General features: G+C 52.4%; 1 protein-coding gene across 1 annotated transcript; it reads right to left on the bottom strand.

Moving 5' to 3' along the window:
• Positions 1 to 62,008: 62,008 nt before the first annotated feature.
• Positions 62,009 to 129,043, bottom strand: MVB12B (multivesicular body subunit 12B). Its single transcript, XM_075716628.1, is given in 11 exon segments — positions 62,009 to 62,095; positions 67,463 to 67,522; positions 69,369 to 69,424; positions 93,617 to 93,714; positions 108,685 to 108,807; positions 109,111 to 109,240; positions 112,292 to 112,388; positions 116,043 to 116,150; positions 122,197 to 122,319; positions 124,636 to 124,662; positions 128,987 to 129,043. Coding segments are annotated over 11 exon segments (966 nt in total).
• Between the last annotated feature and the right edge of the window lie 11,126 nt (positions 129,044 to 140,169).

Genomic DNA, 140,169 nt, shown 5'->3' with positions numbered 1-140,169 from the left:
AATTCTGATTTGTTCAGTCACTCGTCCACACAGAGCGAGTTAAACTCTTGTTCAACCCGTTGCACTGTTTAAACCCGATTTAAAATACAGAACAACAACAAAAAAACCAACAAAAAACCCAACAAAACAACCACCCCAAAAAAACACAACAAAAAACCACCTGCAACCCCAAAAAGCCCATCACATAAACTGATCGATAAATGCATTTACGTTTCTGATTTTGGCTGCAACGGTACAGTCAGGGTAAGCGGGCGATCAGACCAGAGCAGGCTCCCAGCCCCGCAGCCGCAGGCGAGCACCGCACCTTGGAAGCCCCCGCTCAGGACCCCCCGGCAGCGCTCGGCGTTTCAGCCTGGCGCAGAGCTGCGCTGGGGGAAAAAAAAAAAAAGCAAACCAAAAAACCAACCAAACAACAAACCAGAAGGAAAGGCAGGAGGAAGCTGGCCTCCCCCTGCACCCCCAGTGCGGGGGTCCCGCACCGGGGGTCCCGCACCGGGGGTTTCCCCCGGTGCGGGACCCCCGGTGCGGGACCCCCGCGGGCTGCCCCTGCCTGCAGCACCGGGCTCGGCCCCTCACCGGCTGTGGAGCCCGGATCTGCTGGGACAGACACCTCAGCTCAGATTCTTAAATACCGAGAGCGCGCGAGCGCCCGGGTCTTAATTTTTACTGGTGTCGGGGAATAAACCCATTGCTCATAAAAGCGGGGGAAGACCGAGTACGTCGATGTGGTGGTGTACCGGGTTTTTATATGACAGGTTATAGGATTGCTCGGGAGGCCAATCCAGCACGTTAAAGGGGCTCGTACGTCCTGTTTTCCTCAGCTGTGAAAGCTGGTGAAGTGACAGGATTAGGGGTCACACACATTTCGGCTCCCTTTGTCACACGGAGGAATTTCACAGCAGAGCACAAGGAAAGCGGGAAACCTCAGTCAGTGGATTGCGAGCCATCACTGTGCCCTGGGCAGTGCGCGGTGTTTCTAAAATTCTGCGTCTGGCACCTTGTAGGCTAGAGATTCTTTCCCCTGCCTTTGTGTGGGAAGAAGGAGTTGCAATCCAAGACGCTAAGAAAAAGCACGGTTAATTAGTAAAATACGATATTAGGATATTAATAAGATATATTAATATAACTCATCGATAAGACATTTAAACGCTGCCGTTAAAATGGGAAACGACAGCCGTGAAGCCTGCAAGGCTTTGGATTTTCAAGCTCAGTTCGCCAGAGAAGGTGGAGAGGCGTTGCACAGCCTTAACGTTTTGTTGTGCAGTCCCGGAGCGTGCCCGCTGCCAGAGCAGCCCCGCTCCCTGAAGGAATTGCCGTTCGTTTCGGACATCGCCGGCTCCATCCCCCGGGAGCAAGGCTCCCGGCCCCGCCGGCACCGGGCTCTGTGCGAGAGGCAGAGGAGGGCAGGGCAGGGCGGGCTGAACCCGCCCGAATTTAAACCCTGAAAAGGCTGGGAAGAGGCAGATAACGGGGCGTGTGAAGGGCAAAACTGGCAAAGGTGAAGAGGAACGTTCAGGGTAACATTTTGTTCCCTTTCGGCAGGTGAAAGACGGACAAAGCAGTCGTTATTGGTGGCTAAACAGAGTTTTCGGTGCTCTGAGATACTGAAAACATCATATGTCCACCAGCAAGAATGTGTGCTTCTAAAATATAATTACCTTGGAAAAAATAGCATTTTAATTTCAATTACAATTGTTCTATGAGAGACAGATGTGAACTGCTAAAATGTTTATAACGTGGCTTAACAGTAAAAAAACAAATATTAATGAAATGGGTTTCACTGATGGGATTTGATTGGCATGCTGTATTAATTACAGGCTTCTCACCTCTGAAACTGCTGTTCTAATCCAGTCAGTGCCCAGGGAAAACAATTTAAAGCTTGTTTATATATTCTGAAATGATATAGAGTCATATAGGCATCTTTAAAAAAAAAAAAAAAAAAAAAAAGGCTGAATTTCAGCCTTGGTTTCACTGCAGTGAAGGAGCGTCTGCTGACATACACATTCTAGTGACCACCCTACGACCCCGATACACCTAGAATATTTACAGACACTACTACGCGCAAATAATATCTGTCGGATCCGTAATTTGGGATGACAATTAAAATGGTACCCGAATTTCTCCAACATGACACAGCAGACACCGGTAGGTCTCCAGCAGGTGGAGACAAGAACACTGGCGCCCTTTATTTAAATAATGATAAAATATTCAACCAAGGGCCGCTCATTTCAGTACCGCTAAGCCAAGGTGTTCAAAATCCATCATTTAGCTTTAAAAATCTCGTAAGAGCAGTTTAAAAGCATGGGCTCTTAAACCATCCTTTATTTTCATTCCTAGTGGCTAAAGCAGAGGGTACCTTCTGGTCACATTTGTAAGTTTTTCTTCGCAGCCAGAAGAACTTTCCTAACCTCAGAGGAAAGGCATTGCTCGGGATGCGCCTGTACCCACAGAAAAGCCAAACTTCTCTCCAGCGAGCATCCCATGCGGAGCGAGTACAGACCGAGAGCGCAGACACCCTCGACCACGGAGCCAGAACCGGCGTGAGCACCCGCGTTCCCGGGCAGCCTCCGCCTGCACAAGCCGGAGCACTCCTGGCTTTAGCAGAGGCACTCTGTCCCCTTCCAGCCTGGCGCACCCCACGTCCCCGCGCACCCACAAGCAGGGAGGTGCCAGGGCCCTCTCCTTTCCGTCCCGGGTACGAGCACATGCCGCTCTGCCAGGCTCCGTAGGGCACCCGTGTCTGGCAGACCGCAGGAGAGGACAGCCGAAGGAAACGCTGCTAAGGGGAGAGCGTTTTAACCCTTTCCATAAGTAGGAAATGGAAATAAAGAGAGAATAAGCCATTTATTTAGAGCCCAGAGACCTTAAGTGCAAAGAAGCTCTTTGCCCCTAAGCTTCCAGCAAGGTAACGTTAGGGTACCCTACGCACAAGAAAACCGCAGAATGAACCGGCACAGCTAACCAGCAATGCTAGCCAGCAATGCTAACCAGCATTGCTAACACGCAGGGCTGAAAGGCAGCACAAGCAGCCTAAATCCTGCAGTAAGCCACCCCTCAAGACCTCAGCCCTCTCCCTGCTTGCCCGGGGGATGGCATCCTGTGTAACGGGGACCCTCACGGTGACGTGACGCTGGGACAGCAAACAGCCCATCAGCTGCCTGCTGAGAAATCCTGGGGGGGACCTGAAGTGATCGGCATAGCCTGTGGGCTGATTTAGGTAAACGAAGACAATGAGTTTGCAAATAATAAGGTTGTGTTTTTCTCTGAGTAGAAACACTAATATTTAAAGCACCATAACGTAGTAAGCAACTTAGCCCCTGTGTCAAAAGGGAAGTGGGAAGAAAAAAAAACTGTAATAGGATAATATTTTGAACTGTAAAACCCATTCTAGCCTATTCTGCATGTTCTATGGCAGGGCATTTTATGTGATTTGGATACAACTCCACTAGCACATTAAAGTTTATTGGCCTTGAAAAAATGGATGCATCGCTGATGATAGAAGACTTGGTGTTATACTGTCAATGCATATTTTATTTGATCTCTGTCTTGAATACAACTCAGACCTTGGGACTCCATACAGAGTTGGACTTTAGCCTTTTCCTGTAATTATTTGGTGTCTTGTTAACATTTTATGAGCGTGTCTGTTTAAATAAACTTATTTGATGTGCATTTATTTTGGCTGTAGCCTGCTGTATAGGATAGATGTGCTTTTCTCTTTGTCTCTTAAAAGAAATCAAAATAAAGCTGAACAATGGAACTGCAAGGGGAATAAATTTAAATATAGTGTTTGTTTCATTTAACAACAATACAGTACAGTTAAAATCAAATAGACCTGACAACATTATTTATGAGGATTTAATATTTATATGCTAAGTGTAGAACATTTGGATAATTACAACTGTAAAGCATTGGTTCGGTTGCCAGTTGCATTGAGTGACTTATATTTGAGCACTGCAGGCATAATTTGTTTGCACTAATGGACTGTAAAAAAGGCTGGAGCTCTAGAGGGCTTTTCAAAACCACCCCTCTACTCTTTTTATTCGCCTTCTGAATGCTTTTAGAGAAATAGAGTCTCTTCAGAATTTTCACCCGTTTGCTTGAAAAGATCTTTCTTACTAATTTCTGTCTCTGCAACCCCCTCAGCACGCAGAGAAGAGGCACTGAGAAGAGCGAGGCATGGCCAGCCCTTCTCAGCCACCTGCACGGAGCCCTCGGCCCTTCCCAGGGAATCCGCGAGGAGAGAGCACACGTGCATCCGCCCGCTGCCGTACTCCTCCTCCCCGGAACGCCCAGCCTATCCACCCCGATGCTGCTTTAATAACTCATTAAGCTGCGTAGACTGTGCACTCTCTATACCTCCTTAAAACATCTGATTCCTCTCTTTTAGGTCTGTTGGCACCGCTGGTCATATACCAAAGGTGTAAAAGTGTGTTGTGTGAGAATTAAGACATGCCTGCCAACCTCTGCCCTCGAACTTCTGACCTGTGGTGTGATGCTGGCCGTGTCACGCCCGACGCAGTCTCAGGAAGGGAGGAAGACTGGTAATAGCAGAGGAAGCTTGGAGTAATGTTAAGCTATTTTTCTTTTGCTATTCTTTACATGCAAAGTATTCCCAGTAAGGTTTTAAACTTCAGATGCTGAAAATAAAACAAACGCAGGAACAGAAAGAACCGTACTGAATTACGTCTTGCCTTTATCACCTGTCACCACAGGACATGCAGGAGAACTTGCAAACGCGCAGGGATGTGTCTGCTGACCACTAGAATGCAGCAACTTCCAAAATAAACAGCATCCGCATAGAGCGACATTCAGCAAGGGCTAAAAATAATTAAAGACATTAAGCAAAGAAATATTCTCAGTTTCTTTGAATTGCGGGGAGGGTTCAACGCTACCTCCTTTGTCCTTTGCTCTTTCAGCTCCGGTAACAGTGCCCTAAACAAACTGCTGCGCGTCGCTCGGAGGCACCGAGGTGCCGGGGGTCCTCCCGCGTGCCCTGGCCCTGCTCAGCCGCCCTCCCGCTCCCGGCGCTGAGGCCAGTCCCGCCTGGCACAGGGCTCTTGGGGCGCTGGGGCAAACGCTGCGCTGGCTTTGCCGAGCTCTCACCCGGGCACCCACCCGCCCCGATGCCCGAGCGCCGGCCGAGCGGGCAGCACGGGGCAGGCGGTGCAGGGCAGGACAGCCCTGGCTGGGAGGCAGCAGCGCTGCCGGCGCAGGGAGGTGCAGCTGCGGCCTGGGCAGAGCTCTGAAACCATCGACTCATTCCGTAACTATCTTGCACCGAAAACAGCGACTGCTGTCAGTGCCTCACGTTTTTTCCACAGGTTTTCCATCTCTCCTGGTAAGTAAAGGTTTTCTTCCACAAACGTGGGGATGGTTCAGTGTAAGTAAAACGGCACGTATTCTAGAATACGCCTTGGGCAAAGCGTTACCGTTCCAACACCTCTCTTAATGAAGCAGGCTGATCGTCAGCGTGGATGTGGCCCTTCATTTTGGTGTAACAGGTACCAGTGTACAGTTTACTCAGCGTGCAGAAAGCAAATTTCCTCTGTTTTTCTAGCACTTAGAATCCTTTCTCCTCACAGACCACTACTATCATATTGTAGCAGAAAGAAGCAAAGGAAAAGGCTTCACAAGCCCTGGAGCTCAGTCATACTTTTCCCGCTTTTTAATCCTTATGTTCTCTGCATTGCGCCTTGCACGGTAGTATCAGGGGCTCCTCCCGGGTTCCTGTCTGATGTTTTCTTATGGTGAAAGTATGTGAAAACAACAGTGATGCTGAGAAGGTACAGTCAAATAAAATCACCGTCATCAGGTTGGAAAAGATTATCAGACATCAGAAAATATGACAAAAACGATGGATGACTTTGCAGTCCAAGTTTGCATGCGAGCACCTTTACTGCTGCAAGCAGAATCAAGAGTTTGCAGCCTCACGTGCCGGCACCCCAAGCAGCAGGGGTTTGCTGAGCACCCTGCCTGCACTCCACGGCTTGGTGAATCCTGCGGTCCGCGGTTAGATAATGCCGCGTTACCACTCATCAACCTCAGTTTGTTCAAACCGGAGGTCCCCATAGCAAGCTTGTGCAAGCCCACTACGGAGGATGAATTTCACCTTCCACGCACACCTCCTGCTATCGCTGTCAAGAAGATAGCTTCTCCGGGGAAGCTCTGTGACAGTGGATGATGGCACTGGTGCTGCACCTACTCTCTGAATCTGCTTCCCAGGCTTGTCACATCAAGAGTGCATCCTCTGAGATGCTGAGGATAATTAATGCCCAGCTGAGTACCTTTCCAGGGCTCACTGAAGAGGAATGAATATCTCAGTGCTCAAAACCCTGTTGCCACCCTCACAGATAACTCTCCTCATCCTGCACCTCCCAGAAAAATAATACAACCGTCCTCTTTCCCTTCCCCTGTATACTTTGTCCCTCAGGCTAAACTGCCTCCAAGTCTTCACTTTTCCAAAAGTCACTGTTTTCCACTGGGTATCGTGCTGGCAGAGGTACGCATAACTACTCCCTATATTACTTTCAAAGCATCAGGAACTAAATGAGAGATTTTCTTTCCTAATCAGGTCAAATCAAGAGCTAAACCTGCACCGTGGGAGAAACACTGCAGCACTCCAATCTTTCTTTTCTCACTTAGCTCCATCTACTGATATTACAGCAGATTGCACATAGTTGCAGAGCTGTGCTACACATACCAGACATGCTCTGCCTTCCATCAATAATAATTTTAAGGTTAATTCTTCAAGAGATTAGAAAAAAAACTGCTATCAAGCAAAAGACAAGTGCTTGTGTATGTTTACCCCGCGGGGTTTTTACATCAGAAGTGTGAAGTGAATTACAGGGTACGATAACCCAGAGGAAAGCTAGCTGCTTCTTGGTGAAAAGCATTTTGGAGCCGGTTCAATAAAACCCACCATGAGACCACACATCAGAATTGTATTTATTTAGGGAGCTAATTGAAACGGAGCCTGCAAGGAGGAGCCGACATCAGAGGCAAGATGCAGTTAAGATCTGAGAAAAGGCGGTGTTTGTGGGCAGAAAGAGCGAAGAGTGGATGTGAGGCCAAAGCTGGCAGCCCTCACCCAGGCAGTTCCCGCTGGGTGGGATGGGCTGCAGTCAGGCGGTGGGTTGCCAGGGAAGGGCTTGTTAGCTCAGGCCTCTGGGTAACTTTCCCGGGCTGTTGCAGGTCTGCTTTCACAAGCGCTGGCGCGCTCTCTGCTGCTTGGCTCTTCCGAGTCCCGTCTCCGTTTCGCTCAGAACCTATCCACCGAGCCAAGCAGAGTCCCCCTCCCAGCGCGAACCGATCGGAGGGGTGACAGCATTCCACGTTTGGCCTAGTGGTATTGTTTGGTTATTGTTATTTTGTTGGTGTGTGCTGCGGGATGGTCTGAGCTTGTTTTTACCAAAGGAAAAAAAAAAAAGGAACGTCAGATTGGAAAGGCCTGTGGTCATTTAAACTTGAACAAGCATTTTGGGGCAAAACGCTGAAATCCTTGTTCAGAAAAAAGCTTCAAAATCAGCCTCTTAAAATCCACTCAGGTGGCTTGAAATGATTAAGATCAATAAACAATGGTTGAGGCTGCCTCCTGCTCTCGGAGTACCACGACTCACACTGTCAGCTCTTAGCTGTGAGCACGAGGGCTAGGATCTCACATTTTGAAGTGCTAGGAGTCCCATGTAGCCCGAGGGCTCCTGGAGCTGGGGCCTCAAAGGCAATATTGAACCCCAGGACACCTATGATAAAACCCCAATATTGTATGTAGGGGGGTCATAGTCACTCATTTAAGAAAAGGCTGAATGAAAGTGCGGTGGGATCACAAACAGCTGCATTTTGCCTTTTATTTTCACGTCGGAATGGCACTGTGAGGGCTCATATTTTGCAGAATTTAGTTAGAAAAAACGTAGTTGTTATTGAAGCCGGGGCAAACAGCTTCAAGGAGCAGCAGACATCGTCAACCACTTCCCTCCACTGTGGTCCCCTCCTCCTAGCACTGGGCGTATACTCCAAGGTAAAACTTGTGTTCAACTGATAGTGTAAGTAGTAAAGTCTTTTCCCTTTTGGTTTAAATGAATCCTTGCCACTTAAGTTCATGTTTATTTTTATAATATGGACTCTCTGTCATTTATTGCTCCCAAAGGGACTCCAAATACCATGATGGTTATTGGTGAACCTGGGAATATACTTCTGAATTGCCTGTGATTTATCCTGTTTCTGATGCACATAATAACACAGCTCTTCCAAAGCCTGTTCAAGGCTTTTAATTATTAATTTCTGTACTTTGTGTGGCACCATGTGACAGTTATTGCTGCTGTGGGTGGGAATTACTGTGTCTGTGCTTTCTGGTAACAGCATTGTCATTGGGAATTTCATATTTCAGGCTAACTGCTGAGTGGCTTTGGAACAGCTTGAACCTGTCCCCAGAAAAGGAACAAATGTCATTTAAAACTAGGCCCTTTGCAGCATCAGCACTCTGAGGAGCGCAGAGCTCAAGGGAAAGATGAGACCAACAGGAACCGTGATGATACACGGCGGCAGCAGAAGGGCGATTTGCTCTGTAAACATGCAGCACACCTTCCCAGTTGCCCCCGACTTCACTACACCTCTTACTAAAGATAATACGAGAGCAGGATGATTCTACATAGAAGCAAATTTTCATTCCTCAGTGCCAGTTGCCAACAGCTCTAACCCCACGTAACGCTTGGAAAAAGCCGACAGATCCAAACAGGTAACAGTCTGGCGATTGCAGCGCGCCCACCTGCTCCGCTGAGGCAGCGCTCCCGTACCATTCGAGGACATTTTGCGGCACCGTACAAGCGGCGCACGCTGGTAAGCATTCGTCCTCCTGAGCAGCACAGGACACTTTCTGTTGCAGAGTCTGCATTGCCCGGTGCGGTAAAACGGGTCCGTGGCTTTGTCCCGCTCCATGCTCCCCTCTCTGCCTCGTGCACCCGGCTCTTCGCAGGAGAGGCGGCGATTTGACCACCCCAGACACGCATCACGCCGGGTGCTGCGTGCAGGGCTGGACCCTCACGCCGAGGATGCTGCAGAACTGGGTCCGTGCAGAGGGCCTTCAGCAGCGACCAGAGGAGAAGCCCTCCCTCCCCCCTTCCTCCTCAGTTACTAAATCTGTTTAAACTAGGGGAGAGGGGTGAGGAAGTGAGACCTTTTGGAGAAGCCACATAGATGTTTGTTTTCCTTGGGGGTTTATATCAACATTGGTCTTGACATTTTGCCTCTTATTATGTGTGGCTCTTTAAAGGGTGAAATAATATTTTCTTTTGCTTGAGAAAAGGACAAAGTTCAGACAAAGCGCTCAACCCAAAATCATTTTCTTCTTTCCCAACAGTTTACACATTGTCTACACTATGGCTCTGCGCAAAGCGCCACTCTGCAAACAAGAGGAGACTGGCAGGGAGACGCTGCTCCTCCGGGCCCACCCAGCCCACGCGGACCCCGCGCTCCGCACCGCTCCGTGTCCCTCCTGCTCCGCGGGCAGAGGGCACACCGCGATCCTGCGCCGGTACGCTTCCTGGCCCTGACTTTAATAGGGTTCATAATTGGCAAAATGCGCTCTGAAGTTTGAAGATTCATTTTTTCTCTCTGCCAGTCTGATCTCCCTCCGCTGGCAAACGCCCGTTTCCAGCACAGGCTGTTTGCGCACCCACAGCGCTGATGAAGCCCCCCGTCAAAGCCCTCGGTAGCAAGCAGGGCAGCGCCTTTCTTGCACGCTGCCCAGAAAGAGCTTCCTCTGCCTTTTCCAGCTACGGCTGCGAGCTACACAGGTCTGGAGGGACAGGGAAGGGTCAGGCGTGAAGTTACCGCCTCTGAGCAGAAGTTACGGGACCAGGAGGAAGCCCACCTTAGCCCACATTGATGTTTAATTAGGGTCAATCGAACTCATGTGACTCTTCACCTGTATCCCAAAGGGAGCAAAAGCAAAAGCTTAGTTAAAATGCAGGCTTTAAAATTATTTCTATGCTGTCTCTCGCAAAGACAAGAGAGTCATCTGAGCAGGAAATGCTGGCAAAACATGTTAGTAATTGCAGAGGCTCAGGTATAATTGAGAAGCAAACCGAGTGAGTAACATGGGAAATATAGACATATATATACGGAAGAGAAAAATGTGGGAAAACCACTGGCTTCAGAAAGCTGCCAGAGTTTTCGGATAACTTCTCCTGGTGGTTTTAAGGGAACAGCCGGTAATGCATCCTGTCACAGCTCCACAACCTGCCCAGACCCTGCCTGGGAGCCCCGTCCCTCCCTGCGGATGCAGGAGCCGACAGCAGGCGGGCAAGTCGGTGCAGAAGGGAGGTCGCTGCCTCTGCACCGTGCAAGTGTGGAGGGAAGGGAATGGGGGATCAAAATTAATTTGGTGGGGCAATTCGTAAGACAAAGATGCAAAGGGCCTAAGCCAGAGGAAAGTGAGTTTGGCAAGAAGGATGCTGCTGGGCTCAGCGCTGCTGGTCATGGTGCAGGCACAAAGACCAATTTCCTTTGCTAACCCATAAACTTAAATGTCAGAGCTGTAAGTTGCTGGGCCGGCTCTCCTCCCTGCTTCGCTGAACGTGCTGTTGCAAAGCAAAGGGCTCCTGACACCATCAGGAATGAGGGTGAAGTCTTTTCCTAGCCGGCACTGAAGGGCGCTGACGGCAGCGAGAGCCGAGGCCAAGCAGATGCACCGTGGTGCGCGAGAGCCAAATCGCCGCAGCTCCGGCTGGAGATCAGGCGGGCGAACGGTTCATGGCAAAGGACCCCGGGTCAGTGGGATGGGCGCAGGGTGGGAGGCGCAGGAGGGATGCGGGGAGGAGACTGGGCCAGGGCGAAACGGTCCGTGACCGACGATGCAGACGGGAAATCAAAGACGAAAGCCCATCCCTGCCATGACACCCTCTGAACACGGGGCACACCGCAGCACGTGTATCTACCAGGGAACACTGCCTCTCGCATGCTCAAACCCAAATAATGCCCTTCTGTGACGCACCTCCTGAGGTTTGTAGTGGCGTTGCATCTTCTAATTCTATCTGAAGCTCAGAAGTGCTAATGCTTGGCTAAATAAAGTATTTTCTACTTTGAAAAGCTGGGGTTGTTTCTTATTAGTGTAAAGTTGTCGTTCATTTTTGAATTAGATAAGGTTAGCCACTTCTATTGCCCTTTGTAGACAGATTTTACTTTGTGAAAGATGCTGGAATTTGATTGCATTCAGTAGAAAGCTAAATATAATGCTTAAATTGTAACATACTAATTGCTATAGACACAGAGCATTGTGTTATAAACGCAGTACATCACTCATTTGCAGAATTATTTTACCCCAATATTTAATTGTAACCTAATAAATCCGCATAGTGAGAAATCAAGTGAAAACAGACCCAAATAATAATCTGCAAACCTCTGGTAGTAAAATGGGACTTTTCTGTAACTCATACATTTCTATTTCAGACATATTTTTTTTATTCAGTGTTCTCTTCAGGAATGTATTTCACAGACAGACAGTCTTCAAGCAACACGAGCCCATAAAATATGTACGAACAGAAAGTTAGCAAATGTTTTTTAGAGTCCCGTAACTAGTTGCGATAAGAAATAAACAGAGAGGCTGCACCGTGCTCTCCAGGTGGGATGGAAGGGGCCGCCCTGCCAAGCTCGCTCACCGTGATGTAACCTACCCAAGCGACTCCGAAGCGCGCGACGCGTTAGCATTACCTCAAAACAGCTGTTCAAATGCTGTAGGACATGCAGCAGACCTCTGACCCGCAGGTGAAGAGGGAATGAATGCAAATCATAATTCCCCAATTATTTGGGGGTGAAATGTGACACTGGAGTTAGTGCTCACCAATCAGGTTAACAAGTTAGCTGAAACTTTATCTTTCTGTACTTAAATTACTGGGAAATCATCTTGCTGCCCTGATCGAAGAGATATCGATCATCCCTTGTTTACAGAAGGGCTGCAGGGGTCGGATGCTGTCCCCGACCGGGTGCTGCAGCGTCCCCCGCCCCGCGGCACCGCTGGGCTGCAGCCGCCCCGGGCACGGCCCCGGCTGCCCTCGCCCTCCTGTCCCCGCCGCGCGGCTCAGCCGCTGCAGCCCGCGCTCCGCGACCGGGAAGCGTCGTGCGGTTTCTGTCTCGCACATGTGGGAGCCGGAGCAAGCACGGCAACACATCTCTGGTCTTGAAGCCTTCTAAGCGGTTATGTTTATTAGGCATTTATCTACAGGCAACAAGAGTAGCTTGCTGCAAAATGAGCAGCTAACAAGAAGCTCAGGAGCTCTCCGTGTCTCTAACACCTCCACGCTGTTGGTGCAGGGTCACCAACCTGCCTTGCTCGGGAACGGGCGGGCGAGACGGGGAGCGCGGCTCCAGAGAGCCCAGCGGCAGCCGCAGCTCTGCCGTGGAGCCGGAGGCCAAGAGACACCGAGCCCTGCCCGCAGCTCTGCCGTGGAGCCGGAGGCCAAGAGACACCGAGCCCTGCCCGCAGCTCTGCCGTGGAGCGTGGACACCGAGCCCTGCCCGTCCCGGTGGGCACAGCCGCGCTCCTGCGCCGCAGCACCCGGATGGAATGGCACCGGGCAAACAGGGACCGCGGGCGCACGCCAGCATCCGCAGAGCAAACCTCTCCTCCCCCTGATAACGGCACAGGAATTCAAGGGCCCCGTCAGAGCAGTAATGGTGAAGGCTGATGCTTCTTTGAGTTTAACAGCTCATGGTAAATATGGTGTACGTTGTCGGGGTAAGATTTATCCTTTCCTTTCATTCTACCAGCTGTCAAATGTGTTTGATTTTTCTCAAGCTTTGAGTGTAGCAGGAATTTAGCCAATAAATACAACTGATGATGATTTTCACTTTGGTTTCAAGCATCTGCCATTCATAACGAAGCCTGATTAAAAATGTAAGAAGATTATTTTTAGTTTTAGAATGTGGCAGAGCCTCGCTGCAAAACATGGTGTGAGGCATGAATAATTAACTGAAAAAAAAAAAAAATCAAGGTATATCAAGCTCCATAAAGCAAACGAGTGAATCCTCCCCGGAGCGCTGCCTTCGCTGTGACGTACCCTGTGTGCAGCGCAGAGTGTCGCAGGCGTGCCTCCTGTGCAACAGCCAGCTCCTCAGCTCTCATTGAAATTTCTGTGCTTTTTTTGTGTCTTACTGGCAGCGAGTTACAAGTTAGTGACTCCCTGCCCCGTGAACAACTTCAGCACGGTTTTAGAGCCTGCCAATCCTTCAGAAAGCGATGGGGGAAACGCAAGAGCGGCTCTCCAGGTGGTGGCAGGAGCAGACAGGACTGTTGAAATTCAGTTTTCTTCTCTCCATAGGGCTCGGTGGCTCTGTGCGTGGAGAGAGGCTCCCCGCCCTGCTGAGCTGGGCCTGCGGAGATGCAGCTCTTGCGCCGCACGAACCCCTGCCAGCAGCAGCATGCACACGCAGCCAGCGTCTCCCCAGCGGGACCCTGCCCCCCGAGCCCTGCGCGGCACCGGCGCCCACGGATGCGCCGCCAGCTCACCGCTGCTGATGCCGCTGCTGCAGCCTCTCCGCCTTTCTGCATTTTCACAGGGTGGATGTTAAGGAGAGCTTTTCCTAGACGCTGTGCAGCGGGTAGGAAGCTGCGGCGCGGAGCGGGGGCTCGCTCTGTTACTCCCCACCTGTGCCAGGGGCCGGTGGGCAATCCCGCGGCGGGACACAGGAGGTGCTGGGAGAAGACGAAGGAAGGCAGCACGGCTGCGGGCCCCGGCGGTGGCGGTGGTTGCTCTCATGCCTGTCATACCCTTAACTCCTGAATGTTTAGTATATGAAGATGTAAACAACGAGGACTGGTTGTTTTAGGGATCCGCTTACTTTTACTCACGTTACAAAACCACCTCTAGTCTCTTGGAAGGAATTGACATTGACAGGACCGAATTGTCTGATAATAAATTTATCAGGATGTTAATGATCATCAGCTTCTCTGTGTACTACTTGGCAAAATCACTACAGGTCTTCCTATTAGCTGGAACTGCTACCCATTTAGGGCTTGCTTTGAAATTTTATCTTTCCATCTTGTTTTCTGTTTCCTCCTTTTTTTTTCTTTTTTCAGAGACCTCATCTGTTTGCCAGCATTCTCTGATCAACATCTCTCATGTGTTTCCTATTAAGGCTATGATGTGTCTAGCCATTTTACTTCTCCTGCCCTTTTAAGTGGTGTCAGTCTTTTTGCTTTGCTACTAGTTGCCTTTTATCTCTGCAGTCTCCAATTCTCAGCGCACATCATTACCTAACTCTTGAACTATCTTTTTCTTACTCACTACGACAAATCTCGGAGGCCTGTGGCAAGCCCTTGCCAGGATGTAGCTAACGACGCCTGACCGGCCGTCAGGAGAGGTGGCTTTCCGTAAAAAACCAGAAACTCCCTGCTTTCGTGACCTCAGTTGTGGATGTGGGCATCGGCCAGGCGCCTCGGGCATCGTCTGAGCACAAGATGCTCTGCCGAACTCGAGCAGATTTCTGTTGGGACCTCAGCGCAGAGCCTGTGTTCCTCCTGCGGGTGCAGGGGGACGCTGTGCCCGCCCGCGGGCGCCTGATCCTGTCCTCGGTTCCCCGAACGCCGGGGTGCCGGGGTCCGCTTCATCGCATTGCGGGCAGCACGCGCGGCCAGCTGGGGAGCCCGAGGCGCGCCTGAAGGCTGGTGCTGGAGCCTTCAGAGATTTGAAGACCTTGCTTAAAAAGGAAAAAGCCCATCAAACGTTATCCAGTATCGGCCAGGGTGTTCCTTAGGGCCCCGTGAGCTCTCTCTGAGCCTGAGAATTTGCTTGTGAGAATTTGTTGGGGTGCCTATTTTCGCCAGTCTCTGCGCTTTCACGATTATTGTTTTTCTTCCAGGCTTTTCTCTTCCTGTTTTCCCGCATGGTGCACTGTGTATGGTCACCTTAATGTCTGGCTTATTTATTTGCATTTCACGCTGCATTTAATTCAAAAGTGGATGTCACTAATGATCCACAGACAACACCACAGAGCACCACATAACCTCAATCTGTAACTAACTACGGATAGTGTTATCCTACACCGTTACTAAGAATAGCTTCTAAATATATAACCAAACCCCAGACTCCAGGGCCTCCCTCATCTCGAATGACGGGTAATCTTTCCATCCCAGCTGTCACAGCCCTTCTAGTGGCATTAGGCTCTGACGCTGTGCCAGGGACCGTCCCTGAGCTTGCAGAGGGCTAATCCAGGGGGAACGGATGCTATCTGGTATCCGCACGGACAAAATTATTACAGGGCTCATTTGCGGGCAGCGGACATATGTTACCCAGCCGCCGTCTCTGCAAGTCCATTGGACAGACTTGCCAGAGAAATCAGACACTGGCATCCCCCGACTCCCAGAGCGACACGAGGCTGGCTAGCTGGGAACTCCTTGGGGCCGGCTGGAAGCACACAGCGGTAGAGCGGGCGAGAGGCCGCGTGCATGGCCCCTCCTGGGGCTGCCGGCGATGCGCACGAGGTCGCCTTTCAGCACGCTGCTGCAAGGCTCAAAATCACGACTCAGGCGCAGCGTAGCAGCTTTTCACGTGCCGAGCAGTGTGCTCTCCCGAGTGGGACGGCGCGGCGCGATGGCACGGCCACCCCGGTGCGGCTCTGCTCTCGGCAGGCGCAGCCAGCGAGGCGCTGGGTTTGCCCCACGCCCAGCCTCACGCCCCCGCACAGCGCCCGTCCCCGCGGGGATTCCTGCTTCCCTGCCTCCCGCCGAGGAGCCGGTGCGGGGAGCCGGGGAAGGCGTCGCGCCCGCGCTGAGCAGGCGCCGGGGCTCCCTCGCTCCCGCTCACTCGGTGCGGCGCTGCTGGGGGGCTGGCGGCAAAGACAAGTGGCCAAATAAGAAAATGAAATTAAATGCGGCGCGGCCAATTCAGTGAAACGCGTACAGCGTGGTTCCCTGTCCAAGTAAAACACCTCAGGATCAGAAGAAATCAAATCTCTACTTCTCCCCGTGTCCAATTTTCCCTATGAAAAGCATGAATAAATGAAAAATCCCCCTGTGAAAGTTTCTCTAAAGGTGTATAAAATAAAAGATTCAGGTTACATCCGATCTATGTGATTCGCCTGTAAAGTCTTAATCTCTTCTGGGCTGTTTTATAGCAAAGGTCCTGGATAGCGCTTAGAGTCGACTAGAATTCAGTCAAAACATTTTTGCATTAAAAGAAGAAACTCTTCATTAGGGTAATTTCAGCATATACCCATTATCTTTTTCTCACACTAAATCATGAATTAAAAAGACATTTTAAATGCAAACACAACAACATCAAAAGTTTTGAAACTTTTTTTCTAAAGGAAACCGTAAAAATCCAATCAGAACTGACACTTTCCATAACAAAATTACTTTAAAAAAATCTTTTGCAAAATACCCACTTCTGGCATCACTTATTTCTAACAGCTCTGTTACAAACGTGATGTCCAATTACAGGAAACGAAGAGAAAGCATTCTGTAAACAAGTCCCTCCTCATGCTTGTGCTTGTACTTGCCTCCTGCTGACAAGAGCCAGCACTTTCTGCAGTGCCTGAGCAGCCCCGTGCAGATGAGAGCCGATGGGGCTCCTGCCACTGCTCCCACCGGGCAGGCACACGCTGCCGATCGCACGCTCAGAGCCGAGCACTGCTGCTGTGGGGAAGCTGCAAGAGAGCCCGGAGCATAGCTGCCTGGCAGCAGCGAAAACCTCGCGTCGCTCTGGGTTGGCAGCGGATTATTTGCATGCCGCGTTCTGAAAGCAAGGACTTTCCCCTCTGTAGCTGTACGGGAATTCTGCTCCTGTAAATTGGTCACCGGTGAGGCTGTCACCACTTGCCCCTGCAGCAGCTCCGGGCCATGCCGCACCCAGGGGAGCCATTGCAGCAGTGTTAGCACTCGGAACTCTCGGCGATACCCAGCTGCTCCCGGGCAGGGCTGCTTCCAGGGCTGCTGTCCCCTGCGCAGGGACGCCTGCAAGAGGACGTGCCTGCGAAGCGCTGTCACTCACGGCCGGGGCTGACGCAGCCGCCCCGTTCAGCGGAGCGCTTTGGGAAACTGAAGGCCTCGCCAACGCCAGCACCGGCACCCCTGCCTGCGGCGGGGAGCCAGGTCTGAGCCACCTCTGCCCAACACGCAGGCAGCACGCCCGGCCCCGTCTGCGCTCCCCGCACACCCGCGTGGAGGAGGCTCCTGGACAGGTGTCCTGGTTTCGGCTGGGATAGAGTTAGTTTTCTTCCCAGTAGCAGGCACAGTGCTGTGTTTTGGATTTAGTAGGAGAAGAATGCTGATAACATGTCAATGGTTTAGTTGTTGCTCAGCACTGCTTATTATGCCAGTCAAGGACTTTTCAGCTTCCCATGCTCTGCCAGGGGCACAAGGAGCTGGGAGGGGGCACAGCCAGGAGAGTTGATCCCAACTGCCCCAAGGGCCATTCCATACCATCCGGCGTCATGGGCAGTATGGAAACTGGGGGGGTTGGCCGGGGAGCAGCGATCGCTGCTCGGGGACGGGCTGGGCATCGGTCGGCGGGTGGGGAGCAATTGCATTGGGCATCACTTGCTTTGTATAGTAGTATTATTATATCGTTATTATTATCATTACTATTTTACTTTATTTCAATTATTAAACTGTTCTTATCTCACCCCAGGAGTGTTTCTCACTCTTACTCCTCCGATTCTCCCCCCCATCCCATCGGGGCAAGGGGAGTGAGCAAGCAGCTGCGTGGTGCTGAGTTGCTGCCTGGAGCTAAACCATGACAACAAGTCTGTAATTCCGCCTCCCACACTGTCTGTGCTGGTGCGGGCATTCCCAGCTTCAGGAGCCCCCCGGGAACCGCCTTTACTGCACCCGGAGCACCACAACAACGTGCCGGCTCACCCGGCGCCCCGCGCTGCCTGCACCCTTCTGTTCAGCTTGCCAAGGTTGTGCTTTAAGGATTCACTGCTACTAAAGTGGTAATTGGAGTAAAAGCACAGAGCTGCTTTTGCTCTAGCTGGAAGAAAATCTACTCGTTACTCCTTGAAAAAAACCAAAGCTTTTTATTTTGGTAAGAATAAGAGTAAGTGAAGCAGAAGGCAGTGGATAGTCTCTTTGCATGGCTCTGTCTTTAGTGGGCCAGTGCTCTTGGTTTCGCCACGCACCTGGACGTGCAAAGCCTCTGGCATTTCTCACAAAATGCCACAGGAAGGGCTGCACAGTGACACCGACAACGCTGAGAAATCGCAAGACAGTCCTCATTTTTCAAGTGCAAAGTGAGTGGTAACTGTTTAAGAATTCAGCCCTGTACGCTGAACCAGAAAGGTGTTCCAGCTCAGTTTTCCAGGGGGTATGAAAAGGATTTCCTGCAGTGTGGTTCGTTCAACTCACTTTTCATAAGCTAGTTTTCAACAACATCATCCAAAAGCCATTAGTTTCATTGTATGTATCATGCAGGGTTATTTAGTAGGTCAGAAGAAAATTTAAATGGACAGGTGCTTTAAATTACAAGATGGTGGAGGTGGTTAATAAAAAAATACTAGAAAACATTGGTAACCTTATTTTGGGCTTGAAGTGGGTTCTGTAACTGATGGGCAAATGGCTTGGAGAAACACTGAGATCTGTCAGAAGTGGTAGGTTCAAAATGCATTCAGGAAATCAAGCTGCTCCCCGGAGATCGGAGCACAGCGCATGCTTCCCAGACGTTATGCACCTTTAAAACTATTTATTTCCTCTTGGATATTTGCACCATGGGGACAATTAATTACATGACGCAAATGTCCTATATGTGTGACACAGAGAGAAACCTCAAAACACTTGTATTTTCTTGTCACGACCTGAAAGGTGCGAGAACCATGACGGGCTGCCCGCAGGTATACTGCAGCCGACCTGGGGAGAGACCGAATCCGCCTCTGCGCTTCCGCGCCTTGGGCTGCACAGACGCAAGGAAGGAAGAGGAGACTGTCCTGAGCTTGGGGTGCTGCAGCTGTAACCCGTAACCCACCTCCGCCCTGCCTGGAGTATCCAGCCTTCTACCAGGACTGCGTAACGGGTCCCACCGTCTAAGAGCCACCAAGCAAGGGGCTTCTTGCAGCTGAGCACCTGTGGTGTGCGCTGGCCACCAGCGTTATCCAGAACCTGGCAAACGACCTGAGCAACAGCTTAGCAGCCTCCTGCCGCCGCCGCACAGGCTGGCGCAGTGCATGGATACAGCATGCAGAGTACAGATACAGCACCCAGCGCGCAGCCCTGGGGTCTTTCAGCACCCAGGGGCTACTGGGGTCACAGCTCTTGGCCCCTCGCCCAGAGTTAGCCGGCACCTACGCGAAGGCAGAGCAGGGCCGTGACACGGAGGAGACGGGTCACACGTGCGCAGCCAGTCCTACCACGCACCCACGAGGGACCATAATGACTCAGAAATCCCACTGGGATCAGCGAGACAGCTGAGGAAGAGAGGTACTAGCACAAAGGAGAAAAAACACAGGAAGGATTTAACAGGGAGATGAAGAGGATTTAATTATTTTATACATTAGAGACTACTTATTGAGATGTCTACTGAAAGATCGGTGCTTGTAATGCATTCATGTATACAGCATGCAAGAAGGGCGAGTCTGGTTTGTATAAGCATTCCCCAACATCACCACGTCTTATCTGATTCCTTTGGCTCAGAGATCAGGCTGGAAATCTAATGGGAGTCAACTGCTTTCCAAGATGCTTGATATTTCCTAATTATTCCAGGTTGGAAACATGTCAGCAGCTAGAGCAGAGATGCTTTAGTATCTATCAGTTCCTGGCCAAATTCAGACTGTTGCTCTGTTCCTGAAGCTCAGGGCACATGAGGAAGGATGAAGGCAATTAAGTTGTAGGAAAGAGCTACTCGGTACAGCGGGCAGTGGCAGGGAACAGGCAAATCGCCGAGGGCACGACTGGCAGCCAGGACAGCAAAGGCTTTGGGCTGCCCCTCTGCCGCTTCCCACCCTGCCCGGGACAGCGCAGGACCACGGGGGTCCCTCCCACGGGGGTCAGGGCTTGCAAAAACACAGCCTCCTGCCACGCATGTGCCTGCAGGATGTTCTCAGGCATCCAACACCATTCCCTTCTGAGGCTTGAAAGAAAGTTTGCCTTTATTTGTCTACGGTTTGTCTTGCCAGACTGCAGAGAGGTTAGCATCTTTAACTAGTTTGGTTGACGCTGCCCCAACCTGACTGAACCGTGCCCTTTAGCCACCCCAGACCTCGTTAGGATCTGACCTCGAGGCTGGGGAGAGAGGAAATGCAAAGTCACAGGGAAGAACAGGAAATAACAGGAGCAAACGCCCAACTTTTTCTGCCTTGGATTCCCTGATGATGTAGCCTCAGCTGATGACGTGCAGTCAGTGTTTCTGTAAGAGGATGGGGTTACTGCCCGAGCCCCACAAAGCGAGGCTGCGTGCTCTGTGCTTCATTAGACCACTCATCCTGCGGACTCGCAGTCACTGGAAATTCCAGCATTTTTCTTTTTCCTCTGCATCTTCCCCCTGCATGCATAGTTTGCATGCCAGGGGATGAGCTTCTCTGCCCGCATGCTTTTCCGACTGTTTGGTTTGCGGACACGAAAAGACTGAACAGCTTGTGCCAGTGCACCATGAAATCTAATGAACCGATTGCTGCAGGAGCAGGTGATGTTCTGGACTTTGTTCTGGAAAATACACATATGTGTATGTTTTGCTATGGTATAGCACACCTAGCGTTGTCTCCTTTCTAGCAAGAAATGATGGAAGAAATCTATAGGATGCCTTTGTTTCATGCAGTGTAGCATGCATGCCATTATGCAGACAGCACATGCTTTAGAAATGGCTATTACATGCTGTCAAAATAACAGATGCATTTTGTATCCAAGAAAGAAACATTTTAGTCTGTTTTGGTGGGCCAAATGCCTCTGCTTCCTGGTCATTTGGGTTCCGATGGCATTGGTAAATGTTTGAAATCTGAACATATAGTCTAGTTGTGGGGTGCTAGACCCAGACTGTGAGATGCGTTGCAATAAGATGAGAGGGCATGAGAGGGAAATTCCTGTGCCACTGAGGATTTTATGGCTATGTGTAGTAAACACGCTTTAGAAGTCAGACGTTGCTTATTTTATCCATACTAGAAACCTATTGAAAAAAAAATGCGATATTAAATCGCTGAGACAGGCAAAATTTGGCCTGGAATCTGGATTTCACATCTGAGGCTTTTAAAATCAAAGGAACAGATAGAGTAAAATAAAAGCAGCCTTTTTAAATGAAGGAATAACACACAAAAGAAATTTCTATTGGGTTCCTTCTAATACTGATTCAGGCATCCACTCATTGCAGGAAAAACTGGCACGGTCGGTGTTGTCAGTAACAAACTGGAATCTAGCCTAGAACTGTATTTGCTCCTAATGAAGCTTGAGAGTAACATTTCCTTCCTAACTACTTAACTCTGGATAACTTTCCCACCTTAAGATTTTAAAAATCCTGAAAATAACTTCTGACTACTTTTGCTTCCTCATCTAAATGAAGCAGCACGCGTCAGATCCTCAGAGATCACCTACTTTACCCCAGTAATTCAGTGCCTCTGTGAACACTGAAAACTTCGAGCTATGCCCATGAAAGAGCGGGCAGTGCGCTGTAGTTTTAACGCTGTTTTACAGCGTCAGGCGTAACCCGAAGGGCTAACTCCTTTCCACGAGGTCTCGCGTGCCCGGTTTCGGCACGGGGACGGATGCACGCTCTGCTAGCCAGCCAGGGCTGCGTGGGCAGCGCAGGGCGACCCGCCGCCCGCTCCTCGCCGCCGCTGGTCCCACGGCCTCGGGGAGCCCCTCGCCCCGGGCTGGGAGCCCCCGGGAGGCCGGGGCTGCCGGCAGCAGCAGCCCCGGGGCTCAGCCGCTGCATTGCCGACCTCGAAGCAGGAGCTGCACCCTGGGAGCACCCTCTGTGCCGCCCGGCCTGGGGGTCTCGAGCCCTTTTTCCCCTCAGTTTTACTCCATCACACTAGATGCCCCCACTCCGATCAAAGAGCTCTAGCTGCTCTCGTGACAGCGGGAAACGAGGCATCACGAACGGGGCCAATTATCACGGAGTTGGCAACGTTGTCTGGGCAAGCTCCAGCACCTGCAGCTGCGGCTGCCCGAGTTGGCCTGCGCCTGTCTCCAGTGCTGACGAACGAGCGAAAACCAGAGCGGACACGAGAGCCAGGATGCCCGCAGGGTCGCCCCATGCTGCTGGCGGTGTCACGGTGCAGAGGGGCAAGAGGGTGGCCCCTGAGCAGCCAGAAGCCGGGCTTTGAGAGGAGAAACCCAAGGGGCGCATCCCCCCGGCCACGAGCCCGTCTGCCCGGGCTCGGCGCGCGGGGCACGAGGACTTCAGGAGGTTTTCATTAAACCTGGAGTGCAGGAGTAAAACTCGAGAAGATCACACGTAGGCGCAGACACTGCCCTGAGCAGCATCCTGACATGTTTCAAACTGAGCCTAAACTAACACGGGATCATACATGTGTTTTGAATGTTTTTGGCATTTCTTTAGCGTGCTCGCAGTGTTTGTACTACTAAACCACAGCTTCCTTCTTTGGGGAAAATAAGAAAGGTCAGAGGAATATCTAATAAACACAAGCAGAAAAAAGCGAGATGCATTTCACATCCTGCTGGTATGTAACCGAAACGCTTAAGCTACCACCAGGAAAATGCAGTTTTGAGTATTTGCTCTGCTAGCTGCACGGCTGCCCTTAGCGAGGCCGAGCGCTCCCCCGGCCCCGCTCCGCCGCCGCCCTCGGATCGCCGCAGCCACCCGGCTTTGCTCGGCACGGATGCGTGGCTGAAAACCGACCTTTTCTGCAGCCCTCCCAGCCCGAGCGGGGCCACGCCGCAGCCCCGACGGCAGCAGGGCAGCTTCTGCGAGCCAGCAGACAAGGAACGGTACAAACCGTCCCGTCTCACAGGAAAGCGGGTTTTGGAAACTATTTCAGCTGGGGTTCAAACATGAGCGACGAAGCTAAGTCTATGAAGTTTCATATGATAAAATCTGACATGGGAATTTTTAGCATGCAGAAAAGAAGAGCAAAACCCCCTCAGCCTCTCCATTTTCATACATTTTAGCCTCAGAAAAGATGATTTGGACAATCCAGCTTGAGCTTTCACTGTTGCCGATTGCTGCATTGATCTGGATAAGTAATGCTTGTGCTCGGGCAAACCTGTGCCTCATCTGGACTTAAAACCCCCACAGAAGGCAGCGCTTGCCCTGTCTTTGATTAGCTGCAGAAAAGCTTAATTACTCTTATTGCTAAAGACGAACGCCTTATTCCAGTTTTGTCTTATTTCAGTGCCTTTGGTGTACCCTGCTTCCTGGCTCTGCATGCCAGGTAGAAGTTGTTGACACTTTGGTTTACTAGTTTGTTTTTTTTTCCTTTGTTGTGAAAACATTGTGTCATTACACTAAAGTTACTGAAAGAAAACATTCCAATTTCAACAAAACATTACTGTAAGTGAAATAAACAACTAGCATTACCGAAAATGCTGCAGTCATTTATGTTTTGTGTTTTCATGCATTCAGTTTCACTTCTAAGGTTCTCCCTTCCCACTCTAGTGAAATAGCCTTAAATAGGAGAAAATAGATGCAGGAGTAGCTGCTATTTCTCTGATTTTTAAAAGTAGGCAAACAACAGAAAAATTATCTCCCCCTCATTTTTCCTTAGGGAAAAAGGAAAGAAATGAGACAGAGTCCTCCTTCCACTTCCTTTTTCTAAGTTTCTCTTCCCCTACTAAGGATTCAAAAAGAAGAAAATAAAGTAAAAATACAGTGGAAATACTTCCTTTTTCTACTTATTTTAAAATGAGAGATTAATTCTTAATACAAATTTTATAGTAATAAAGCCCTATTTCAAAATTTATATTTCTACACAAAATTACTGTAACATGATGCTCTTTAAAAACCCGACAGTTTTGTTTACTACAGCAAATGGTTAGATGGGGATTTTTGGGCTGAACAATCATCTGAAGTGGTTTTATTCCATGCACAGAGCATCCTCTGCTGCCGAGCATCCTCTCCTGCCTGGGTGCCTGCGAACTGAGCGGTCTCTGAGCCCTCCCACCCTCTACACGCACCCGCCTGGTCCTCCGAGTCCTCAGCACCGGGTGGCAATCCCATGCCTGTCGATGTCACGGGATGGAAAGAGGGCCAAAAGCAGATTTAGAAGCAGGGAGCCGGCACACGAAGCCCTCGCTGGGTGCTTCCCAGCCTGCGCATGGGGCCTGCCCTCTCCGCCCGTGCCCTGGAGCAGCCGGCTGCTCTGAGTGGGGCAGGGGAGCCATCAGCCCCCCCAGAAGCTCCTCCGCTGCACCCCAGCCTGGACACCCTCCAGCTCCCCGCGGGCACAGCCGAGCTGGGCGTGCATGGGGAAGGTGCTCCACTGACACCGGCGCGGGGGCCGCGGCAGAGCCCCTCCCTGCGCCGGGGAAGGGTCCTTCTGCGCGGGGTGCGGGGCCAGGTGCCTCTGCAGAGAGGAGAGGGAAGGCGCAGCAGCCCGGCCACGGAGAGCAGACGCCCATCCTGCTGAGCTAGCGCTAGGTGGGCACCTTCATTGCGCAAGAAAGCGGCTTTTGTACAAGATACCTTGTCTCTCTTATTCCAGTAGTATCGCAACTGTAAAAATCACACCTATGAAATTTTGTATTAGATGGATTAAGAGGAATTCACTTCAGTAAAACTTCATGAGAGCAAATCTTGGAGTTCTATGGTGTTTAGGTATGAGTTTTCCGTTCTCTTCATGACTTTTTTTTTTTCTTGTTCGCAACCAGAGCTCAAGCTTGCACCAAGCTGGCACATGAGAGTGAAGAAATACATCAGCAGCCTGCTGTGGCCTCGTGCAGAAGCCAGCCCTGGGGCAGCTCGAGGCACCGGAGGACATCACAGGTCCTCCAGGTAGGAACAGCCCAGTCCTCAAATGTCCAGTTTGCAATCTGCCTCATTCAAAAAGGCCCCCAAACAGGGAGATCCAGAGCCCTCGGATTTGGCTTTGTGTATCAAGCTAAAAACAAACCCCAAAATTGAAAGGAAGGATCAGGTGAAATCAATGAGTTTTGCCTGGTTTCCATCCAAACCCTCAAAGCCACTCAGGTCATACCAAAACTCACACAGGTTCACCAAGAGCTCACCTGGTTTCCAGTTTCATTGCCAAAGCTCTGCTTAGCTTTACAGGAATCCCAATTAAATCCAGAGCGAATCCCTTGTGAAGCCCTAGGTATAATACTTCTGCATTCTGCCTTTTTTTATACCTATAACCAAATCACTGCCAAATCGAGGCATCTATAAGTATTGGAAACACTTCAATTATTTAAGAGTACATGCACAGTGGAGAGTCATTTAAAATCATTGACGTGCCTTTTTTTGTGTTGTAAGCGTTTCCATTTGGAAGCAATTCAACTCGAATTCTAGCAAAGCCCTTCAGAGCATATTGAACTGATTTAAGGAGTTTGCATCCAAAAAATTTGAAATTTAAACAATGAAAAAAAGAGGTTAAAAGGCGCATTAATGGTTGTTTATAAATCATGCCCTCAAATGTTAAGAAAACACACTGCCTTCCTTGTTGGCAGGAGGGAAAAAAAAGACCGTACAGTGGACGTGCAGATGTGGGCAGGGGATTAGGTGAGGTTTCTCCGGTGCCGTGGCAAAGCAGCCCAGGCCAAAGGCTGCCGGGGCGGGAGGGCGGGCGAGGGGCCGCAGCCCCGGCCAGGCTGCACCGCGGCAGCACTGGGCGAACCGCAGCCACGCAGCCACTCTCCGTCGGAGGCACCGAGCCCACCGCAGCCTGCCGCTGCGTCTTCGCCTCTCCCTGCCGGGACAGCTGGAAGCCTCGCTGTGCCATCAACCTGCTGGGACCCATTCTCAGGGCATACTTGTTTTTAAAAACAAAATGCTCCCGCTACTCTTTTTTAACATCTCATTTTTAGGCTAGTTGAGAGCAAGCTCCACCAAGGCAGAGCCTGAATCGAAGGGGATAACATTAGCACACCTGAACAGTGCCTTTTTTTCCCCCCGCCACTTGCGTGCACTTACAAAAAATGAAAGGGATCTGCTTTCATCTGTCTGAAAACAACAATTTCCTATGAAAGATCTTTAGCCCTGAGGGTGCTGTGGGTGTCTCTGCCCCTCCCCGTCAATATTCTTTTGCCTGCACAAATGGAAAAAATTGCGGCAGCCCCTAGGCTATTAATACTTCTCCAAAGGTTTCTCTCAAAATAAGAGAAAAACCAAAAGCATAAAAAAAACCCCTAGTGACTGCTGCAGATTGTGTATGGAAAATCCAGAGACTTCCCAGAATTGCTCCAAATTCAAAATCCCCTGGGGAAATGGGTCTTGTTTTATAACTAGCACAGGAGCCCATGACTCCGAAAGGGGCGGAGGCCCACACGCAAAGAAGAGACACGGTATTGAGGGAATTCACCCACAGGCTGCCAAGGGGAGGGAGGAAAGCAGGGACACGGGGAACGGTCACAGACCCGCTCCAGAGCGCGTGGCGAGCAATACCCACGCCTTCGCTCGCACCTCTTCCCTGCGGCCCGCGCCCTCCGTGCGCCATCCCTGCGGCTCCCCAGGGCTGCGCCGGCACGCTGCCGGAGGAGCTGGGCAGGCACGGGGTCAGCGTCCGCTCCGAGAGCCGGGGACCTGCTGCTGCGGGAGAGGGGCGGATGCCGAGAGCTGCCCTTGCTCTTTGGAAACAGGAAAGGCCCCCAGCCCAGCAGCTGCCTCGGCGCTCTCGCACAACGGCTGCGGAGCTGCCAGCATCATTGGGAATTAGGGTCCAAGACCTTCTGGACTCCCAAAATGCTGTGTGCCAAAATTAGAGGCAGCTTGGAAAACGTGCCTGCGGTTAAATAAGTAACTCCCCTGGCAAGCACGGCGGAGCCTCCATCTTCCACCTCTGCCCTTCACGCACACGCAGTTTGCTTACACACATCTAGGCTGCTGCCAGGTGCTCTGCTGACATGTTTGTCTTCATTTGTGCGTCCTGCAGAGCTGCATAATTGCCTTTCTAACAAAAAGCACCGATGGAAACTTGAGGCTAACTCAATGCTTGTCTGGTGGCTTCAGCTCTCCCTCCATTTGCGCAGCTACATTTCATTATACATGAGGATGGATGCACGGGAACCACCCCTGCATTGGAAGAGGAGCCCTGTTCCCTGCGCAGGCAGCTGCCCCCTCTCCCGTCCCGTTGGGCAGCCCTGCCTTGCTCCAGCCCCCGGCACCGTGGCCGGCAGGCAGCTCGCTGCCTTGGCACTAGTGGCTGGAGTGTGGATCTAGAGCGGTCTTTGACGGCAAAGCAGCTCACTGCAAAGCTCACAACGGGTACCGCAGCCGACCTCCCTCGGCCGTCCCCACTCGGTCTGCTGCGCACACCGCGCGTCACTGCGCCGTCTGCACCGCTGCCTCCCTCCCGCAGAGCCTCGTGGGCTGCGACTCCCGTGGCCCCCTCCCCTCGCTGGCCTGCGACTGAGACAAACGAGTTTCTGGCAAAGGATTTATCAGCCCGTCAAGTGCCTTCCTGCCTGGAAGAGAGGTTTTGCGTGGAAAGCGCAGCAGGCGCAGGCTGTACAGAGGGGTATGCTTCTTCACGCCGCACCCAGCTGTATTCAGAGACCACTTTTCTCCCCAAACCCCTCGCATCAGTATGGGCTGCAGTACCTCCACAGGCGGGTGCTTCTAGTGTTAATGAAACAGCTGCTGAGATCTCCAGATCCTGCCTGCACAGAGAATGCCATTACCAGAGCAGTCAGGAGGCAGCTTGGCTCAGTCTGTCCAGCTACAGCCCTCCTCTTCCTTTCCATCATGTTTCTCTACTGTCTCTGTGCTTTCCTCACAGCGTGAGCAGTGGCGGAGCGAGCCCTCCTCCACGTACATCTCTTCCCCCTGCAAGGGCACAAGGTCGCTCCCAGCACATGTGCTCGGGACAAAGCCTCCTGCCACCGCTCCCGGCTTTCCCGAATGCTGCTGGCTGCCCTGCCGTGGCACTCACTGAGCTTTTAGCCTTTTGAATCATTTACGATATCATTGAGACCGGGCACAACCAGAAAGAATTGAACCCCCTGCATTGCTGCCCCAGCCTCCGCAGGCAGCGAGTGCCATGGCAGCAGAGCTTGCCAGGACGTGCGTGCGTTTGCTCCCGACAGGAGAAGCCCGGCTCAGAGACAGGCTAGCAGCTCCCGGTGCCGCCGAGGTGCACGCTCACTGGCGAGAGCGCTGCTCTCTGCCGCGCTGTGGCGAAAACCAGATTTCAGCTGGGGGTCTGCGTGGCAGGCCAGGGTGATAGCAGGGGGAAGCTGTACAAAGCTGAAGTGGGTTCCTTGGTGCAGTTTAATGGCAAAGGGAAAGCACATAGGAAAGAAACAAAATAGAAATGGATTAAGAACAAAGCAGCGTTAGACAATTAATGCTCTTGTAAATTTTTGGGAGCGTATCTGTACAGTCATCCTGCTGGCAGGAGGGGATCTGAGTCTAACCTCTCAATGGCACAAATGTTGCTGAAGAAAACTGAATCAAACTGATACAAAACCAATGAGAGAAGCATCTGTGCTGTATCCACACGGACCTTCCTCAAGGATATCCTGAACAGACCAAAGCCACATACTGAGTGAGTGTAACTTTCCCACACTGTTTCTTTGCTCCCATTTTCTCCCATCCCTTACCTTTCCCCCTACTTATCAGCAAAAGCAGCAGGGGCTTTTCTCCCCAAAATAGTAAAACAGCAACTTGCAAACAGTGCAAATGACGGTGTAGCAGGCTACAGGCACACGTATCCCACCAGCAGAGCCTCAGAGCTCCAAAGGTCTTGACAGTGGGATGTTCTGCCTTGGGACTTCACAAACTGGGCTGAGCAAACCGGGCTAGCTGGAACCAGGATTTAACACAAAGACGGGGTTCCCCATGGTTTCGGTACTTCAGGTCAGCATTTACTTTTGCGGGCCAGGCTTACAGCCTGGGGGGGCAGGCACGCACTAACATCTGTTCACAAAGCAATTGTCATACCCAGGATCAGCAAACCACTGAAAATTCTGCAAGGGAGCTCACTTTGTGGCGGATTTCCAGGGAAAATCCTGCAGTCTCTGAACATCAGCTGAACCCTGAAGCCCTCTGTGATTTGGTGTGACGAACAGGGACGGCTACCCAGCCCGCATCGTCCTCCAGCGCTGGGCGATGCTTCTGCATGTGCGCGACCCTGCCGAGACGCCGGGGCCATCTTGCTGTGCAGGAGCAGCAAGCAAATGTCCAGGCTGTGCCTAGTCTGGCGCGGTGCAGACCTCAGCACTTGGCTCTTTAATCTGCTCCCCTCCTCCTTGCTGTTATTTATAACCGTTTAAAGCACCTATTGAGCCCTGTCTGTAAAAGGCCTGGGTGCTTTTTGATCATGCCATGAATCTTTTCCTCCCAGACTTCTCCTGGACCTACGTAGTTTTCCTGAAGAGCTGCACACACTTCTGTTCTTTTTGGAGGAGGAGTCCCAAGCAAGGATTACAGAGCTATAAAAGCGGAAGCGGACTGCTTGGCAGAGCATTCCTTGAGATTTGCCAGCCTAAGTACACAGATGTTTCTCAGATGGGTGAATTTGGAAATGAAGATCTACGTGGCATCTGTCAAAGGGCTAGTGTTTCTGATCTGTGACAAACACTGCGCAGGATCCTGTCTGTCCTGCCAGGCTAACACTGCACACAGCAGATCTACCCATCACTGAAGCTAATCCCGAGTAATTTATTAATCTTCTTGTGCGCACTCGTTTGTACCTCATAATTCTCTTGTCCATAATGAAAAATTATCTCTTGTTGCAGTTGTCCTTCCAGAGCCAAGGAGAGCTGCAGCAAAGGCACCCAAATGCTTTTTGGATGACGGACCACCCCTTAACTACACGTTTGCCACGGCAGTCCTCAAATGTGCCTGCAAACCCCCTTGGAGGGAGGCGTTTCTGAACTGTAACTGCAGTAACTTGCTTGCCCCTTTTTTTTTCTTCAAGGAGCTGATCAGAGCAGAAGCGAGCAGCTGCTCTGCCCGACACTGGCCTGGGGCAGCCTGCCCCAGAGCGGGCTCCTGCAGGAGAGGGAACTTTTTGGCCTCCAACCGGTCCCAAAATTTGTTCCTCCCAATGGCCTGTGTCTCGGTGAGAACAGGACTTTTACTTCAAACAACTCCAGTGGTGGGCACGCTCGACGCTCGCATCCGCCACTGCTCGGGGCCGATCTGGTGTTCAGGGTCCACTGCAAGGGCAAAACGGGTACAACAGCAAAAACCCCGTGCTGGACCCATTGCAGCGCTTGCCTTCTGTCCCAGCGCTGCTGAGAGGTCCCGCAAAGCTACCCGCCTGCTTGCTGGGATGTGCAAGGAGCCCTCCCTCGCTGGGGGTGGAGGGCAACACCAGGGTGCTGCAGAGGGGCCTGCGGCGTGTCACCTCTCAAGTGCAATGGCAAAGCTGCTTCGGCAGCGCTCGCGCCTCCAGACGGCCAAAGTTCCCTGCTCTGAGCAGGGGCAAGCTATAGATGGGGGCAGAGAAGATGAAAAGGATGTACAAACACCAGAACACATTTGCTCATCGTGAATCCTGAATCATAATTCTTCACTTTGGAGTATGCAATAAAAATCCAACTGCAAAGTGCTTACAGTTGTTGTAATATTCTGTAAATCACAAAAGAAAGAGAAAAGAATTAGGCTACAGGTTTCTGAGGAGTTATGAATAATGGATTGTCAGCCTCAGTTCAGACCCATGCTAAAAATCTTTTTAACTAATGCATTAACTCTTTCACTGCTACTGCAGATGAAAGCGTTAGGGTCACAAGATGTTACAATTCCAACATCCTGCTCCAATTCATCCAGATATATTGTAGGTGCCTGTTGGACCCAACTCCCCTTTCTACAGAGTGAGATTTCACATTCAAAGCTGCTGAGAGTGTTAATTAATCATTAGAGTACTGCAGAAAACATAGTGAACTCACATGCCTACATCAAAAACTCCACCAAAAGTCATCAAATGAAGAAGCCATGAAAAAGGGAAACTGATTACTGGTAATCCCTCATAATGATACTCATAGCCTGCAACATGCAATTCTTGCACAGAGGCTAAAAAAAAATCGTCTATAATTGTCATTCAATGCTTTTTCCTCAAACAGTGCTGTCACAGGACTCCTGCAATACACTCCCCGTTGCCTTTACATCTGCTGCTGAGATACATATATGCCCACAAGCGAGAGAATCCCACTCCCACCCGCCGGTCCCTGTCCCGTGCCCTGCCGGGGCGAGCTCTGGCGCAGCCCCGTACCGTGTGGCTGTGCCAGCAGTGGGCACGTCTGCGCTTGGTGGGCTAAAGCCAGAGCAGGTCGCCTGCCCCGAGCGCTCAGCTCTGCGCTCCCGGCCGCAGTGGGACAGAGCGCGCTTTATTTAATGCCTGAATGCTGTTGCTCTGCTGCGTGGATTCACTTCACAGGGGCTTCTGCGATTTCACCTCCACCCTTCAGAGTGTGACGTTCCTCACTACTTTGCGGTGAAGACAGAGGTGTCTGGCGCAAAAAGGGATGTGGCTTGCTGCTCTGAATAGCTGCATGGAGAATGCAGTTGGTTTAGGCACAAGGTTAATAACCTTGTTCTGCAAAGGAGGCGAAGTGACATGAAATGCATCACGCTCATTCAGCTACCCTGCACTTTTCCTTGGGGTTGCTGCTCCCTTGCTGCCTCCTACCCCACCTTGCTACCACGGACCCCTGCGGTCCCCTGACCGCACTCCCAAAGCCCTCTTTCTTGCTGTGGAGGGCGTAGTACCTGGCTGTGAGTAAGCAAGAGGCTCAAGAAACAGGTAACTTCCAGCAGCAGGACAGCAGATGAGTGCTTTCTAAGGTGACCTTGCCTGGCTGCTCATTTCTCACTGCTGGAAACCTCATCAGGCTCCTAGAGTCACTGAACGCTGGTGTCCTGCACCGGAGAACTCGCCTGTTCCCTCCTGGAAGCCAACAGGCAGTAGAGCCGGCGTGCGAGCAAAGGGGAGCAGGCAGGCCCGCTGCCAGGCAAGCATACCAGACAGCACGTCTGACCTCAGGAATATTGATTAATATGAGGACATGACTGTCTGCAGAATGTCTAGCGACGTGCAGCACCGAATTTCATCCATAAACATTTCAAAAAAAAAGGCACAAATCCATCTGTGAGCCTACCAAGCCTCCTGCTGCGTTCGTTCCCTTCCGCAGCAGCAAGCCCGAGCGCGGGGCAGGCAGAGGTGCTCCTCCTGGTACCGGCTTCCTTCCCTCCACCACCCGGCACGCGCGTTCAGCTGCGCCAGGTAAATACGCTAGATATTAAAATAGCATAATGGCAACAGTAAATAACAATGTTTTGACCTCACACACTCTTTGATCTGGGGATAACAAACATTCACAAACAGAATTTAGTGAGGAACAGACCCTCCAGCGCCAACTGCCTCTGCTCTAGTCCACCCTGCCTCGCAGCCGAGGAACGCAAGCAGCCCTGCCGTTGTATTTATTCTTTATTTCTCTCTCTGACCTGCTAGAGTTCATTCTGCGAGTGGTGCAATGGACTACAGCTAGACTTTGCAGGACAGATGTGGCTGGCGAGGAGGGATGCTCGCAGCCCAGCGCAACAGAAGAGAGCTTGGAAAGGCCGCCCCAGGCAGTGGGTCACACGGGACATTCGTTTGCCCTCTCCAGCTGCAGGGAGAGCTGCACGGTGAAGCAATGAGTCAAGCTGGACATCTGTCCCTGGTGCTAATTATAAAATAATTTCTGATTTTGAAGAGTACTTGCACCGCTGTTGTAAAGGCAGCTTTGGGAGCAACCGCTTGGGCTGTCCTTAAGGGCTTGACCACTACAGTGGGTAGCTTCATACCTCTCACCTGTGCTGGCACAACTCACAGCAGTTTTGCAAGGGAGCAGAATTATATAGGCTCTCTCATTGCCAGAAATAGGCATAAACACAGCACACAGATAAACTCATTATCTGGGCAGGGTGACAAAACCTGACTTGTGCTGCAATTGCTTTCAGATGGTTTGCATCACAGCAGCACGACTCTGTTCCCCGCGCCAGACAAGCTGCTTGCAGGAATAAAGCCGTTCACACCAAAGTACTGAAAGGGGAAAACATCTTCAAACTGCTGCCACCAAAAATTACGGAGGGCGCATTGTAGAAGAACTCGGGGATGCCAGAGCACCAGGGGATCTGCTCTTGTCGTGGCCGGGGTGCACGGCATCGATGTTATTAAACCCCTGAGGCCGAGGATATCACTTTCATTCCCCGAGTAACAGTTTTATATGATACGGTTGTAAGAATCATGTTCTTGTAAAAGTTTGAATACGACATATTGATAGGACAAGGGCTCATGGTTTTCAACCAGAAGAGGGTCGATTCAGACTAATTTTTTCACACTGAGGGTGGTGAGGCACTGGCACAGGTTGCCCAGAGAGGTGGGAGATGCCCCATCCCTGGGAACATCCCAGGCCAGGCTGGACGGGGCTGTGAGCACCCTGGGCTGGTTAAAGCTGTCCCTGGCACTGCAGGGGCTGGGCTGGGTGGGCTCTGAAGGGCCCTGCCCGCCCAGCCCATGCCGCGATGCTACGGTTATAGCAAGCTATCGCGACAGCTGCAGCCCCAAGCCCGCAGCGCTGCAGGGGCTGCTCCAGGCTGCAGCAGCGTTTCGGGGGGCCCCTGCCCGGGGGCCCTGCCCCATTCTGGGCCCGGGGCGGGGGGCAGCTCGGGGGGCACCTCCCGGGGGGGGGGGGGGGGGCACGGGGACCAGGCCGACCCCCGCGCGCGGCTCCCCCTGCCGCGGCCCCGCCCGCGCTGCCGCAGGCCCCGCCCCCCGCCCCGCCCCCCGCTCCGCTCCGCCGCCCCGCCGCTGCCCCCTAGCGGCCGCGCCGCCACACGCGCGGGGCCGGGCACGGCAGCAGCCGCGGGGCCCCCACGGACAGCGGCGGCAGCGGGCCCCGGCGCGGCCCCGTGGCGAGAGCACAGCGCGGGGGCCGCGGCCCCTGCCCCCCTTGCTCGGCCGCGCCGCCGCTTCTCCAGCCGAACCCGCCCCGCTGCCACCTGCGCGCCCGCGGGCGGGGCCCCGGCAGGGACGAGGAGGGGTCGTGAGCGGGCGGGGGGCGGCGGGGAACCGTTCTCCAGGACAAGAAGTAAAAACCACGGCAGACCGAAGGCGGAACTAAGACCACCCAAAGTAAAGGTGTGCAGAAAACGGTCACTTAGAGTCATGGAATCGTTCAGGTTGGAAGAGCCCTTTAAGATCACCCAGTCCAGCCATTAACCTACACCACCAAGTCCACTCTAAACCAGTCATTCACTTGTGCCCAGGGCAGCTCAGGGTAGCCCAAGGCAGCCCAGGGGAGCCCAGGGTAGCCCAGGGCAGCCCAGGGTAGCCCAAGGCAGCCCAGGGGAGCCCAGGGGAGCCCAGGGCAGCCCAGGGTAGCCCAGGGTAGCCCAAGGCAGCCCAAGGCAGCCCAGGGTAGCCCAAGGCAGCCCAGGGCAGCCCAGTTCCCTTCCCAGCAGGTTTGCAGGCTGCAGTACACGAGCAGCACGTAGGGGCATCTACCCACGTTCAAATCTTGCCTCTCCTCCTCCCCTCATTGCGCAGCCTCGGAAGCAGCCCTCCAGTGAGCTGCAAGGTGCGTTATCACGCAGAGCACCCCCCGTATCACGCTAGGAATCGGCACACGATGTAGAGGAGGGCTTTAGGCTCGCACAGGTTCCACGATGGCCCGGCTGCGGCCAGCGCAGGATGACTGCCCGGATGCAGGAGGTCCGTCCGTGCACGGAGCAGCGCAGGGGTCCTGGCCCGCTGGGGTGGCAGGGATGGGTGCCCTGTGCAGGGGCTCACACGCCGCCAGCAGCACAGAGCAAGCGCCCCGGTGAGCAAGCAAGGGCTGCCCTGCTTCGTCGCGTGGCAGGATGGGCTCAAGCGTCCGGCTCACACTGACTGCTGGGCTACGGAGCCTGCACCCGAGCAGCTCTTCTTGGGAAGCACATCGTGCTGGACTACTTATCTGCTTCAGCGCCCTGATTAACTGCAGGGTCTTGGCCCCAGATCACCTCTCACCACAAGTGAAAATATTTCTGTCTCTTGGGATGGACAAAGGAATGAGAAAAATAAAATACCCTGCCACTTATTTCACATTTAGCACAGCTGGTAAGACCTCAATCCCTGGGCACGAGGCTTCCTGGACACAGATAGGAGCACAAGCATGCAGCTCTTGAGGTTCACGATATTCTTTGATGCTACGTTTCCTGCCCTCCCCTGCTCTGGGCAGGCCTCCTTCCACCAGACATTTAAACTTATTTGTGGCAGGAGACGCTTGGCATTCTGGCACTCACTCCCCTGCCTCAGAAGAACAATTTGGTGCAACAAGAGATGGACAGAGGTTGGTGAGCACCAAACAGAGGACTTGAGGGGACCTGACACAGGTTTCTCTGGTCTCTGCTCTTCCACATTGGCCTTTAGCTTTAGTTATCATGAACAAAGTCAGATACGAACAAAGGCTCCTCCTCTCCTCATCCAACAAAGCACAAACGTTAGCATCCTTCCCTCGAGCATTGATCCTAGACAACAGCTTGCGCATGTCCCACTGCCATCCGTGCACTGGGCCGGTTTGGGGCACCAGTCCAGCTTACACTTTCTCCTTTTGGGTGGCTGGCGTCCTGCGAAGCTCTGCCCAACCCAGGGCAGCCAGCCCTGAGCCTGGCACAGCATCACCAAGGCATGTGAAGCTGTGCCTATTCCTCTTGGGAGACTACTGCACAGCCAAAGAGCACTCCTGCTTTGGGAAGGAGCCGTGTGCTGCCCGTGACACAGGGCAACAACGCGCAAGGTCATATGAACCTTAAGCAAGCTTAACGCCTCTCAGGCGGTGGGCTAGCAAGGTGTCTGTCTCGCCAAGTTCACCTCCCGTCCATCCCAGCCCACACAGCCCCAGCTGCAGGTGCCAGGCTGAACCTGCAAAGTGCAGCAGCAACTGGGCAGAATCCGCCCAGCAGCAGCACTCGGGACCAGGTACTGCATAAAGCGATCTGATTGACAACGTATATAATTATTATTTATATGGCGTCAGAAGCGCACGTGCCGCTTTACAGATTAATAAAAGGAAATGCCTTACCACTGTGGTTTGCAAGGGTAGAGGTTCTGCAGTGGGAATCAGTAGGAATTACTCATACAGTTGATAAGGAGAAAGTAGAAACATGTATCTGCAGCGTACCGTACTCCCACTAAAGTTATGTTACTTATCTCTAGGTACAGAAATGTTCTAAGCCGTTGTTCCCTGCAAATACATCTGTCAGCAGCATCTACACACACTCATCCCTGCGGTTGTTCGAGTTCAGTGGCACTGTGATCCCCCCTGAGCAGCACCGGGGCTAGCCCGGTGTCAGAATGGGCAAGAGAACTCGCTGTTTGTAAAGGCAGAGGTGGCATTTCAGCCTGGAAGCCAACAGCCAACACCGAACTCCCAGGAACATCAGCCATGCAAACCCAAACTGATAAAATATTCCAAAATAAACCCTGCAAATGTCAGCAGCTGACGGTGCAGAGTCTAATCCAGCCTGGCTGTTAATATCCGCGTGACGCATTGGTCATTCTTATTCATTGTGATGTTCATTAGTACCTGGGGAATTCATTACTAAGCACATACAGGTTACCTCCATTGTAGCTACTGGAAGGAACAGGCACTTCTGTCCTCAGTTATATATTTTACAACTGTAATGACATCAGTAAAAGGCATTTTTGGATCGGATTTAAAACTGAAAAGTCAAGGCAAAGCTTAGATACTGCCGTTGCGAGGAACTGCCACAAATACCTTCGGCAGAGCTGGATATTAAAACCTGTGGGCTTGTTTGGTCAGAGCAAAGTAATAAACCACTATGTTCAATCACATTGGAATGCAAGGGCTGCAGCAAGCGCGGTGATGCCTCTGTGCTGCCATGCCCTTTCCGATGGCCGCTTCATGCAAACTTTTCAGCAAAAAATCTGAAGGAGAAGTAAATTCTGATGCAGAGAATACACAAAATGATATTGCAAAGAGCAGCAATGACCAAAAACTAATCATCGTGACACTTCAGCATGTATGACCGAAGAACAAGAGACCTGTTGCTGAGAGGCAAAGGGCAGCTGGGCTAAATTAGCTGAGCAAGTTTGAGTCTGGATAGTGTCATTAGGAGAAAAGCAGAACTATGCCATAAACTCTAATGAATGCATTAATGGATGGCTTGTGCCTCTCAAAAGGGGAAAAAACGGTTTAAATAAAGTTATTAACACAGCCCACCTGTGTTTGGCTCTTGGACTATGTTGTTTAAATAGCCCATTAACTCTTGGAGTAACTAATCTTGAAAGTGAATATAGCCTTTCTGAAGTAGACATTTAACTGCATTCATATAATTCAATTAGATTGAGCATTCTTAGTCCAAAGCCAGTATTCTATGCTTTCATCTCTAATAATGGTGCACAGCAAACTTGGTTAATATGGTGTTAAAAAAAGAATTTGCATTTGTAACGGTGACCAAAAATAAATTGCTGGACTGAACCCTAAAATATAACATGCAATTTAAGTGGTATGAGTTAGCATTATTATAACACAGAATTTTAAGGTTGTATTTAATTCTAAAACCAGTATTACGAGAGTGAGCTGAGTTTTATGGCTCTGCCTTAAACTCAGAAGGGAAAATGAATGATTTTTTGAAAATTGATATTGAGATAAAGTTTCTTTTCTGGGTACCAGAGCTCACATCAGTTAACAGGCAATACCCTGGACCGCTTCTGCTTGGGATTTTTGGGGGGAATAGGGGGAAGGGGAGGGGGTGAGGAAGAAGAAAAACAAATTCGTGGCCTGAACAAGTTCATCCAGTTAATAAATAGTTAAAGCAAATTCATTAGGAAACAGGAATTTTATAGATTTAGTTAAAGGTTTCTTCCTATTTATGTCACTGAGAAATGATAAAATTCCTTTTATCACTCTACAACTTGTTAATGTTTTACCCCAGGACCACTTCATCTGTAATAAACATCTTAACAAAATATGCATCCCTAGGGAGGAACCGTTAATTTCCTTAAGGCCTCACACATGTAATAGGTTTTTATTGCATGCAGGTGCTTTGTGAAATTGCATTGACTTGTAATAAACGTCCAGTAAAGAGCAGGTAGCACCTAAAAGGGGGAAGTGTTTGTGCACCTGTCTGAGGAGAGACTTAACACACCCTAATCCTCCACGGGCTTCGTCGACTGCACATAGGCACATCACCGAGCCTCACCTTCTAGGGCGTCTGCTGCCTCTAATCACAGCAAGGTAAATGCTTGGATTTTTACAGTTGTGTTTAACCAGCTTAACAAATAAATGCTAGGTGAATTTAATATATTTTCAAATATATGTATTGCTGCTTTGGCTAAAATTGCAGCATAAATTACAATCAATTAAACACACTCTAAAGGATAGGGAAAATAATGCATGGCAGATTTTCCTTTTCTTTTGTAGGAAGTTAGCTGTGTAAGACTCTTCATGGAATTAATATATTTTATTAAGCTGTTTAGAATTAAGTATAAAGAAAGTTTAACATAATTCTTACCAGTAATAACATACCTTAGGTATTTCAGTGAGGATAGCTTTGCCTTAAGTGTTTAATTTTGAGAGAGTATTTTTTTTTTTTTTTAATATTTGAACAAAGATGTGTCTATGGTTTTCCATGGATGCTTATTGAAGAGGGCTGTTTTGCTCGTCACAGTAATTAACGGGCATGAAACCCCTGCTTTTAAAGAGAACCCCATCTAGCAGCAGCGTCGCGCACATACGTTGAAGCTCTTTGTTGTTCAAGCAATTGCTTTGCCAATTCTCCGTGTTCTGCAGAACACTGGCAATACCTGTGGGCAAAGAATTACTGCCCCTCCTATCCTAGGGGAACATGGTACGTATGGCTAAAGGACAACGTTTGCAGAAAACCAGGGAGTTAATGTTCTGTGTGCCATTTGAGGCAATACTACAGAGTTTGTATCTTTGAAGAATTTCTAAGTTTCATTACAAAGTCCAGAACTTACACAAGTTCTTCAGTAAGACCTCTGCATACTTCTCCCCCCCCCCCCTTTCCCCCCCCCCCCCCCCCCCCCCGCCCTTTCTAAATACAATTTCCCAGTGAATGGATATCAAGGCAAAATTGCAGCTAGAAGCCAAATAAATGGTTCTGGAGATCTCGGGTAGCTCAGATTAGAAACCTTTGAGATGAGATTGGACCAAATGCCTGGGTCCGAAAGTGCCCAGGCTTCATTCACGGCAGGGTGCCAGAAGCAGCTTGCTCAGGGCAGCGACAGTCACTCGACGCACCCTTTGGTGAAACATAGGGCAAGCTTTTTCAAAAGCTCCTGTGACGCTGAAAAATCCAAGTTCAGTTAAAATTTTTACCTAAGTGCGTAGGAGAGCCTTTTGACCTTTAGCAGGACTATCACTAAAACACCTAAGATGCTTTTTTGTTTCAAATTTGGGCATTTTTGAAAAGTGTAACCATCTGCAAGATGAAGAACTTGAATATTTTGTCTAGCCCAGACAGAAGGACATACACTTTGGGTGATGCTTTGGACTATGAAATATATTTATTAATGACTGAAGCATTTAAGCTCAGCAAAAGTCTTTAAGAATCCGAGAAGTATTTTAGGTGTGTGTTTAAATAAAAAAAATATTTACTTTTCACCAACACCTTCCTGAACTGGGTACATAATGTAAAAACTCAGCTGTGATGTTATTGAAGTCAAGAATAACAAGAAATGAATACACTAAAATGAATCCTGACTTCTTGGGGTGGGGGGGGAGGTAAATTTCCTCATTACTGAGTTATAAGAAAACTATTCCTGTCAAAGTGAGTGAAAGATACAAATTTATGTGAATAAATAATAAATAGTAAGGGGGGAAAAAAGAACTGAACAAAAAAAGATTAAGAGCAAAGACTGAAATGGTGAATTCTGAAGAAAATCTCCCCGAATTTAAGAGGCAGAGGGAAAAAAGAAACAATAAGTAACCTCACACCTGAGCTAAGATGGCAAAGAAATAAATAGCGCTGCAAAAATCAGGAAAGCATTTAAACACATAAGTCACTCGTACGCAGCCCCATTAAGCCCGAAGGGGCCGCGCACACAGAGGGCTCTGCTAGAGCCGGGCCCTCGGCTCTGACCCCTGCGAAACACCACATGCCCAAGGAGGCGGATGAATTATACGCGCGGCATCTACGAGGGCTCATTAGAAAATATTGCACCGGGCAGCGGAGGCAGGAGGAGGTCCCGGCGCGCTGGGGGTGCTGTGGGAGCGCAGACGGGGGCACGCTGCGGGGATGCCGAGGGGCTTTGGGGGACCCCTGCAGCAGGTGATGGCGGGGACGGGGCCATGGGAAGGAGCACGAGGGCTGCTCCCCCCGCACCCCGACAGTGCGGGGCCCCGCTCCCATCCCGCCTGGGCCGGTGCTGCCCCATCTCTCGGGCTCAGCCAGGCCAAGTGGGGGGAGTGTCGGGGTCCAGCCCCAGGCAGCGGCTCAGCACCACGCAGCCATCGCTCACTGCCCCGGTGGGATGGGGGAGAGAATCGGAGGAGTGAGAGTGAGAAACACTCCTGGGGTGAGAGGAGAACAGTTTAATAATTGAAATAAAATAAAGTAAAACAATAATAATAACAATATAATAATAATAGTAATAACAATATACAGAGCAAGTGATGCCCAATGCAATTGCTCACCACCCGCCGACCGATGCCCAGCCAGTTCCCAGCAGCGATCGCTGCTCCCCGGCCAACCCCCCCAGTTTCCATACTGCCCATGACGCCGTATGGTATGGAATGGCCCTTGGGGCAGTTGGGATCAACTGTTCTGGCTGTGCCCCCTCCCAGCTTCTTGTGCCCCTGGCAGAGCATGGGAAGCTGAAAAGTCCTTGCCTGGCATAAGCAGCGCTGAGCAACAACTAAACCATCAGCATGTTATCAGCGTTATTCTCATCCTAAACCCAAACACAGCGCTGTGCCCACTGCTAGGAAGAAAATTAACTCTATCCCAGCTGAAACCAGGACAGTAAGCCAACAAGAGGTGGCTTTTTGGGGTTTTTAAGCCCAGAAAACCCGCCAGTGTTGGTGATGGGGCTGGGGAAGGGGCAGCAGAGATGTACATCCCTGTGCCACGGTCCCAGCCCGTCCTGGGGGAGGATGGGTGGTAGGGGGTGCTGGGGGGGACCCTGCTATCCCCAGCCTGGATGGGAGAGAGGGGAGAATGACTCCCAGGACCGTGGTCACACGCAGTGGGCACTCGGTCTGGGCACAGGACGACAGCAACGTGGACAGGGACCCCCGTGCCCCTCAGACAGGAGCTGGAGGATGGCACGGTGAGTGGTGGAGCTTGCAGCCCTCCTCTTCCTCGCAGCCTTCGAGCCAGCCCTGCTCAGCTTGAGCTGCGTCCCGTGCCGAGGCACAGCGTGGTGTGCTGAGCCACAAACCGGCCAGCAGGACTTAATGAAAAAAGGAGAAAAGCTTATACTTGTCAGCAGGCAGCATTTGAGCAGGTTTTCCCCCCCAAACAGCCATACAGGTATTTCCTTCCACCCGAGCAGCTCCTGGAGGCACCCCCAGGCTGCATCGCGCCGCGGCCGTGCTCGCCATGGGCGCAGGGCGAGCATCCCCAGCGGGCACCACGCGAGCCCGTGCTGCACGGAAACCCTCTCCTGCATGGAGCCCCAGCAAGAGGAACGGGCGGCCGGCACCCGCGAGCATCTCCCCGGGAGCACGGTGCGACGCAGGCGGGGGTGCCAGCGCCGCCAGCCCCCCGGAAAGCCGCCAGCCCCCCGGAAAGCCGCCAGCCCGGCTCTGCGTGGAGCGAGGGGCAGAGGCCCCGGGGTCGGCAGCAGTGGCCGCAGCGTGCGGGACGGGGCCGCAAGCAGCGGCTCGCGTTTCCTGCGGCTCTGACCGAGCTGCTTTTTAAAGGGGTCAAATAGTAGCAATGATCATCTTCAAAGAGAGAGGATTTATAGATGCTGCCAGGTCCCCGGCTTTGCCCGTCAGAGCTCCAAGCAGACGGGTGCGCTTCCTTCGCTCGTTATCTCAACCCAGCATCTCCCGTGGCTGCCCCTAGAGCTGCGATTTCTGAATCCTGCTGGTTGCCGTTTCAAATATTCCCTCGGAAAAGCTTGACGTAGCCTCTTGATTTTTCAAAGGAAAAAAGAAAAAAAAAAAAACACCCAAAGCAAGCAAAACAATCTGCCCCCTCAGTACTAAGGAAAAAATAGAGACAGGAGTCATAGAGGCAAATGTAATTAGGAAACATATGAGAAGATTCAAAAAAGTTCAAAAGAATATGAGAAAGGAAATGTATAAAAAGTAAATAAAACACATTGTTTAAAAATGTTTCATATTAGACTTCCCCTATAAACATTTTACTTTTTATTTTATAGATTTCATGCTATTCTAATCAACTTTATTTTTGTAACTTCACAACTGAAACTGCAAACCTTACAGCCTGTTTTCACATTTCTGGTGTGTCCTGTCAGTCTTTTATATCTCTCTAGATGGGGGGAAAATAAAGTCAATGAAGTGAGCCAAAAAATTCTAATTTCAAAACTTTTATAGAAATTTCTCCTGAAGAAACTCAGGCACCACATCATGGAAAGATCATAAAGGTTTGGTGAAAACACTTCCAACTCCCAGACAAATCAAAGACTAAATAGTTTACTATTGCTTACTAAGAGTATGTAAACTTGTAAAAGATATTAATGAAGGTGTAAACTCTTACTGAGGAAAAACAAATCTTTGCTGTAGAGGACTGGGGTATTAAAATAAAGCAAACACAACACCTCATCTGCCATGCCTTAAGCTGCGCCAGAACGTTAGAATTAGAGAAGCCAGGTAATCTAAAAAACAATTTAGAGATGCAAGGCTTTTGCTGGCCTGCAGTCATCTGGATGAAGGTCCCATCTCATCTTTACAATCAAAGAGTTAACTCTGATGTCCCAGCACACAAATAAGTAAATGTGGGATAATTAGGAAACAAATTCTGCAAACATCTTGAAAGGGGCTGGAGACCTTTGATCTTTATAGAAAAGAAAACATTACAATACAGTCTAGCTTTTGGGGTCTGCACACATTTTATACCAAGGCAGAGGATGGTATCTTTCTTAAAAATCAAGTAACACCTAATTCCATCATACCCTAATTATCTTAACTGATTTCATATGTCTAAAGGTATTTCACCAAAAGATTAGAGTAGAAAGAGGGACTGACAAAATAATTAAATATGCAATTTGCCAAGCTTGGGCAATATGGCTTTGAAATCACCTTTTCAGGAAGTTTTACAGCTTGTTCATTGACATATATATTGCAGCCTTCAGATTCTTATTTAAGCTCTTTTGATTACTTTAATGGATTAATACCCGAGTACCATCAATGTAAAGTCTAATACTCAAGCCTGTTTTTAATTTGCCAAAAGTCGCACTAGTTTCCTTTTGGTGTTATGATAAGAAAAAAATAATCTGTATCTTGATACATATATATTTTCTTTTAAATCATAAAATTCTTTCTTCCAAAGTAGTTCTGTGAATACAGAAGTAGGCCTGTATCTAGTGTCCTTTTTGGTTACATGGAGTGCTTTCACGTTTTCTGAGGTTTTGGTGACTGAACCAACATACACGCAACCATCAACAATAGGCGGGCTGGCGTGCTTTACCAGAAGAGTGCAGAATTGCCCCTTTAATCCCCTCGGGTTCATTTTTGGCAAAAAACCCCACCTCGTAATGAATTCATGTCTGGAGCCTTCAGCACTGCACCGTTTTAAGGGACACGCAAACCCGGGCCAGCACGGCAGCACCCACCCCAGTGCTCCCGGTGGGCGCGTCCAGCTCCGGCAGCATCGCCTGCTCTCCCCTCGCACCCCGAGGATGCTCGCGCCTCGGGAGCCCCACGGCTGCACGGACGCCTCTAACCACGCACCCACGGCACGGGCAACGCCGAGGCAGGAAGATGGCCGCGCCACGTTTCCCGGTCTGTCTTCCAGCCAGACACAGGGAGGACATTTCTATACTCACAGCAGCAGCGGCATTCCTACTTCTCTCTCCTGCTCTGCATCTTCAGATGCAAAGTTTGCAGGAAAACTTTCCACCCAAAATCTGTGACCCGCTAATGGAAACTGTGAAAGCAACCACAAGAGGTCAAAGCAAGAGTTGTCCGACCAAGACCCTGGCCAGGAGCAAATGCCCAAAGCAGAGCAGTGCAGCCCGTGGGTGCTCCTCGGGCACTCCATGGCCGAGGAGTTTCCCCGAGGTACGGGTGGTTTCTGTCTCTAGCAGCCCTCGGAGAACCCCTTCCCTCCCAGCTCTCACCTCAACCCGTGGTAACGCATTTCATGGTATGAGAGGCTGCGTGAAGAAACACCTTCCTTGGCTTGCCTTGCCCAGCACAACCCAGAACGGCTGCCTTGTGCTACACGTGAATACACACACACAGCTCCTCCGGCTTCTTGTTAGCTGAAGAGCCAGGTGTGGCTCTTTCACCTAGATGAAATGTAGGGGGAACACTGCTGAAGTTGGAAGACATTTTAAAAAAATAAAATGAAAATACACATCTGAAGAGTTAAATGATTTGGCCATGGGCACCCAGAAGCATCACTGCTCAGATGCAATGCAGGCGTGAACCAAACAATTGCATAGCCGGGAGAAGGCAGCCAGCCTCTCAAACGTGTTAAGCAGTAAAGCTTGCTTTACCTTACTTAATTCACCTACTGAGCTTTCTTTCTCTGCCCTGTGTAGAGACAACCAACCATCCAAAATTCCTGGGGAAACCAGCCTTCGTCCTTCTCCCACGTGTTTGACAATCCTGCCCGGGCCGCTCGGCTGCTGGCACGCACGCTGCGAGCGCCCGCGCGGCCAAGGCGCCTACAGCCAGGGCTAACCCGGCGTCTGCTCCCACAGCCTGCAGCACTCGCCACCCCTCCAGTTCAGTTCAAGGTTTATGAAACCAAAAGGAAAGACGGGCTTTAAATATTTAAATAGAAAAGAAATTCAAGTTTAGGAATGCACAAGACTCTGGGTACCAGAAAGGGGAAAGGTCGTCAGCCATTTCTCCGGAAGCCAACACACATTCTTTAATGAAGAACAGTTTTTCTTCAGATTTAACAAAACAATCTAACCCAAACCAGCACAGCCTTTGCCTCTTCCTGAAGAATTCCAGCCTAATTATAAACTTCCTCTGAAAGATGAAAAAAAATATAGCTGATACTCACAGTTTGGAAGAAGATGCAGCCAGCAGCAACTCTAACGCAGCCATTCTGCAAATGGCTGCTAATTGGCTGCACACCTGGAAGAGATGATGGGAAAACACCTTCCCAGCCTTCCTCACAGAGCAGGGCTCTGGGTCAGCTCCCTCCTTTCACTGTCAGTCAGAGAGCCTGGCTTTGCAGGCCTGCACCTGGTTAACTTTGCGTGCGGTCACACCGGCTTCAGTGGGACTCCTGGGCACGCTGTGCGTCGGTGCCCCTCATCCTCCTCCATAAACAGGCCCAGCTCTAGATTGTTGGGCTTGTTTTCCCACTGACTTCTTTTCAGGTTTATTATTTCTCTGTTACACATTATCATTTGAAGCTATCAGAAATGACCCAGGATGGAGAAAGGGCACTTGCTGACCACAAACATGTGTGCAATGCTCTTGGTTAGAAAGGCTGAAGGTCTCAGAGCAGGGGATGGAGAAGCGCTGCAGACTCCGGTCTTTGCTGCCACAGGACGCTGCTGAGGAGGCAGCGGGTCCCCAGGGCGAGCACTGACCCGGCTTCTCCCGTCCAGGGCAGCGGAGCGGGTCTGCTGGCCGAGCTGGGGTGCCTTGCCCGAGGCTCCTGCCAGGCTGCTCCTCCTGGCCCTGCTGCCTGCAGCGGCGAGACCGGCTGAGGGATGCCGCCAGCGCGGGGTCTCTGGGTGGTTCGCCTGCGCCTCTCGGGCCGAGTCCCCATCACGGGGCAGCCCGAATCCGGCCGGGCAGGAGCGGCGCTGCCGCCACCGCGCTGCCTGCTGCAAAGCCCGCCATCGCTGCACGTGGGCGGCTCGGCCCGCGCCGCGGCGCGGGGAGCGTGGGCTGCCGACAAAGGTTCCTGCCTTCGCCGTCGGCACCGGGGAAGGTGCAGAGGGCTGGGAAAGCGGGAAAAGAATAGTGCTGCTTTGATGCCGAGACATAGTTCAGGGCCTGTTTGTTTATTAGTGTCATAAAGTTTCGCCAAGTGACACACGTTAGGATTAAAAATATAGGTAATGTCAGAAATGTTCCCCGGAAGCCACAGTTCAGCAGGCGCCTTTAAAAATAACTAATTGAACCACAACAGAGAGACACCAAACTGACCTGATCCTTTCCGTCTTTAGAATCATGTACATACACTATATTTCAGGGTCAATTTATCACAACATGCCCCTTCCTCACTGGTGCATAGCAAAAGGGAGTGCACAGACATATTTATAGCAGTCACTGCTTATCAGATGGTATAAATATGTCCGTGCTAAAATAAATCAAGGCATGGATGTGAAGCTCGGTGACCCATAGCGAGAAGGAAGTGTTGATGAGCGTCTGGACCGCGCAGTCTCTCCCGCGGGCACGGGGCAGGCTGCCCGCCCCCCGCGGAGGCGCGTTCCCCCGTGGGGAGGGCAGACCGGGACCGCTGGACACAGGGCGCTTCGGCGGGGATTTGCCCTTTTGTTTGCTTTCGTACTTGCACCAAGGAGCAGATGGAGAGGATTAAAAGGAGCCTTCTCTGTGTTCTCGTCTTCTGATCGTTCCTCTGTAGCTGGTTTACCTAACTGCATTTTGGATATAATGAAGCTCCCCAAGACAAGGGTTTGCCTCAGCTTATCCTAGTCAGGTCTCGGACCTGCCTCCTGTGATATTAGCGGTAAGGCACCGTTAGGGCATGTCATGCTCCTCTGCTGAACTATAGAAATAATAAATGGTTTTCCTAAACTTTTAGCTGTTACCAATTTACTCTAATCTTATTAGCACTGTAGTCCAAATTCTAAACATCCCTGCAGCTGCAAAACCCCAAGGAAACTTCCAGATAGTATGGGATTAAGAAAAAAAACCAAGAAAGTGGGTTCCCCATTAGCCATTGCGTTTAGGAGAATAGTACCTAGTGCATCCCCAGATACAGAAACCGGCTCAGAGCGAGGTAGTGCACAGGAGAGGTGCAGGGAGGCTTTCGATTCGGGGTCATTTCTTGCTCACTTGTGCATCTTGGGTCTCCCGCAGCCTTGGGACACGGCTGAGATTTAAGGTTTGCCAAACTGAGAATACAAATATATTGACAGAAAAATCGGTTTAACTTTCAAACGACAAAACACAGTAATTCACAAAGCAGCAGAAGTCTTGGGACAGAGCTGCTGGCAGCGATGCACAAAGTATTTATGAAAGAATTACAGGACTGCACAGAACCGGCCTGTTAAGAAGACTACTTAGCAGGCAAAAATGCCAGCAAACGCTACCAAGCTAGAGCTGCTGTGCTTTCTTATGGGGACCATTTAAGATAATGCCCACTCCTGTGTGTGGACAGTTAGGGCCTTCTAAGAATAAACTGATTAAAGAACATTTTGCAACCTATAAACCTGGTGCAGTTTAAAAGAAGTCTTTTAACCTTGGAGGTCTTATTTTCCTTAATAAGAGGTTGGGAAACCTCTTGCTTTCCTCAGTTTGATCAGCTCATTAACAGACTGACAATATCTCAGGAGCTGCTGATACTCAATGCTTTAATAATAACATCTGCTGACTTCCTCAGGGCCCTTTTCAGAAGAAATTAGGTACAGGTTTGCGTGCCAAAGAGAGCAGGGATGTCATGAATCTGCATCCAGCTGGGAAGAGCAGACAGGCTGCAGAAGCGCTGCTGCCACGCAGTCACCGCCCCAGCAAGCCCTGGCCGGAGGAGGTGGGTTTGTGCCGTCTCCCTCCCCTTTTAGGAAGAGCATAACCCCGGGCTGCGGTGCCTCTGCAGCCCCCCCGCCCCGAGCATCGCCCCGCGCGGGACCGAGGGGGTGGGGTGCCACCGAAAGGGCTGGTAACTGCGGTGGGATTTTTTTAATCTAGTTTCCTATGAAAACAAGGTTCCTGTGATCCCTGTATGCTTGTCTGTCTGCCTGTCCTGCCCAATAACTTTGAACTCTTTTCTTTACTGATTTAAACCAGATTTCACAGAGAGGTAGAAGTCTCAAGGATAATTAAGTTCCTAAAAGTTTCATATAAGTAGGCATTTGGGCAGAAAAAGGAATTTAGAGTTAGAACAGGCAAAAAGTTTGCATTAAGGGCTTTGAGTCCATCGACTGGCTTCTGCCGACTGCGACAGGTCACTGCCGGGAGGCTGTGGGAAAAGTTGTAGGTGTAGGTGGGAAGAACAGAAAGTCTGTGTGTAATTCAGATAAAAGTCAGTCGCAGGAAACCATCTGCATTACCTCCAGCGCTCGTGAAACAAACTGATTCTCACGTACCCCCAAAGTTTGTACTTCTCGGTTTTTGCCGGCAGCGTGGCCCAATTCACGGACACGATGGCTTTTCCCCAGTCAGTGCCAAATTCGTTAGTCGCTATAAAATAAAAAAGCGCGCGTTGTGGAGCCCCTTCACTGCTTCCCTTGTCCATCGCAATTTCACACGGCTCAGCCCTGCTGCGGGCAGGGCGCTGGCAGCAGTGTCCCACCATGCGGGATGCCATCGGGCAGCCGTGCCACCGCGCCGGCTGCCAGCCCGCGGCTGCCTCTGGCTCCTGTCCTGCCCGCGTCCTGCCCGCGTCCTGCCCGGTGCTGCTGTTGGAGGGAGGTGGGGGTTACCGTGCCCTGGGTTACTGTCCCATGGGTTACCGTGCCCTGGGTTACTGTGCTCTGGGTTACCGTCCCATGGGTTACCGTGCCCTGGGTTACCGTGCCGTTGGTTACCATGCCATGGGTTACTGTGCCATGGGTTCTGTGCCGCATGGCTGCGGGCGACTCAGGCTGTTTGTGTTCTGGGGGTGGAGGTGAATTTTGTACGTGGGTCTTTTTATACAGGTAAGAAAAGTGTTGTTCCAGAAATGAGTCCAATTTAGCAGCGAGTCTCGGTGTGCTGTCATTAGGTCCTTACGCAGAGCATCTTGCCACCGCCCCCGGTGCGGGGCTGGGCAGGCAGCTCGGGAGAAGGGCTGGCCCGGTTGCAGTTCTGTCGCCTTCTCCTTCCCCTTGCTCAGCTCATGCCCTCTGCTTTTTGCCTAATGCATGCTGGCCAAGCCCTCAGGTGCTCCGGCAGGACACACCGCAGGGAACAGCAATAACGGGTGGCTTGCCCACTTTTTGAAGAATGACTGCGTTCAGGCGCTCCTGCTGGGAGCATTTCCCTGGCAGGGAAATGACCTGAAATGACCTTACGGCACGTCGGCTTCTCAGGCTCCCTGTTTTCTTGGCAGTTCGGTGACTTCGTCGGTGCCCTCCCCCAGCTTCCAGCAAACCCAGACAACCCGAATCCCAAACCTTCGCCGTGACGTGGGAACAGCCCGCCGGTGTGCGCCCAGCGGAAGGGCAGCGCCGAGGGCGGGAGGGACGTGGCACTGGGTGCCGTGCGCTCCCCTCCCTGCAGAGCCCTGCCTTCACCTCTGCTGCTCCCAACAAGTGTTTAGCGAAGACTTAATGATGGAGACTACCCGGCCTTCCCAGGCCTCGCCTGCTTCCCCCTTCGGAAGTTTTCTTAATATCCAGGATGAATTTTCCTTGTTACCGTTTAAAGCCGGCACTGCTGGTGCTCTCTGTCAAGGGAGAGGAGACCCGCAGAGGGTCGCGGGTCCCTCCCCGAGGAAGCACGTCCCTCCTCAGCCTCTTCTGCCAATGCCCCGACAGCTCCGCTGGCTGCGGCGCGTCCAGCACCGGCCCGTGGTCGGGGTGCGCCTGGGCCAGTGATGCCAAACCTGCCACAAAACCTCCCAAACCTGGCCTCGTCTAAGACATGACCCTGCTCCTGGAAACTCTCTGGTAAAACTTCTCGAAGTTGAAAATAAGATTTTGTTTCTTTGCCCAGCTGACAGTGCAGTTCAATTTGGTCAAAAAACTGTTCTGGACGATCAGAATCTTTATTGTTCCACGCCAGATTGTTTTAAATTATAAAACTATAAACTATAAGCAAGCCAGCGGGCAGACTCACCTGCGACACAGGTGTGAAAACTCTCCGAAGGGAAGAGCACGGCCCCCTCCCACCCGCGCCCAGTCTTCGCTGCAGGCGATGCCAGGAGCACGAGCCCAAAGCAGGCAGCGCTGCCGCTGGCCGGGGAGCTCTGCCGCCTCGGAGAGCCCCGGGATCTGCGGCAAACCCCTCTCCGTCCCGTCCCTCCCCATTTTCCAAATGTCCAGAGAAACAACTGGTTTGCTAATTTTTTCAGTCATCACCAACAGTGAATTTCTGCTTATGATTTAACGTATTTTCTTTTCTTTTTAATATCCCCTAAACTAAAAATTCAGGGAAAAAACCGTACCAGTGAAAATGTTTTTCGTCCAACGCATGGCTGCAGTTACTCGAGCACAGAGGTAACACACGGGGTTTCACAGCAACATTTTGTTCACAGCTCAGTTTACAATCACTGTGTGAATCATCACCGTGATCCCCAGGGCTTCACATTGCACTCGCCAAAACCAATGGCTTCTCCTTCCCGCGGGCGCTCGCGCTCTCGAAGCCTGGCCTGGGTGCCTCCCGCTGCCACCGCCACGCAGCTGACGCAGCGCGGCTCGGGGCCCCGGGCAGGGCGGGCAGCGGCAGCGGGGCAGCAGGGCGGGCAGCGGCAGCGGTGCAGCAGGGCGGGCAGCGGCAGCGGGGCAGCGGCAGCGGGGCAGCAGGGCGGGCAGCGGCAGCAGGGCAGCAGCAGCAGTGCAGCAGGGCGGGCAGCAGCAGCGGGGCAGCGGCAGCGGTGCAGCAGGGCGGGCAGCGGCAGCGGGGCAGCGGCAGCGGTGCAGCAGGGCGGGCAGCGGCAGCGGGGCAGCGGCAGCGGGGCAGCAGGGCGGGCAGCGGCAGCAGGGCAGCGGCAGCAGTGCAGCAGGGCGGGCAGCGGCAGCAGGGCAGCGGCAGCAGTGCAGCAGGGCGGGCAGCGGCAGCAGGGCAGCGGCAGCGGTGCAGCAGGGTGGGCAGCAGCAGTGGGGCAGCAGCGCGGGCAGCAGCGGGAAGTGGGAAACCTCCTGGCATCGGTTATCCCTGCCCGGGATAGCGCCCGCCCTGCCCTGAAGCGCCAGGAGTTCTGGACTTTGGGTGAGGACATGCATTACCTGATTTCAGGTTTCTTTGCTCTCTTGTCCTCGTTTTGGAGGAATCCCCGAGGATCTGCTTGGGTCCTGTTGAACGACGGGTGTGAAATTGGGGCCTCAGAATCTGTAACTACAGCTAACCTCGCTGAGATACACTCAGCTGAGCACACAGCATTTAAAGGGCGATTCCCGTAAAAGCCCCTCAAAGAGGATTACCTGGAGTTTGCTTTGGACTTTTTTAATCAGCAGCCTGTATTGGCACGCGCATTGCCGAGCGCTCCTTTACGTATGCAGGTATATTTTTGGAAAGCCACAATACAGTACGGTCTCCATCGTATGAGTTGGTGGGAAGACTGTAAAAGAAAATCTGGCAGAGCAGCTGGGTGAATACTCAGTTTAATTTAAGATCCAACACTCACAAGTCAAACTACAAAGTGGTCCCACTTGGGGTATTCTTGCAGGTTTTGGTTTAATCGAGCAAAATTCTAGAGGTCAAATTTCACCCTCAGTAGAAGTATGTCAGGAGACTTCCAACATTGCTGGTGGAAAAAACCCAGCCTAGAACCCATTTCCTCCGGAGAATTGCAGTACGGTTTGATTGGGCTTTTTCTCCTTGACACGTCGCCCATTTTATTAACTTCTGCTTTGCTTTAAAAAGAGGCATCTACCGTTTTGCTTCCCTGAAGAAGCTCATAATGTTATAATTCAAGTGTCAGGACAGATTAGGTTAAATGTACTGTGTGATTCCCAAAGGAAAACAAACTTCCAAACATACTCTATTTGCCTTGTTACATGTCATGGATTGCATTAGAGCTGAACATGTAATTCTGTCGCCTAATGTGTTAAAGTTGGCATGAATTTTATTCTCTGTGCAAGGTGAGAAATTACTTAGCTAACAAAACATTTCGTTTCCCCCTCTTTGCGTTCCTTCTTTATGAGATTCTGAATGTGACATTTTCACAAAAAATCCCTGCACTTATTTGTGAAAAATGTATATTAAAACCAAAACACATCAAATGGAAAGAAATCACAGATGGTTTTATTCACAAGCAGTAGAATTAATGGCCTTCCCTACTCTTTATAAATATTGGAAGCAGATGAGTTCATTACTATTTCACTCTAATAAAGAAAACCTGCTTTATTTTGACAAGACATCTACTTATCTAGTGTTTCTACTGAATAATAAATCTATTTTCTTTGAAAAATAAAAGAAAGGTTATCAATAAACAAAAACCTGCCCGGAAAATTTGTCAATCAAAAAAACCCCAAACATCATCGTTTCTGATAGTGCAGAAATGGAATTCAAGGGATTTTGAAAATGTCACTAATTTTCAGAATAGAAAGTTTTGAAATGTTTACTTTGTGGTTGTCTTAAATTTTTACATCTTTCAACAAAGCAAGCAGAAAAGTGAAAACATCTGAAAAGGCTTTTGAAAAGAAAAGAGTCAGCACAAGCTGGATAAAGCTGTGGGCTCCTTTATCTTCGAGAAATCTGCACACATGGAGCGGAGTTTAGGACTTTTTTTTTTTTTTTAACTATGCATTCAAACACTTCCCAGTTCACAATCCAGGCTACATAGCGTTTGCCAGACCTTCAAAGTAGCGTTGGCAGCCTTTCCTGTGCTGCGATAAAACATCTTACCCTAGGGAAGCAAGAGCTGAGTCATTTTTAACCCCAAACAACATTCACTGATGTGGTCATCTTGTTAGTCATGGAAATCCTCTGTTATTTCTATTTATGCTTCTTTCAACACTTATTAACCAAGAAGGGAGGAGGTTTTATTTTAAACTGCAGAAGATGTTTATCCTCTCCCGGGCCATGACAATCAGTTACATGGCTTATCCATCATTTCAGAGAAAGAAAAAGACTTTGAGAAACTCCCAAGGCAAGTTAATTTTTAAAGCTGTAGGAGGGAGAGGAGAAAAGAAAACAACCACCACCACCAAAGCCACAGGCACACAAAGCCTGACACAACCGCCCAGCGCCGCAGGGACCGCGGCTGGCTCCTTCCAGCCCTCGCGCCTGCTGCTTCCCCCTCCGACAAAAGGAGCAATTCCGTGGGGCAGGAACGCCCGGGAGACACCTTGCCGGAGACAAACGGCCGCTGCCGGTGACGGGAGCACTACGCAGAGCAGAAGGCTGCCGTGAAAGTTCCGACACCTGTATTGAGTTTCCTTAGAAAACAAATTCCGTGAATGACGGACAACGTAAACCAGCTCTGGTCTCGCCCTACGCACCCGCCGGGGACAATCCCAGGCAGGCGCGTTGGGTCAGAATCATAGAATCATGGAATCGTTTAGGTTGGAAAAGACCTTTACGATCACCCAGTCCAACCATTAACCTACGCTACCAAGTCCACACTAAGCCAATCAAGGGTAGACCAGACTGAACCATGTCCCCAAGTGCCACCTCTGCCCGTTTTTTGAACGCTTCCAGGGCTGGGGACTCCCCCACCTCTCTGGGCAGCCTGTTCCAATGCTTGACCACCCTTTCCGTGAAGAAATTTTTCCTAATTTCCAGCCTAAACCTCCCCTGGCGCAGCTTGAGCCCATTTCCTCGTCCTATCGCTAACTACTTGGGCCCTGCCGATAGCCGGGGCCCTCGGTGCAAGGCGGAGGGGCTGTACTGAGCAAACGGCGCCCAGCGCCTGGAGAAGCCGATGGCCCCGCGGCTCGGTGCCGCCAACCTCTGCACCGCGGCGCAGGCACCGGCTGAGACCCCGTGCAGGGCTCGTGGCGACGGCCGCTCTCGGCACCAGCTGAGCGCTCGGCCTGGCGTCAAAAAGCCCTTTGCAGGCAAATTTACACGAGTTTGTCCAACAAGGGAGCATCGCTGTTGCTCCTAACGGTGGAGACCCCCTTCCAGTACATCGCCACCAGTAACAGCAACTCTTTAGATTACGGCTGTTTCAGAAGAAACGCTGCAGAAACGGCAGAGGTATTTGGTGAAGAATTATTTTTTTTTTACATTAAATAATTACCCCAAAGTTCTGAGCAGCTGAATTAGGAAACGTAAAAATGAGAGGCTAGGCAGAAATACTGGGGTTTTGGTAAAGTCTGGAGTATTTCAACAGCAGAGCGATCCCAGAGGCCTCGCGGGGGGAGGAGTGCCATTCGCCAGCAGCGGGAGGAAAGGCAGCTCGTGTCGCGCAAGTGGTCCTGGGTCCAAGCACAGACAAAACCAAGGGGGATGAGGGTCCTCGGCGGCGGGCGAGGCAGTGAATCCCAGGCAGCGAATGCGCAGCCCCACGCGGCTTCCCGTGCTGCAGAACAGAGCCCACGTCCAGTGGCAACAGCTAATTAGGTGGAAGTGGCTTTGACGTTCACAGGCATCACCCACCCGGCGACGGCTCTGAGGCAGCTCACGTACCTGCCTGCCGCACGCCAAGACGGGAAGACGTGAGCCGGAGCGCGGGACGGGCCCACTCTGGTTTATGTCCCCCCCGCGCCGCCTCCTCCCCAGCCGGGATATTCAATCAGGTGCCGGTGACGGCTCCCACAGCAGCTCCAAGATGCAGTTTCTTAGGTTTTGGTGGAACAAGTGGTACTTGCTTTCAAAAGGAGGTTATAAAAACATGTGCCTGAAGAGGATGTCGGGAACTTGGGTATTAATCTCCTTTAATTCAAAGACCACTCAAAACAAGCGAGACAGAAATATTGGCTGGGGTGAGAGAAGATGCCAGAGATCGTATTGTGCACCACCAGCTTGGGTCAAGCTCAGAAGAATAATTGAGCACGAAAAATAACAATTTTCAGGTTTCGTGGCGTGGTATCAGCTTCTCCCTAGTTGAGAAGTCCATTTCCCCGCAGGGGCTCGCTGCCGCCAGCCACCCGGGTACCTGCCAGCCCGCAGCGACACCGGCCCGGCAGCCGCCGCAGCTGGGACCCTGCCTCCCGCCCGCGCCGACAGAAGGGCTCTGCCCGAGCCGAGCGCTGCCCTCGCTGCTGCCGGCACGGTCCCCGCACCAGGTATTGCCCCGTCCTGCCCGTTAATGAGGCATCTCCCCACTGCCAAAGAGACTTCCCCCTCCGGCACCGCACGGGGACCCGGCGCCGTCTCCCGTCGCTCGGGCCGAGGCCCGTCCCGGCAGCGTCCCTGCGGTGCCCTGCGAGTGCTCGCTGCCCGGCCGGGCGCCAGCAAACGGCCACGCAGGACCGGCTGTCAGTCATAAAAGCACAGCACCTCCCCTGCAACTCGCGCTTGCACCTTTAACTGCCACTCTTAAAACGCGGCCATGATTTCAGAGCTGATTGTAAAACCCTGTTTATTTCTTCAGAACCCCAGTTTCTAATATTTGTACAAAACGAGACCGCGGAGCCGTGGGGTGGGCAGGGCCGCTCTCAGCCTGCAGAAACGCTCCCACCTGGCCCACACGCAGCCTCCATCCCCAGTGCGTCAGCTCTGAGCCAAAACGCTGCACTGCAGAGCGGCTGCTGGGGCGGCCTCTGGGCGAGAAAGCCCTGCCTGAAAGCCCTGCCCGCTGCCAGGGCACTGCGCGGCGGAGCAGGCAGCAGCCAGGGACCTGGGGGGCTGCGGTGACGTATCGCGCAGCCCCACGCAAGATGCACGCTGCTGTCGCCTGCTGCACGTGGCTGCAGCAGCCCATTGCCGCCCCGGCTGCAATGCCAGGAGCTCCTGGCGAGAGCCATCAGCGCCCCGAGCTGCGGCAGCACCGGCATCCCCGGCACGGGGAAGCACGTCTGTACAGAAAGGCCAGGGGGAGGACCAGCCCTGTACAAGCGCACACGTTAAAAGCAATTAATTCAAAGAAAGCCTGTGCTGACAAGTCAAGCCCGTGCTGGCCGTTCCCAAGCTCTGAGGCTGACTCCATGACTTTAACTTGACCTCCTCCTAATTACACACAATGCAGATTTTTGCAGTTGATAATTATGAGTGACTAAAGTTTTTAATCTTTATAGAGGACAAACTAGTTGCTTCACTGAGGTTGCCATCATTTACTGCAGTGACACACTTACTGCCACTTATATTTGGGACACGGCCTGCGTGGCAGCGTAGATGTCACATGCGGTCCCTTACGCTCCAGAAAATGCTTAAGTTGAGCTATTTCAACTTCTGTGTTTTGACTTTGCAGCATACATTTTGAGAGAGACATTTTCGACAGATTTTCCAAGGCTTTTTGTATCTCATTTCCAAGGATAAAAAACCACAGGCAGAAGCAAATCACCTACAGGGGCATCATGCTGTCACCTCTGAAGCTGACCCCTCAGATTCATGAACGGGCTGTAGCGGCTCCGTTAGCTGAGCGACCGGCCAACACTGCAGGCACTCACCGCCGTTCGCCAGCTCCTCCTCGGAGGCTTTGCGGCCCCCGGTCCAACTCTAACGATGCCTCTGCTCGCTTTTCTTTATTCCTCCTGTGCCTGAGATCAGGTCCCATCTTTTGCAGTGTCCTTCGCCTTCCCGGGCAGCTTGAGAGCAGAGGAAAAGGTGTCTCTGGTCTCAGCCCTCACGTCCCACCAAAACTGCTCAAAAAGTCCCCGTCAGCCCCAGGCAGAAGCAAAGGCAATCTGCTCAGCCGTGGCAGAGAAGAGCACCCTGTGAGTCTCTCACATTAAAGCCTGTAATTGCTGTTCTCTACTGAGACTCTCCAGTCCAAGGACTGACATGTGCGATGATTTGGTATTTTCTTCCAAAAGTAGGTAGCAGATGGGAAGAGAGGAACACTCACCTCTGCAGGACGCCGCTGGAAACATCCACCGGGCGACAAACCCGGCTCTGCACCCTCGCAGTGGGTAGGGCCGCCGCCGCACCGTTCTCATTCCTTAACGAAGGTCCGGCGGGGTACAAAGCCCAGTGCCTGCTGTAAGAAGCGTTACCTGTACCAAGCAAACCTGCAATCACATCAAGAAACAGAAGCGGTTCCAGGTGCCACAGCTACAACTGCTACACAGTGGCTCGGTTCAGAATAAGCACCGACTCATGTTTCATTCCTCCTGATGTTTCAAAACATCCAGGTTTGGGATCTGAAGAAGTCGATGCAATGATGGCACAGAGGGAAAAGAGGGGCTGGTCGAAGGGAATGCCCCTTTCCGCTCCTGCAAGTTCAGAGCTTAAAAACTTCTTAAACTCCAAATTTAAAACACAAAGCACAGAGAATAAACTGATTAAAACAAGTTTTATTTAACAAATTATATTAAGAATACAGACTAAGTTTAATCACACAATGAAACTTCCCTTTGTAAAATACAGGAGGGTCATCTAAAATAAATATAAAACGTAGTAACATTCATAAGATTAATGCACAGTAAATTCACTTTCAATAACCCAACAAAATGCATAGCATCTTAGAAAAACACTTTGCAACCGCATAAAAGGTTTCTCTCTTCCATTTGCGTGATGACATTTAGAACTGTTGCTGTTAGGAAACAATTTCACGACAAACGACCAGAATACCCAGACTGTTTGGTTTCCCTGCACTGAATGAATCGAGCAGCACCTTACTGAGCTGTTTCGCGAGCAGAGGAGCACCCTCCCGCTGCAGCGCTGCCAGTTTTACGGCTCAGGATAACTAACACCGACACTGCTCGGCTGCCCCGCTGCCGGGAGAGATTCCCGCCTGTTCGTCAAGGCTCAAAGGCTGAGGTAATTATGTGAACGCAGCGAGATGTGCACGCCCTTCAGGAGCGGGATGGGCTCTCCGGCGAGCTCTGCCAGCACCCGTGGGACGTGCACGCTGCCACCCCCGGCCGGCTCCTGGGGCGGCTTTGGGAGAGCGGCCGGTGGGCAGATCTGGGGAGACGGGCCCCGCGCCGCCCGAGGGCAGCGGGGAGGTGAAGGCCAACGTGGGACCGGCCAGCTCCAAAGGCGCTGCATCCCGTTCTCCCTCCCCCAAGGAGACTTTTAGGGTCCCACCGAAGAGGAGGTGCCCAGACCCGCGGACGCACGCCCTCGCCACCCGCATCCACCCGGCACGTGCCGTGCCCGCGTCGGGACTTCCTCCAGGCTCTGCGGTCTGCGGGTTCCGTCTGGAGAGCTCAGGAAACCGGTGGGGGCAGGGGCGGGCGTGAAACCAAACAAGCCCAAAGCTACAGACTACCAACAACCTCGTACTACACAGGAGGCTCGTGGGGGACCCGCTCCTACAAACGCTGCGGGCAAACAGTGACAGTCAAGGGAAGAACGTCTGACAAAGTTTATTCCTATGTAACTACAGCTATGAGATGCTCCCACAGGGAAGACACCTGCTACGACTGTCCACACTTGAATTTTATCACAAAGTTCACACTCTACATTACTTTCTGGACTAATTTCTTGCCTTTCCATTGTTAACACATTCGACAGCACAGCCTGGCCTGGACGGCCCACGAGTCATCTCAGCATGCTACCTGCTCTTTGCCGCGGGAAATCCAGGAAGCAGTGTGCCACTACTAATTCACATCAGAAGGTCTATTTTACAGTAAGCAACCCCCTCACTGCTGGTTTTCTGTCTCTGTTGCAGAGATACGGTAATTTGGCAAATTAATTTCTCCATCAGCCACAAGACTAAGCTACCTAGAGACTAGTTTTGCTCTAGAAATAGAGGCAAGGTAGCCAAGCACATCTGGTAAAGCTCTGCAAATCCACTTCTGCTGCTTTCCATTGACTCATCCCCTTCCCTTATGCTCCAGAAGACTTCTCCACAGCCAGACAACATCAACATCAGGCTCCCTGAATATTTATTGCCCGGGGCCAGCGCTGCCACAGTTGCCTTTTGGACAGGGAGGGAGGAAGATGCAGAGAGATGCTGGTACTCGCTATGGCACACGCCAATGGGGAGGACTTGCTGCGAGGGTGCAAGGACCAGCCTTGCAATGAGTTGCTGTGAGTACAAAAGTTATGGAACAGCAAATAAAACCTGCCCGTGGAAATGCTGACCTGCTGCCCAAGATCTTGGGAATTCAGAGGTGCAATAAAAAAGCTTCCAATAATCGGTGGACTGAGAAGACCACACATACAGTGAACGACCCTGCACCGCGCATCTCGCTGTGCTTCCAAGCGCTGGCTCTGAGCCCTTCCCCTTTGGAAATGCCCAGTTTTCCAGCCTTCGGTCAGCAGGTCTGAGAGCTCAGCTGGCTCTCAGCAGCTGTAGCTCTTTGCTCAAAACACCGCTTTCAGTACAGGGTATCCTTGCAGTGCCACAGCGCAGAAACATGCTGCGAAGATCAAACTAATCTCTGAAGCTTCTCTGCAGATGCACCCCTGAAGCAGCTTTGCTAGCCCAGTGTAAGAGAGGGAAGAGTGAGAGCCAACTGTACAAAATATACCCTGAAGATTTCTTAGATGCTTGTCCCAGCTGCATGTCCTGTCAGTGTTTTGAGCCATCCAGTGTTTCTTGGAGGTCACTGAAGAGAAAGCTGAGCTCACTATCTCTAAGGCTGAGCAAACACAACTGTTGCTATAAATATTAAAGCACCAATTCTATCTACTCATGCTCTCTAAGCTAAATCTCGCAGGAGGGGACTCGAAGCTACGCGCCCATTTTTCCGAGACACAGCCAGGGAGTGCCCCACTGAACGTGGGGCTCGGCAGCTATCCGAACCCGCTCCTCACTGAGCGCTCCCGCTGCTGCGCAGCGCAGTCAGCCCTGCCCTCGGCACGGGAAGATGCGGCTCAAGGAGAGGCTCCTGGCAGCCATCTCCCCATCTCCCAGCAGCAGGAACGCCCCTGGAGCTCTGCGGACCCTGCGCTGGCTGCCCTGCACCCGCAGCCCTTGCTCCTCCGCCACCGGTAACAGGGAAGGGCAGCGCTCTGCAGCGCCTTCATCCCAAAGCTGTGAGGGATGCACCGCTGCAGACGGCTTCTACCCACCTGCAGTGTCCACTAAGCCACAGGAGAAGCTATAAACAGATGCCACAGAAAACCACAGAACAAATTACAAGCAGAAAAATAGAAAGACAAAAGATGGATGAGATGGGCATGGTACTACAGCATGGAGTGGATTTGAACTTCAAGTGAACCTGAGCCGAATGACCAGGCTGCCATGGTATGTTCATTTGTCGATGTCGGCATCATCAATCTAGCCTTTGTGGAGCTTGGCAGTGAGGTCTGGCTTTGCTTTCCTGCAGGATAAATAAGAACTAAAAATGGTGCTGCAACCTCCAAGTAAACGAGCGCTTCCAGGGGGTCACCCAAACCTCCGGAGCTGGTGCAAATGGCATAGCTTTAATTCTTTTGCCCAAATACGACACACCTGCAACCAAATCGGCCTCTGCTTTCCAATCGCACAGCCTTGCTTTACAGAGGCAGTTTTAGAAAATGATTTACCTGATTGGAAGAAGTTGAAGCAAAGACTTGGAATCAAGTCTGTCCCGAATGTTAACGGTATTTTGTGCTCATTATCCCGGCAATACAGTATGGTGCCTTAAAACCAGAAATGAATCTTTGGACAAGAAATATTTTACATATGTACAAATAAAAAATACAAGCCGACAGTACAAAACCTACTGTTAGTCACCATTCTGTCCAACTAGAAAATGCAAGATCAATCAAAAGCAGTGCAAAGCAGGTCAGGGCATACGTATGACCCAGACTGAGAGCGACAATACTGTTATTTGTTACTATGGCAATTGCATTTCAATAGGGTTAGGTAATCAGTATTTTACAATATAAAAAGTTGTACGTTTTAACACTTACTTAAAAATTGCCATTTTGCTGCCATGATGTAGCTTTGTTCTACAGCAGAGACTTGAAAGAGCAGCACGGAGTCAGATGGGCACTTCTAAACAACTCATTACAGCAACAGACTTCTCCAAGACATGCATTTGACTCGGGAGCGAGCTAAGGTCAGCGATCACAAGGAGGCTGAGGTCAGGGTTTAATGCATCCCACTCTCATCCTGCACTACGTCAGAGTTCAGCACTTCCCCACGAGTGCACAGCAGAACAGGCACATCTCTTTTAGCAGCTAGCGGGGCAAATATGAGAAAACCGTCCAAAGTGACAGGCAGGTGACAGCATCCACGTTGTCAGCAGGGCCCCAGCTCCGCAGGCAGCTCGGCCAGGGGTCAGCGGGGCGCTGCCGGGGCTGCTGCCAGCATCCAGCCCAGAAAAAAATACAGGATGCTTGTCGCTCTAGGTCCTGACGGACACAGAGACACCCTGCGCAAAGCGGAGGTGCTTCACCTCGGGAACTGCAGTGCAGCTTGTGCTCTCTGTGCCCCTCCACCTTGCCAGTGTCCGGGAAGAGAGCCCAAAGCGTGTCTGAGCAAGCCACCCCGGCCCCGCCAGCCTACAGCAAAACCAAGCGATCACAGTCTGGCGCTGATCCCGGCCACGGCGGAGCTGCTGTGTGCCCGGACCTCGGCGGAGGCAGACGGGGCATCCGCCGTGGCTCGGTGCTGACCGCTGGACCGAGTGCCACAGGGCCCTCCCGCTGCGAGGCGTCGAGAGCCCATCAGCTCCACGTCAGCTTGGGCGGGATGCCCGGGGCCTTGTGGATTAACCAGTCGTATCTTTTACTCTTCCTTACTTTTAGGGCTCGCTGCTGAGCGTTTCTTGATGGTCCGCGAGCTCACAGCTTGCTCTTTGCAGCAGTTTGTTACAGCTCTGGTTTTTGTGACTGTCCTGCAGCAGGGGTTACGAAGTGGGGACAACCGAGGGGCTGCCATCAGGCTCCCGGTCATGTACTCACGTGGAGAGGCGTCCGCAGCAGCGAGGGAGGGTGGGGGCAGCTGCCGAAGGGTTGCGCAGTCCCAACGCGTGGAGCGGCGTGTGCAGGAGGAGGTGGTGCAGCGCAGGGCGGGCGGCGATGGCCGGACGAGCGGGGGTCTGCCGGGACGGCCCTGGCGCTCAGTAGTATGCACGCACACGCCTGCTCCAGCGCCGACGGCCCCTCTCAGGACTGCGGGACCGGCGGGCACCTGGTGGGGCTGGGCGGCAGGCGGGCCGCCGCGCTCTGCTCCGTCCGGAAGCTGTAGTCGTACTGTGGGGCAAAGCAAGAGAGAGGGAACCGTGGGGCACCGCTCGACGGCAGCCTGGGCCGGGGCGCGCGGCCACGCTCCCCGGCCTGTGCCCGGGGCAGGACGATACGGCAAGCAGAAGAATGAGGTAAGAACCGGGCCTGGCAGCGCCCTGAGCTGTGATCTCGTCCCCCGCCCCAGGCAGGGCCACGCTGGGTGAGCCTGCCGGCACCCGGCGCCACGTGGGTAACCGTCCCGGGTGGGATTCACCCCCCTCCCCTAAAACCCAGCGTTAACACAAACACAACCGCACTCATCCTGCGCATAAAGCAGCTAGCCAGAAAGATTCCCCTCCGCAGGCCTCATTTACGCAAGCTGCTGTTATCATCACTAACACTTTTGGTTCGGCAAGGTGGGTAAAAACTCCTGTAGAGCTGTCCCCGCAGCGCAGCGGTGTCACCGCGGCCGGCTGGACGCTGCTGCGCCCCAAGAGATGTCCCCGCAGCCCAGGGATGTCCGGACGCATCCGCAGCGCGCGTGGAGCGCGCCGTAGCAGTGCCATCTCGTGGCACGCCGTGGGCCGCACCCCGACAGCCCCGGGCCACCACGGACGCTGCCGTGGCCCCTTGCCATGCCGTGGCATCCGTGGACGGAGGCCGGGGCCGCGGTGGCTCTGTGTGGCAGATGCTGCGGCCGAAGCGGAGCGATGCACCGGGGCTGCTGGGCCAGCAGCAGCGCACGGCCTCGGCGCAGGTAGCGGCTCCGGGTACGGACCGCGGCTCCCGGTCTGACACGTCTCCCGGCGTCCGGACCGCGGCTCCTGGGATGTCACCAAGACGCTGCCCCGCTGGCTCGGGCCAGGCCCGTTCGCAGCACCCCTCGCCAGCGGGCCTGCGGCAACTCGGTGACATCGCCGGCGCCTGCCCCGGAGCCACGGTGCGGACGGGCCCGGGCTGCCGCGGGCTCGGCCACGGTGCCAAGAGCGCTGGGAGCCGGGCGAGGGCTCGGTGCCTCGCAGAGAGGCGAGCCGGACCCCGCTCCCCCGGCCGGCGCCCCGCGGGCGGGCGCTCCGAGGCCGAAACCTCCCCTCCGCCCGGTTGGGCGCGCCCAGCAGCCGTGCGAGAGAGGCGCCCGAGGCCCCGCAGCCGCCCAGCCGGGCCCGGGCCCCCCCGGCCCCCCCCGGCCCCCCCCCGGCCCCCCCCGGCCCCGGCTGAGGGCGGCGCCGGGCCCGGCGGGGCCTGCAGGCAGGCGCGGGCCGGCAGGGGGCGTGCGGGGACCGCGGCGCGTGCCCCCGCGGCGGGAGCGGGGCGGCGGGGGGGGGGGGCGGAACGGGGGGACACCCACCAGCATGGCGGGACAGACACTGGCCCGGGCAGACACACACCAACCTGGCGGGGCACCCACCAACCCAGATGGACACTACCCCAGATGGACACCCACCAGCCCAGTGGGACACCCACCAGCCTGGCCCGACACCCACCAGCACGGCCGGACACCCACCAGCCTGGCCAGACACCCACCAGCCCGGCCTGACACCCACCAGCCCGGCCGGACACCCACCGGCATGGCCGGACACCCACCAGCCCGGCCAGACACCCACCAGCCCGGCCAGACACCCACCAGCCCGGCCGGACACCCACCAGCCCGGCCAGACACCCACCAGCCCGGCCGGACACCCACCAGCCCGGCCAGACACCCACCAGCACGGCCGGACACCCACCAGCCTGGCCCGACACCCACCGGCACAGCCGGACACCCACCAGCCTGGCCAGACACCCACCAGCCCGGCCAGACACCCACCAGCCCGGCCGGACACCCACCAGCACGGCCGGACACCCACCGGCACGGCCGGACACCCACCAGCCCGGCCGGACACCCACCAGCCCGGCCAGACACCCACCAGCACGGCCAGACACCCACCAGCCTGGCCAGACACCCACCAGCCCGGCCAGACACCCACCAGCACGGCCAGACACCCACCAGCCCGGCCAGACACCCACCGGCACGGCCGGACACCCACCAGCCCGGCCGGACACCCACCAGCCCGGCCTGACACCCACCAGCCCGGCCGGACACCCACCAGCCCGGCCTGACACCCACCAGCCCGGCCGGACACCCACCAGCCCGGCCTGACACCCACCAGCCCGGCCGGACACCCACCGGCATGGCCGGACACCCACCAGCCCAGTGGGACACCCACCAGCACGGCCGGACACCCACCAGCACGGCCAGACACACACCAACACGGCCGGACACCCACCAGCACGGCCGGACACCCACCGGCACGGCCGGACACCCACCGGCACGGCCGGACACCCACCAGCCTGGCCAGACACCCACCAGCCTGGCCAGACACCCACCGGCACAGCCGGACACCCACCAGCCCAGCCGGACACCCACCAGCCCAGATGGACACCCACCAGCCCGGCCGGACACCCACCGGCACGGCCAGACACCCACCAGCCTGGCCAGACACCCACCAGCCTGGCCAGACACCCACCGGCATGGCCGGACACCCACCAGCCCAGTGGGACACCCACCAGCCCGGCCGGACACCCACCAGCACGGCCGGACACCCAGCGGCCCAGTGGGACACACACCGGCCCGGCCGGACACCCACCGGCCAAATAGGGCTGGAAAGCCTCACGCACGTCGCATCGCGGGCACGCTCTGCAAGTGGACGCGTCAAGGAGCCGTCTTTCTCAAGACCGCCTTTTAATTGGCAAGCACGTCTTCATTAATTTTACCTCAATGTCATGATGTCACAGCTAGCAGCGCCAGCCCCAAGCTAAATAAGCAATAAGCCTCATTTTTCAACACACAAACACATAAAGATGTCAGCTCAAACTGTTTACTAATTAACACTTAAAAAGACACAAATTAGATATGCGTGGCTAAGAGCAATTATAATCAAGACGAATTTCTCTAGTCATTTGGGAACTGAAAAAAATGCCTAATTGCTGGAACCAATGTTTTAAAAACTGAAATCATGCCAGTTATCAAATATGTTCATTTAAAGAACATTTCATGTGACTACACTCTGGAGAGTTGACTACAAACACGAGAACAAGGAAAAAATATTTCTGTATAAAATTAAAATTTTAAGCTCTCTTAGATTTACAACTTCTTCATTAAATATATTTGCAAAGAGCAGCCCACGAAAGCTTGCAGCAATCAAGTGGTTAAATGAACTGCCTTCCTTGTCAGTTTAAAAGGAATGATTAGTATTAGATGCTCACTTCACTGATCCGGCTCTCTCCAGCCTTTTCGCTCAACGCCAAGCGAAAACAAAGACGGGGTGCGCTCCGCCAGCGCCCCGCCAGCGCGGGAGGCCCACGGCGGCCCGACGGCTGGCCGCGCTGCCGACGGCCACGTGGCACGGCAGCATCCGCCGCCGGAGCCGGGAACAGTCCCGCTGCCTTCGCTGCCGCCTGCACCGCTCCGGCCGCGCAGAGGCCGCCGCGCCTGCCGGGACGCCCGCTCCGTGACGCTCCCCCGGGAGAGCCAGCAGCGGCAATGCTGGGGCTCTGCTCCTCTCCGCCCTACGTCCACCAAAAACCAGCCGTGGGTGAACGGCAGCCTCAGCTTAGACCTGCCTGCACCCGCTCGGCTTCACCGCCTCTTCATACACCGCTCCAAACGCCCTGGTGCGACGAGGCGCGCTTCAGGCGCAGCCTGAGCGTGCAGTACAGGACTTGCGCCTATTTTCATCGTTTTCCTGAAAGGGTGGAGTCCTTTCATTCGGCTCGCCTCGCAGCTTGGAGGATGGGTGCATACATCTGCAAATGTGGCGACAGAGAACAATAACTCCTGGAACTCTTTGGGAATATTTTTTGCAAGGCATCTAGCTCCAGGGAAAAGGTTCTCGCTGCTTTGGAAATCCAGAAGATTTGCTATAATGGTGCTATTGCTTGCAAGGGAAATAAAGCCACGCAGAAATTCACAATATTTATATGCGTAGCTATCTATGTGCAGACAAGATGCTTCATCAAGGAATATGGGCTGCATAATTATACTTTTCATTACTCTGAAACACACACAGCCTGGTAACGGAACGGGAGGGTGTGGGGAGAGCCAGCAGGTATCGACCTCTCGTCCCAAGGCCGCACAAACGACGCCGGTGTCCCCGCGCTCCGCAGGCCTGCGAGGGGCACGGGGGAGGGCTGCACAGCCCACCCCTCCGGGCAGCACCCCGCGCCGCCGAGACCTCTCCCCGCACCAGGCGACATGCAAAGGGCTGCAGAAGCAAATCCAAGGCCGCTTTGCTTCCCCTCCGGCAAAAGGGACCTGCCGCCCCGCAGCCAGCTCCTGGAGAGAGCCGGGGAAGGGAGGCAGGCACGCGTAGGGGCCAGCAGCTCCGAGCGTCCCCAGCTCCCCGCGCACCATGCCCTCGTGACAGACGCGGGCAGTCCTGAACAGAAGCACGGCACGCGTGCCACGCGACGGGACTGCAGCGCCCAAGGCAGCGGGTGCTTCTGCCAGTGATTGCCCCCATCAGACAGCATCTTCAGAATCACTGTCGCTGCTCCCCTGGCCTGCCAGCTGCCTGGAAAGCCCTGGCAACCAACCACCTTCTTTTTGCACTTCCAAAACTTCCAGGCAGAAGAGGATGGATTTAGGAAACTAGACTCACAACTGGAATCAAAAAGCAGAGAAGCCACAAGGAGTCTGGAAGTTTTGCTATGCCATCTTCTTTCTCTTTGCCTTTAACCCAGCTGGCTGGCACAAGAGAAGACGTTTGTGACCGACGGTGCCCAAAGAAGCACGTGCTGCTGAGACAATTTTCCTCCTGGTCCGAGACTTCAGCTGAGCGGCAGCCCTCGGAGAGCGGATGGCTCCTTGGCACCACGCAGCCCAAGTCATGCATGTGCCAAAATGCTCCCTCAGGAACACGAGACCATCCTCGGTTTGATGGCTGTCTCCTCCCTGAGCTCCTGGAAGGCTCACACTCACTGCAAGTGCATCCTGTTTTTCCTGGTAACAAGTTACCAGCACCACCAAACTGAAAAATGATGTAGTTTACCTGACATTGCTTAACCAAGTTCATTTGCATCCCAGAGATGCAAGAGGCAACCTAACACAAACGGCGTCCTGCGTGTAACATGTTTTGTTAATAAATGAGAAAGAAAGGTTAAATAAAAAGCCATCTGGAATTAAACAGAAGGCAGCAAACTCTGCCATTAGATTCAACACCTAAAGCATCTTCACCTGGCACAGATCACAGAGGACATCCCTAATTCTGAGCTTACTGTTTGACTCCGCGTTGACTTTATCCACCAGCACCGACTTGGGAAAGACAGGAGAGGCCTTTTCCATAACAGAAAGAATCTTACAACAGAGCGAACGCAGCTCTCACGACACTTTTGCTTAGTGCCTGGCTGGGTACCTACCTCCTTTTCGATTTCTGCAAGAGTTTTGATTGTGATGCCCAAGAGATCAACTGGCTGCATCTGGCAAGAAAGAAGAAAAAAAAGTCAAATTTAGGGGTGTTTTGGTTTTGTTTTGTTTTGTTTGAAGTCAGCAAGTACTCTGTCACCAGAGATTTAGAGGCAGCATCTGTAAACACATGCATAATGCTGTTTCTCAGTCCACCACAAGAGCGAAGAAGCAGAAGGCGGGTTAGGGATAACAGCTCTAACGCCTTCCTCCCTAAGCGGGGACAGCTGACACTCACCTCCGTGTCGCTTTGCACAGGTAGATCTTCAGCCATCTCCCTGCTGCAGGATGGCTGTTACTGGAACGCACTTTGTACCACCCTATGGATTTTGTACGGCCGCAGCACGTGGGTGTGAGCAGCACCGGCTGCGGGAAGCCCCGACCAAACTGACCATATGGTGGCAATGGTGTCTAAAGGATCCGAGGGGAGGATTAGCATGACCTAATCTCTCTGCATTTGTCCTCGCAGCAGGGACTCCAGCTTTCTGGGAATAACGGCCCATAAACAACCCTTTCAGAAAGCAATGGTTGTGAAAAACCGCGTCCGGCTGCACACGCAGGTTGTGTCAGCAGGAAGGAGAAAGCCCAAAGCGGGAGCACGACGTGAAAAATCAGATACAGCTGATGGCTCGGTGTTTGCTCTAACAGCTTCTGGTAAACTGATTTTTAAAGAGATACTATTATAGGATGGGATGCATTAGGGAATCAGTAATGGGATGCTGAGCCTTTGAGCTCTGGATCATCCCCTTAAATTAGCGCTGGGCCAGCGACGCTCAAAAGTCATTCTGAGCTGGTACCGGGGTTTGCGTTTCGGCCAAGCAAACCTGCCCTGCCCAGGCGGTTTGCAGCACCCTCCGCGGGCACGGCAGTGCTCGGCACAGAGCAGGATGCAGTGCCCTCCCAAGCTCGCCCCGCTGCCAGGCAGGAGCCGTGCCGCCAGCAGCACAGGCACGCCGAGCAGGAGTCCGCTCGAGGAGTGAACTCGCTCAGAAACGTGCCATGTGTGAAAATAACCCCGTCTGTTTTGCTGCTGCACTTGAGACACTTTGGCTCAGATAATCTCCCATGCCAGAGGGCAACGGGAATCCTAAAATTGTTTTTCCATCCCTGCTCCTGCTCCCTGGAACCCAGCCTAGGTCCAGCTGTGGCGTCATTAGGACACAGCCGCCTCCACAAACTTTCCAGGCTGGAGCTGGTAAACAGGAGGGGTGCAGGCTCCCCACCAAACTGGATTTCGGCCAGCGCAGCCATGGCAACCCTGCTACCCCCCCATCAGCTACAGCCGCTCGCACTCCACCTGCAAAACTACCAGTGCCCACCAAGACTGAGTAGCTCTGGAAGATCTGGAAGACCCCTGCCCAGACGCTGCTGCCCGGCTCTACCCGCACAGGGCGCGGAGCCGCAGGAGCCTCGTGGCAGCCGCGTCAGGGAGCGCCGCGCCATTACCATTGCCTTGAACTTCTGGGGTGCAAAAGCAAAGTCGTAAAGCTGACTGCACCGCACCATCTCCGCAGCAGGTTAAATCTAGGAGAGCTGTACATTTGCAGTTTGCTTTATAACCTATGCTAAGAAATTAGAAATGCTTCCAGCAGCAGAGACCCATTGCCATTCCTATTTCTGATGGTAATAAACCTGCACTTCCCGGGAAAATTCAGTTTCAGAAGTGACCTAGCAAAAGCCGTTCCCACCCTATGGGAAAGTATTGTGAAACGCAACCTCGGGTCATCTCAAGCACTGGGTATATATTAGGCCCCACAAAAGAAAAGCTCCCAGAAGCAGGAAATTTGTGTTGATGCTTTGTGATTGCTCTCCACAAAAAGATGAATTTCAGACACTGGGAGAACAACAAAGGCAACTCACCCCTTCAGGAGCGCAGGCAAACTTCTCCGAAATCATAAAAGGCACTCCGTCCATTGCTGAAAGGGACAAAACAAGCAGACACGTCACATTTCCAGCTGACTTCTGATATGCAGCTTCATACATTCCCAGTGACAGATCAAGTATTCGTGGCATTAACACATGATTGATAGCTCATAGAAGTTATTGCCAGCCTTTTCCCCCCCTCTAACCTGCCAGTGGCTTCTCTCTGTTCAAGACACAGCTGGGTTAGTCCCTACCAAATCAGGAATTCAATGAACCCTCCCTGCTCTATCCATATACAATTTCATGGTCTCACTTTTGCGTCTTCCAGTTTGGTTCAGCTGCCAGAACGGGACAGTATTTGAAACTGAAAACAAATACAAACGGTTTAAGAGGACAGACATCCGTTTACCGCTACCACGCAGAACCGTCTGAGCAAGCTCGGTGGAGCAAGAGGAGAAGGAACAGAGCCGGTGCGGGTGCCTTGTAGCTCCCCAGAGCAGCCAGTGCCACCCGGGCAGAACGACAGAAACCTGGGGCCGAGCACCCTCCCCGGGCTGGCTGCGGCCAGCGCAAACTCACCGGCGAGCAACGGAGCTCAAACACTTGCAAACCACATCTGGAGGGCGGAAACCAGTGGAGTGCGAGGACAGACACATGGACATGATGAGGACAGACACATGGACATGACGGCACGGCCTCGTGTCACCGGGCCAAGCTCTCTCTCTAGCACAACCTTAACGATACTGAGAGGATCGTTTGCCTTTACATTGTCGTGTGTATTCTTCTTAGATAGTGCAACGATGTTCCGTGTTTCTGGCTTGCTATCACCACCTCGGAAAGTTCACAGAAAGCCTCCCACAAGACGCGTCAGTACAAGGGAGACGCTTATTTTTAAAACACGTAACACAGAATTTCCACACAGGACTGAAAAGGGCACATTTCTAAGGCAGAGTGCAGCCCCAAATACACCCGCTTTATTTCAGTTATGCCTTTAACATTTTAAATCTTTAAATTTCAGCTCTGAAAGAAATAAAAACTTCAAACTAGAGCAAATTTAAGCACTGAAATGCCCTCAAGTAATCCTCAAATAGGGTTTTCTTTCACAAAGCATCTGCACCCACGAACCCGGTGTTTCTCTGCTTGCTGTTTGTAACTTGCATCAGCACCAGTGAGTTACCGTGGCAGTGATTTAACAAGGGTTATTTAAGAATACTTAGCATTTTACAATTGCTTTGTATATTTTTGACTTAAAAAACCCCCTCCACTGGAGTCATTTCATTACCAAAGGTGCTATGTGGCAGCCACAGCGCTACATGAAACAAAAGGAAACAGATGAAAAGCAGCATCACCAAATCCAGGAAGTTTTGAACCTGAAAGACCATCTGCATTTGTTATCCCGACAGAAACCTGCTTTGATCAGTCACACGCCGGCTTTTGTAAAGTAATTTAAAGAATAAGCCGCGATGAGCGTGCACGTTCCCCCAGCAGCCCCCGCCGGACTGCCTCCATCCGTCCTTTGGTCCTTGCGCACTCCAGCCCTCCCGGAGCTCAAAACTGCAGAGCAAAGCAGCAGATGAAAGCGGGGTGTGCCAAAGGCTCAGCAGCGCAATTAGCACTCTCCTAAACAAACGAGCTTCAACAGAGCTGTAATTAAGCAGGCCTGTAATTAAGTATATGCCCTTTATCATAACGATCATGCTTAAAAATGGCATGATGCATGGAAGTGTGTTATTAATGCTGCACTCCCAAAGCGCAGGAGCGTGCACAGGAGCCGGCGTGTCAGGCCCGTCAGTAGGCTGCTGGTGAAATACATTAAAGGGAGAAATTGGGAAACAACACGCTCGTTCAATGGCTCCTTTCACAGCCAGGCACTAGGAGTCACGAGGATTTAAATACCCACCAATTCAGGAAACTTTACAAAAATAACGCACCAGGCTGCCACGGGCCACCTGCCCCAGCAGCCGTCGCCCCTTCGCCCCGCGGCTGGGCTCCGGGAGCCTGCCGGCGGGGGCTGTCCGGGTGCCTAAGGGGCTGCAGGCACCTGGTGGGGGACCCCCGGATCGTCCCTCGCCTCTGCTTCCAGGCTGAACGATGGCCCCGGACAAAGCAAACGCCTCGGAGGAAGGACACCCCTGCGTCCCCCACCTCGCCCTCGGAGCTGCTGCCCGCCGTCCCGCAGCACAGGAAGAGAGATCCAGAGCTGCTGCTGCCTAAGAAGGGTAATTTCACCTTCACAAGGACTTAAGGGTGAGGCACCCAGCTTCCTTTTAGGAGCATAAATCCAACTCCAAGAAGATTAAGGAACACAGCGACAATTTGTTCCACCACAACACTGAATCACCTCACGTCACTGTTGGCTTTTGCATCTCGTGGACAAGGCTGCGCCACGCCATGTGCAGAGCGTGCTTCGCGGGGGTCCCGTGCATCACGCTGCTTTGAACAAAACCCCAGCTGCAGCAATGCACGTTTGCAGCGATTTACCGGGGAGGCTCAGCACTGCGCGCCCCTGCCCGCCGCACAGAGCAACGGGGCCGAGCGCTTTCCTGAGACCAAGGCTGCAGCACCGGTCCCTCCCGGCGCTCCGCAGCGCGCTGCTCCCGGCGCAGCCCTGGCTCCGTGCCCGCCGGTTCGGCAGCGCACGCCCGGCTGCAGCAGACGCCCTCTCCCCGCGCAGGGCCCACCTCTCCGCGTTTCCCAGGTGGAGCGCGGCACGAGCAGCAATGCTGCTGTGATGGGGCCGCACACGTGCAAGCTCACGCTTGGAGCTCGCGCGGGTCGAGCCCTTAAAAGCACTCCCTGCCGTGCGCCAGCTCACCGAGACTTGCAGGAGAGGGAAGGAGGTAACCGCAGGAAGCGATCTCCAGGGCCAGGCTTCTCCAGCAACAGGCAGGAAAGAGCTCCCATCGCTGCGCCGCAGCTTGCCGGGGTGTCCAGCGCCGGGGCCCGGGCACCGGTGTCATCGCTCCCGCTGTGTGCCGCGACACAGTACGCAACTGCCGCTTACAGCAGCCACTTAATTTCATAATAAAATTAAATGAAACCAGAACTGTGGGAGGCTTTTAATTCCATGTCCCTTGTTCTGATGTTGTGCTGTAAATAAACACCATCAGCAGCCTCTGATTCCTCCCTTTTTCCTTCCCCCCCCGTTGCTTTTGAAGCGTTCCTGGCAGTCTCTGATGAGCAGAGCGCTGTGCTGCGATTCTGCCCGGTGTTACGGGCAGCGTCAAGACCTACCAGCCAGGCTTTGGCCTGGAGCTGCAGTTCCTGCTTTAGTCTGGCCAAGAGCTATTCAATGCTCCTCGACGTCAATTTGTGCCACGTTCCAGACCAGCAGACGGTACCACACAGGGATAAAGGAACTGGTGCTGGTGAATGATAAAGTACAGCTCTTTCCAGAGGCAACGTGTACTGACTCAGAACCAAAAAGGTGGGCAAGGTCCTGTTTGTACAGCATTACCGCCAGCAGCGTTACTCACAGCACCGCATGAGCAAGCTCACGCATCAACCCACGTCGGTTTTAACATCTTCAAAAGGCTGTAACTTTAAAATATTTTTAAACACCTATAAAACGTTTGTACCTTGCATGTTTCACTTAAAGCCTCCTTGCGCAGGTAGGCAAAGCTGCTCTTGCCCTGCGCCGCGGCGAGCGGGGCCAGCGGCAGGGCCAGCAGGAACACCGCCTCCGCCGGCACCTCCGGATGCAGCCACGGCTCCCGGCCCTGCATGCGGAATCGCCGCTCACCTGCAGCGCCGGCACCCTGCACACGGAATCGCCGCTCACCTGCAGCGCCGGCACCCTGCACACGGAATCGCCGCTCACCTGCAGCGCCGGGGCCCTGCATGCGGAATCGCCGCTCACCTGCAGCGCCGGGGCCCTGCACATGGAATCGCCGCTCACCCGCAGCGCCGGGACCCTGCACGTAGAATCGCCGCTCACCCGCAGCGCCGGGGCCCGTCACCGAGGGCCTGAACCCAGGAGACAGCAGGTTGTCCCTGTGCAACTACACCCACAGCATCTGCGACAGGTTAGGGAGGTGCCTGCGCTCTTCTCCCTCCAAATGCAACAAAATAAAAAGGGATTTCAGAAAGAAAAATGTTTTCAATGGCTGTCTGCTGTCTCCCAGGAGCAGGTCCTCCCTGGGGGTCACATCCAATTAGCTCAATCACTGCAATTAGACAAAAGCGTCGAAAGGAGCCAGCGGCCAGAACTGCGCTCCTAAAACCAAACCCCAGAGGACGGTGTCCCCGTGAGTCCCCGACGGCAGCCGGGAGCAGGCCGGACCCCTCCGGTGAGCAGGGCTCCCGAGAGGGCACCGGAGCCACCCCCTGTCAGTGCAGGACCACCGAAAACCACCACCAACTTTGAACCGGTGGCGACTTCTTCATTATGACTTACTCAGACTTACTCTCAGCCTTTAAAGGGCAGGCCACAAAGCTGTGCTCTATAAATACAACTTGTTAGCTTGCTTAGAAATTCTCTCTTTAATCTGAAAAAGTACTGTCACCCTCCTCTAAGCACACGATAGATGCTGCCTTCTGTGCTGTAGACTCCAACTAAATCTCAGTTGTCAAATTAGTAATTCATCTTTCTTGAATAACTATATTTTTAGCAAAGCTACCAGATTTAAATAATCAGACCTGCCAATGCTACCCTAATTTAAACATGCTGACGAACTTTCACAGGCAGCATCAGCTAACATAATGAGTTTCTGGATGACAAAGAACTTCAGACCGTAGTTCTCTACACTACCCAGCGTAATAAGCACTTGTTCTTTTCTACAATGCGCACATAAAAGAGGAATCTAAATAATAATTGCTGTAATTATCTTGAAAAATATGTGGTGATTAATGGTGATTACAAAAATCTGTATAATTGTTCATTGAAATCTCCAACGATCAGATGCTTTCTTGAAACAGCCGTTAACGAAGAACTCGGGAACACAAAAAGCACCAAAGCTCGAGCCAAGCTCCTGACCGTTTGAAGCACGCGAGGATGCGACTGCGCACGGGCCCAGCTCAGCCTTCACCCCTCCCGTGAACCCTCTGCAAGAGGCTCCAAGATGTCCATGATGAGACGCCTGTGTCATTGCGGTTCAAAGCACGAAGTTCAACCTGTTATTTATGCAAATAATTAATTACTCCTGTATCCAACCAGCAGTTTGTCATGACACATTAATGACTTGATAGACTTCTATGAACTAGTGAACACAGGACAGCAGAGTGCTTTTATCGTCATTTAATTTAAAAACGATCCTGTGTGAAATTATCTAGTCGTGAGTGATGGAAGCATAAAGAACAGACTCAGCAAAGCTTCTTTTGGATCATTGCTTTATTAATGGTAACGTCAGGGAAATGAAAAATGCTAACATTGTCATATTTAGCTCCTGGGTATAGATGAATAGCTGCCTCAGTGCTTGGCGGGTTCAGTTTGCACACTGCAGTGAGCGCTAATTCTTCACACCACTATTGTGGGGATACACAGCCATGGAGGAGCTTATATACCTCAGCTCCCAAGGAAATAACAGCTGTTTCTGCATTTCAGTTCTCACCATAAGCTTTTATGGCTTTGGATTTCTTTACTGCTATTTTTGCATGGCCTTTTACACTTGAATTTTCAACTGCTGATATTATAAGTATTTAAATAAATAAATCCCTTGCAAAACATTTTTCCTGCATGACTTTGAAAACTAATCATTGCTAATCCAAAGCAACAAATACCCCAACAGTGAATGTACTGTTGCCACCTTTAATATCTAAATGATCTTAGATTTCAGAAAGAGCTTTCTGTAATACTGCAAAAGCCTTCAGGTTTCCCCCAGACCTGAAACGCTAGCGGAGTGTTTATGTTTTAGCAAGATGAATATCTCACAAACCAGCCCACAGCAACACCAGAAAACCAGCAAAGCTCACCTGTTTAGAGAAAACTGAATTTTCAGCTCCGTGCCACCAGAGGAACCTGGAAGCGGGCGACAAGCAGGGGCCGGCGGAGAGCGCGGGCAGGGCAGGGCTTGGAGTGGTGGCCGCAGGCGGCCGCCACGGGGAGCCCCGGTTAGCCTGGAGGGGCACGCGAGCCTCCGTCCCGCGCGGGCACGCACCAGAAGAGCTCACTGCCCGCCCAGCACGCGGCCCAGCCTCGGGCGGGAGGACACCCCGGCCCCAGGGAGGGCCCTTCGAACGCCGTTTCCACGTAAGCAAGAAAGCGCAGCCCACGTGCAGCCCTGGGCTGAGGAGGGCAAGAGAGAGCTCTGCCGTCGGAAGCGGTGCCCTGCGTGGGGTGAGGCTGTGGCTGAGCCAGTCACCCCGCAGCAGATGGAGGTGGCTCTCCCCGGGGGAACGCCCGCTCTCTGCAATCGTGACTCTTAACTCGGGGTGACAGCGCTGGGCTGACGGCTTTCCAAGGAACAGGACGGGGACCTGCCAAGCCCTTGCAGGGCACACACGCTGCCGGGTCCAACGCCCGCCTGCCCCGCGGGGCTGCTCCTGCCAGCGGCACGGCCCTTCCTGGCCAGCCGGCACGCCGGGGACTCGCGCTGCTACCTGCCTGGGTCGGCCGAGCAGCCGTGGGGAGCTGGCGGGACAGGCTGGTCAGGCAGGGACCAGGACATCCCCCCTTCACACCCCGTCGGCCCCTGCCCGCCCGCCACAGCCACCCCGACGTGCTGCGGGCTCCTGTTTGCGTCCCTCCGCTCCCCACCGAGCGCCCCGGCGCCAGCTCCGCACGCCTGAGCCTTTACACCCGCGCGTGGAGGGCAGCGCAGGACACCTGCGTGAACCCAGGCGCCTTACGTGATCTCAGTACGGGGGAAGTTATGCAGAAGTACAGAAAAAATGTTTTACAACAGCCTGCAACACATCAAGGGAAGGACACAAGCTTTTCAAAATAAACCACGCTCTCCATAATGTACAGCTAAGCCTCCTACTTCCGTATTTCTGTACACAGTAATTTAAATAGCAGTCTGAATAGTAAACATGTGTGTGCGCGCTCTGTGCTACCGTGCACCGCGTCCCAGATGGAACACCACCACTCTGCATTTCCAAATCACTAATGATAGCAAAACCTCAGGGGGAAAACAAAAGCAAAATCTCCCGCGAGCTCCTGCCAAGCCGGCTGCAATCGGGAACACTGCGACCGCCCCAGGCTGTGCTCCTTGGCTGCAGACACCGCCTCCAAAATGCACACACTTCTTTTATTCAATAAAGAAAAGTACCCAAATACGAAGACGCTGACCCTGTTTCCTCTGGCTCCTCTCCAGTCCCTTTGCAGCCTACCCAGAGCAGCCCCACAGCGAGGGACCCCTTGGACGAGGGGCAGGGGAACGTGGAGCTGCCCCCAGCCCTGCAGACCGCCACGACGCGACGTACCAGCCGCAGCCCGGCGGCGTCTCCAAGACATATTGCAGTTTACGTTATCGCTCGGGCTCGCCATCTGTGCTGTTCCCGCAGAGGCCGCCGTCGCCGGCTGTGCCGAGGGGATCAGCGGGTTGCCGGCCCTGCGCGGCTCCTCGTTAGTCGAACACGCTGACGAGAGAAGACCAGAGCAGCCGGGACAGTCCTACGCTCCGCTCGAGCAATCGGCGCCGCTGGCTCGGCTGGCAGCGCTGCGTGGGCTCCGCCCGCACGCCTGGCCCCGGAGGCGCCTCCGGCTGCCCCTGGCTGCCCCCGGGCAGGGGCGCAGGGCTCAGCCCCCCACTCCTCCCCTCCTTCAGCTCCACCGGACCAAGGCGTAAGCCCAAGCTCACGAGACAGCCCCGGAGCACTGCGCCCAGCGCCGGGGCAGCTGTGCAGCCGGTCCTGCAGCTCCCGGCGGGAGCAGGAGCTCGCACCAGGGAGCCGTCGCAGGGGAGCGAGGAAGCGGTAGCTCCCCTGGCTGGGAACACCCCGGCCCCGCGCCCCGCGCCCCGTGCCCCAGCCTGGGCCAGGCGCGGGACGGCGGCAGCACCGAGCCACTCGACGCTCGGACGCTCGGTGCGGTGAGCGGGAGAGCAGGGGCCTCCCGGGCTGGGGAAGGGAACCTCCACGATGGGAAAGGTTTACAGCTTTCCTGTTCGTCTTGAAACGACTTTGATTAAAAAACCAGACCTGGACTAAATTTTCATTTTTGCTAATTTGATTGTCAGCCTTGATTTTCTCTGTTTCCTGCATAGCTCACGACACGGCACAATTAGTTCTTTACTGCTAGATCAAGCCACGAAAACACTTGAGAAAATACTCCTGGTTTTGATTATTTTCTTTTTTAAATAAAGTGAAGGTTAAGTACTGCATGGTGACGGCTAAGTAGTACCTCAGCGCTGCGGCTGTATCGGCACCAGAGAACATGGAGAGACTTCAAACAAGCTCTTCAAATTGCAAGTGTTTAGGAGCTCTTGATTTTATTATTTTTTAATAAAATGTCCCCTTTGAAGTCTCCGCACCACACTAAACTTCAAAGATCACACCTAAGCATGTGCTACTTCCAAGCAACAACCCTTAATTAATTAGCCCAGAGCAGATACAAAACAGGGCACCCGCGCGGGGCTGCGGCAGAGCCAGGGCAGGTCCCGCTCGAGGACAGGGCGGCGGAGCGGAGGTTCTCCTCCGGCCTCCGCGCACGGGCTGCCGCGCTGAGGAGAAACACAGACGCTTTTCAATTACTTTCAGCTCTAGCTGTAATGACAGACAGACTCCTTGGAAGTCATTAAACATGTAATGTCTGTCTGCTGCAGAGGCAGAGAGGTGCAGGCAGGCAGGACTCGGGCTGGAGCAAGCAGTTGCAAAAAGCATGTCGGGAAGCACCCACAATAGCTGCAGTGTTCCCCGGCCGGCGGCTGTAAATTTCTCCCTCTTGATGAGAGAAACATCCTGTTGGGTAACGGCTGCTTCCTTCCAGCACTGGTATTTTTTGCACTTCAGTCATTTCAGTACTGCAGGTTAGGAGAAGGGTATATTAAAGAAACACACTGCATTTTGTTACAATATCTGGCCCTGGAAGCTTTGATTTTCCTTTGCCGAGGCACCTACAGAGGCATGGTTTTGTACAACAGGGGCAGGGGCGTTATCACCGCGAGGGTACTGGGCTCCCCGACTCAGAAACCCCTCTGGACGGGGGCCAGGTCACCAGGCAGTGGCAGACACTCGCACTTGCAGCGACGGCTGCGATCCTGCCCTGCACCATCTCCAGCTGCGCACTGCGCGACCAACATCTGTCCCACAGGGCTCCCTGGGGAGGCAAGGGTGCACAGCACCGCCTCTTAACATGGGTTTGTTTTAAAGGACTTGAGTTTTTTATATACACGCAGGCAACTTCTTGCTTCCAGTAGAAGCAGGGGAAAGACAACAGAAGCAAGCACCACGCTCTTTGCACCACGGGCATCCCTAAGCACGAATGGAAAGCAGAAACTCATCACGACCACGGCTACAAAAGACGTGGGACTCCCACCGCCTGCCCGGGGCTCGCTGACGCGCAGAACGTGCTCCCACCATCCACGATGCGATACTCATCTAGCCAGAAGAGCCCTGCCAGGGACCCGAAGCTGAGGTCTTCAGCGCAGGAGAGGATGGCGGTATGGCACGGGCGATGGCCGCGCTGCATGAGCGAGTGCCCAGCCGCAGGAGCCCGTGCCGAGCACCGAGGTCTGGGGCGCCGAAAAGATCGGGGGCGGTTTCCTCGTCCTCCCAGCAGCCGGACCACGGAGCCACGGCCCCGCAGAGCCAAAAGCTCTTCCGCAGGAGGAGATCCACCGTGCCACCGCACGGCAACTCGGGATCCAGATCTCCTAACGTAATTTAATTTTTAAGTGCTCAGAGTCATTAGTGGAACCACATATTTCTATCAGGTAAATTTCATTTGCATATGCAAATTATACCTAAATACACTGCACCATTAATATGATCACTAATTACATAATAATAGTCACCAATCTCCACACAGATCAAACTTACAGTTTTGTAGCTATTAAGGAAATTGTGCTTTGTAATTAAGATAATCCTCATTTCCAGATGCTAATTAACTATATAATAATTAACTTCTTTTGCTAATGCAAATTAAGTATTTTCATCCTTATTGGTAAAAGAGTTGCTTATCACTTAAAAAAGAGACAACCTAGAAATAATCCCTCCTCCCCGTTAAAGGTGAAAAGGTAACTCCATTTTTATCAGTCTCATTTGCGAATGCCAATTAGCCCTGATTAATCAAGTCACAGATAAATGCGCCCGTCTCATAGCACGGACGAACGCCTGGAGCTTCTCCCCTGCCCTCGGAGGACAAGGACCGTTCCCAACCCATGGAACACCCGGCCGGGAGAGCTCCGCTCCTGTCGCTGCCGGGCTGGCCCCGCCACGCTTGGCTGAAGGCTCCCCAGTGCCGAGGGTGGTGGGAGCCACGGCGAGCACGGCCCCGAGCGTGGCAGGAGCCATGGTGAGCATGGCCCCGAGTGTGGCAGGTGCCATGGCAAGCATGGCCCTGAGTGTGGTGGGGAGCAGCGGCGAGCACAGCCCTGAGCATGGCGGGGAGCAGCAGCGAGCACGGCCCCGAGCGTGGCGGGGAGCAGCGGCGAGCACGGCCCCGAGCGTGGCGGGGAGCAGCGACGAGCACGGCCCTGAGTATGGCGGGGAGCAGCGGCGAGCACGGCCCCGAGCGTGGCTGGAGCCATGGCGAGCACGGCCCTGAGTATGGCGGGGAGCAGTGGCGAGCACGGCCCCGAGCGTGGCGGGGAGCAGCGGCGAGCACGGCCCCGAGCGTGGCTGGAGCCATGGCGAGCACGGCCCCAAGTGTGGTGGGGAGCAGCGGCGAGCACAGCCCTGAGCATGGCGGGGAGCAGCGGCGAGCACGGCCCCGAGCATGGCGGGGAGCAGCGGCGAGCACGGCGGGGCGCAGTGGTGAGCACGGCCCCGAGCGTGGCTGGAGCCATGGTGAGCATGGCCCCAAGTGTGGCGGGGAGCAGCGGCGAGCACAGCCCTGAGCATGGCGGGGAGCAGCGGTGAGCACGGCCCCGAGCGTGGCGGGGAACAATGGCGAGCACGGCCCTGAGCGTGGCTGGGAGCAGCAGCAAGCATGGCCTTGAGCATGGCGGGAGCCACGGCGAGCCTGACACTGAGCGTGGCAGGGAGCCACGGTGAGCACAGCCCCGAGCATGGCAGGAGCCACTGCAAGCACAGCCCCGAGCGTGGTGGGGAGCAGTGGCGAGCACGGCCCCGAGCGTGGCGGGTGCCACGGCGAGCACGGCCCCAAGCGTGGCGGGTGCCACGGCGAGCACGGCCCCGAGCGTGGCGGGTGCCACGGCGAGCACGGCCCCGAGCGTGGCGGGTGCCACGGCGAGCCTGACCCCGAGCGTGGCGGCAGCCACGGCAAGCACGGCCCCGAGTGTGGCGGCAGCCACGGCGAGCCCCGCCACGGGACGCGCTGCCCGTCCCGGCAGAGGAGCGCCCGAGAGGCGGCACGCGGAGCCGCGACAGCGCGTGGCTCGTGCCACGGGGCTCGCGGAGCGGCGGCGGGCGCGAGGGGCGGGCTGGCGGCGGCTAACGAGGCCCTACCTGCCGAGCGGCAGCCGCTGACAGCCAGCCAGGCCGCCTTGGCAGGGCTCAGCCTGGGCTGCAGCGCATTCATCATCCGCTAAACCAATCCACCCGCTCCGCACCACCATTTGTCATTAATTATGCTAATCAGCAAACCATTACTCTCTGATGACACCACAGCACTTATTAGCTAGTTATGGCTTTTCAAAAGCACAGCTTATTGTGTATGCAAGTGCCGCGCATACATTAGCCTACAGGGAAGAAATGTCCAATTATGAAAAGAAGAAATTTGCTATTATCTCCTTCTAACAAACCAATTTAGTAATTATAAAAGTCTCTGAACTCAGAAGGATTTTTTAAGAAGAGCTGAGTGATGAAACCGGAGAATTTTGTTTGCAATAACTTTCCGAGTTGGAACTAAAGTGACAATAGGGGAATGAAGAGTTTTTATTATCATAATTACAATTCTTGCATCTTAACTTTAGATGATCAAAAAGCAGAATTTATCTAACGGCATGACTGTATTTGGCTCTATCCTCGGAAGTATCCGATTTATTTATTTTAGTAGATATAAAACCAAATTTGCCTAACACGTTACAGATACTTACGCGGGTCGAGCCTGTTCTCAACCCGCAGTTTTCGCCACGTACGCGGCTCCACGAGCGACAGCAGCCCCGCTAAGGCGACGCACGGCGGGCAGGGGGAAGGACGGTGCCGGGCCCAGGCGTCGCGCGCCTGAGGAACGCTCGAGGAGCGCGCAGCAGCAGAGCGGGGACGCAGCCCCGCGCTTACGGAGCCACGCGGCCTGGAGAGGGTGGCTGAAAACCAGCCTTGTCCGAGCATTTGCAACTCCTAAGTTGTTTTGCTCACTGCAAGCGGAGTACCACTAGTTTTAGAAGCTTAGTATGTGTTAAGAGCTCATTAATATCATCAGAGTAAATGGGCCTATTAAAACATCTTTAAGCAATATCTGAACATAAATCTCCCTAAACTATATTTAATGACTGTACTTAAGATACATTATATGCAAGTCTTAATGAGACATTAGATAGCATTTTGAAGATTAAAATTAGAGAATCCATATAAAGTCTGTCCACTTAATGTAGCCTTAAGCTACACTGATGAAAAGCATTACTACCAAATTATTACTTCATTAGAACAAATATTTTCTAATCATTTCTGATTTATGCCATTAGTCGTCTCCATATATATTATTTGTATATATGTAAGAGTATAGACAAAACAATTTTCTAGTTCCACAGGAGATGGGAGAAATTTTGAGCTTCCTAATGGCTGAGTTAATTACTTGTCTTTTTTTCTATTGAGTTAAAAATAAGCACTCTTTATAAAAGTCCATTTACTGTATCCCCACTCTTCTAATTTAATTGGAGATTTTAATTCCATTAACCACAAGGTCATTTTTTTTAAACGTTTGCTGGTTTGCTTTGCAAAGATTAGTAGGACGCCTTGGACTCGGCCCCCGACTGTCCCCTCGGCCCCTCCGCGAGCCGTAAGCGTGGCGGCAGGGAGCCCAGGACGAAGCCCGGCCCGCGGGACGAGCAGGACCCTCGCACCGCAGCCGCCCGCTGCTTTTGGCAAAGGTGCCGCAGCCCCGGGGCTGGAAAAAAATCCAGCAAACTCACACAAGCCTGCGTCGGGAGGAAGGCGGCGGTGCCGCCCAAGCGGAGCGCCTCACGCCTGCCCGCGGCACGGAACGCGATGCCAAAATTAACCGGGGCCCGACGTTACCGCCGGACAAACGGGCGGCAGCGTGTCAATGCCCATGGCGGCATCCCGCCTGCTCCGGCGGGACCGAGAGCAGCTGCGGGAACCCCTGCCTGCGGCGTGCCCGCGGGATGGGCGCGCGCCACCGGCACCGCACGGCACGGCCGGCACGGCGAGGCGGTGGGACGCCTCCTCCGACAACCGAGTCACCGCCAAAACCAACCGCAATAGCCTTATTAGCAAGAGGGCTTTATGTGTGGTTTATTTTGTATAAACAGCTTTTCATTAGATAAATGAAGCCCAACAACCTTTATAAATGTTTTCAATTATGAAATTATGCCATTGAGATATCCGGATGACAATAATCGGGGAAAACACCAGTGACACCTCTTGATAGGAGTCAGAGCGTGCTGCCTGGATGACTGCTCCTCCCAATAAAATACAGCCTAGCCACACCAGTCATTTAAAAAAACCCCTTCTTTATTAGATGAAATCTGTAGCAACACGACTATTTTCATTTGTTCTGCCCCAGTCTTCTATCCAAAAGAGAGAACATCTCATTGTAACAATTTTGCATTTTTAACTGTGCAAATTAAGCATTCTTCATAAATAACAGCCTGGTTTTCTGCACTAGAACTCCTTTTTATTAGCAGCACAGTAACGAACAATGAGCAATGTGTTCTATTATTCTTTGTCAAATCACAGAATGCTACATTAGAATAACTCTGCTGGTCAATGTAATATAGTAGATTAAATTCAACTTCTGTGCAAAAACCACTGTAAAACAGCATGATAAGAAGGCTATAAAAAATTTAATTTTACTCCAAACTCCATCAGAAAAAAAAAATGGTGTGAAAAGTAATTTTGCATAATCAGTACACGCCATCTGGAACAATTAACCGATTTCTATAGAACTATGAGGATCAGTCATATCTGCTTATTAAAGATCAGAAATTATACAAGTAATAAATCCTTGAAAAAACTAAGCGTACTCTCGCCTGTCAACGCTATTTTAACTTCAAATACTGAAGAACGCCTGATAAGGCTGAAAAGAAGAGATTAATATATGCAAATTACATCCAGCATTTAAAATCCCCAACAACTGTCTCCGGTTTTCTGTCCCTTATTGCTGCCTTTATGTTTTATTCATACACCAACTCACCTGTCACTTCATAAGCTATAATATTATGGGGGTATTATTAAACAGCATAAAGCCGTGCTTTAATTGGAAAGCTTCATTGCATTTTCCAATTATTTGGAGTAAATTAAAAGCAGATGCACATAGTTTAATAAGGAGTCTAATATCAGTTCCGGGAAATCAAAATTCATTGTCATTACTATGCCGTGATAGTTTTGCAAACTGTACTCAATTTCAGAGGTTTTGAAAAGAAAATCTGTCTATGCAATCTGTTAATTGTCATTCGGTTAATAACTGTTTAAATATCCAAACCACAGAGCGGCTTCCTATTTAAAAAAAAAAAAAAAATAATTAAACTATGGCACTCAGAAAAGCAAAACAAATACAGCGCAGCCCGCCTCAAAGGTTGTGCTCCGCAAGCAACCGGCCCAAGTCCCGGCAGCTCGCGCTCCGCCAGCAGCCACGCTCCCGCAACGACGGCCGCCGGGCGTGCGGAGCAAGGGCAGCGCGGCACCCCTGCCCTGGCCGGCTCCACGTCACCGGCGGGGTCCCCTCCGGCGCCCCCCTCCCTCCCATCGCAGCCCCGCTCCAGCCGCCGCTCGCGTTCTGATGTCCCTGCACGCCCCGCCGGCTCGGAGCTGCTGGCGTCAACGCCTTCGCCACCGCCCACGCCGCTGGGACGGGGAACGTCCCTGCCGGTACGTACATACACCTGCTCATGCATAATTCAAGGCTTCGGGGAGCAGCCAGATAATCCTCTCGGCAGAGATCAACAAGCAGCTTGCTCGGAAGGTGCCGTGTGAGCTGAGAAAAACGGGCGACGTCTGTACGCCTGCTACGCCGCAGCAGAAGGCACGGCTTCCCATGCCAGCCTGCCGCGTCGTGGGACAGCCGCGGTAACGCAAGGGAAAGAGCGGCACCGCACCAGAGCCGTCACGCTCTCGGACAAGCGCGCGCAAGTGAGATGATGAAGATAAAGAATGCCACTTCGGACGACGGCAGGTTAATCAGAAAATCACATCTCTGAAAAATTATACAGGCGGCAGAACTCAGGGCTTCATCTTTCACCGCTTGGGCCGAGCCTGCCCGAGCGCAGCACCGACAGCACGGGACGGCACGCTGCAGCAGCAAGCACGCAAAGGCTGGGTACCACGGATGAGCTAATTTAATAAGAAATACACTTTTTTGAATCTCGTTAAACATAGTATTAAGTAACACTTACATCTCCCTTTCTGAAATACGCAGCCGCAGCATTTTGGATGAGACTTCAGTCTCCCTGAACTGCTGGATATTAATAGAGCCTTTTATATGTTGAAGATTATCCGGGTCTCTCAGTGCAAAGACTGGAAATTGCAATAGGGCAAAGAACAGGCTGACTTTAATCTCAGCCTCAGCAAAGAGGTTTCAATGCAGAATAAAGCTTGTGTCAGAACTTGTCTGGTTTTTGGACCATCCCGATTAAAATTCAGCGTCACAAAAAATAAATTTAGTTCCACTTCTATTCTTAAGAAGCAGAGCAAAGAATGTACACGTGGGAATCTGGATCGACAGTAAAATGTAGCACAGGGCCTCCCCCTTTAGAGAGCAGAGTGTACTAAAGCACTTGAACATAGGAGGGTAGCGCAAACCCACCAGAAACTATGCTGGAAGACGAAGATAAAAGCAATTCTTGTGCAGTGATCCAAAAACCGGCATCTTCCTTTTTTTCAAAATTACCTGTTTTAATAAAGTAGACACACTGTGCCAAGTGAACCATTTAATTATCTGCAAAAAATGATGAAGCAAAACAATAGTTTGCAAAAATAAATGACTAACCTCTGATTAAAACGTCTGTCCTCATTACATACAGATAAAAGATACAGTATCTTTTAAAAGAAACTGTACACTGAAGAGAAGTAAGTGGCAGCTGTGGCACAGATAACCTGACATTTGGCAACAAGAAACTGATGTATGGGTGCTGAAATGTAACAAAATCTTTAGGTTTTCTTCCATTTCTTAATCTAGAAAGACCCTCTAAAAGAGACTTTGTCACTTAGAAAAAAAGGAGAAAAAAGGGAAAAAAAAAGAAAGAAAAAAGAAAGGGAAAAAAGAAAAAGGAAACAAGAAAAAAGAAAGGAAAAAAGAAAAAAGGGAAAAAAAGAACAGGGAAAAAAGAAAAAAGGGAAAAAAGGGGAAAAGGGAAAAAAGGGGAAAAGGGAAAAAGGGAAAAGGGAAAAAAGGGGAAAAGGGAAAAAAGGGAAAAGAGAAAGAGAAAAAAGAAAAAAAGAAAGGGAAAAAAGAAAAAAGAAAGGGAAAAAAGAAAAAAAGAAAGGGAAAAAAGAAAAAAGAAAGGGAAAAAAGAAAAAAAGAAAGGGAAAAAAAAGAAAGGGAAAAAAGAAAAAAGAAAGGGAAAAAAGAAAAAAGAAAGGGAAAAAAGAAAAAAGAAAGGGAAAAAAAGAAAAAAGAAAGGGAAAAAAAGAAAAAAGAAAGGGAAAAAAAGAAAAAAGAAAGGGAAAAAAAGAAAAAAAGAAAGGGAAAAAAAGAAAAAAAGAAAGGGAAAAAAAGAAAAAAAGAAAGGGAAAAAAAGAAAAAAAGAAAGGGAAAAAAGGGGTGCAGATGCACCAGGGCGCCCCGAGTCAGTCTCCGAGTGGTGGCAAAGCGAAGCTGCCGGCACCCGGCCCTGCCGCGGTCGCTGCCGCCGGGCCCAGCCAGGCCCCGTGCGCGGGCGCGGGCGTTTTGGAGCGACGCTCCCACGCGCCGCATAAACCGACGGGGCTCCGGGAGGGACGGGGGAATCCGGACGCAAAGCGCTGCCGTAAGAGCAGTGTGTGAAATAAACGCTTCCAGCAAAGCTACCCAGACAAATTACAGCTGCCCCCCGCCACGATCCGCGTTATCCGATACAGAAAAGCCACTTGTTTCCCTTTTCGGGAATCCACCGGCTTTGATGTTTTTCCAGGTCATTAGCATCAGTTTCCGCTCCCTCCGCTGCCTCCAGAGATCTGGGCTGTACACCCGCGTGGCACGAACACCAAACCTCCCTGCGCTCCCTTCGGGGCTGGCTGGAGCCTGCCCTGCCGAGCGCTGCCCGCCGCCGCCGCCGCGCTGGGAGCGCTGCCCGCCCCAGCCGCTCCCTGCGCCCCGACAGCGCAGCGGCACCGCCCCGCTACCCCGCACACCCGCGTCTGCGCTGACCCCTCCACAAAGCCTCCTGCAGAGGGAAAGGGATATTTAAATCCAACAGAGACATAGTTATATATAAAATACAATAACAATCAACCATTTAAAGAAGTATTTACTTCTTTGAAGTCAATATTACGGTAAGAGATATTGGCCCGCAATTCCAGAATAAACGAAGGGGAGGTGCGGAAAGCGGCCCCTGCGGGAGCTGCCCACAGGACGCCCTTCCTCGAGCGAGCAAACGCCCGCCAGCCAACACCAAGCTGGCAGCCGGCCCCGTTTTCTCCCTTCCTCGGTGCTCCGTGCAGTTTCTCTGGGAAAAACACTTCACACAAGTAACTGTGTTGATAACGTGGTTAAAGACAACTGGAAAATATTACTTTTTAAGATAAGAAATACACACAAAGGCATTGCTGCATCAAACAACTCCTTTGAAAACCCGCCGTTCCCAAGCAAATGAACGGCAAACACCGCAGCCGTGCTCACGATCGCAGATGTTGCTTTATCGGTAGATAAAGCGTGTGACACGTTTCGGGATGCGGCATCGAAGTTTCAACCCAGAGGACGTGGCGTTTTTCCTTTGAAAGGGAATGCAAACCTTCACCTTCAGCTCGGTGCCAGCAAAACTGAAGAATGCCGGCGTTTTCAGAAACCAGCAGCCATAATCGTGGATGGAGTGCGAACGTGAAGAAAGGATTTAAGAAAAGCGAGAAGCGGTGTTTGGATGGTGTACAGCTGCACACGGGAGCAGCGTGCAAGGCCGCAGGCAGATGGCACAAACGCTTCAAGCGCAGGCTCTGCCGTCGGGCACGGGCGACTGGCTCTGCCGTCGGGCACGGGCGATGAGCTCCGCCGTCGGGCACGGGCGACGAGCTCTGCCGTCGGGCACGGGCGACCGGCTCCGCCGTCGGGTGACGGGCGACGGGCTCTGCCGTGCCCGCTGAGGGCCGAGAGCTCTGGCAGACGCAGCTGCGGGATGGGCGCTGAGCACAGCCCCAGCTGCAGCTCCACAAGCACCTTCTGCAGGGTCTGTGACTGAACTGAGAACCCTTCAGATGGTATGAGATTGTTAAGCATATTTTAAAAAACAATTCAGTTAACTTTTATACAGTACAAATACTACGTGCTTCTGGATCCTGTTTTATTTCCATGGATTAACACGACTAGAGGTACCGAATTTATGGATGGCATATCAGTACATCAAGCGAACATCAACGATCTCTTTAAGCACTTGCACACAAGTTTTAATTGTTTTGGGCTGACAGCTGGCAAGTATTACTTGAAAATACTATCAACAAACATATATCAAAGTATGTTCTGCTTTTGTTCGGCTGCTTTTTCAGCACAGTTTCCATATTTAAGTGTTCAAAAAATGAAACTTGGTCCTATCCAAGGGTAACTGTGATCATCCTGTTATCTCCAGGTTTCTGCTAGAACAAAAATCCCTGGAGACAGGATTATACGACTGAAGTTAGGCTTCTGGCTACAAGATGACAGCTGTAGCAGTATCTGGAAGTTCATACACTTGCTTCATACACAAAACTGGTACAGAGGGGCTCCAATTCCTTTGTGCACACATTCTGGTGGGGCTGTGCAGAAGCATCCGATATGCTCCATGCAACGTGATTTCCGTCTTGACAGCCTGAGGGCGGGTCCAGAGAAGGTACCAGTATCGACTGTCCTATATTCAAATTGCATACGTTTGTATGCTACAGCCAACAAACGCATCTATCTGCCACATGACTCGGAAGACGGCTACAGTAAAATTCCAGGGCAAAAAAGACAGACAACCCAACCCAGCAACGAGCCGGGTCACGCACCAACGCCGGAGATGGCTTTGCCCACCTGACTTCAGCGGAGAAAGCCCACACTACGGGGAAGCACGCAGCTTGGACCAGCTCGCGATCTCCCAGAAATCACAGCTGAGACCGTAAAACTCTCATTTTGCCAACTCAGTCGCTAGTTGCCAACGCACCATCCTGCCATGCGCTCTGCAAGGTGCGTTAAGACTTTTTTCCATCCCTAATCCTTTTCCTGAGGCGAGGCGGTTGCGTACGTCTCGAACTGGCAGGTTGAAGTGATTCTGAAAGCGGAATCGAAGGTTAGAGCTGGTGCGGGGAGGCTCTGCCAGCCCCGACGGCTCCGCCGTGCCCCTGCAGAGGAGGTCGTGCATGGCTGGCTGCGCAGCCTCTCCGCTGCCGCCTCGGCCCCGCCAGGAGACAGCTTTCGCTACGATCAGAATTTGAAGGGGGCTTCCAATGGAAGATTTTGTAATTCGGAAGGTTTACGTTTCAGTGGCACTTACACAGCGGAAAACTTATTGGAGGCAAGATCCCCAAGAGGCATCAGCATACTGGTCTGAAACACAGAGTTTTTTAACTTTAGAGAGCTACAGTGGTATTCGAGCCCATCCAATTAGCGAGGCCTGCAGGAGTATGCGCGCTCCTAAATCTCTGGGTTTCTGAAAGGGTTAAAGCTTATTATTAGCGTATAATTTACAGGTCCTTTCTCCCAGGAAAGAAATAATGCACAGTAAATGCCACATTCATTTTAATAATACATGTTACAGTCTGTGCCCAACATCTGCACAAAGGTAAAGCAGACAGATTTTTTTGACGTGTCCCACTCTGCCTTCCAAACGCAGGCTTTTTGTTTCTTAAGTGACGGAAGGTTTAATCAAGAAAGCAGGCAATTCATCAATCGAAACAAGGCTGCTCACACCGCCCTGACAGCACACACATGGTTTTATACAGAAGAAACCTGGCCACCTGTCAGCAGCACCTTTTACATCAGGATATACAAATACACCGAGTGATCAATCCTCCAGCTCTTCCCATTCATTTCTTCGTTTTCTTATTATATTTTTCTTTATGCTAGATGTTGCGCTCATTCTCTGCATGGATAGATGGGAGACAAGGCAAGCTATGGCTGTTTATACACTATCATAAAAATTTATATACCCTTAGAGTGACTTATTTCTCTTCTATTTGAGTACCATTATTATAAATAATTTTTCACTTCATTCAGGATTTTTCCCTGTACGTTATTATCTGTGGCTGCCTGAGAGGGCCCCCTCTCTCCCTCACTGTCCTTGTGGCTCTGATAAGCCAAAGCAATATGCAGCCAGAAGATGCTGAAGTCTGAAATGAAGGCAGTATGTAGTCACAACAACATCTTAATTAAGCTGAAGGCCATGAAGAAAGACTACGCTGTGAAATACCGAGCAGTGCCTGTCGACAGGCCTGTCTGGAGCACAGCATTCTTCTCCCAGCAGCTGCCCGTTCGAACGTGCATATTAAACCTGTCAGCTCCTCAGCGCCGTGCTCCCAGCAGCACCCAGAGACCTTTTGCAGATCAACTTGGAAGTAATTCTGCCTTCTGGTCTCGGGTGCATTGCACAGGGTGGGACCAGGGAGCCCGTCGGGCACAGAGGATGACGCCAGCAGCATACACGCAGGCGGCAGCGCTGTGCCGCAGCGGCACGTGGCGGGCGCCCTGTGCGGGGCTGCGAGGTCCGGGCGATGGTTTCCTATGTGCACCCTGTCAAAGACTAATTCGTTAGTTTACCATGCAAAGAGGAGTCTCCCTAACTGCCTGGTCACCCAGTGTTTCATTGCTAAGACTGGAAATGACAAAAGGCTGGTTAAAAACTGTAATCACTACTTTCAGGACCATTTTTTCCCTCAATTCCAGCTTTGTGATAATAATTACATTACACACCCCAAGGAGTAACAGGACAGTTCCAGTGGGGATCTGGCAATTTCTGCCAAAATGTATTTTGAGATACAGAGTGGGCTCAACGTTCAAAATTCCTTTCACCTTTCATAAATAGGCTGAACCCCAGACGAAATTGTCGTTTCCACTGACTACTGAGAAAATCTTGGGTGTCTAAGAGAGCTGCAACTCTCCATTTCACCCTCCTCTGCAGCCCTCCCTCCCTGAACAGCCCATCCTGGCCCCGCCACAAGCATTCAGCGAGGCGATACCAAAACTGGAAGATAAGAGACCGTTCATAATGGCTTTTGTTTCCCTGCGCCAGCACCAGGAAGCCTTCCATTTTGCTGAGAGCCAAGAGAGGGAGCCCGCAGGCCCGTCCACGCGCGCCGCGGGACCGGAGTCCTGCACCCACCGGAGCCGCGGTCGCCTCGCCCGCCGCGCCGGCTGCTCGCCGCCACGACCCGCGCATCTCCCGCACGCCCACAGCATGCTGCAGCCAGGACCCCACCGCGGCAAAGCACGTCCCAGCAGAGCAATTAGGGACGACGGTGGAAGCGCATTAATAAATTTCCCGTTGCCATGGCACTGCGGCGAGGCACTTGCGTTGCAGCGCAGATAAAACGGACTGGCTGCAAACTACACCGACGTAACAGGAAACTTCGGAATGGTTTCCACAGTGCGCCTGGGGGCTAATCTACCTCAGCAACGTTTAAGCACGCAAAGGGAATTGTCCCAGCACCTCATCACAGCTGCTGAAAAGGCAGCAGTGGTCAGGAGTTATGCGTGAAGATCCCTGCCAATGCACAGGATGTTTCATATGACAAGACCCTTTCTTCAGAAACCGTTCACAGCTGCAATAGCCATTACAGCACATGTATGCACAACAACTTGTATAACAACGTGTCTGGATGAGAACGTGCAGTTGGGGGAGGAAAAAAAAAAAAAGAGAGTTATATACTTCGACTGAAATGTGCTCATGCAAACGTGGAGGACTAATGCCATGCCCAGTTTTGCAGGCCTGCTTTGTGCTTTGCCTATAGTTACCTAGTAAAGTATTCAGGTTCTTTGCAAAATAGGTCATCTTCCCAGGCAGCACTGCAAGCAGAGGCAGTCCACGGGAAGTCCTAGAGCAGGGTTGTTCTCCGTGACGTTCACGCAGAGCTGCTGCCCTGCTGTTTGCACATTTGATGCTTTCTCAGGAGAGAAAGCGCTGCTTTCCATCCTCCATGCAGGACTGTCTCATGTGAACGCAAGAACACGCCTTCCCTTACATTTCTAAATCTATTAGGGCAGAGGAATAACAAGAAAAACGAGTACTGACAAGAATTATGCAATTGTTATATTCCATCTATTTAGGAACCCGAAGCTGCAGTTTCAGTCAGAGATTACCTTTTAAATAACCCTTTGATTATGGTACATGAATTAATGCCATGTTCCCATGTTAGAAGTGTCACTCACTATTAATAGCAAGAACCTGTGAATGGCACATTTTTGCCATCTTCTCTTCCCTGATTATGCGCCAGCACTACCTATTGTACAGCCCACTGAATCCACTGCTGCTTTTTCTGGGTTTCCAAACTGTCCTGAAAATCCCCTTCAGCCTCATGAAGGGACTGTACTTTCATTAGGTTTTGACAGAGTCAGGTTTAAAGCCAGTATTTTTCTCCTCTTGCAAAAATGACATAACGAAGGGAAAACTGTGGCTCAGTGTGATTCTACCATGCCTATCACAACATTTCTTCAGGTGTAAAATTCCTCCAAAAAAAAAAAAAATTCTAAGGAAAACTCTCTTGCACCCCAGCACTACTCAGCTGAAGCACAGAGTATGAGCTGGCCCCGTAAGAGAAGAGGCAGGTGAAATGCACTGCTGTGCCACAGCTGCGCCTAACATTTTTCTTTAGTTTGCAGAACCAAAAGTCCTTTTGCTGTGGTTCATGAATAGCTTCCAGGCCACGCAGCTCGCGGCACATCCAGGAGCGACAGACTCCATGAGGTACAACTCTGCAAAGCATCCCTGCCTCTCACTTCCAGAGGCACTTCTTCCTGGGCCCCAGGAACCAGGCCACATTCCTCTTCAGCTCACTCCTCCTTCAAGAAAGCAAGCACTTAAAAGGCAGGCTTCAGAGGAGCAGAGCTGTTGGGGACAGCTCACAGGGACCCCGGCTCCAAACCAAACCCACTGTGTGGTCCTGAAGCACGGTAACAAGGACCTGTACCTGCACGGGTGACGGAACAGGCTTGATCCTCACCACTCCATTTAAATACGCATTTTTCCCTGCAGACCAGTACTAGTTAAAAATAAAAACCAGCTAAATTATTCACTAGCAGGTTTTTTCCACATTGACATCTGGAAACCATCACTAGCTCTAGCATTTGTATACTAGCCTGGAATGGCAAACAGAGAAAGCTGCAGCTAGAGAGACCAAGCATGCATGCGCAAGCGCACGCTGCTTAAAAATAATGCAGAACCCCTCCATATCCTAACATCTTATTTCAAATTTGCCCTAACACTGGGGAGACAAATCTACGCAGTGCCAGTATTCAGAATATAGAAATAGAAAAGAGTAAAGATCTCATCTGTTTTTAATGTGTATGTTGAGCGTAGAAAGAACAGTGTGTACGAAACTCATGCTTGCTAGGCAGGACAAAGCTTCCTGCGAAACGGGCAGAGGTGTCTCATGACTCACCTGTGACGACCATGGAACAGATGAGGAGCAAAGTTTGTGTCAGCGTTGCTTTCCATCAGAGCTCTCACCTAGCACCTCTGCGGGCAGCAGCATCCCTCCCCGAGGGCTGCGATCTCCCCAGCGATCAGTAACATTTGCTGCCAGTAACACGTGTGCCCAGGCATCTTCTGGGGTCTCTGCGCCCCTTCTGCTCTCCACGCGTAAATGGCACTGAGGAAAAGCTTCACGGGTACCACACACCTGGCTGTTTGCGCAAGCAGGGCTGCTTTGCTTGGTTACACTTCTGATTACACAGAAGAGCAGAGAAACCGTTGCGCGCACTAGCTTACCTGATATGGCATACAAATTTGAGTGCTGGTGCTCCAGGTCCAGGCGAGTGCTGTGATTTTTCCCTCGAAAGCTGGCAGGGAGTGTCAGCGAGATATGCCTATGGAAGGGAGACGGGAAACAGATGGCGTTACTACAGAGCGGAAGATGCTGCTGCCATCAGCTCGCTCTTGCCTGATGATTCCGGTCAGGTTAAGCAGCAAACATCAATTTTAACAATTTTAACATTGCTTCTAAAAGCCGGAGTGAGCCCCAAATACCAGGAAGAGACCGCGGCGGTGATTCAGCCACTGCACCCAGGGGCGGTTCAGCTGCTTTACCCGCTCCTCAGTCCAGACTCCCCAGTCCACGGCCCGGCGCAAGCCCCCTCCGCCCCGCCGAACGCCGGACTCGGCCAGCAGCCAGAGCACCACGCAGGCGGCCATCCACGCTCCGGCAGGACGCGGCAGCTCCCCGCGAGCTGGCACCTGGGGACAGCCTGCACGGTGGCTGGCGAGTACGATCCCCCTCTGCAAACACAAGTCTTGACGTAAGGCATCGAGAGCGCCCGAACACCCTGCGGGACTCAACTGCGTTTCCTTCAAGGCAGAAAGCGCTAACAGCAAGTGTTTTGGATTTATCCGCACCAAAAAATTCTGCATACGTTCACAAATAAGATCTTTGAAACTCTCTTGATGACTAAGGGCTGCTCCAAACCTACCCAGAGCCTGCCGCACGCTCCCGTGCTCCCCGAGGCAGGGGGTGATGCACGCGCTGAGCTCCCCTGCACCAGCCTGAGAAAAGGGAAGCCAAATTTCACTCGTGCTCCCCGAGGCAGGGGGTGACGCACACGCTGAGCTCCCCTGCACCAGCCTGAGAAAAGGGAAGACAAATTTCACTCGTCGCCTCCCCAGCTGCAGCTGATGCCCTTCCTCCCAACAACGCTCTGCCCAGCATTCCTGCAGCAGGGAGATATTTTTACATCTTCCATTAAACCTTCCTATAAATAGGAAAAAAGGGAGCTCGTGGAAGTGAAGTTGAAACTATTTTCAGTGGCTCAGAGCTTATTAAAAGGAAAACCCAGCACACAGCAAGCCTGGACACGGGCTAGAAGACGAGGTGGGCGACCTTCCCAGGAACACGCGGTGTGGGAGGGCGGGATGCGACACCCAGCGAGCCCCGCTCTCGTCGGGCCCCAGGACCGGAGAAGGGGCCGCAGACAAAGCTGCCGGAGCCCGGAGCTGCTCTGCACCAGCCTCTGGCACCGAGGACGGACCCGAGAGCCGCCCGGGCCAGCGCCAGCTCCCCCGCCCAGCGCACGCAGCCTCGGACAGCTGCCCGGGCACGGGAGCGCCGGGGCTTGGAGCGCCTGAGCAAGGCTGCTCGCCACGGCGGACCCGGCTCTGCCTCTGCCATCACGCTCCCACCTCGTCCGGCCGGCGCGGCCGCCCGGCCAGCCACGGAGCTCCACCGAGAAGTCTGCCCTGAGAAAAGACGTTTTGCTAGCAACTGTTAGGGACAGCCCACAGATTTCTGTGCTTTGATGAGAGATTCGGGCTTTTCCCTTCTAATTCCAAGCTGTGTTTTTCTAATGCTGCTCCCAGGTCTGTGTGAATTGTTATAAAATGTTGTCATTAATCTTCTGGACCCCATTGCCATATGTAACGAAGATGCTCCCTCTTCACAGAGAGCTTAGCGCAGCACGAGAGCAGAGGCAGCAGCTACCATTTCACAGGAGCGAGAGCTACTGGACGCGGCAAGACCCTCGGCATCGCCCTCCTGCCAGAAAAACCAGCCGGCCTTCGTGTCCTCCCACAATCTGCGAGAAAGGGCCCCGTGTATTCTCCAGCAGAGCATCAAATCCCTGTTCTTAGCTAGCAGGTTTTATCTATCAAGCAAATCATCTGGAAATTATCTGCCTTTAAGAACAGGACACATTTTGTGAAGAACTATATATTTTTAGACCTTGATGCAGCTGATGGTGAACAGCATGGATAAAATAAGAAAAAGCAAACATCAGTTTGAGTTTGCTTGTGCTTCCCAAAGCTATTTCTAACCAAAAAAAGATGGTGTGAAAATATTTTCGAATTTGGCTAACAGTTTGCTGCTTAAAACACAATCCATATGAGACTCTTTGCGAGCAGAGGCAGGTTTGTCATGAACACACTTTAAAACAGAAGACCACTGCCTGTAGGCATTACACACTTTTCATTTGTTTTTTAATAGCAGTATCCAAAAATACTTTCTGAGGCACCAAAACAGCTAACAGAAAGACTTTCCAATTTCTTTTGCTTGTACGCGGGACCGCTTTCTTCATCCCAAACAAAACAGCAGGAATTGTTTTGGAAGTAAACGAAGCAGATCTTAAAAAGCACATTTCTCAGCAGAGCATTTTAGAAGTTTCTACCAGCTTCTGCTGCGGGACAGGCTGCCCCTCTTCTGCCTGGACAGCCCTTTTCCACAAAGACCACCGAGCCGGCTGGCCCACCGCAGGGCCAAGGATGCAGTCCCACCCGCGGCTCGTGGCAGCCACGGCGTAAGCACCACGAGGAGCCGTCACGCAGCAGCCTCCCAGGAAAGCTCCCAATCCTGGGTTTGCAAAAGACTTTCTGAACCAAGTCCCCAGTCGCCACGAGCGTGCCTGGCAGCTCACACAAGCACCAGGTTTCACAAGCACCATATGCCGAAGCGGTGCGCACGTTCCACGCGTGTAATTAAAATGAATCGCTCGCTGGCCGAGGGGCTGTGACCACACACGCAAATACGGCGGCAGAAGATGACGTATGCAGACCGTGCTGCCTAGCTCCGCAGGGTATCCCGTTTGCTCTCCGTTTCAGACGTAGCAACGTTAAAAGACACACCGCGGCACTCCCTTGCAGCAGGGGAATCACAAATGCTACGCGTGGGGACGCACCGGGAGAGCTGCTCTCCGCGGGCTGGCACTCCTGCAACCGCTACGGGGCTCGTGAGCCGACGGAGCCAGTCCAGGGGGCTCGAACGCGGGCTGTCACGAGGGTGTTTGGAAACGACGGCCCGTGCCCCCCATCTGTGGCCACTTCCCATCTCTGAGGTAGGACAAACCGGCATTTCGTCGCTCCCACCGAGCTGCACCGAGGAAAGCCACGTCTCCAAGGAGAACGCTTAGCTACAAGACCACAAGACGGAGGGCAGTAACTGCTAGAAGAGATCATCTCTCCCCTTCCCTTTTTAAAAGCACGATATTGTAGGGAAAAATGGGAAACAAAGTCTAATTTATTTTAAATTAATGCAAACTTTGGCCAGGATCAATATAACTTATACCTACACTAAGTTGATTGCATAATGCATTTTCCTTATGCGTTGTGAAAGCCAAACCATTTTGCACTGTAGAAGACAAAAAAAAAAAAAAAAAAAGAGGCTGCCATTGAAAAGCAAGAAAATCCCAATTACAAAGTCCCCAAGTTCCTAAACACATATCGTGAAAGTATGTGCAGCTCTGCGGCATATGGCAAATCAATTACTAGTTTAAATTTTAAAACAAAAACATGGTAAATGTGTTGCAGAAATAATCAAGAACAACGGTTTGGTTTAGATTACAGCGGCCACTAGAGTTTTGAATACAATTAATCATCATTCCAGGCAATGGGAAGCCATATTGACACTTATTCCTAATTTGAATATTTAATTAGGGTGAAGTTCTTCATCAAATTATCACAGAACTGGGAGGAAAGCCTAAAAGATTTAAACAATTACTGCTTTAACCCTTCACCAACTGCTCACCTGCGAGCACAAGAATCTTTTCCCCGTTCTGCAAAGCAAGAACACGCTGAGGCAATACAAAAAGACAGGATTTGAAAGATGCTACAAATACCCTGGGAGAGGTACCTGGACATGTGGCATCCCGCAAGGCTCCTTCGGAGACGCCAGGCTGACACAGGCTTCTGGCTGCCTACGCTCCTCGACCTTTATCAGAGCAAAGCTTTCAGGCCACATCTCCATTTTAGCATCAAGTATCGTTCCTGCTAGGGCTTCTGGGGGGGGTTTGGTTTGTTTTTTATTAAACTGAAGAGCCTGTCCAGAATCACCCGCCAGGTTCACGTGCCAAGGGACAAAACCCTCTTCTGAAGGACACCGAAGCGGCCCCCCACCATCCCGGCGCAGCCGCCCGGTCCCGCCGCCCTGCACGGGAGGTTTCCCAGCCCCTGCCCTGCACCGGGAGCTCCCGGGACGGGGCCGGAGCCCGGCGCTGCTCTGGACCCACCGCACCTCCAGCCACACCACGGGCATCCTCCCTCCGCGCAGCTCTGCCTCAGACCGCTCAAACATCCCTTTCTGTGCTGTATTAATCCATATAAGAAAATCTCTTTTAATGAGGAGTGATATAGTTATGAACTCTCTAGAGCCATAATTAGAGCAAACTAATTGAAGTTGTGTTTTGACACACTTTCCAAATTCACGGGTACTGCATGACATATTCACAACGCTACTGCTGCACAGCCATGGCGACAGCAAAATCATTAGGCTAATAACGCTTATTTGCATTCTTATCATGCCAGCAGCATGCCGTTAAATACTGCTTCAACCAGTGCTCGTTTACTCTGAAAGTTTCCACTGAAAGATATTAACAGTAATTATTAGTACTTTAGTGGAATCTCTAATGTTAAGGAATGGCAACTCACACTAACTATCCCCATGCCAATTATTTTCCTTTTGAACTGTCACAAAAAGGAGCTTTCTTCCTCCCTGCCGAGTGGCAGCAACGAGGTGGGTTTGGTGCTGCTGGGAAGGAGGGACGGACGGACGGACGCCTGCCCCAGCGAGGCCAGCCATCAGGGCTCCCGCCCGCTCTCCCCAAGGCTGCAGTCACAACCACACTGTTCCAGCATGGGTTAAATACAAAAAAAATATTTTTCCCTAGCATACGATAATTTCCAGGCAATTTAGGATGAAAAAACTGCAACAGCACAGTTCAGGACAGGGTAGATTTAATTACTCTCTCAACTTCAGTTTTTGTTTTAGTCATTAAATCTACGGAACAAGTCTACATACGACAGCAACAGAAGCAGCACGTGATGAGAGAGATCCTTCCCATGCTAGCAAAGGCGGTTTGAGGTCTGCGCACATTATGGCCACTTTTTGAATGTTTTTGGAGAGAAACTCGCATAAAACAGGCCCAGGAATGCCCAACAGTTCCAAATCAGTTATTAATAACTGTCTGCAGGAAGGTGATGAACTGCTTTTGAAGTTAGGGGGCAAGTACTCATAAAAAGTAACAGAGGATCACAAGGGGAAATGCCAGATATCAAAGGATGCTTCATAATTCACATAAAAATATCAACAATGCACAGCAAAAGAACAATGGGAAGTTTTTGCTTTCCAACTGGATTGGATGAGCATGATAGAGAAATCAGGCAAAACTTTTAAGAACCGCCCTACGTTATCAAATATATTAGAAACCATACTGCATGCTGCAGGCTGGAATCGCCCTGTTCTTTGATGTACCGCTGCCATGACTGCAATTTATTTTAAACGAACTTAAGAACAGTGCCGCAAAAACTGCAGTCTCTTAGAAATACCTTCAAATAAAAAGAATCCTGTCTTCCGTAATCAATGGATTACGCAAAGATGTCTCATGAAAAACTGAGGACAGAATAATGAAATTCCAAGCTGCAGAAAGCCGAAAACACACCTACAAAGAAGTTAATATCAGGCTGTAGCTCTCAAGAAACGTAATCCAACTTGAAAGCTTTGCCTATGGAGGGAGGAAAAAGCCCATTTCTAAGGAACGGGCTGCTGGAGTTTCACTGACAGACATCAGAGCACCTCTCAGCAACCGCCCGCTCTACCAGAATGCATTTTCCAAGCTGCAGCTTGCAGGCGACGCCGTAGCAGATACCTATGCCTGCGGTGGTGTCCAGAATCCCATCTACGGTATTTATTCACAGTCCTTAACTTTTACTGTGCTCGGGCATTGCGATGCCAGAACACCTACCTCATACTCCAAAGAACTGCAATGAAAAACAAAACTGTGAGGCAAGAATCACCTCGGGTAATGGACTTCATTCCAGACAATCTATTCTAATCGTGTAAACCAAATATTTAAATACTTTCTAAAACCTTCCTGACCCTTTCCCTAAAACAAGCAACATATGGGCTTTGCAAGCATTTCATCTCATTCCAAGCTACTAAAATATCCTGTTTCCCAAAAATCAATGAGAGCTGGTGGTGCCAGATTCAGATTTTATAAAAGCCCAAATGCACGAGAGAATGAAAAAGGGAGTGAGTGATTCTTTCCACTTTTAGATTTACCCGTTTAATTTTCCCAGCTGTAGAAAGGGAAAAAGGCCTGTCTGCAGCCCGCGTACTCAATGCACTACATACGGCGTGCCGCCGCGCATCCCCCTCCCGAAACGGCCACGCCTCAAAGATGGGGCAAACGATGCTGCGCTCTTCTGTCAAAAGTAAAGCAGGCACCAGCTGAAGGGAACAAACCCCGATGACGCTAACGAGGGCGCATGATCTACTGCAGACCGGCAACCCAAAGTGTAAGGCTTAATGCAGAACGAAACTCCTGCAGCTTCCTCTATACAGGGATTAATTTAGATCAGAGGACTTAAGTAACCAGGATAGAACAGCTGCCAAACAATAGAAAAAACCCAACAAGTTTAATTTACGCTGCTTGAAAGTCTGAGCTGTAGCCCATTAAATTGTTATAGGCAGAGGACTGCATCAAAGAACTAAGACCTCATACTGCAAGCATGAAGTGCTTATGAAGTGGTTGTCTTAGATGAGCAGCGCGGTGTCTCTGGAGGCTGCAGCGGGAAGAGCGCAGCTTTCCACATCCTTCACTAGCTACTCTCCAGAGTCAGGAGTTTTCAGATAATGAAGCAGTAGGGAAAAATTGCCAAACAGCAGAAATACTCCAAAAAGATAAATTGCACACGGCGTAAGCTTCCTTGGTTAGGATTTTAAATTCTGTCAAATTAATCAGCGCAACGAAGCCGGGGCTCGCGCGTCCGACGGGAGGCATCCCTCGGAGGCGAGCCCCTTGGGGGGCCGGGCGCGGAGGGGGGCTGCCGCCCCGGCAGACCCCGCAGCACCGGGGCGCGGCAGGCAGAGCCAGCCCGCGGGGAGCAGCGACGCCTCCCCTGCAAAACCTGTTAAACAAATATTCCACATAAAGACTCATTTGGGAAGAGCACGTTGTCAGCACTTTGCCAGTAATAAATAATGACAGTCCAAACACTTTACTAAAAGCAATAAACTCAAGAAGTGTTTTGGAAAATGGTGAAAGTGATTGATTTAAAGAAGGAAATATCTGAACACAACCACATGCACTTCGGGGTGAAAGCACAGATTACAAATCAACAGTGGCAGAGATCATATTAAATAGCAGACAACACAGAAGTTTTAGGGAAAAAACGCTCAATTCCCCTGCAGGGCTTATTAAACAACTGAGTATATAGCTTCTTTGAATGAATACCTTCGGTTTGTACTTAATGACCCTACCCTAAAGAAAATACGCCTCCAGGAATATTACTATACCAGGAACAGGGCTCTATAAAGAAAAATTACTCTAAGGTTATCAAACCCTCTTCACTCGGAGCACTCCCCAAATTTTTCAATGCATCCTCAAAATCAGCTAAATCAATCAAACTTCTTCTAACTACAGTTAGTGTCTCTCTCTCTCGGCTGCTGCAAGGGATTCTTGTGCCTGGAAACCACTCATATTGTTTAAACATTTTTTCCTAATCATCATTTTCTACCACTAAAACATACTGGACTGTGACCAATTTTTGCACGTCTTCATCCAGCTGAGTTGGATGCAAGCCATACGGTCAGTGCAGTTTCATAACAAATTCCTTATGGGAAACAGACTCTGGGTAAATGTATGCCAGCACCCCTTACCCACTCAAACCAACCATCGTGTTCAGATTTGCACAGCGTACATGCATCACAGACATTTCATCCTTAAATTTTGCTTCTTACCATACCCACTGGAATGGGTCTATGGAAACACTCTTCTGAGCTTTAACTTACTGTTTCAATCTCATTGTTTTTTTTTTTAATCCATAGCTACTGTGATGTGAACCCAGCCCTTGTACCATCCTTGGCCTCTTGTAGGGTACATAATTTAAAAATGAGGAATATTGTGCTGCATTTCACAACACAGGCAACTTCAGCATTCAAGCCAAAGAATATGTTTTATTAGTTGTAAATCAGAAGGTACTTTTACTTTAGAGCTCTTTTGATGAAACAGATTACAAAATGCAGCTCCATCAAGAAGGAAGCATTTTGTAGAAAGGCTCAGGCCGTCAAAAGATCCCACTGGCAACGTTTCTCAGAGCAGTTTCCAGTCAAACCAGAAACATCCATCCCAAAGTACTCCTGATTTGGCAGCATCTGGTTCAGATGAGGGACTTTAAGGGAGACCCCCACCACTCTGCAAAAGCATCCTGGCCATCGGGCTACCACCGGTGCCTGCCTCCAGTCCCCAGCAGCTTTCTGAAGTCTTGGCTTTGTTCCCCACCAGAGCAGAACAGCACTGAAGCCCTGGAACCTCTTCCTCTACAGACTCTCCATAAAATCTATTTTAAATGTCTTAAAGAAAATATTAAGATAGTTATTTATAAATAATATTGTTGCTACTTAAAAAATAGGGAAGGTAAAAGGCTTCCCACCTCCCTTCAATTAACCCACTGCACAGAGTAAGGCTGGCTTATTATCAGAGCGCGCTCGGGTCTCCAACACGCCGGCGCGGTGGTGCTGCTTTATTAGCTGCCACCTATTGCACATCATCAGCCTCCAGCAGAAAGCCACACACTGATCACTTTCCAAGCTTACACGACAAAGTTCAAACACCATTAATAAATCAATTTGAAAAATCAGACTTCTCTGCCTAGAAAGGAAATTCTTACATTCCTTAACATTAAACTCCACTGGGAGCAGAGGAACAGGAGCAAATCATTTCCCTTTTCTAAGGAGGGGTAGCTTAACGATTTAAAAGGTAATTGGGAGCACGGGAGGAAAATTTACACATCCTGCTCTTATTTCAGGGGTTTAAGTAGGGCAGTTGTTATCTTCTTATCAAAACCAGAGCAGCCCTTCCCTGGTGCAATACTCCTGCCAGATCGGTTCTTCAAGACGCGAGCACTTGGTGGCACAGACTGACCGTGCTCGGAGCACGGAGAGGGCGTGCGGGGAGGGACGCCTGCCAGCCACGCCGCAGACCCACAGCTGGGAGGGCTGCGAGCTGCAGCACAAATGAGCTGTTTCTGTAGCTTATTAGCCATGCCGAGCAGGCAGGAGTTACAAGCACGGCAGACGTGTACTGGGGCCCCGGGTCTGTCCCGGCACACAGCCCCTCTCCCTGCAGAAGCCCAGACCCCCGGGAGGAGGCAGGCAGCAGGGGGAGGTGCACATGCTGCTCTGGCCCTGGGCATCGCTCCTGGGCTGGGGCTCAGGCCCCGCAGGCAGAGTCCAGAGGGACTGCCACCTCCCCGGGACACACCAGCACGGGGCCCCACGGCCACGCTGGTGCTGCCGTAGGGGCCAGCACCCGGCCTGCAGCCCCCTCCAGCCGGGGCGGCACGGAGCACCCGCTGCCTTTTTGTCCTGGTTTCGGCTGGGATAGAGTTAATTGTCTTCCCAGCAGCAGGCACAGTGCTGTGTTTTGGATTTAGTAGGAGAATAACGCTGATAACACGTCAATGGTTTAGTTGTTGCTCAGCACTGCTTATGCCAGTCAAGGACTTTGCAGCTTCCCATGCTCTGCCAGGGGCACAAGGAGCTGGGAGGGGGCACAGCCAGAACAGTTGATCCCAACTGCCCCAAGGGCCATTCCATACCATACGGCGTCATGGGCAGTATAGAAACTGGGGGGGTTGGCCGGGGAGCAGCGATCGCTGCTGGGAACTGGCTGGGCATCGGTCGGCGGGTGGTGAGCAACTGCATTGGGCATCACTTGCTTTGGATATTATTACTACTATTATTATTATATTGTTATTATTATTATTTTACTTTATTTTATTTCAATTATTAAACTGTTCTTATCTCACCCCAGGAGTGTTTCTCACTCTCACTCCTCTGATTCTCTCCCCCATCCCACCGGGGCAGGGGCAGTGAGCGATGGCTGCGTGGTGCTGAGCTGCTGGCTGGGGCTGAACCATGACACTTTTCCAGCTGGGCTCCAGCACCAGCAGCCCAGTCCCTTGCCTGCCCATGGTGGGCGTTTCGTACCGCCCGGCTGCACGCAGACCCCCTTGCACCCGGGGAGGCTTTGCCTGGCTCCCCCCGACCGCAACAGGCTGCCACACTCCAGCTCACCCCGTGCTTGCTGCCTGCGGCCTCTCAGGCCAGCCCGGCCACGTCACCTTGCTAGCCAAGAGAAAACCATGCCCTTTCGATCCGGCTGTGCCGTGCCAGCTCCGGCTGTCCCTGCTGCTGCGTGCACGGGAGCGGGCAGCCGTGTTGCGCCAGCAGCATGCTGCTCTCGGGGAAGCAGCCACCCCTCTCCCGATCCTCTCTCCGTCTGGCTCTGCAAACCGGTGCCTCCTCCTGCCGGTCCCCACAACGGCTTGTGCCTGGCTGCACCAGGAGCCCCACACGTGAGAAACTGAGCCTGCTCAGCGTTCCCAGCCGCCACCGCACCGGGACGGCAACTCCCTCCCGAGCTGCAGCACTCCGGTGCCGCTGGACTCGCCAGGCCAGGCCAGGCGTCCCGCCAGCTCTGCCACCTCTCTTGGTCACCAGGCAAACTTGGAGGTGCAGCATGCAGTGCCGACACTGTTTTCTAACCCGTGTGCCTTTCTGGTCAGCCCAGAGCACGAGCGACCGACTCGCGGCTCTGCCTCCTGGATGGCAGCAGGCACGGTGAGCCCCACCGAGACCTGCAGCTTAGGCTTGCCCCCTGCCCCAGGGCTGGCCTGCCCTCTCCCCTGCCCTACCTCTTGGTTCTCGACTAGAACAGCCATGGAGATGTGGCACAGGCATCCCAAGAAGGCAGCCGGAGGAGTTCTGCCCTTCTGAACCGAAACGCTGAGTGCCCAGCCACGCTAACGCATGATATGAATCCAAGCAGATTGCAGCAAGATCTTCCTTCTCCCTGGTAAGCCATTAACCTTTCAGATGACAGCCCTGCAGACTAAATGACTGAACGATTCCCAGGGTCAGCACGAATCTACATTTTCAAAACCTGACATCAACAAGTAAAAGTTGTGACTGAATCCCGGTCTCTCTGAGAGGAAGATTAAACGCCTGTGACACATCATCTGCAATCAGAGTGCTCCATTTCCCAAAGTATCCGTCACAGATTGATAACATCCACGCAAAAAGTTAAGTGCAATTATGTCTGTCACTGTAAAACACACTTCAGCAGCACTGACTGACATCTTGCTTGCAGCTGACAAATTGTGAGAGGGCTGTTTGAGTGACAGTGGTAGAGACTCCTGCAGCACCTCAGGAAGGGATACGAAAGGCGCTCCCGAACCACAGAAGCTGCACAGGCTCACAAAGCACCACGGCCGTGACGGGAGCCACTGTATAGGCAGCCACAAGGCAAAATGGTTCGAGATTGGCTCTGCGCGCATTCACAGAAGTCAGGGACTTGCTCCCAAAAGGCTGGAAGTGGACCCGAAGAGGAGAACGTCACACACAAATCCTGCTCTAGCCGACTCCAACAGAGCTTGAGGCACGGAGGGGCTGAGCCCCAAGACACTGCTCCAATGCTCGTGATGTGTACTTTTCTCCAAGGCCCCACCCCATGCAGTGGCAATCGCCTATCCGCAGGCTGGGTGAAGCACAAGTGTGCAAAGGGCCAGGCGAGTTACCTGTTACTAGCACCTCTTTTGCGGGAAGATTACCTTCTTGTTCCCCAAAGCGATGTCACCATGCAGCACCGGAGAGCGCAGGCCTTGAACACAGAGGAGAGATACTGAGGGAAGTTACATTAAACTCCCACTATTGACTCAAGTCAACAAAAATAGTTCTTTAGTAGCAGCCTTCTAGAATGGAAAACTGCAAGCGCATTTCTCCAGGCTGCCATTAGCGCCAAGAAGCTGTCGCAGAATTTGGAGAGAAAAGACAGTAAAGCAGCTTGATGCCTCACACAATGGCACGGTTGTGCTCCACAGCACAGCATGCCATCCTCACTGGGATGGCAAGGGCTGCCGTTAGAGACCATTAAGCCAGATGCCTGCAGTAGGAAACACCAAGGAGAAGAAATGGCTGAAAAGTAACATATGCAGTCCAGCACGAATATCAAACAAAGCCTCCCCTTGTGCAGTTCTGACTGCGAGCCATAACCCCGCGACACAAGCAGTGGAAGCAGTATTGCTGACGTGCAGCAAGCTGTGGAGGTCAAACCTCTGACACGTGACAAAACTCCGATGTGCCGCCATCCGCTGCCATCAGTAACTTACACTGTGGATCAGAGGAGGAAACATGGCTGGTGCAGAAATAAACATCTCCCACAGTAAAAAGTCCTTCCATTTAGGAAGGTTTTGCTGTGCAGAAGCTCACTGGTGTGTTTTACTGGTTTAGTTTATATCTGGTGTTAGCGGTTGTTCTGAAGCGCCCAAGCATACCCTCTTGGTTTAAAATTATTTTATAATGCTAGACAGCAACTGAAGGGAATAGCTTAAATATCTGGCCAGCCTAATGGCAGAATCTCTACAGCACTCTCTATTCAGCACTGTTCACAGTCTTCTCTTAGCGCTCACGGCAGCATCAGAACAACTCGCTGCTGTTCCTGTCAGGATATATCCACATGGAATAAAACAGCAAACTGGCTACCAGCGCAATCTCATCTCTCTATGGTGAAGTAAAAATAAGAGGTTACTTGTGACTACAATCTTCCACAAACATTAAGTGTTGAGTAACTTACCACATTGCTGATAAAGTATTAGAAAAGGCTTTCAAGTAGTATGTGTTCCCCGTAATAATGAAATATTTGCAGGATGCACCTTTATATACATTTCTATTTCTTAAAAAATATATTGGATAATAAATAATCAGAGTAAAAAAACAGACATGAAAGATGTTTTGAATGATCAGGCTGGTGGTGTAAAAGTTACCTGTAAATCACAGACAGGGCACGAGAGTGGAGCTGGCTACAGACAGGTGGTTTTTACTAGGAGGCATTAATGTAACATTCAATTATTCCACTGCACACTGGCTGTTTTAACTCAGCCAAATTAGAATACATTTTATATTGACTATTTTGACATTTGCTTTATTTGGCAAGTAAAACAAAACTGATCCAATTTCCTTGCAGCCATTGTAAACCATAAACTGTACAACAAGAGGTTATAAAATATATAAGCCTTGTAAACACTTCTTTTCAGACTGTCGCTGATGCTCTGAGCTCTAATTTTGGCCCTGTTCCCAATAGCTCTGACGCTGCTCTGCAGCCTTCCCTGCTCGGCCATAAAGTGACCCTTCCGCACTTAGTGATTAAGGACCACCATTGACATTCTCTTGCTATGATAATTTTTTCTCTTTATTGTGGAAACCTGCCCAGGCAGGAATTTCTTGCAGACAGAAAATGAAGATCTGTGCTCTAAAAAAAAATCAAGACATCTTTTTCTCTGATCTCTCACGGCCTGTGCTAGCATGTAGCTTATGTCCAGCGGAGTTCAAAACAACGTATCAGCTCCCGGTAGGACAGGCTGAAATCTCCAGAAGACTGCTGGCTTTTCATCTCTTTTGCCTCCATCTCTGTTTGCGAAGCAAGACAGCACCTCTGCCTGCAGCGCACCTGACAGTACAGGACAGCAAGCAGCGTGCCATGGCATGGCAGGTGACTGAGCAAAACTCTCAGCGAAAGGAATGCCCAAATGCTTTGGAGAGTTCAAAAAGCCACTGCAAGACAGCAGATTTAAGTCTGGGTCACAGGTGAAGGCTCAAATGTACACACCTGCCTTAAAAAGATACCCGATAGCTTTTTCAGGAACAGTATACAGCGGTTTAAAAGCGTCACTCTCTGAAATGACCTGTAAATCAAGACTCCGAAGGACACGAGTATTTTCCACCCATACGACACAATGACCCTTGTACACAAACCGATCCCCCTGGAATTGCCCTCTGCTGCCTCCTTCGAAATTCTAGCTCTCAACAGTTATTGTAATACTGTAAACGTATCTGCAGTATGCCAAATGCCTAGTGCAAGAATACGTGCTTGCTTAATTAAGCAAAAGCCCAAAGGGACCCACAGAGAACGCGCCATCCCCCGGGAACAGCGCGGCCCAGAGTTCAGTCCACGAGCCTCATCAGTAGGAGCGTGCCTCACACTGGACGCTGGGCTGTCAGAGCAAATGCCAGGCGTGTAACGCGCAGAGTTTAACCTCCATCTGGGTTGGTCTGTCGCTTAACACCACTCTGTTTTGTCCAGAGAAACCCAGCAAGTAAGCTGCCAATACAGGACTACCATTATATGCAAGTATACCCACAAGTGCGTACATTTATACGCACACACAAATATTGTCTGTAACACAGGGAAAACAACCGGGACAGACACTGTGCCAGCGTCCGCCCAGAAGTGCTGCTCCTGTCGGTCGCTGCAGGATGAGCAGTCTGCTCTGCACGCTCAATGTCAGCGGCAAGACTGGAGCACGGTGGTCGGGTCCAAGAAAAGAAAAAACAGGGCCAGTAGTTCAAACCACGAGCAGACTGATTCTGGAGAATGAGCAAAACTTGTCTCCCTATGCATTAAAATCTGTATGAACGCTTCTCCCTCCCTTTGGCCCTGTTCAGGGAGAGAAATGGCTTGGCTACAGCTCTGGCCCACCCTCCAAGGGTGACCCACGCATACTTGTTGGAAACTATAACACTGCACGCAGTTGAAAACAAAGAAAAGGTATAGTTTGCCATTTCCCTTCCTCTGCAGGCTTTTTCTTTCTTCTGACTCCTTCACCCATATGTCTTTATACAACGACAGCCAAAGGAACTTCCAGTAGGCAAATACTTGAAAGAACACCACATTCCCTCGTTATCAGATGACGCCACACAATCATTCATACTGATGTGGCACCCTGGTTTTGATTCCGCCAGGCAAGGTTAGTAACAATACACCCTGCAGCATCAAGCAGAAGGGGCTGGAAAGCGGAAAGCTTACCGTGGCAGGTTAGGAGCTGGTGTCGAAGACGGTACTTGGGAAGGAGGAGTCGCAGGCTGTGACGACTCGTGGTTGCGTGGAACTCTGCCCATCCGGTACCAAATGCCCATGTTGTTCAACTCCCTGTGTAATCGACACAGAAGACATTAACGCTACCAGCAAACAGTGCACACGTGCACAAGCATCAAGCAGTGACGTGTTTCACAGACACCTTGGTTAGTGAGAACCAGTCTAATTGGGGGGAAAAAAGAAAGGGGGTTAGTTAATTCCTACATCAAGCTCAGTAACACTCGTACTTATGTAGACTCTTCTAATGACAAGCTTCAGCTCTTACAAACTACTACTTACTAATTATAGGAAAACAGGATGCTTAGCCTTGGTGCAATCGAATTTATGACAACAGCTTCTGGAGTGAGGGGTACTTACCCAATGAATGTATACTGAGGAGGGGCTTGTTTAGATCTACCCAGGATTCGGATATCACAGATCGCTGCCTCTGTAGAATCTCGAGGGATGAATTTAATGCACAGCCTCTTCTTTCTGAAAGCTATTTCTTCTGCAAAAACAACCCAGGACACAGGGTGGTTTTTATGCAAGATTAGGGTATAAATGTTATTTATTGTCTCTCCAGAGATTAGGCAGATAATTATGGCAGGAACTGGAGCCAAAGAACAGATATATGTCAGCAAACCAGACAGTGCAGTGCCATTCAGTGACTGGAGAAATTTTCTATCAGGAGCTCTCTGTACACTGTGTGAGATTTGTTATTAGGCACTGCAATAAACAAGTACTCCCTACTACCCTCTGCAGAGAAGATAAGACATCACGTACGCCACAGAGTACTGCACCACGGAACAGAAATGGCAGGTGATTTTTCCACTTCCACATACTTCTCACATTCGCTTTCTCTTTCCAATGTGATGTTTGCCTTACCGGCCTGGACAGTCGTATGTAAATATTCCTCCCACAAGCATTGCCTCTAGGAACATACCTGGAAGCTGCTGACACAACCGGTCAGTTTATTCTGCCAAGAGCTTCCCAAGAGCCAACCAAACCGAGAGGAGGAGCAGGCAGGAAAACAGACTGCCATGCAGAGTGGCAAACAGTAAAAGCTCTCTGCCCAAATCTCACGCATCCTAAGTGCTAGTGACCTCCCCTGACTCAGTCAGCAAGCCCTGAAATGATACTCCCATCGTGTTTGGCCTGGTATCTTTGTAGGGATAAACCAGATTTACAAAGCAGTAATTGCTAGGACCTCCTACGGGGCAACCGTGCTGCGCTGACCCGTGTTCAGAGGGTGGATGAATGTGCTGCACAGCCCTTTCCTGCTATGCATCGCAGAACAGTTTCACTTGTTTCCACGTTATCCATCAAGAAAAACTCAGGGCCATCCGAGTTAAGGCTTATCTGTGTAATGAGTTCACGCGTGCACGCTGCCTGCACGCAGACACAATCCACACCCAGCCGTGGGTCAGTCGCATGACAGGTGGTACTGGCACACGGCTCCAGATATGCGGTGCTTGGAAACCATTGCTGTCTCACCCTAAAGAGCCCGCGAGTCTCGATGCGAGCAAGGTGAGGTTTCTATTTGTGAATGCAAGCACTTGAAAGACATGACAGAAGTCTATTGATAAGCTGAAAATCTAAAGTGCAGACATCGAAAGAAAATCTGGAAACAACCAACAACTACAAACAAGTGCCTGCAAAATAAAAACCCTTCCGTTTAATATGAATAAATATCCTCCAGCTTAAAAATATGTTCTCCCTTCAACAGATGGCAAGCAGCCCTGTCTCTACAGGCTCCTCCTGTTTCGTAATCTGCACCTTGGAGAAAGCAATCCATCCCAGCCCCTGAAATCTGCTGTCGCACCAGCACCAATAAATGTACAGACAGTGTGAGGTGTGTCACAGTACAGCATCTGTGCGTGCAGCGCTGCAGTTACAGTGCTGTCTTTTAGAGATGTTAAATCCCTGTATCCCTGAAGCCTAGTCTACTCCTGCTTTGGGAAACTAGGGCTTTTATTTGAAGTGCCTAAAACCCATTTTAGGAGCCCAGGGCTTAAAGCTTCCACATCTGATAATTTTCTCAGAACCTAGTAAGGAGTACTATATTCATATATTTACTACAAGTCAACTGTCACTTAGAGAAGAGCACAGAAACATGTATAATCACAAATTTAACTCTGAACAAAATCAGCGCCTCCTATTTGACTTTCACAGTAAGTACAAAGCCGACTATTTGCTTTTGTCTTTGGTCTCTTTCACACTTGGCTAGAGTCTGCAGTCTGTAGCAAACTTGGTTTAGGAGCTGGATACATTAATTACACATGCTTAACCAGAGTTAATTTTAAGTAAACTTATTATAAACAGTCAATCAAAATGTGTTCATTCATGCTAATGGAGGCAGGGATATGCACCACTTCATTAATACAGACAGTGCCTCTGCTTTAAAGATTATATGGGTCACAATCCAATGCATTTTAAATTAATTACAAAGTCCCTTTCCACCGGGACTTTCACAAAAATTACAGCAGCACACCGTAAGCGTCCAGCACTCCCAAGGGCGAGCAGGATAAGCCGATGACTCTCCCCCGCACCACATGTGCCCAGGAACTCTCCAGGGAAAGGGGGCGACCCAGGGGAATGGGAAATGGGCTGCAGAGCCTTTCACTTCTAGGTCCCAGGTTCAAATCAGAACCAGGTCAGTAGTGACTGAAAAACCATCCTCATCTGCTGCAGACCCGCATGAATTATTCCCTGCAAAGCAGGCTCATATAACTCCTTTCTACTCATAACCAGGCTGGATTTCATTACTGACGAGCGCTGGTACCAGCCCCGCTCTCAAGCAGTAGCTGCACACTCGGCACCAGCGCAAGGTGTCCTGCAGCCCTTCCACACTCAGCTCCCACGGGGCTCGTCCCCAGCCTCCCCCGTGCCGCGAGCCCAAAGCACTTGATGCCTGCTGCAGAGCGGAGTGCTGCGACCAGACACGGCTCCAGCTGCCGCCGCCATGAGTCTCGGGGGATCCGAATACACTGTTTGGGAACTGCTGGCTTAAATGTTGTAGCAAAGCCATTTCTGCCTTGCAGAAACGAGGATGGTATTTTCCCTGGACATTCCACTTGTCCTTCTCTCAGCAAGCACAAACACACCCCACCATCCTCAGCTCTACCTGCGAGGACACGAGCCTTCGTTTGTTCACGGAGGGAGGTGTAAAGCCAGTGTGCGTAAACCCAGAACCATGAGCACATGCCCTTCCTTTCGATATCCATTGGTGAACATCCCTCAGCACAGCAGCTCTGCTCCCCTGCTTGCAAAATGAAAGGCTGAACTATTCATTCCTTCCTGCCCCCGAGCTGTGCTGCTCTAGCAGGCAGGCTGGCGACAGTCAGGCAGCAGTATTAAAAAGCCTGAAGAGTACAGGAAAACCGAAGGCTGTTTCATTGCAGTCCAGAGCTGCCCCCAAACATGCACACCTAACCGCAGAGAGCAGCAGTGCTGAGAGCATCCTTCTGCCTGGGACACAGCCCTCCACCGCCCGACCGCACGGGCACCAGTGGAGCGGCTGCTCCCAAGGCACGGGACTGAAGAACACACGCCAACTTACGTGTATCGATGGTCTCCTGGATGGGGATGAAGCCCACGGGTAAAGTGTCCTTGATATCAATGAGCTTCATATCAACCAAGACGTTGCCTAAATGACTCTTTGGAGAGAGAAAAGAAACAGTTGACTATGACAATGTCATCAAATTCAAACCCAGCTTTTCTCACCTGCTGAACCCCAAGATGCCTTGCCATTGTATCTGACCACCAACTTTAAAAATAGTAAGGAGGTAGCAAGCCAACACTGGCAACTGTCCCCTGTGCCGGAACTACATGATGACTGACTAGGAGATACTGGACAACTTTCAGTGTTACAGATTCTTACACCTCACCCACTGCCATACTTCTGGATCCTGGGAAGCACAACCAAATTCTTCCCTTTGGAAACACGGCAAGTATCACCTCCATCAACTCATCCACTAAGCAGGTCACTTTAGTGCTCATACACTCTACATCTACAATAGCAACACAACATTTCCCTGACAGTAACAGCAGAAAGCATTACGGGAAGATGGTTCAAGCAGACACAGCCAAAGTTATTACATGCATTAGCTAATTAGTACTGAATAGACATGGTTCTAGCTCCAAATGCAGGCACACTCCAGAAGAGCAAGCCATTTGGAACGAAGAACTTCATTTGGAGTCCATATGAATTCTGAACTGATGCCTCATCCTATTAATCAAGGCTTGAAGAGCTCAAAACACAATTCAGAATGACAGCCTCCACAATTGTTCAGAGACCAGATTTTCTTTGCAGTTCTCGTTAAAGCCAGCATTGCTGCCAGTAATCTGGATTCACGTATGGAAGAAAAAAACATACTTTAGTTACTGCATAGCCTTTATAAACAGAAATGCAATACAGAACAATTGAAATTTCATCCTAAGCTATCAAACCATGTCAGCGTGTTTTACTGATACTGATTGCCAAGTACCTCCTTTAGTTTTTGTCTGGCAGAGTATTTCAGGCAAACCTCTACTCTCCGATTATTACACTGAACTATTTTAAAACATATTTAAATTTTCAGCCTCTGAAATAAGGGGAGATCAGGTCTGAGTTCAGTTTTGGAGGTTCTGCATTTCACGGTCAACTCCTCAGCAGGAGGGCCACCACGCCTGCAGCCCTGTCCCATCACACACGAGCGTGGCACACGTCCTTTGCTCACGCAAAGCGGCCAAGGCTGGGCTGCCCTCACGTGCCTCCCTCCCCGCTTTTGGCCACGGCATCTCAGAGCGAGCAATGCTGGATGCTGTGAAGCCTGAATGTATCCGTTAACGTGGTCCTGGCACAGCAAATGGTACAAGTAGTTGCTGCTGATTCATCTTTCATGTTTTATTTATCCAAACCGTCTGGCTGTGTTACATCAGCCTGCAACTTTCAGCTGAACCGACGATCATTCCTCCATCAACAGAGGACAGGCAGGAGAGATGCCTCTGCTAAGTTCGTCAGCTGCTGAAACGCCGACAAGTCAGCATCGACGCTGCGCCGTACACACGGGAGAAAAGGGCACAAAGCCTCCCTGTTTGTGAGATGCGCCATTTGGGGCCTCCTCACCATGACACTCAAATACCAGCGACGCCCTCATAATCTGTCAAATATTGTAAGCTGTTGAGAATGAGGATTCTGATAAAGAGACATTACAGACTGTCTCCGTTATAAACCAGGTATCAGAGGCGCATTAACTCTGCTAACTGCATGTTCTTCGGGACAAATAGCTCCCAGTGTTTTATTAAAAAAACCCCGAGTGGTAAAACTTCCAACCCAAAGCGCAGCAACACATCCATGTCCAGGTGAGAGGAGCCTCTCCCTCCCTGATGAGAGTTCAGGTCACTGCTACCAGGGAGGACCGAGGCCTTTTAACCCTCGGAGGTCCCCAGTCGGGCAGCACATTGTACCCGTGTGTGGCTGGAGAGGACTGAGAGGGGAGGGGAAGCTCTTGCTGGGCTGGCCAGGGACAAGGGTGCTGCTGCCTGCGCAAGGGGAGAGGGCTGCTCCCCCGCCGGTCTGGTCCCCTCCTCCTCCCAGCCCATCAACCCGCTTCCAGCCTTCCCGCAGCCGGAGGACCGGCAGCGCTGATCAGCTCCGCGTGCCCCCCGGGGCTGGGAGAGGTGCCGGCATCTACCGGTCTGGTCTCCGCCTCACGAAAAGGGCCCCTCGCACTCGCAAAGCCCGTGGCCTCAAGCAGCATGAGCCGGGCAGAAGGGCGTCCTCGGGAGGGAGCCCGCTTGGCCAGCCAGCGGAGGCCGACGGCCTTGGGACACCCACCCTGAGAAGAGAGGGTGCTCTCGCCGCCCATCGGCTGCGGCCGCGGTGAACCACAGGAGCACCGGCTCCACGCCAGCGCCCGAACAGCGGCAGCACTGCCCGCAGGCCACTGCCCAGGAGCTCTGCCAGAAGCGCCCACGGGTCTAACGCGCCACGGAGGCTGGGCTCGACAGGACCCGCGCGCGGGACGCAGCGACTCGCACCACACCTCGCACGCCAGGCCGCTGTGCGGCTGGGGCCGGCAGCCCTCCCCCCACGCTCCCTTTAATTCACTCCTCATCAATATGAGGAGCGTATTCCCAATCCGTGCCGAGCAGAGGATTCGTGCCAAAAGCCCAACAGGCACCGACTGAGGGTATTTACACTGTCTCTGGCAGCCAGCAGTTGCTACTATCCTGTAATTATTTCTGACAAGCTCGCATTTGAGGTAAACTTAACGCTCAAATCATCACCAACCTTTCTGTTTAATACCCTCCCTGCCTATTCTGGGGCTATTATTCCTGCTGCTGCAGGTACTCCAGGATGAAAAGCACAATTATTGTCCATCCACCCTAGGAAGTGATATTTCCCATAGCTCTGGAGCTTTATTTTAATCTAGAGGCAGGCAGGGAAGCGGATGGAATAAAGGTCAAATGCTGGAAATTGGCAGCCCCCGGCTTTCCTCTCAGGACCCGTGATCAGCCTCTGAAGTCGCAGTTGCTTTTCTGTTCCCGTCGTTGGTGAAAGCACGAGCACAAAATGGTATCTCCATACCCTGACAACCGAGTCACTGTGAATATCCAAAACACGACGAAAAGCAGGATTACCCACTAGATGGAGTGCATTCATTGTAGAATTAAATAGTTCCTCCAGAAAAGAGGAAGTTTTCACACTAGCCTCAACCAAAAACACAGTAGAAGGCATCAGGCTCTCACTGCACATGGTCCCTCTCCTCCACAGAACATGCGGGCAGACAACTGCTACTAATCAGAAATTAACTTATGCTTAATAGCCATACTAGAAGATTACAAGAATATGGTAGCATATGCACAATGCGGGCAAATTTTCAAGAATCAGCACCAAAAACAACAAAGAAAGAAAAGCTAATCCTGCAAGAAAATACCTATCATGCCCCTGGCTTCAGGAACTAACATTTCCTTCATCAGTACTACCTGCAGCATTTGCTTCTCCAGGTAATTAGTCACAAATTCATCAGGATGGTGAGCATGCAGCGCCCATTGCTACAGTAGGAAACACTAGTGCGAGGGGGTTGCTGAAATGCAAGCATTCCCTTTTCTGCCGCATTTATTACAGATTTTGCCAGCAATTTCTTTCCGTGAAGAACACAGACAAAATGCAAATATCTAGCCGTTGCAGTTTGCCTCCTGACTCACCCAAACTCAGTGAAATGCCTGCTTGAATTATAATTGGCTCCATAAAATGAATCATCTTATGGGTAAGAGCATACCAGGCACAGATGCAAATCATGCAGACACTCAGCAAACGGACTTACATTTTCTTTTGAAAATGATCTCGTGAAGCACAGGTATCGTGTGACCTTGGATTTAAATAAGCCATCTTTCCAGAGGTCAGCATCCAAGCCATCTGCTGTTTGTGCAACCTGGAAAGAAGAGACAGAGGGAGAGAGGAGACATGTGAGCCAAGATAAAGTTAATGTATGTGCAGTACTTCTTCCTCAGACCTCTTCTAATTAACGGTAGCCCAAACTCTCACAGCATCTCATTAGTTTCTTCACGAGGTGCAGCGCAAAGAACTTCCAAGAGGAGGTATAAAAAGAAGTTCTAAAACCGCTGTCTCTCGGGAGTCCGTTGATTAAAGATGCTCTGACAAAGGTTATTCTAATGAGGAAACAGCAACTTTGGTTACAGTCTCCAAACAACAGTTTGGAAAAGTCAGCATATCGAGGCTCTCATTACCACCCTACACGCAAGGGCGCACTGGGGCAAGCTGTGAGGAGGGGTCCGTTTAGACAAAGCACAAAAATTGCCCAATCTCAAGTATTATTTTCACAGAAAAGCCAACAAGGAATTCTGGCTCCCAGGCCAAAAAGCTGCTCCCAGCAGCCGGGGAAAGCCCTGGTCACTGGCAGACTTCAGCAGCAGTGCCACGTGCGAGGACGCACCCTGCAAATGTCCCTCTCCGACGCAACCCTGCACCCCGTCGAATCAGTGGCACGCACCGCACGGCGGGCAAAGGAAACAGACCCCGGGCCCTCCACCAAAGAGACGGAGGCATGTGCAGGAAGAGAAAGGCAGGAGATCTTCGGTCTTCGAGGTGATTTAAGGAGTGGGCATGAGGCAGCACCACGCCCAGGGCAAGGTCTCTGCTGGGCACCTGCCCTACACGGTGCAAGCCTGTAAGAGCCCCCGCCCCAGAGGTTTGCTGTCGAATAAGAGAGGAGACAAGGCAGCAAACACAAGGAGAAGGGCAGCAGAAACAAGATCACCCCACCGGACTAATGCCCAGCTGATGGCTCCCAACAGGAGACTCTAGCGTGGTCTGAAGCTACGCAGAAGCACAGCTGAACTGCTGCCCAGTGCGCCTCAGACGGGGCAAACCGCTCCACCGCGGCTCTTCCAAGTCTAATCTTACCGACTTGAGTAAGGCCTTGGCCCCAGAGCAGCCTGATAACACAGCTGACATTTGTTGTTACTGTTTGCACCCATGTTTCGTCAAGCACAGGCTCTGCACAGGGCGCAGGAAGCAAGAGATGTGTGCTGACAAGACCCTCCAACTATCCAAAGTGCAGGAGAGAAAAGCGTGTTTATTGTCTGATCAGCAAAGGGAGCAAAGTGCATTGGCTGCTCTTCGCATTTCGGCAACTGCTGTTCACAAGCCCCTGCTCAGCTCAAGCCCTGGTTCGACACACACGGCTTTTGTGGTCAGGCTTCTGCAAAGAAACATGCATCATTTTTAAACAGTAAAATTTTAAAACAGGATTTTGGAGGGATTTTCTGTTTCTTTAATATTCCTTGAATTCAACTCTTTCCTAAAGTGCTAGTTGAGGAATATATAAAATCTACGTGCATCTCCCTCCCCTATGCATAAGTCAGTCCTGGTGAAAACATTCAGAAACAGACTGCTTAGACAAACTGTTGGCATACAGGGACGCTTAGCTTGAACTCCAGCCCTTGTTAGAAACAGTTTGAGGGACTACAACCAGATTTAATCACTTTGTTAATTAATATGGTTCCAGTTTGATGTTTCAGTTTTTCTTGCGTTGGCCAGTTTTGTTTTCTTTGTTCCCACATTAAAGATGGTCAAAACTCAACAGGCAGCAATGGACCCAACTATAAAATTGGTGCTATACAAGTCGCTGTCAACTGCGCTTTTTATCTAACCTCTGTAAGCTTGAGGAACTTTACATTACCTACAACACCACCAAATAATTTATGAGGTAGAAGTACATCACTTCAGTTGATATCATCTCCTCTACAACTCACGGCCCAGGGCACAGCTGGATCACAGCTGGCCGAGATACCTGAAGGGCCCCGTGCTGGCACTGCCGCCCCTGCAGAGGAAGGGAGGCCCGGCAGCGTTACACTCTGACTTAAGGGTGAAAAAACCCCAAAGACTCCAACCTACACCACACCCCCTTTTAGGAACATCCCTGCCATTCGAGTCCATCAAACATCCAGCAGAAAGACGCAAGCTGGTTCCGCGGGGAGCCACCGACCCATCTCCAGGGAGGCATGGCGGTCCAGGCTGACCCCACGCTCCCCTTCCCGCTCCCGCCCCTGCCCGACGGCCAGCCTGGGAGCCGGGCACCGCCGGCGGCTGACGGCAGGACCCGCTCCTTGGCTCCCGGGAGCCAGCGGTGCCAGGCCTGGACCGCAGTGCTGCCCCGTGGGGACAGGGACCCTGCCGAGCAGCCACTCGGGCCCCTCCGGTGCTTCCCCACCCAGCCGAGCTGCCGGTCCCTGCCCGGCTGCCTGCCCCAGCAGCACCAGGCAGGCCGCACCATGCCACCTGCGGAGCCTCGCAGGATGCGAGCGTCGGAGCAAAAAGCAGCCGGGGCTTGCCAGCCCCAGGGCGCCACAGGAAAGCCAGCAAAACCATTCCTGCTTCTATCGAAATGCAACAGTCACAGGCAACATCCCCAGCAACTAACCCCGAGCGCTCTGCCTCCGCATCATCCTGCTGAAGACTTTTTCCAAGCCTGGAGAATGTAAGCGTGCATTAACTTGTCAGAAAACTCATGGGGAAAGAAAACAGAGCGATATAAACAGGAAACTTCTTACATCATCTGCTGGGCTCCTGCAGGCAAGGAGGATCCCCACCGCCTCTCGAAGCAGAGCTGTGCCCGAGCAGCGCTGCTTGACGATGGCAGCGTGCCCTGCGGGGCAGCGCGGCAGGGAGCTGGCCTGGAGAGGCCGAGGCAGAGCGGTCGGGCAGGACGTGCACCGCACAGCCCCGGCTCACCAAGTCCTCTGCTTGGCTAAGAAGCAAGGAACATGTGGGATGGAGGACACAGCACCCGGCACCCCAGGCACAAGGAATGGTCCTTCTCCTCACGGAGCTGGGGGAAGACACTCCTCAAGCACGTGCTACGAACAGATGGACTTGATGGAGTGACACCCAGTAAGGAAGGCGTCCCCCAGCCCACCCCTCCGAGTGCTGGGTGATCTACCTGCTGCCCAGCAGCCAGCATGGGGTTACTGCTCCCACCGGACAGGCCTTTGGCAAACAGACCCCCTAAACCACCCGCCGCACAGGGTGGGTCTGCCCCACCGGCGGTGCGCAGGGTCGTCCCCGCTCCAGCACGGCCCTGGGTGAGCGGCACGCTCGGGCTCTCACCCCAGAGCAAACCCCACCGTGGAGCTGGCGTTCAGCCGGCAGCAAGGAACGGCTGCACAGGAACCACACCTCTCTCCTACCCCAGGCTCCCCTCCTCCCACCTCTTCTCCCTTTCCTCCCCACCCATACGCTCAGTCTTGCCAGTTTGGGCAGATTTTCAGGAATCTAAGTTCAGACACACTCTACATTTGGGCAAAATCAAGTCTTTGGTGCTTCAGCTGTTAAAAGACCTGGCTAGTCATTACAAGCGTCAGTAGCTGTTTTCTAAGCAGACACAAAGGCAATGGAGATTTCCGAGTGATTAAAAAAACTACTGAGGGAAAAAGATCTCTGCCCCATTTGCCAAGATTCCCCCAGGTCTGGTACCCTGGGCTCTGCTGCACCCCCTCCAGCCGGGCGATATGCCGAACCCCGGGGCTCCACGCGAACCGGAGAAACGGACCGGGACATCCCCTGGGCATTTAACTTACACCTGGGCTGAAAGTTCCCGTGCCTTTGCTGTTTGTTTTAAAGAGGAGCAAAAGGAAAAGGAAAGCAAAGAGTATGGCAATGGTTGTTTACTGGAGAAAGGACATGCATGAAAGGGAAACTGGGTAAAGCCTATAAATAACATAGCTGTCTCAGAAAGAGAGAACCGGGTACTTGATCACCACAAAACTCAAAAGCATCCGTGAAACTACATGATGTCAAATTCATCACTAATAAGAAGAAAAATACTTTCCCAAGCAACTCCGAATCCACCCATGGAACTGAATGCTGCAGGATGCTGTAGCAAAAGGCAAAGTGATCAGATCCCTAAGGGGAATACGACAACATCCCAAGATAAACTGGTGTTAACGCTTCCCAAAAGATGAGAGTGGTTCTCCTTTCCAGGCTGCAGTTTGAACCTCTGAGGGCTTTAGGGTGTACACTCCTAGGACGGAGCTGCCCCAGCTGCCTTCATCAAGGCTTTACACCCTGAAGCAACAATGAGCTGTAGGCGGCCCATTAGGGAAATCGCGTATCTGGAGAAACAGGGAGCCGGAGACCACCCAAGCCCGCAGGTTGCCCACGTCTCAGAACATGACTTTCTCCGCTGCACGGGGAAGTGCACTTCTGCTTGCTCAGCTTCATGCCTTCAGATGGGACAGACCGGGTTCCAGAGAGGGCACGGGGAAGTGGCAACCCCGCAGACCACACACTGCCCCAGAGCCCTGACTCGCGCAAAGGAGCCACCTTCCCAGATGCGACACGCAACATTCACAGCCCTGCGTGCCGCCGTCCTGTGGGTTTGGGCACCGGGACACCCTGTCACATCAGGCCGGCACCCTGAGCGGCGCCGTCGCAGCAGGTGCTGTACGGTGGAAAGGACACCGACCGCGGCTCACAGCACCCAGGCTCAGAGCTGGACCGCGGATTTGCCATACACGAGGCTGAAGGAGTAAGCGTGTGGGAGCTGCGCTTAGGGCAAGACAGCTGCAGACAGCAGGCACTTCCCCACGGCCTGCGGCGGGGACTGCTGGCCCCAGGGTCAGAGCAGAGCTCCGTGTAAACAGAGAGGAAGGCTGAAGAACCAGAGGAAAGGCAGCCTCCTCTCTGTGCCCCATAGGAGAGAGCGACCCACATTCAAAAGCATTATTACACCACCACCATAATTGGATTAAGCCACAGGAAGACTCTTTTATCTTGTTTAGTTTAAACTGCGTGAGCGCTGAAGCTGCCTATTAAACCACAGACAGGCTATCTGGGGTGAGCGCTCCCTCTGCCCAGTCATTTAGGCGGAATGCAATTCTGTTATCACAACTCTCACATTGTCCTGTGCTCCTTTATCAGGGTAAGCAGCTAATTACACAGCCTGGCTCACACAGGTAATCAGCACTCAGAAAAATGCAGTAAATGCAAAAACCTTCCAGGTCTTTAAGGAGCCTTTTCACAATTCCCTCCCTTATGTCCTTACTTCAGCCTGATCCATTTTCTTCTTTGTCACACCGAACAGGGTACACAGTGATCCAGAGCTGAAAAGGTGTGAGCAAAGCCCCAAGTCAACTGGCTTCCACTCCTGACCGTGCAAGCTGTGCGACTCTGGAAACCCAAGGTGTGATGTAGCACAGTTGGAACAGGACACATAGAAAAGCGAGCAGATGGACTATGGGCCAAATCTTTCCATGCAGAGCTCTGCACAGTCAGTATTTTACAGTATTTCACTGTTTGGGACACCAATCTATGGGGAGAAAAATCATGCTGTTGGTTACACAGCAACTAATCCAAGGAAGAAGCAGCTGTTAAACAGTGAACCTCCCTTCATCCATTCACATATTCATCTCTGCTGTATCCAGCTGCCTCTTCCTGCTGCCCGGCCTCCTGCCAAAGCTTAGTTTAGAGGTTTGCATTCTGTCCATCAAAATCATCCTTGCAATTTCAGCTGGATGCAAAACTCTTTGCTTCCCATTCTGGAGCTTCCCATCATCATTGTGCAGTGCTGATATGGGGGATTAAACAGCTGATGCGGGATCCATTTATTCAGAGATATAATTTGTGCAATACTTAGGACTCCTTCAGGATGAATGTTACTAGGATTATTAAATTTGCATGCCACAGTGGCCAGCTGTTTCTGAAAACCCCTCCTCCAGGTAATTATGCTCCTCTGGAGGGGCACAGATGAAGCAGCACAATTGCACCCACAAACCTCCACTGAGGGAAAGCACTAAGTGCTGTGGGCTGAGAGGTGGGCAGCTGGATATCAAATTACTTCTTAAAGCACACATCTGAAGGCAAGCCCTCTCCGGAAGAGATGCTGTTCCCAGCAAAGTAAAGCCTCGTTAGTGCAGAACCAAAGCGTTAGCGACGGCAGCTGAAATAGCTCTACTTACTACATCATAACCTGTCGGCGCTCGGTTCCGGGATGCAACCACACCAACACCCGTGATGGGATCCATCGGCAAGTCGGGCAAGGCATCTGAGAGGTCTCGCACTTCAGGCATTATGGACTGATCCTGAAAGAAAGGAGCAGAATTAATGGGCTGCCCGGCAGCATACCCCACCGGAAGACAGAGAGCACCAAGAGCCTGCATGCATGCCGCAGCACCTGTGCTGACACACCACAGACTGCCAAGTTAAACACAGGATTAGGCCAGACACACCTTCTGCACTTTCATTTGCTTTTGATAAGAGGGTACATTTGTGCAATGCCCAACAGGTTTGGAATTCGGGGCAGCAGCCTCTTCTGAGATTAATTTTGTTGTTTCCAGGATGCTTGGCATAGGCTGATCTCCATCTAGCAATGATGGGAAAACCCAAGCTCCTTCCCTTACCTCCCAAACAGAGCAAATTTCACCCCTCAGTCAGGCTGGTTGAAGCAGCTCTGCCATTTTAAGTAGCAAGAAATCTGCTCCTAATGGCTTCATAGGGAGGTTCTCCATCCACTACAGGTGTTAGACAGGCTGGGGGGTTCCCCCACGAGTCTTCAGTCCCGTCGCAGCCTCCTGAACCAGACCATTTTCGTGTAGCAGCACAGATGTATCTGGCACTGTATGCAAAACCACGCTTGCTGCAGAGAGCCTCAACACCAGGGGAACACAGATGAAGCAGCACAGGGTGGTCTGATGCAAAGCAGACAGAGGCCTCGAAGAGGCCTGAGCATCTTCCAGGAGAAGGGAGACATCACCAAGTACTTCAGGGGAGGGAGATACGCAAAGGGGGACAGAAGCAGGAAAGACCAACCAACTTCGGAGAGATGCTGTTGCAGGAAGCAGGAGGAGAGGACAAGAGAGCTGCTGAAACAACTCGCTGAGGAGGAGGCCGGGGAAAGGTGCCACTGCCTCAGCATGTGGTCTCCTGCAGAGGCAGCCAGTTAGGGCAAGCCTTCTCCGGCTTTCAGGCAGCAATGCCCCAGGAAACCGCCCCCCACGCACCCCGAGATAAAAGGGCAGTGCTTTGTAAAACAAGCGTCACTGCTGCGCAGCCAGACAAGCCGTGAACCAGAGCTACCTAATTCGATTCCCTCCTCACAGCAATTAAACCCCCAGCATTTCTAGGCCGTGTAGACAGCCGGTTACTTACTGCTTCTAGAAAAAGGCAGAGGTGAGTGCTGGTGCCAGTGGGACCTGGGTTTACACTTCACAATGCCCAGTCTGAACAAACATCGTGCTGCAGGCAATAAAAAAGAGCAAGTCTGGGCCCTATGTAAATAATAATAACGTCACATGAACAGCCAGACTACCTGAGGAGCCCAAAACAACAGAAGCTAGTGACCAGGAATGGTGAAAACACTATTGCTGACGAACCAAACCCAAGGGAGAGCTCTGCTTCGGCACCTGGACAAGCATCCAGCACGCACAGAGCAAAGCAGACCCGCCTTGCTCCCTACACAGTTTAAGCCTCCAAAGCACGACTAGAAGCACCCCCTGAGGGCTCACCCTCCCCTCCTGACAGGCCCCCAGTCCTTGGGGCGGGCGAGGAGCAGGGGACGCTGCCGCAGGAACACTGGTGGCAGCCGGCACAGCCCAGACAAACCCCGCTCTGCTCCACTGGCTCGCTCAGGTGCCTCGCAAATAATCCAGAACCCGTTGCCTAAAATGCACAGTACCGAGCAAACGTAATGTGAATTTAAGAAAGAACTTGCAATCTGTTCTTCGTACAGATGCACGGTTTCTGAAACTTTTCCAAGTCACTCTCAATAATGTGATGACTTGTTATTACACATCGGGAGGAGCTGGGAGATCATGAATGCTGATACGAGCTTCTCTTAGGCCATTTTGAACTGAAATCCAGGTAAGTGACGATATTCCCCAGCTCGCTAAGAACACTGCATGGTGGGCTCCCAGCACAGCTGCACCACGGGGAAGCAGATCCGCTCCCCCGGCGCCTTCGACCTCCACCAAACCCGCCCTGACGAAGCACCAGCTTGCTCCGCAGAGGCGGGGAGCAGGGGCGGCTGGGATGGCACCCACGCCCGAGGCGGGCAGGGAGCCCCTGGCACTCCCTCCTCTTCCCGGTGATAGCAGGGCCGGGGCTAGCGCGGGCTGGGGCCCTGCTGCCAAACGCTGCCCCGGCTCACCATGCGGGGGCCTGCTGCGGGGAGGCCCAGCTGCCCCGGCAGGAGCCTGAGCAGCAGCGGGGTCAGCCTGGGAGAAGCCGAGGACGGGGCCCCGGGGGTCCCTGGCACCGGCACAGCCCAACCCCGCCGCCCGCCGGCACCCTGCGCTCGGCGGAAGGAAGAAGGGCACCTTTGTCGGAGCCGTTTGCGGTCCCGCTCGGCGCGGCAGGGGGAGGGGAAATGGCATCAATCCTCACTTTGTGCCGGCTCACACAAAGCCCTTCTATGGCGGCGGCAGCGGCTAAGCACGGAGAACAGGGCTTTCCGCCTCGAGAGGGTGGGAGGCGGAAGCCGCGGGGGGAGACGCGATGCGGCACCGGCACAGGGCCCGCAGCAGCTCACGACAGCGAGGGCCGAGCCGACCTCCCCACGCCCGCCACCGCTGCGCAGCATCCAGCGAGCCTGGCACCTTCCTCTGCCCGGCGCTCAGCCCACGGCCCGCGCCCACAGCCAGCGGGGACGGCGGGCAGAGCACCTACCCAGAAACCAAACCGCCGGGTCTCCGGGGAGCGCGGTGCACCCTGCTCCACAGCGGGAGCGCCGGGCCAGCAGCGCTCGAAGGCGGCTGGGCCCGCGCCGGGCCACCGCAGCACGGCTCGGCTCTGCCGCACCAGGCCAGCTTCCCGCCGCGCGGCTGGCATCGAGGATGCATCTGGAACAGATAGGGAGCAGCAGCAATCGGTTTGCGCGCTCGGATAAATGTTTTTGCGCACTCTGCACAGGTCAGAGGGGAGTCTCTGGCTGGGCAGCCATACAGACTATTAGTTACGTTGCACTTCTCCCCCAGGGCGTCTGCAAAGTTTGGTTTCTTTTCTGTCGCGCCTTTGAACTTAGGAAAAAAAAAACAACAGCGAAAGAACAGATGAAATTAAGGAGCAGCATTCTATAAATACTCCTATTAGACAGCTTGTTATTTAAGTTCTCCCTAAACAATGCGAGTTTGACCTGTACACCCACCTAACATCACGGTGGCCGAGAACTCAAACCAGCTGACCAGGAGATGGCCTTCCAACCATCCTGCGCTCAGCTGCGTTTGCCCATCTCTGCCAAAGGGCCTCCGCCACTCCGCCCGCTGCAGGCTTATTCTGGGAACAGCCCAAAACAATCAGAAGAACATTCTTCCCATTAGTTGGGAGCATGCTCCCTGGAGGTCATTCTCAACTGCAGGGCCACCTCCAGCCCCCAGCACGCCCAGGCAGCGAAGGGAAGCCGGATGCGAGCCCTGGGGCAGGAAGAAGCTTGAAAACACCGTGGGGCCGCTCAGACAAAGCCAGCGGGGTAAGGATGTGCCTCCACCACAGAAAGTCACCGTGCATCCTGCCAGCATGGGACCCAAGCAGCACGCGGCAGAGAGGGGCAGGATGGCCGCAGGACGAGACACAGAGAAGGGGCTCCTGGCACGCAGCCGCCGCGCTGCTTGACTTTATCCCAAATGCTTCCCACCCCCTTGAACTGGCTGTGCCATGGGGCAGGAGACACAGGGATCCGGGGGATCTCGGTGCGCGGCTGCAGGAGAGGCCTTCGGGGGCTCTGCCAGCCTCTGCCACAGCCTTTTCCCTCCGCCCTCAGCCCAGGCCCTGCTTTATCTTCTTTGCCCCCTCCTGCCAGGGTTTGGGGGAGCACTTGCTCCGTGTGGCACCAACCCAGGCCCGGCACGGCCGGACCCAGATGGCCCCCAGAGGCACCTCCGCGGGCGCGTGGCACAGACCCCATCCTGCTCCCTCAGCAGCGCAGCAAGGCCTCCTGCTTCAACCCAGCAGAGCCGGCTCTGCGGGCCGCGGCGCACGGAGCGGGTAGCAGAGACCAGCGCTGGGGTGCCCTGCAGCAGGCAGGCTCCAGGCAGAGCCGCCGACCAGGCTGCCAGAAGTCTTTGCACCAGGGGGTCTGAGGCCAGGGGGCTGATGGCCTTTTGCACAAACCGGAGCAAGCGGCGCTCCGTCCTGTCCTGCCTCCCCCAACTCCAGAGGCTGCCAGCCTGCAGGGCAAGCCACCAGGTACGGGCAGGGGAGAAGAGCAGAGGAAGGGCAGGCAGCGACATTTAGGCAGAAAGCCACATGTGTACGGTCCAGCCAGGGTCTCTGTTCGATCCGCCACCACACAGCGCTCACTGGTGCTCCACTCTGGGTCCTCTTGCTGCAAAGGACCCCCTTCCAACACGCGCGCTGGTCTGCTCCCCGGGAGATGCGTAACGGGGCCCGTGTTGCCCTGGCAGGGCGACGCTCTCTGCAGCTCCAGCTGCCTGCCTCAGCACCCCGAGCCTCGCACCCCGCGGAGACGGCAAAGCCGAGGGCAGCTCATCGCCCCAGACAGGGCTGCCTTGCAGCCCCTGCCCACAGTCACACACACCTCCCCTTCTCCCAGCACCCCCAAGACTGTCTGTTTATGTCCTTTTCACTTGCTCTCACCCGTTTTCTTGCTAGCTCATCTCTGCTTTTATGAGTTTATTCTAGGCATACTTTTCTGCTGGCTTCACCGTCTGTTTCAAGTATTGCACTGAGGTGACTGACCACACACACGCTGGGCTTTGGCTGGGACACATAGATAGCAAAGGAATACATTTTCAGAAATGAATGTATTACTGTGAGTCTGTAGAGCGTTTTTGCCTCTCGGCATTCCTTTTCAACAAGTTAGGCAAGTTCAAGAGCTGGTGGGTGCGTGATCAGATCAGGCCTGATGATGTATTTGCTACAGAAGCATCATGCTGCCAGCAAAGCAGGTCAAGTTCTGAAGCTAAATAGCAAAGGGACTTGGAGAGAATGGTCTTACTGTTTCTTCCTTCAACTACAAGGCCTGCACTTTGACACTGACTTGCTCTTCCCACAGGCAGAAAAGCATGAGCTAAGGCAAAACTGGAAAAAAATTATCAACTACCTCACTGAGTTCCTGCACCCTGCGGGAAATAATCCCATCAAACCAAAGCAGACACGCTGCTAAAACCCTCGCTCGCAAGCTCGGGTTATCGCGCCATCATTCTGAAGAGGCAGCAGGTACTGCTGGCACAACGCAGGTTGCTTAGAAGTTACACTGACATACTCCTCCGCACACCCGGTCCTCCCACCGTGTCCGGGAACAGGACACGGCCCCAGCCAATTTTCTATTTCGGTTCACGGAATAGGACATAGTTTCAATGAGAAAAACAGGAGACTGTGTCGGGACACAGGGTCAGGGCCCTGGAGGCCTCCATCAGAAGCAGGCAGAATTTCAGTTTCACATTTCATCCCAAACAAAGGTATGCCTGGAATCACCCCTGCACCCAGGCTCCCATCTTCGAGACAGCTGCCCCGTATCAGCTGCAAAATCTGCAGTTTGTGATTTAACTGGATGGAAAGAGGAACCGAAGTCTTAGAATGAGCAAAACTGAGATCTGGTATTGCTTCACAGCACTTCTAACTACAGACACTCATTTGAGAAGAGTGTCCTATTTCAAACCAAAATAGGTTTCCATACACAGATGGCCTTGCACCAGGGCAGCAAAATTTAAATGACGTTCAGTTCAGTTATTTCTATCTTGGCACGTGTGTGAACAACTCCCGGGGGGCTATAGGAACCCTCGAGCCTGGGATTCACGCTGTCAGAGCAGCACAAAACACACAACATTTCAGTCTTGTAACGTATTTCATACCTCCAGAAGCTCAAACCAAGCCTTCATCCCAGTACGCTGGGAAAGTCTAGCGGGTAAGGGTATCTCAGCTAAAAATTACAGGGATGACACTGCCAACCTGCCACCAGGCGTGCAGGCTCCACTAAGGTATACGTTAGCATGTGCTCACTCGTTTAAAATAAAACACAAGATGGAGAAACCTAAGTTTTAGCCCAACCGGCTGAACACCTGCTGAAGCGCAGCCGGTCTCGTTTCAGCTGAAGGACTCTGCGTGCGTTACCATGACCGGGCTGCGAACGCCCCAGCTCAGAGAAAGCGCAGAAAATACCGAAGCTTGGTGGATCTGTGAGAACCTCTCCAGAAAGCACAGTCAAAGCTCACAACCTCGGTAATGCCGGAGCTGAGCACACAGAACACAGGCCGCTCAGCACCGCTGCTCCGGCCAGGACGGAGAGCCGGCATTCTGGCCTGCAGCCACGCAGAAACCTGAACAGGTGAGCAGAACGGGCAGCGAGTAAAGCCACGCTGTAAACGCTTGCGGCAGGAGACCAGGCAAAACGCAGCCTTTCGGCTATCTCCTCCAGCCGGTTCGCGGGTCCCCCCCGAGCGGGTCAAGGCCAGCAGGGCCCCGCCGCGCCGCCCACCACCCCCGCACAGCCCTGCCCGCCGAGCACCGCGCTGCCCGGGGCCGGGCCGGGCCGCTCGCAGCCGCCACGCCGCGCCCGGGGCTCCCGGGGGGCTCCCGGGGGGCTCCCGCCGCCCCTCCGCCGCAGGCCGCCGGGCGCTGCGGGGGCCCGGAGGGCTCTGCCCCGGCCCGCAGCCCGCCCCGAGCGGGCGGGGGGCCCGGCCTGCTCGCCTCGCCCGCCGCCGGGCCCCGCTCTCGGACGCGCCGCCCCGCCGCAGCCCCGAGCGCCCGCCGGGCCCGGCCCCCCGCACCGCGGGGCCGCGGACACTTAACTGTTGCCCGGGCGGCGGGCGGCGGGTCGCGGCTCCCCCGGCGCAGGCAGAAGCAGCTCCTCATCGCCCGGCGGGGCCGGCGCGGCGCGGCCCGGCGGGAGGAGCGGCGGCGGCGGGGGAGCGGCCTGCGGGCCCGGGCGGAGCGGGGCGGGGAGCGGCGGGCAGGCCGCGGCCCGGCCCCGCACGGAGCCTCAGCCGGGCCCGGGGGAGCGCCGGGGAGCGCCGGGGCCGCCGCAGCGCAGCTCGGGCTCCCCCCCCCGCCGCCGCCGCCGCGCAGGCCCCGGCCCCCGCCCCTCCGCGCCCACCGCGCCCGGCCCGCGGCGCCCCGGGCCCGCCCCGCGCGGCACCGCGACCCCCCCCGGCCCCCGGGCACTCACCGCCGCGCAGCGCTGCCGCCCGCGCCCGGCCCCAAGCGGAACCGGCCCCTGCCTCGGCCCCGGCCCCGCAGGCCCGCTCGGCCCCGGCCCCGGCCCCACCCAGGCGGGCGCCGCCGCGACCCCCCGGCCCCCCCGGCCCCCCGCAGCGGGGCTCTGCCCCACCGCCGCGGCCCACCCCGGCCCTCACAAGCGCCGGGCTCGGGGCCCCGCTCCCGCGCCCCCCGTGCCACAAAAAAATTCAATTTGGTAGAGAACAGGGCTCATCTGCTGAACCCCGCGGGGCCGAAACCTCCCCACGGCTTCTCCGGGCTGGCGGCCAGCCCCGGCCACCGGCCCTGGGCAACGCCGGTGGAAGAAGAGCTGAATAATTGTAATTTGGGCAAAGGAACCTCGGTCTTCCTTCCGAAACAAACCGCGTCTAGGAGACAGGCAGCCTCTGCTGTGGGCTGGAGAAGGGCGAATTGTGTCAAACCAAGGCAGTGTTCTTGAGAAAACACTCCTGCGTTAGGGGCTGAGCAGCTTTGGGAGCTACCGTATCTTCAGTAAAATAATTTGATGTTCTCTTTCACCGTGGCCTGAAAAACTGAGCAAACGTGGACCAGAGAGGTCAGGGTTTGCCAGGCTGCTCGGGTAACCAGAAGCCGTTAGCGGTCCACTCGCAGCATGGAAGACATCCTGACCTGAAGGTCTGCAGAGCTCTGGTTCTGCTCAATGTTATCACATGCCAGTGAAGAAATTGAGAACACACTTATTAAATTACCAGATGATGCAAATCACAACATAACCTGCAACAGTAGCGTGGCCTGTGGCCATAATCACATGAACTAATCCTGCAGCTGTCCTGCATTTGGTTTTGAGCATCTTACCTCAAGGAAGGTCACCCACCATAATCTGGAGAACAGCAGGAGTGGTGTAAGGGTTGACATCAATGGCCTTTGGTGCAAGACTGAAAGAGTCGGAGCTGCTAATCTAAAGAAAAGAAGAAATCCTGGGGTGAAGAACGAAATAAAAGAGGGAGGAAAGCATGTTAATTTGTAGGTGAATTAAAGAGGAGGGCAGTAACCTGTTCTGCCGTCCTTTGTGGCTAGACTAAGAAGCGATGGGTGTGAAGTGCAGCAAGAGATTCTGCAAAGGGACGGTGAAAAACTTTACAACAGCAACAACAGTAAAGCACAGTGTGGAGAGTTTTTATCACTGGTCAAGTTGAAAGCTCTCCTAAAAGCACTTATCAGACATCACTCAGTCGTTCCCTCGGGCAGGGACCAGGCACGATGATCTCCCGGGTCCTTTGTAGAGCTGGTTTCCTCTAGCTGTTTTCCATGACATGCTGCCTGCTTGGAGACACCCTTTCCTTTGTGCTGGAAATGTGGCCTCTGTGACTTGTAAGAGGAGAAAGGCCTCACTCAGGTGATGCCACCCAAATTTCCTCCCGCTGCTCCTCTTTTGCTCTGACAAAATCAGGTACCAGCTGAGGGGGTGGCACATGAAATGGACGGTCCAGCTCTGCTGTTACAGGGCGATTCCTTGGCTGATATTCTGCCTTTAACTACACCACTAATTCCCAAATAGTCCTGATTTTTTCCCCTCCCCCATTTTCTTTTTGCTCAGATTTGGTCATCTTTTGAGGAGCTCGGTTCAGCCTGTTCTTTTCCCACTTGGATAACCGTTTGCTTCTTCCATCCTATTTGGACTCTCTGTCTGTGTGCACCCCTTTAGCCAGGCTGAACTGGGCAGGAGCGCTGAGCAAACAGCCCCTCTCTTTCCCTCCGTGGGTATCTGCAGGCTGGTTTTGCACCTGTCTGGCTCTCACTGGGGTAGGAGCTCGGCTGACCGAGAGTTTCCCGCAGGCCCAGCTGTGGCTGGTCTGTAGGTGCTGAGGTGCCTGCAGAGCTGGGCGCAGCTGAGGACCAGGGCAGTTTTCGGGTTTGATCCTCAGGGTTGCTCCAGCTCCTTGCTCTTCATCCCGGTGTGGTCAGACTTACTACCAAGAGAAACACTATGAGCTTAGACTAGTTTGCGTTTGAGAGGCTTGTCTGAAAAGCAACGTACACATTAGTGTTTTCGTATTCCTGTCCGTAAAGCAAACGAAGTGTTCTGCGACAGCAGAATCCTGGCATCCCACTTACTCCTGGATACAACCCTGGCCTGGGAGCAAACCTCCCTCCTGTCCCGGCTGGTGCTTCTCTCCAGTAAAGCATGTTAGACTGGTGCTTGCTGAACCGCTGTAATAACTGGGTATTCTTAACTACGGCTCTATTCCCTCACTGTTCGACCAGGGCTTTCTGGCTGCTACCGCATACAGCCCTGATGGCTGGTAGTGGTTTCTGGGTCCAAAGATTAAAAATGTCTATATATTTTGAGCGATAAGGAATACAATGCATTTTTTTGATTTGGAGAGTAATTTAGAGAGAAGGAAAGATGATGCCTGGTGGAAATGAGAAATATATGTCCCATACATAATATATGCCCCAAATGCCCTATTACAAATACAACAAGATTTCCTGAACTGGAGAAGTTGTTACACATTACAGTGTGCTAATGCTCCCCCATGGAGATGCTGATACTGAGAGAGTCTTTAGTGTAATAATATTAAAAATCCTAGAGTTTCAATAAGATCCTCCCTGCTACCACAGCGGTAGGAAATGAATTGATTCCAAAGGAAGACTCTAATTGCTGCTTAGTATCCATGAAATATTCTAAGATACACTGCAAAGATATATCCCAACGTGTCTGTGGCGTGATCTGCAATAACATTTTTTCCAAAGAAACAGTCACTTTCCAGCACAGTTTAGCTGCTGCTTCAGTTTTGCCCTCGGAGGAGCCGCCCGCAGAGAGCACCGCGCTGCCCGAGGGAGCCAACGCCTCTGCTGCAGCTGGGGAGGCTGCGCGCCCCAGGGCGAGCTCTCGGCGCTCCTGCCCATGGAGACCTTTAAACCTTGGCAGAGTTTGGAGGCTGGGGAAAGGCACCATCGCGCTCTCTCACAGAGCATAAGCACGGGCTCCGAATCAGCACATACTTGCACGCTTGGTATTAGGGGTAGATGAATAACTATACTGGAGTTAGTTAACCTACCAGTGTAAAGTTAGTCAAAAGCGTAAGTATTTGCAAGTATAATGTTGTCCTCTGAATATTTTACATAAATCTTTTTTCAAAACGCATTTATTTACTTCTGTTTATTCAAAGCATGTCTTTTCTCACGAGTTCTGCAGTCACGTACGTGCTGTCCGGTTCATACCAGTGCCTTGTTTTCAGGACTCCGAATAAGGAGGAATTTAAGTCAGTCTTGGCTACAACGCTGGATTTGTGGCTGAACGAACATGGCTCGCTCATCCTTGAGTGGATGAATGCCAAAATTTGCATCCTCCAGAACATCGTTCCAAATAAACGTGCCTGCTAGCCGGCTTTGTTAGCAGCGCACAGCTTGCTCTGTTTGCGCTACCCTGCTCCGTTCGACTGCAGCAGCGTGGCTTTGCTGGAAGGGTGCGCTGGTGCCGGGATGGGGGCTGGCCAGCGCAGGGGGCACCGGCCCAGCTCTGCTTCACGTCCGTGGTCCCTCCCAAGGGGAAGCAGAAATTTCTGGCAACTGCTTGTCAGGTTTCACCATCAAAAAAGATCCCAGTTTGCAGGGGGAAACACTATGACAAACTGCAAAGGATCCTGCATCCTCATCCTGACTGTAAGCTCAAGCCCTTGTTTGCTTAAAATCCTTTATGTTGCAGGAACTCATCTCTCTCTGTAGCTGCATTTAGTGTAGCAGTGAAATACTGCCGCATGTACCATTTTTTCCATGCCTGCCTTTAGAGAAAAATCAGCCCAGAGTTTAGTTTCATGCTGGAACGGCTGCAGGTTGAGGCTCAACTGGCTGCCTGGTTTTAAGGTTTCTTGCAGGTAGGTGTAACCTGCTGCTTCTAACTTAGCACACAAAAATGTCTCTTTGCAGCTGCTACTTCCCTTCTATTTCTATTTTAAACCTCGATTATTCCAAAAAGGAGTGAAAAGGTCCTCATATCTCCCGTGCACATTTTAATTCAGGCACCTCTAAGCGGGAAGGCTGCGGCTGTCCATATACATCCAGCCCCAGTCACCAAAGCATCTCGAAGGTCAGCAGCCGATAGGGAGAAGGAGGGGAGTGTGCAGCTGCAGACCAAGTCTGCCCCGAGGGGGCTCTGGGTGGGTTTGTCCCTAGCGATACCCAGGCAGGGTTTGCCACAAACCCTGGGAGTTACTGAACCTCCGTCCTTCTGTCCTCAGCGATATCCAGGGCTCGGCCCTGCCCTAGCAGATCAACAACACTAGAGCTAAACCCTCGCTTTTGCAACAGCGGCAAGTTCTTCACTAAAGCAAACAAGCCACTCTGAAGGTTTTTAAAGACCTGCAAACTCTGCAGTAGGCACCTGCTTTCTACTGGGATGCGTGGGGGTTGCTTTTTAATAAAGAGATCCTGAAGCATTTCAGGTAGGGACATGATCCTGAGGAGAGATGCAGGGATATTTCAGGAGCTCACTGTAGTCAGAAACCCCCAGACCACCCACCAGGTTTCACAGCATTTTTGCATTCCATTTTACTTTGAGTTTAGTCTTTTGTTCTCGTTCAACAAGGCTGTGTAATATTTCCTGCAGGGAAAATAGCTCACTACTTTACTACTGCAGTCGCTCTCATTTTTGGCTGTCTGACGCACCTTGGTGTGCGTTACTGCTGGCAGGCCAGGCTGCAGCACAAGCAGAGCTCCTCACCAGCCAGACCAGGCATGCCACGGCCAGGCAGATACTTTGCTGGGAGTCTGGCAGCCCTCGCCTCTGAGCTGTGCTTTTGGTTCCCAGCCACGTCTGCACTGATGCTTTCTTTTGTCCCTTTCGGTTCGGTCTGGCCACGACAGCAAGGAAGTGTGTGACTTCAGCCAAGGTTAGAAGACATCACTTCTGAATTTAAGCCGGGGAGTGAAATGGCACACAGCATCACCGCATCTTTAGTTTTGGGGCAATGCAGGCAAATAGCAAGTGGCAGCCTGGGGGCCGGCATGGCTGGTGGCACAGCTCCTAGGTCTGCTGCCCACCCCACAGCAAGCCTCTCCTGACTGCTGGCCTCACCTTCTCCTCCGTCCACAGCTGCGGCAGCCTGCGGTCTGATTAGCAAGTGTGCTGTGTGACCCCAGCATGGCATGGAAAGTGATTTTTAGAAAGCACTGTGTGAGTACATGGCTTGCAGACACCTTCAGCTGGTGCAGGATTGCAGCATGCACAGGGCTCTTCACAGCACAAAGCAGCAGCAGCGCTCGGCCCACTATTTATATATTATGGATCATAATATTTAAGTGGCCTGGCTATAACCCTGTAACTAGTTTTCCTTGACAGAATGAGTATTGCTCAGCACATACTAACAGCTGTCTGTAAAACACATTTATGAATGGTTCATAAATTTTCTGACAGTGGCAAACCCCACGTCAAGGCCCCCGTGCTGCTCCCGGAGCCCTCGTGCAGGCGGGTGCTGCCCGTCCCCCTCCCACCGCCGAGGGCGATGGTGGTGCTGGCTGCACCCCGGGGGCGAGGAGCCCAGGCTGGTGGGTGCTGGGGGAAGCCTGGGGCAGGGTCCCTCCTGCCAGGCACTGAGCACACTCGGGCAAACCCCTGCCCCGGGAAGGCTGGGAGCCAGCCCGCTCAAGAGGGCTTATCCAGCTGGGACATCAGCACGGAGAATGAACAGCCCTGCTCTCCGAGTGATGCGTCCTCATCAGTGTTTCTGTTCTAACTTCTGCCCTACCTGATGGACAAGGTGCCCCGGGGGCAGGAGCACCACCTCGGACCTCGAGGGTGGGTGAACCTCCAGCAGAATGGAAATAGCAGGCGGCTCGCTCCCGTGCTCGGTCCCTCATGCTTGTGTTGCAGCTCCTGCCGCAGCCATCGAGTCCCGAGGAGATGCTGCAGCTCATGTGGGAGCCTGCTTACAGAAGGAAAATGCTGTATTTAGTGTTATCAGCTCCTCACTTAGCCCCAGGTCAGCAAAGCACTAAAAACAAGTGTTCAGTCTCAAGCACGTGCTTAACCAGCTCCTGAATTAGAGGAATGGCTGCAGGGTCAGTGACTCAATGGCAGCCCCGAAGGAACGAGCCTGCGCAGCTGCTTGTTGCCGTCAGACAGCCCCAACAGGAGCGGAGAAGCCACAGTCACATCCCTGCTTTGGCAGGCTCCTGCAGGGAGGGCAAGTCCTTCCCAAGGGACGTTCATGGCCATGGGGCACCCATGGGCGATGCTGGCACCCTCGCTGCAGGTGGGTGCATTCAAGAGCCTGGTGGGCATTGGGCAGAGGCGAGCAGGGAACCAGGCTGGTTGTGCACAGCAGGGTCCTGGGCAGCCAGCTCCGACTCCTCTCCCTAGCAATGGGATCATCAGACACCCCAAAACACGTTTGTGTGCAGGCAGGGGAAGCACGCACCCACTTGCACAGGTCAGTGTCCTGCTGGCCCCTGCAAGCATTTCCAGGACCTTGCACGGGAACCAGCTCTGGCTGGCAGCTGACTCCTCCATTCCTGCCACGCACATGCTTAGGAAAATAGTGTTTGCGAGTGTGTTCGCTACCTCAAGCGTCACACTCATGGGACACGAGTGAGCAATGCCTGGAAAGTTACCAAAATAGCCTTTGCAGAAAAGGGGTCTGAACCATTGCTTCAGGGATCCACTCTAGAATGGAAAGCGACCTGGAAAAGGCACTATTTCTTGATTTATTTCCTGTTTACTTTCCTATCCCAGAGTTGTTACTAAATAGCACTGATGCTGTACGGGTAAGCCCTCACATTTGTATTATAGTCCCCATTTCAGTTATGATATACAGAACACCAATGTGCAACAACACTGCTAGTGATAGTTGTGATTTACATAGCACCTAGTGACCGCTCCAGCCAGGGCAGGCACTCAGCCTTACCCCCCCCCCCCCCCCCCCCCCCCCCGCAAAGAGGTTCAAGGCATTCCTCATCTGAGGAGGTGGTCCAAGAGGAGGGGATTTCACCAGCCCCCTCCCACGACAGGGAAACCGGGGCCCAAAGCATCCTGCCACCTGCCTGGGCTGCAGAGAGCCGCTGGCCCAAGGTGCACGCAGCACTGGCACCATGTAATGGCACAAGGCTGAAATCTGGATTCGTGAGCCCTGCAGCCAGGGCCAGCCCTGCTTGTCCTGCAGAGACGCCCCAGGACTGAGGTACAGCTGCTGTTCCACCCAAACAGAGGGCAGAAAAAACTCCATGTGGCTTAATTACCAAGGAGAGCCACACATCCAGATTCTCAGATTATGAATAATAGCCACAGTGAGATGGAAACCTTTGCTTGAATAATTTTGAATGATGAACACATTTGGAGAAATAATGTTTTCTTTGCAGACCTCCTCTGCTGAAACGCTGCTGCTTGCCTTGCTTTCTCACGCGGGGCAGGCACTGTCCCGCAGTGCTGTCCCACCAGCCCCAGGCCTGTGCCATGTCCTGCTGGCAGCAGGACAGAGGGAGTCGGGCTGAGCAGCACACTGCTCACCGCTTCGCCAAGGCCTTCCCTGCGGATACGTGCAGGGAAAATCCACAGATGGTGGCTAGCAGGGCTGCAAAGCTGCTGTGCTGGCGTCTTCCTGGAAGACGCCAACAGCAAACAGCGTTCAGGTGGCCAGGTGTTGCACGAAGGAATGCCAGCGAATCAGTTAATAGGTGACCATTTGGCAGGTGGCACTAGGAAGTCGGTCACACTTCAGCTGCCTTTGCAAGACCTTTTCTAGGTGCAGCCCCTTCTCCATTTAGCCATGCAGGACCCCAAAAACATAGCTCTGGTCTTCAAACTCCCCAAAACAGGGCCACAGCTGGCACCCTTCACTCTTCTTAAGGCAAAAGAAATAATTCATATCGGTTAAAACTGCTGCAGCCAGAGAATAACGCTCCCGTTCCAGCCCCAAGCCATCCTCCCTGCCCCACTTCCCACCATCGCAGCGCATGCAGGAGCGCAGCAGCACAAGGTAATGCCAAGGGCCCCCGTCCCCCCCCGCAAGAGCACGTCGGCTCCCTCCGTCGCAATTCCCAGGCCAGCTGGCAGCATTAGACTCTGCTGCTTGGCTCCTTGGCTACTGCAGCTTGTGCATATTAGCACCCCAGCGAGTTTCTCATCCGTCTGACAGGACTCGGTGTGGATAACGATGCCAAAGTCGGTCATAACTGGACAATTACGGTATCGCTGGGAGATCAGAAAAATTGCGATCCAAATATCCTTAATGAAGAGCCAGCAGGAACAGCGAGAGCCTCCCCAGCCTTGCCTGGCTCTCCCCAAACACAAGGTCACTGCCCCAAGAGCATTGCAGCACCCTCGGGTAAGGGCAGGATCCGGCCAGGTGAGTTACACAGCTGAGGCTCAGGACCAGAAATGGGGGTACGAGCTCAGAAATGGGGCTGCCATGGAAAAACCTAAACGCATCGTGGCCAGCGGTCGAAGCAGAAGCCCCGGCTCTGCCGAGTGGTTGCGAGTCCCATCGTGGTGCAGCCGCAGGCAGAGCCTCCTGCGCAGGCAGCCACCCGCAACAGCAGGGAAGAGGCTGCGCGCTAAGCGCCCGCCTAACGTCCTCCCGGCTTTACCCACACTTGAAACATCATGTCTGCAGGATCCCTTTAGGAAAACACGCTTAACAATCCTTACAAGGAGGGAGATAAAACCAAAATGAAGCGCATCAGCCCGTTCCCTCAGAAAGATCTCTGCATCGCTGGGAAGTACAAGAGGATGGGTATCGTGTGATGGGAGAATCTACAGATCACCCAGCATCACTAATGAGAAGCCATTCTTGGAATACATAATTTGACATCCCATTTTATTTTCTTCCCAGCTTTGAGTTTACTCCTACGTAAGTTTTAAGGTTTTTGTTCCACAATTACAAGCCTGCAGTTCCCTCAAAGCGCATCCTGAGAGCGCAGACACTTCTGAAGCAGGACCGCTCCTCTGCTGCTGGAATCATCAATTTCTCGCTAACCAAAGGGAGCTTCAAGGCAGAGCCAGAGTGCCCGTGCTTTCCGGGTGCGTAATATGCCTCAACAACGCGATAATGAGCTGACATTAGAAAGAGAAGGGCTCTTCCAGCTCCTTTCTAGCCCGGAGGATGCTTGTGCCAAGCATAGCTTTCATATGGAAAGCGGTGCATTTTTTCAATGTAAATATTTTAAGAAGAGTGTTTTATAAGAGAGAGAAAAAAAAATCTCACCTGAGTTTAACAGGAAGGCCTGTTCACAGAGTTTCTTCTTTTTCTGTCAAAGATCTTGTTGCAGGCCACTCCGCTCCCTCTGTCTCTTGGGTAAGTGCGGGATTTATTACGGTAACTGGCCTCCTATTTCATTTCGTGGCTGCTCTGTTTCTCCTGTGTGCTACCCTGCCCTCCAAGGCGGGAGGGATGGGCGCATCGCCTCGGCGCTGTGCCGGCCCAGATGCCCACGGCAGGCACCAGCAAGCCTCTCCGCAGGGCTGCGCAGGGAGCCGGTGCCTCTGCCCTGGGGGCACAGCAGCGCAGCGCCCGGCTGCAGCAGCGCAGCAAGCACTTGTGCAAGCTTGCACGCGCACGTGCGAGCACATGGAGGTGCTGGGGCAGGGAGCCCCACACGGCACCGGGGCGAGGGAGCAGGGCTGGCCGTGGCCAGGTTCAGTCCCCCATCCGGAGCACCCGGCAAGCCTGCGGGATCCGAGGCCACGCTGGGAAGCCAACCCACTGGGCAGGCGACCCGCTGGGCAGGTCCATGGGGCAAGGCAGGGCCAAAGCCAAGCCAGCCTGCTGGCCAGGGGCTGGATCTATAGGGTCTGCGGGGCATGAGCCTATGGACCTCCTACAGCACAGCTCAGGCAGGGCTGAGGGGCCCAGAGCTGAGCTTAAATGGGCTCCTGGGCGACGGGTTGGGAGCCCAGATGGGGCTCGTCAGGGCCATTAGTGCAATTAGTGCCCTAGGCTCTGGGTGGAACCTCCTGAGAAACACTGCTGTCTCCCACAGGTGCGACGATCTGTGCCCGTTCTCAGCGGGACAGGGGCTGTTGGGTGTTGCTGTGGCAGCCCACCGAAGGAACCCCAATTACAGCTATGCTCAGGGCGCCCTGCCCGCCCTCTCCAGTGGCACAGTGACTGGAGACTCTGCCCCTGTGTCTGTAAAAAACACCTAAGCTAATCAGAGGCAAAACCTGGTGAAGTCCCTGGGGTGCCCCGGCAGGCGGGAATCCCGCTGCGCTCCGGCCACGCCGGCTGAGGTCCGGGCAGCAACTGGAGGGGAGAGCTTGTGTGGCTGCAGCCTGCACCACGGCCGTGTGCCGGGGCGGGGGCTGCCGGAGCACAGCTCCCCGGGGATTTGTGGGAGGACGCGGCCATGCAGAGGATGCGGCCCATGCAGCACGTCCCAGCGCTCGACGGGCTCCACTCCTCCCTTCCCGGGCAGCCGGCAGCTCGCATGCCTGGACAGCGGGAGAAAAGGCTGAGAAATGCCTCGTCCTATCCCACCCCATATATTGCTGTTTTCATCTTAAAAGTGACAGTAAAACAGCATCCATATTACGGTGACATTAGCAGAATAGCTGCCACAGGGGTGCCTCCTGCTTTATGCTTTTCAGGCAGAGGCCAGCAGCAAGAGATCAAAAACTGTTTTTATGTTGCTTCAGAGCTGTGTCGGCTCAATGAGCCAACAAACCCTGCAGTGCCGGCATGCATCCTGCTAGTGCTGCTTAGCACTCAGAGCATTAAATTATTGACAGGATGCTGCTTGTGAACCTGCAGCACTCCTGACCCAGATACTCGTCGTCACTAAACCTGGAAGACAGAAGTCTCCAAAAT

This window comes from Pelecanus crispus, chromosome 9 (assembly GCF_030463565.1).
Source record: "Pelecanus crispus isolate bPelCri1 chromosome 9, bPelCri1.pri, whole genome shotgun sequence".
In the NCBI taxonomy this organism is placed as follows: Eukaryota; Metazoa; Chordata; class Aves; order Pelecaniformes; family Pelecanidae; genus Pelecanus; species Pelecanus crispus.
Note: the sequence above shows the minus strand (reverse complement) of the source record. Positions and strands in the feature narration are given on the sequence as shown.